The sequence below is a fragment of the Pan paniscus genome, chromosome 19, assembly GCF_029289425.2.
Source record: "Pan paniscus chromosome 19, NHGRI_mPanPan1-v2.0_pri, whole genome shotgun sequence".
NCBI lineage: Eukaryota > Metazoa > Chordata > Mammalia > Primates > Hominidae > Pan > Pan paniscus.
Window position 1 is genome coordinate 17776339 of NC_073268.2, and position 144179 is coordinate 17920517.

Sequence of the window (144179 nt, forward strand, 5' to 3'; positions counted from 1 at the left end):
GGGGTGCCTACTCCCGCTGCCTGGCTTCTCCCCACTGTTGGCACCCACTCTGATCTCAGAGCAAGGCCAGGGCCTAGCCTGGGCACTGTCACAGCCCTGCCTGGGATGCACACACTTGGGGCAGTGCTGACACACCAGGCCCCTGCTGCCTTGGTCCCCTCTGGACTGTGGGTGCCAACAAGCACAGGAAGGAGGCTGAGGGGAGTGCTGAGGACAGCCCGGAGCTGGCCTGCCGACTGAACAGCCTGGGCACCATGAAGTGGACAGGAGGCAGACAGGCTCCTGGGTGGAAGAGGGAGGGTCCCCAGTGAAGCTCCACTTTCAAGGGAGTGGCAGGGTGGGGGCAGCTGCCAGTCCAAGACCAGAGAGGGAACCTGAAGTGCTTTTCTCTGAACCCTGCCCATAGCCACCTATGGACAAATCAGCATGCACTTCCTCCCTTATGAAGCCCATAAAAACCCTGGACTCAGCCAGACTGAGCAGAGGAGGGAAAGCATGACAGCCAGGGAGGTGATGACCAGCTGCAGAGAGGAGCTGCCCTCCCCAGAGGAGCTGCCCACCCCAGGGTCTCCTCTCTGCTGAGAGCTGAGGAGATGACCAGCTGCAGAGAGGAGCTACCCTCTCTGCTGAGAGCTGAACACTTATTGGGACACCCTGGCTATGGAGAGGAGCTGCTCACTACAGGTCTCCTCTGAGCTGTTCTGTTGCTCCATAAAGCTCCTCTTCATCTTGCTCACCCTCCACTTGTCTATGTACTCATTCTTCCTGGTTGCAGGGCAATAACTTGGGACCTGCCAAATGGCAAGGCTAAAAGAGCTGTAACACAAACAGTGCTGAAACATGCCGCTTGCTTGCCCCACTGGGGGCAAAGAGGAGAGAAAATCTGTGGCCCTTTAGGAATCTCAGACCTGGGAGCTCCCCAAGCCAGGGCTGTGACTCCCTCTTTGGGGCCCTGCAGTTCCTGGCATCTCCAAGCTTCTGGGTGCCACTGCATTCCCCAGTGCCAGCCAGGGAAGCTATTTGTGCACCCAGTCCAGCAGCAGCCTCACAGAGAGCTGGCACACATGCTACCACCTGGAGCTGCCCACCCTGTGGCAGCAGCCGGCATGTCCAACTGCGCACAGTGGCTAGACCCCATGCTCACTCATGCACCCCTTACCACTCCATGTCTGACTTGCAGTCTCCCTTGGAGGCATGGGATTCAGGCCGATAATGTGAGCAGAGCATGGCCTGCCAGGCCAAGTGGGTGGAACAAGCCCAGCAGGCCTGAGCAAAACTTGGGCAAAGGCGCTGCTGGCCACAGAGGTTTCCCGCCAGAAAAGCAACACTCCAAAGATCCAATAACACCACCAAGTCCAAATAATCTGAGTCCCATTCACGGAAAAAAGAAATTTAGTAATAGGTATACCTGAGTTACAAATCACATGACACAAGTGACTTACTGTCTCTCCTGCTACTCCCTACCCACTCCATCTCTTCTCCCACAACCCACAAGACTCATTGCAACCAGATGCCACAAAGAAAGGACCAGAAGGACAGGGTCACCAGGACACATCCCCTCATTCCACCTTCCCAACTGGAGCCGCAAGCAGCATTCCTCATTTCCTTTAAGGTCTCTTTGGCTCTTATTCCCTGGGAAGTGTCCCTAACTCACCTCTAGTCTCTGATCATTTCTGTACTCTAAATCATTTCAGTATTTCTGCCCTAATTTTGTTAAGTGTTGGTTGGATTTATTTATTTATTTATTTATTTATTTACCTGCTAGCAGGTTTGTACCAAGGGGCCTGAATGCTTTGCTCTACACTTCTTTGAGTATTCCTAGTGTCATGTTATTTGGTGGCCAAAATGGTACAAGATGGCTGAGTAACCAAAGCTGGAGAAGAGGGGAGAAAAAGAGCTGGAAGGGATCCCAGAGCACCTTTGTCTCCTATACTGCAAAAGGAAACTGAAGCCCAGAAGGAGACAGTGACTTGACAAGGTGAAAAGTTTGACTGGTGGTGAGGGAGAACCAGGTAGTTTTTGTTTCCTACTTCATGGCATTGGGTAGAGAAAATTGGGGTGGGGCCAAGGAAAGCAAAGGGCAATAAGGCATGGTGCTAAGAACACAGGCAGCGAGCTGATGTGGGCCTGATTCCTGAAGCTTCCACCCACTCACTGAGTGCCCTGGTGAGAGTTACTTAACCTCCAGAAGCCTCAGTTTTCTCATCTGTAGAATGGGGATAACCACACCTACCTCATTAGGAATCTCTGGGAAGGGTAAATGAATAATGTACACAAAGCACTTGAAACAGCATAAGCACAGGGGAAGTATGCAGAAGAGGGAGGTGCTCTTACTATTATGAGCAGTATTTCTCTCTCCATTTGTCTTCTAGGCATTTTTTATTCTTCTTTCTTTCTTTCTTTCTTTTTTTTTTTGGTCGGGCGCAGGATCTCACTCTGTTGCCCAGGCTGGAGTGCAGAGGCACGATCAAGTCTCGCTGCACCACTGACCTTCCAGGCTCAAGTGATCCCCCCACCTCAGCCACTGGAGTAGCAGGGACCAGAGACACACACCACCACATTGGCTTTTTTTTTTTTTTTTTTCACTTTTTGTAGAGATAGGGTCTCACTGTGTTGCCCAGGCTAGTCTTGAAGTCCTGGGCTCATGTGATCCTCCCACCCTGATCTCCCAAAGTGCTGGGATATCAGATGTGAGCCACCACACCCAGCCATTTCTATTATTTTTGAGTTTTCTAAAAGAATAATGGTTCTTTCATTTTCCTTCTTTTGCTAAGGTTATTCCCATTGCTTAAGATACCCTCCTCCCCTACAGAGCTAATGTGTATTGAGTCCTTACTATATTGCAGACACTGTTTTAAGTGCTTTACACATTTTAAATTATTTGATCTTCTTAATAACCAAATTGGGTCAGTATGACTATTATCCCCAGTTTATAGATTAGGAAGTTAGCCAGGCATGGTGGCTCACTCCTGTAATCCAAGCACCTTGGGAGGCTGAGGAAAGAGGATTGCTTGAGGCCAGGAGTTTGAGACCAGCCTGGGCAACATAGTAAGACCCCATCTCTACAAAAAGTAAAACAATAAAATAAAATAGCCAGGCATGGTGGCACCCACCTGTAGTCCCAGCTCCTTGGGAAGCTGAAGCAGAAGGATGACTTGAGCCCAGGAGTTTGAGGTTGAAATGAACTATGCACAGCAAGACTCTGTCTCAAAAAAAAAAAAAGTAAGTTCTAATTCAAAACAAAACCAGCAATACAATGCATTAAGGACATGATTATGAAACTAACTATACAGAGTTCTCTCCACGTTCCAACTGGTAACCAAGCTTTTAATGCTGGATCTTTGACTTCTAGCTTTTGTTTGTTTGTTTGTTTGTTTGTTTGTTTGTTTTGAGACACAGTCTCACTCTATTGCCCAGGCTGTAGTGCAGTGGCATGATCTCGGCTTACTGCAACCTCCATCTCCCAGGTCTAAGCGATTCTCCTGCCTCAGCCTCCCAGGTAGCTGGGATTACAGACATGCGCCACCATGCCCAGTTAATTTTTGTGTTTTTAGTAGAGATGGGGTTTCACCATGTTAGCCAGGCTGGTCTCGAACTCCTGACCTCAAGTGATCCACCACCTGGGCTTCCAAAAGTGCTAAGATTACAGGCGTGAGCCACTACACCCAGCCAACTTCTAGCTTTTTTCATTAGCCTATAGAGCACAGATAGACTGAGCTGATTACTGAAGAGTGTAGGTGGAAATGGAAAGGGAGAAGGTAGGGCCAAGGGGGCCATTATTGAATCTCCTTTGAAGCTCCAGGGCCAGGAAGTTGAGACCAGCTCAGGCAGATGTGCAGTTTCAAATTCTTGGCCACCAAGAACAAAGTCTCACACATCACAAAGAAAACTGAGACATGGATGCCCCCAATTCCCTGTGCCTACATCGATCACAGCTGTCAGTTACAAAGTGACACTTCTGTCCCTAATAACTAATATCATATAAGATTTATGTAAATGCAAAATGATTGAGATTTTTAGGAACTGCACATACTCTCTTGAGTATGACCAAAAATTTGTGAGAGGAGAATCACTTCCATTGACAATGAACTTAATTCTACAGAAAAATTAGGCCGAGTGCAGTGGCTCACACCTGTAATCCCAGCACTTTGGGAGGCCGAGGCGGGTGGATTATCTGAGGTCAAGAGTTTGAGACCAGCCTGGCCAATATGGTGAAACCCCATCTCTACTAAAAACACAAAAATTAGCTGGGTGTGGTGGCAGGCACCTGTAATCCCAGCTACTCAGGAGGCTGAGGCACTAGAATCACTAGAACCCGAGAGGCAGAGTTTGCAGTGAGCTGAGATCACACCACTGCACTCCAGCCTGGGCAGCAGAGAAAGACTCTATCTCAAAAATAAAATAAAATAAAGAAAGGAAGAAAGGAAGGAATTAAACTGATAGGAATGGAGGCATGTGAGTAAGTGCTGATCATCAGGAAGATTCAGATCTACTGTGGACCTGACTATCTGAGGGAGGACACCCAGTGGAGGCCATCAGAACCTGACAAAGGAAGAGAGGAAAAGAGGTGGCCTCAGTGGTGTGCAAGCCTGTGCGCCCTCAGTTCCTACTAGGGGATATGTGCCCCTTGCAGATCCAGCAGGGTTTGGAACAAGATTGAGAGGAGCTTGGTGTTTATGCAGATCTAAGTGGCCCCACAAAGGAGTAAAAGTTATAAGTGGAACTGTCTCTTTAAACCCAAGAGTGACCCAAAGAATGGCGTGGGGCAGAGCTGGAAGTGAAGAGAGTCCTGGGAGAAAGAGATGAGCTATCTTGGAGTTCATGGTAGCCTGAGAGGAAGACTGGCTACACCAGATGCAATGTCAAAACATTCAGGAAAAAGATAAACAGTATCCCACAAAGGCCCTGAAACAGCAGTTCTTAACCTTTTTTTTTTTTTTTTAGGCCTCTGACCCCTTTGAAAATATAACAAAAAGGACAAATCCTCCCCTTGGAAAAACAGCAGAAATATGCCTACAATGGTTTTCTATGGTTAAGAACCTCAGTTTCTATTGTAAAAAGAATGAATGGTACTCAAAATTGAAATTCTAGGCCGGGCATGGTGGCTCATGCCTATAATCCCAGCACTTTAGGAGGCTGAGGCAGGAGAATCACCTGAGGCCAGGAGTTCAAGCCCAGCCTGGGCAACATAGCAAGACCCTATCTCTAAAAAAAAAAAAATGTTTAACTAGCAAAGCATGGTGGCATATGCCTATAGTCCTTGCTACTCAGGAGGCTGAGGCAGGAAGATGGCTTGAGCCCAGGAGTTCGAGGGTGCAGTGAACTATGGTCATGCCACTGTACTCCAGCCTGGGAGCAGGGTTCCAGTCAGGAGGCACAGGGGCCTCCCTCTTTGCCAACATAACCACAGTTTCTACCTTTTAGGATTTGGGTAAAAAGTAAAGAAGAATAAAAGAAGAGTGAGAAAGAGAACTGGAGAATGGGATAGAGGCAAGGAAGAGGGAAGAAAGACAGGGTGGAGCGGGGAGCACCCATTCACTCTGGAGTGATGTGTACCCATTCAGAGGTAGAGAAGCAAAGTGAAACAATCTGAAGATAGGTCAGGTGTGGTGGCTCATGCCTGTAATCTCAGCACTTTTGGAGGCTGAGCAGGGCCAATCCCTTGAGCCGAGGAGGTCGAGACCAGCCTAGGCAATGTGGCAAAACCCCATCTCTACAAAAAATAGAAAAATTAGCCAGGTATGCCTGTAGTCCCAGCTACGTGGGAGACTGAGGTGGGAAGATCACCTGTTCCCCCCCAGCAAGGCTGAGGCTACAGTGAGCCTTGATTGTGCCACACTCTGCTCCAGCCTGGGCAATGAAGTGAAACCCTGTCTCAAAAAAAAAAAAAAAAAATCTGAAGGTGAGCTGGGAAAGCACTCATTCTTTTCTCCCCTAATCTTGTAGAACCACAGAATCATAGGTTTCAAGGTTGGAAGAGATCTTTAGTTCAAACTCTTCCATAAAAGCCCCATGAAATATTTGCTAGTGTTCACTTGAATACCTACCATGACATGGGACTCAATACTTCGCAAGGTAGACCATTCCATTTGAGAAAACCTCTAATCGACATTAAATTTTTCCTAGCAGGGATCTGACATCTACATCCCTGAGGTTTTCATCCACTGATCCTGGATTTGCCCCCAAAGTGACCCAGAAAAAATGTAGGACAATTCCCCATTATAGAAGTTGCTGTTTCCCCATTTCTCAGCCAAGTACTTTCCAGCAGGTGATTGTTCTAGACAAATACTCTTGAATCCGTATTATGTGGCCATTTGCTCTGAAACCTGTTTTATCTTGGGTCTCAGTTCCCTCTAAGCTACGTATTTTCATGTTTTAGAGTCAGAAGATTAATCTCCTTGACAGAAAAGATGGAACTGAGGTCAAAATAGAAGTTGAGTTCTACTAATGTCACACTGCTGGCACAAAGGGCAGTGCCCTTCCTGCTCTTCTTGCTCTGAACATAAGTAAAAGCATACATTTGTTGGTTTTAACATATAAACATTTTCATTTCATTTGAGACTTATGCCTTCTTGGCTTTGTTCTCACAGCTCTATGCCACTACTTTATGTCCATCAGCGGCTCTCAGCTCACCTTCAGGATTTTTTTTTTTTTTTTTTGTAGACAGGGTTTTACTTCATTGCCCAGGCTGGAGCACAGTGTGGCGCAATCACGGCTCACTGCAGCCTCAACCTTCCCAGGGGGGAACAGGTGATCTTCCCGCCTCAGTCTCCCATGTAGTTGGGACTACAGACATGCCTGACTAATTTTTCTACTTTTTGTAGAGACGGGGTTTCACCACATTGCCCAGGCTGGTCTTGACCTCCTGGGCTCAAGGGATCAGCCCTGTTCAGCCTCCAAAAATGCTGGGATTAGGCATGAGCCACCGCGCCTGACCTATCTTCAGATTGTTTCACTTTGCTTCTCTACCTCTGAACGGGTACATGTCCCTCCAGAGTGAATGGGTGCTCCCCGCTCCACCTTGTCTTTTTTCCCTTTTCCTTGCCTCACATCTCATTCTCCAGTTCTTTTTCTCACTCTTCTTTTATTCTTCTTTACTTCTTTTTGCCCAAATTCTAAAAGGCAGGAACTGTGGTTATGTCGGCAAAGATGAAGGCACCCTGTGCCTCCTTACTGGAACCCCGCTCCCTGAGTTCTTGTCTATTGATATTCCATCAGAGCTTGCCACCTCTCTTCCTTAAAGCCCTCCCTGACCACCCCTCCTCCTCTGAGCTCCTAGTGTCCTGGTCCCACACGTCTCCCTTGCTCCTTAGACATATACTGCCTAGTGTCATTTCGATTATTTTGTCTTTTAATATAGTTCAGCTCCACTTATATATTTTTTCCCTCAAGTAGAGTATAAACTCATAGAGGGAGAGACCACAGATGACTTTGTTTTTATATCCTGAAGTACCTACTGCTGTGCACTCAATAATTTATTTTGAATGAATGCTTCCCACTGCTGGAGGTTCTAAACACACATATACAATAAGGATCAAAACGAAACAAATGGACTAAGGCTGACTGTAGTGAGAGGGAGTTGCTGAATGCTAAATGATTAGTATCAGAGAGCTGGAAGGGACATGAACCATGATCTAATCGATTCCCTCATTTTGCAACCTGTGGACTGAGGTTGAGTGGGGATGTGACTTGACCAGGTCCCCACATGTCCACAAGTGTCCTCTCTATGACCCCTCATTGCAAAACCTTTGTAGGGGTACTGAAGCAAGCGAACGAATTGCTGTGAGTCTTTAAAAGTAAACAAGAACTCCATTTGTCTGAAGGCAAAGAGACGGACTAAGTGATTTCTCAAGTTTCCTTTCAGCCCGGGCTGGCAATCGGTTTTCTTCAGCGTCTCAGGAACGTGTCAAACGTGGGCGTCCTGTTGGAAGCACGCTGTTGCAAGTTTGTCATCTAGTGGTGGAAGGTAGGTATTGCACCACCAGCCATCTCCACCAACACAGTTTTCCCTAAAAGCCCTGGTCAACGGAGTTTGTTTAGGATGCCAAACGCGTGATGACACTCTGCTAACGGTGGCCCTCAGGTGATTACAGTCTACTAGAAGTCTGCAGGATCTCCTGTAGCTCTACAATTCCAGTCTGGCGACTGTGTTAGGGAGACTAAATTGTGACCATCACTAATTAATACAGATGGGAAAATCTCTAGGGAAGAGGTGAGCCTGACTTGCGTATTGAAGAGTGGGAATAAGGTGGATGAGCAGAATGGGGCACATATCAGGAGAGAGAAACAAGATGAATCAAGAGGTCCTGGGGTGAGGAGAGAAGGGGAGAGGGAAGCAGCACTGGGGAGCTAACAGAAAGAAAGATCAGCTGGCTTCAGCCAGTGGTGCCTCTAGCAGATTTGGGGCAAATAAAGGAAGGCCTGAGAAGTTAAATAGAAAGGTTTGGAAATGACCCAGTAGGGGATAGGAGCTCTTTTAAGTCCTAATTGGGGAAGAAATTTGATTAAAACAGTGTTTCAGGAATATTAATATGCCATGCTACCATCTTTTTTCTTTTGTCTTTTTCTCGCCACCCCCCACCCCCCACGACCAGCCCCACCCCCTAGACGGAGTCTTGCTCTGTCACACAGGCTGGAGTGCAGTGGCGCGATCTCAGCTCACTGCAACCTCCGCCTCCCAGGTTTAAGCAATTCTCCTGCCTCAGCCTCCCAGGTAGCTGGGATTACAGGCATCTGCACCGTGCCTGGCTAATCTCACCAGGTTTGCCAGGCTGGTCTCGAACTCCTGACCTTGTGATCCGCCTGCCTCGGCCTCCCAAAATGCTGGAATTACAAGTGTAAGCCACGGCGCCCGGACTTCTTTTTTTTTTTTTTTAAGATGGAGTCTCACTCTGTTGTCCAGGCTGGAGTACAGTGGTGCGATCTTGGCTCACTGCAACCTCCACCTCCCCGGTTCAAGTGATTCTCCTGCCTCAGCCTCCCGAGTAGCTGGGATTACAGGCATCCAACACCACGCCCAGCTAATTTTTGTATTTTTAGTAGAAACAGCGTTTCACCATGTTGGCCAAGCTGGTCTTGAACTCCTGACCTCAGGTGATCTGTCCACATCGGCCTCCCAAAGTGCTGGGATTACAGGCATGAGCCACTGTGCCCGGCCCATGCTACCATCTTTAACTGGAGAGGGGAAACTAGAAAAATTATGAGTCGAGTTTGTTGTTATTATTCTTCCTATGTATTTTTAAATTAATAATTAAATTAATAAATGTTTTTAATTAATAAATACATAAACTCCTAAACTGCTATGACAGAATGATAGAAGTGCTTAGCACAGTGCCAGCACATAGTAGGTGCTCAGTAAGTTGATGATGCTCTTTCTTATCATCTCTCTGAAATTCACCTTTGACATCAGGGGACCTCATATGATCATCATCTTAGCTCTAGTGACTGCTTTGCTCATTTTCTCTCCGCGGGGTAGTAGAGGCTCTGGCCTCTGTCAGGGGCCTGTGGCAGTGGACAGGGAGGAGACTTACAGAAGGCCCCTGAATACCCTCTCCCCCTCTGCTCCTTTCCCACCTCCCTCCTGAAGGTCACTGGCTGTTCGTTCCTCTGACAGTGGGAAGTTTCCATGAAGATACCCATCCTCTCTGATAACTTTCTGGGCAACTTTCTCCCCAGCATCTGTCCACAGGGAGCAGAGAGCCTGGCCTTTGGGGAACACACAGTCATACTCTCTTTCCACAGAAGCAGCTTCCCTGTGTCCCCTCATGTGTCATCATCCCCTCAGGATGGTGCCATTGCTGGCTCCAGGCCAGAGCCCCCCTTAAATCTTCCCCCGAGCTGGGACACCTTTCCCCTCCTCCTTCTGGCCCACTTACTCACACTCATCCTGCCTGAGATGCCACCTTCTCAGGCCCTCAGTCAGGAACCCCTCAGGGTGGTGGAAGGGCCCCCAGTGGGCTCAGTCCTATTTCCATAAATTATGGTTGACCCATGAACAACGTAGAGGTTGGAGGCACCAACCCACGTGCAATCAAAATGTGCATATAACTTTTGATTCCCCAAAAACTTAACTACTAATGGCCTACTGTTGACTGGAAGCCTTACGAAAAACATAAAAATTTAACATATTTTGTATCTATATATTATAGACTGTATTCTTACAATAAAGTAAGTTGGAGAAAAAAATTAAGAAAATTATAAGGAAAAGAAAATATATTTACTAGTAAGTGGAAGTGGATAATCTTCAAGGCCTTCATCTTCCTTGTCTTCAGGTTGAGTAGGCTGAGGAGGAGGAAGGGTTGGTCTTGCGGTCCCAGGGTGGCAGAGGTGGAAGAGGAGGTGGAGGTGAAAGGAGAGGCAGGAGGGACAGGCACATTCAGTGTGAATTTTATTGAAAAATGTCTGTATATAAATGGATCCACACAGTTCAAGCCCATGTTGTTCAAGGGTCAACTGTACATGGTCTGGATCTGGGTTCGAAATAGTGGAAGTCAGTCTAGTTGAAGAAAATCGTGAACTTTATTTAGTCACTTTTTATGCATACCTCTTCCCAGGAGGGGCAAGTGCCAAACCTTAGTCATGGGCCGGGCAAAGTACAGGGTTGGGGAAGGGATGACTAGGAGGACAAGAGTCTCTTCTGTCTTCAGATAAACAAGCCCAACACCATGGAGGCAGCAAATAAGTTGCACTGGTTCCCAAGGAGGTTTGTGAAGTAGAAAATGCTTCCCGGCTGGGCGCGGTGGCTCACACCTGTAATCCCAGCACTTTGGGAGGCCAAGGCAGGTGGATCACCTGAGGTCAGGAGTTTGAGACCAGCCTGGCCAACATGGTGAAACCCCGTCTCTACTAAAAATACAAAAAATTAGCTGGGTGTGGTGGCGCACACCTGTAATCTCAGCTACTCGGGAGGCTGAGGCAGGAGAATCGCTTGAACCTGGGAGGCGGAGGTTGCAGTGAGCCGAGATCGTGCCACTGCACTCCAGCCTGGATCACAGAGTGAGACTCCATTTCAAAAAAAAGAGAGAGGAAAGAAAATAAAATGCTTCCTGAACTATTCACTCAGTGGAAGTGATGGCTGAGCCGGAGCAGCATCTTAGACCATGTGTAGAGGTTACACACTGAGACACCATATGATAAAAGAACTTGGGTCCCTGAGGACTGTGGAGCATGCCGGCTGTGCCAGCCAGGGACTGCCAATCTCTGGATTGTAATGGGAGGAAGAAACGCACTTCCATGTCTCTTAAGCCACTGTGTTTTGGTGTCCATACGCACAGCCAAATATAATCTTAATTAATACTGTGTTCAATAAATGTTGGCTGATGTTGTCACATGATTATAACTAATGTCTGTCTTCCCACTAGACTGAAAGCTCCTTGAGGACAGGGGCCATGTCTGTGTGGTTCAGTATATCCCCAAGGCTCATGCCAGTGCCATGTCCACAGCAGGTACCCAATGGGCATCTGTTGAATTAGTAAGTGAGCTATGACCTCTGTTCATGCTCTTCTTCTCCCTGGGGCTAAGCACCAACCTTGGGGCACCTTTTCCTTTAAGGTCTCACTGAAAGCCCTTCTCCCAGAGAAAATATTTGTAATGCCTCACTTCTTTCTGGTTCCTCCTCGTATTGGTTCCTTAAAACTTACACTGTATGTTACATAGATGGAGTTATCCCTATGCTATTTGGGGATCATTCTCTATTTATCCCTGGATACTTATGTGCTTGCTTAAGTGGACAGTAAGCTACTTTGGGCAAGGAAAACACTTTCAGTTTTCAAATCACTGGGAACCTTAACTCCAGTTCCTCACAAGTGAATACAGTGAGCAATAAATACTTGCTGAAGAAAGAAAGAAGAGAGGGAGGAGGGTGAGGATCAAAAAACTACCTATCAGGTACTATGTGTATTACCTGGGTGGTGAAATAATCTGTACACCAAACACCTGAGACATGCAATTTACCTATGTAACAAACCTGCACATGTGCCCCTGAACCTAAAATAAATGTTAAAAAACCAAAAAAAAAAAAAAAAAAAAAAAAAAAAGAAGGGAAGGAGGAAAACCTGACGAGGCCCCAGTGCTAAGGAGAATGTTGGCATTTCAAATTGAGGGTGCGATTTAAAGAAAAGGAGCAGAAAGTGAGGCCAAAAAGAGCAGTCTGCGAGGTAGGGACAAGGAAAAGAGTCCTAAGAGCCAAGCTTGGAAAACATTTCAAAGGCAGGTTGAAAATGGTGTGTTGAAAATTGAAAAAATGTAGAATTCAGGGGACCTTGTCAACATTAGCTGTGAACTTGATTAAGTCACTTCCCATTTAAGGATCTGTTTTCCTGATTTTGACTCTTAGGAAGTCTGACTAATCGGTGAACTGGCTCTGCTCCAAGGAGCCTAGTTAGAGGCTCCAAGAAGCCTGAACCCAGCCCTCTCCTCCTCAGCCAGAGAAACTCTGTTCTCTTCAGTTTCATGCACTGACTTCCCCGTAAAATTTAGTTCAAACAAAAGGCTATGGGTCTAAACCAAAGTATGAGAACCACTGGATTCAATGAACCCCTGCTCAACTGTATAAAGATCCCTGGTTTTGTGATTCAACCAGTCACTCCCAAAGCTGAAACCCTTCCTCAAAGAAAATCTGGGAAACAAAGGGCATGTATATAGACCTTGGCCTTGTCTCCCCAGCCAGACTGTAAATTCTAAGAAAAGCAAACTTGGGCTTATGGTTCTCAGCTTCCCATGACAGGCAGGCAGCCTTGGCTGAATTCATAGATGTTCCACAGAGTTCTGTGGCTGGATGATTGATAGTTAGGCAACAGAAAGGCCATGGGAAGGATTTACTTCACCTTGGGGAGTCCTCAGGGATGTAAGGACTCCCTTTCTGGGATGACTGGACCCCTGTGCTCCCATATAAATATTTCTACTCATATACATGTGTGTTTAACTTCCTCACATCATCTTGCTCCTTCTTCCCAATTGCTGGTTTTCAGGCGTCTCTTTTCCACGTGCCTCTCCCCACTCTCCTCCTCTCTCAGCCTGAGGTTCCTGACCTCTGACCCTGACTCTTTCCAGGGCACTGAGCTGGAATCCTGGGTCTGGAGTCAATGAGATGTCCAGAACAGGCAGGACTGAACCAGGTAACAGGAGCTTTGCACTCAGAGGAAGAGGCACCTAAAAAAGCGAGGACCAAACCAAACCATGGTTGACCTATACAATGGGATATGATTCCGCCTTAAAAAAGGAACACGAGGACATTGTGCTAAGTGAAATAAGCCGGTCACAAAAGACAAACACTGTCTGATTTCACTTATCCAGGGTGGTCAAATTCATAGAAATGGAAAGTAGAATGCTGATTGCCAGGGGCTGGGGGAAGGAGGGAATGGGGAGTTGTTTATTGAGTACAGTGTTTCTGCTGGTGGAAATGAAAAGGTTCTGGAGATTCATTACTGATATGGTTTGGCTGTGTCCCCACTCAAATCTCATCTTGAATTCCCATGTGTTGTGGGAGGGACCCAGTAGGAGGTAACTTTCCCATGCTGTTCTCATGATAGTGAATAAGTCTCACAAGATCTGATGGTTTTTAAAAGGGGAATTTCCCTGCACAAGCTCTCTTTGCCTGCCGCCATCCATGTAAGATGTGCCTTTGCTCCTCCTTGCCTTCCGCCATGATTGTGAGGCCTCCCCAGCCATGTGGAACTGTAAATCCATTAAACCTCTTTTTCTTCCCAGTTTCAGGTATGTCTTTATCAGTAGCAGGAAAAGAGACTAATACAGTTACACAACAATGTGAATATACCTCACTCTACTGACTTGTATGCTTAAAAATGGTTAAGATGGTAAATTTCATGTTATGTGTATTTTACAACAATTTTTGTTTAAAAGCAGCAAGAGCAAGGACCAAAGGAGGAGTCCCTGCCTCAGCCTGGCCCCTCTCTGCCTGCCATCTGGAGGTGTGATTAGGTAGAGGGTGAGCCCAAAGGGAATAAAACTCCTCCAGGTGACAACTCCTCAAGCTGCTGGCCTTCCAGAGCTTGCTCTCCTGGGTCTGACCCCAATATCTCTAGATCCACAGGCTTTTGTCCTTGTCTCCTAGCTCCCAGATACTACTCATTTCTCTGAGCACACATGAGGCCTCAGGTGACTTTATCTCTCTCTCTCTCTCTCTCACACACACACACACACACACACACACACACACACCACAAACCAATGCAATTCGTTAATTAGTTTTAAAAAAACAAACAAAACAGAGACTGGTCAGAATCCCAGAGCCCAGCCTGGCCGTGTTAGAGCTGTTTATTAACAGGGAGGGCCTGTAAGGTCCTTGGGGCAGTGGTGTGGTGATAAGTCGAGGACTCCATCTCAGCTCACCCATCCAGGGCCTCTCTTTAACTCACCCTGGTATGGCTAAAGCCAAGGGCCAGGCACCTGAAAGAAAGTGCTAGGTGGAAAGGGCATTTCACCCTCCTATACCCAGCCCCTTACCACACCCAGGGGGATCCCAGGGAAAACCTAGGGAGAGAAGTGAGGAAGAACAGGGTCAAGAGCACAGGCCAGGGACCTTCTCTTCCACTTGGGATCAGCTTTCTCACTCCCAGGAGCCTGTACAGGAGGCCCCAGGCCTGAGGGAAGGGCATTGCCTTGAGAGATCCTGGGAGAGGCAAGAGGATGTGACTGATAGGGTCAAGACAGGGTGAACAGGCAAGGGCAGGCAGGAGACAGGAGATGGTGAGTGAGCAGGGCTGTCCTCACTGCCTGATCCCAAGAGGTTTCCTCTTAAGGGGTCAGGGCTGGGGCAGATGCCTTCTAGGGCACGTGGTGTTATTCTTAAGGCCCTATGTGACCCCGGAAGGGACCAGGAGGGAGAGGCTGCACTCACCTGGAAGACTCTGCTTCACCCTGACATGATGTGCTTGACAAAGGCTAGGAAAAAAGTGAAAATCAGCCACCATGTGGCTCAGCGCCTCTAGGCCCATAAACCACTTGTCCCTTCTCTACACTGCCTGACTTCTAACCCTCCTGCTCCCCTTTCTCCAGACTGTGTAGTTCCTGCTCTTATTTGGGGGTTGGTGGGGAGAAGGTGGATGGAGGGCAGATACCTAGACTCTGCTCTGTGCCCACTCTCTATGCTGATTCTCAACACAAATGGAAGAACTACATTATCTCTATGAATCCCCACAGCCTTGAGAAAGGTGCCAGCATCACCCCCATCCCTCAGATGAGAAAACTGAGGCTCAGAGAAAATCAGTGACTTAATCAAGCCCACCAGCTAATATATCACAGAGCTATCTCCAAAATCCATGCTCCCGCCATTACACTAGGAGGTTCACTCACAAGATGGAACAGAACAACATCCAATGGGGGGGTCTACAAAAACCCACCTCAGACACATACCCTCCAGCTCCTGGGCCCACCCCACCCAAGCTGTTCCCACCCTACTATCCCTGGCTGCCCTGGGATGCAAGGCGCGGCTTAATACCTTCATAATTGATGCAGCCATTGGCATCCTCTTGCCCAGCTAACAGCTGCTCCACTTCAGCCTCAGTCATCTTCTCTCCTGCGGTGGTTTTGGGAGGTGGTGCGCTCTTAATCACAGATGGCAAAGGAGGAACTGGCAGTACCCAAGTACCCCCTTAAGTGTGAAGGTCCAAGACTGCCTGGATCTGGGAGGTGGTTCAAACTAAGCCTCTCCCAGAGGTTCTGAAGGGTGGGGCCAAGGGTCTAAAGGTCTTGCCTAGTCTCCGAAGCCTCCCCCTCTGCCTTACAGCTTCCAGGGCCTCAGTGTTTCAGGCAAAGACAAGGACAGAAGCCCTGAGTCCCACCTCTCAGGCCTCAGTAGTAAGCCCTGCTCTGCCAACCTGCTCTCCCCTCCTCTCCCAAACCCTGGTACCTGCTGAGCAAACCCAACTGGGAATGGTTGTTCTTGCAGAGCCCAGGGAGGCAGGGCCTGGATCAGGTCATTATCCTCAGGATGCAAAGACCCTTGTATACCACCCCCCACCCAACCAGCATATGTCACCTTGGCACCTCCCACCCCTCCATTCCTCCCACTTGGTCTTCATCTCTGCCCAGCTGGCATACCCAGGGTGGCAAGGACGTGCCGAAGCTCAGCACCCATGACGGTGCCATTGCTCTCCTTGTCAAAGACACGCAGGCCCTCCACGAAGTCCTCATAGGTGCCCTGCTCCTTGTTGCGGGAAATGTGCTGCAGGATGGGCAAGAACGTCTCAAAGTCCAGCATCTTGACATTCATCTCTTTAGGCAGGCAGGGTAAAGAAAGAGAAATCAATGTGAGCAGGTGCTCAAGGGAGCAGAGGGTCAAGAGGGGGCCTCACCCCAAGTCTGACAGCACCCAGGGCTTGGGCTGCAGCCACTTCTGGGTGGTACACCCATTAGTGCTCCTAGAGGACACAGAGCTTCCCATCCAAGCAAGGTAGGGGACTGGGAGCTGGGGAGATGGTCTCAGGGGCCCTCTTTTCTCAGTGAAAGCAGTAGGATGGAAGGAAAAAGGAGCCCTCCACCCAGACCTCTAAGCACCAGGTGGCCAGCCAAGCGGAGGAGCTGAGGGTGGCAGCAGCAGGATGTGAGGGGTCTGAAGTGCCACACGGCCCGGGCCTCACACTCAGTTTAGACCCTTGACGTGACAGACCTATAATCACAGGGGCAAACCAACAGGATTGAAAAAAGAAACGTTTGCATCACTCTGCATGGGGTCCCATCACTAGACCACACAGCTTGAAGCTACTCTGAATCAATAATTCTTATAAATTCACAGTTCTCTTGTGAATAGCATACTTCTCCCACATGGTAGTGTATTTAAAAGGCTTTAATTTAATAGAGGCAAACTATTTTTAAATATCACAAATGTGGGCATTTCTTTCTTTTATAAGCACACAGGACTTGCTTCTGACTTCTGAGATGCAAGCCCCTAGCCCTCTGGTCCTTTCCTGCCCACATCCTTCACCCCCGCGGTTACCTTCAGCCAGAGGAGAAGGGGGACGGGCCAGAACCAAGGGATGGGGAGGAAACCACTATGGGGCCCAGGAAGCCTCCAGAGACAGCCCACCCTTGCTGAGAGGCTCACCCCACCCCAAACCCCATGCCAACACCACTGAGGAGAAGCATGTGTGTGTGTTTTAGAGCAGCTGTTAACTTGACTGGCACACATGACAGACAACATTCACAAACAGGACACACTCCCTCACACCTCTTCTCATCTGCCGTAATGATGATTGACAGAGGCACAGCTCACATGAGTATGAACACTCAATGATCACACTTAGGAGCCACAAAAGAATCGTTTGCACCACTTTCTAAACACTTACTCACCATTCTAAACACTCACTCACCAAAACCTATTGAAATGCAAATGAATGAAAGAGGCAGCACGTAGAGCTAAGAATCTTGAAGCTGCTCTAATTTATACCAAACAATTTGCAAACGTCAGTACTCTAACCATTATTAGAAACAAATTGTTTGTAATACAGCTCACGATGGCCACCACAGGATACCTCGGTGCTGTGACAGATGCCCCGCCTGAGAGCTCCTGGGCTGGGGAGTGGGAACCATCAGTTATCAGATTTCCAGATTCCCACTCAGCCTTCCTCAGACACTGAGGCAACAGAATGTGGCTCATGCCCCACAGGAGCTCCCAACCTCGTGAGGGAAACAAGCCCAGGCTACATTCCTCAAGGGTCACTTAAGTACGGGGACGTCTAGATAAATTCTCAAAATGGGACTAGGGTAAGCTGGGTAGGTGAGGCTGGTCCTGAGGGGCTAAAGCAGGAGAAGAGAGAGTGCAGATGGCAGAGAAGATCTGGACAAGGAGAGAGCCAAGGGGCTGCAAGCCTGACCCTGGGAGAGGTCTGCCATGCAGCCGCACTGACCTTCAGGCTTGGGCTTGCCCAGCACACGCAGCACCTCGGCATTGGTAGGGTTCTGGCCCAGGGCCCGCAGTACATCCCCGCACTGGCCGTAGGTGATCTTCATCTCTCCAGTCGGGGTCCGGTCAAACAATGAAAAGGCCTCTTTGAACTCTGTGGAGAGAAGACCCAGCTATACCTTTCAATCCCCAGTGAAGGTGGTGGCTGGTGGCCAATCAGCCTCCACCCAAGCTGAATAGCAGGTGAGTGTGGTTGTTAAAATATCCCAATATTTCGCTTTGTCCATTATCCCAGGCCCTCCCTTGAACCCGTCCTCATCCCATCTTCTGTCAACCAAAGAAGCAGCCTGGTGCCTCCACGACCCATTCCAGGGCTGGGACTGGGATCTCTTCTATTGCTTCGTTGTTATAAAATTCCAATGTTGGGAGGCTGCGGCCCGAGAATCGCTTGAGCTCGGGAGGCAGAGGTTGCAGTCAGCCGAGGTTGCACCACTGCACTCCAGCCTGGGTGACAGAGTGAAACTCCATCTTGGAAAAAAAAAAAATTCAGATGTCTCCCTGGCCTCCACCCCTCCCACCCACACATCCTGCTCTGGTGTAGGTGAGGTTCCTGACTCCTGAAATGACAGACAAGTGAAAACAGCACTGGCCCAGAAGTGAGGATTCCTAAATTCTCATCTTGGCTCTGCCTCAGAGTGCAGGATAAGCTGGGCTGGGTCTCAGCTTCATGTGCACACAAAGGGAGTGACAACTACACCCCACTCCCTGGGCCTGTCACTGTGAGAGCAAAGGGAGGTCGCAGTGTGTGGAAGCACTTTACAAAGTGATAAGACCGCTGGAAAGTCAGCCGTTATCAGTACTGCCTGTTCCAGGCTGAAAGGCGGCTCCCAGGCCAGATAAGGCAATGGTCAGACCACCCCAGCTCTGCCATGGACTCGCATACAGCCTTGGGCAAACTATTAACCCCTGTGGGCCCTCATTTTCCTAGCTCTAAGTGGAGATACAATGATCACTTGAGTGGGTTGCAGGTGGGATCACAAAGCACGCCAAGCAATGTTCAGCATATGGTAAGGGAATCGACAAATGGTGGTTACAGCTGTTTCCTAGTTCGCTTTCCTACTTACCAGCTCAGAACCACAGGGACTGGACTCCTTGAAGGCAGCAGGGCAAGTATCCCTGCAGCAAGACCAAAGGAAGGCACTCCTGGTCCCTTTTTCAAAGAACCTTAACTCTTCATTGATTTGTTTTGGTTTTGTTTTTGTTTTTGTTTGAGACAGAGTCTCGCTCTGTCACCCAGGCTGGAGTGCAGTGGTGTGATCTCAGTTCACTGCAACCTCCGCCTCCCAGATTCAAGCAATTCCTGTGCCTCAGCCTCCGAGTAGCTGGGACTACAGGCGCCCACCACCATGACACCTGGCTAATTTTTGTATTTTAGCAGAGACAGAGTTTCACCATGTTGGCCAGGCTGGTCTCAAATTCCTGGCCTCAAGTGATCCATCTGCCTTGGCCTCCCTAGTGCTGGGATGACAGGCGTGAGCCATCATACCCGGGCCCAATTCTTCATTGATTGGGATTCAACCAATTCATTAGTGGAAGTAATTTGGCCTGGGAGGGGCATTTAAGTTACCTTATGCTACCCACAAAGAAGTGCTTTACTAAGCAGATGAACAGTATAAGCCAAAAAAGAATTCATGAACTACTTAGGAAAAAAAGCCAGTTTTCATCCTTTCCAAGTACTTCTTTCCTTCGATGCTGCGTATGGATTATTTACAAATCATTCCACATATCACAGAAGATTCCCCAGACCTTTACTTCCAACTCTTTCTTCGGCTTTATATGAATTTAAAAGACATAAAACCACATTTCTTTCACATTACTGAATAATCGAGTTCAAATTTCATTCCCATTGCTTGACTTTGGACAAATAAATATTTAACCTCTAAAAACCTCTTCTATAAATGGTACCTACATCATAGGTTTCTTTTTAGTTAGTTTTTTTTTTTTTTTTTTTTTTTTTTGAGATGGAGTTTCACTCTTGTTGCCCAGGCTGGAGTGCAATGTCGCGATTTCGGCTCACTGCAACCTCCGCCTCCCGGTTCAAGCGATTCTCCTGCCTCAGCCTCCTGAGTAGCTAGGATTACAGGCATTACAGGCATGCGCCACCACGCCAGGCTAATTATGTATTTTTAGTAGAGACGGGGTTTCTCCATGTTGGTCAGGCTGGTCTCGAACTCCCAACCTCAGGTGATCAGCCCACGTCGGCCTCCCAAAGTGCTGGGATTACAGGTGTGAGTCACTCCACCCAGGTATCATAGGTTTCTTAAATTACATTCAAATTAATATAATAATGTATGTAAATATACTAGGTATATAAATACAATAATGTATGTAAAAATTTTTAACACAATGTCCAGCACATAGTAAATGCATAAACAATGCTGCTAGTATTATCTTCTTGAGTTTAATCCTAATTTGGATCACTTAACCATGTGATCTTGGCCAAATCATTTAACTTTGCTGAACTTTGGTTTCCTGCTTTGTAAAAAGGAAATAACACCTACCTCATAGCCTTGTTATAAGGATGTAATCTTTTTTTTTTTGGAGACAAAGTCTTGCTCTGTCACCTGGGCTGGAGTACAGTGGCACAATCTCAGCTCACTGCAACCTCCACCTCCCAGGTTCAAGCGATTCTCCTGCCTCAGCCTCCCGAGTAGCTGGGATTACAGGTGCATGCCACCACCCCCAGCTAATTTTTTATACTCTTGGTAGAGGCGGGGTTTCACCATGTTGGCCAGGCTGGTCTCCAACTCATGACCTCAAGTGATCCACCTGCCTCAGCCTCCCAAATTGCTGAGATTACAGGTATGAGCCACCGCACCCAGGCAGGATTTAATCTTTTTTACCTTTAAAACAATTAGCATGGTGTCTGGCACAAATTCAGTGCTCGATAAATACATATTTGTTAGTTGAATCTGAAGTCAGACTTTTTGATCTCCTAGTTCATTCAGAAGAGTGAGGTCAAGTTTAACAAAAGAGGAAGTCTCCTCAAAAGAAGATGTAATGATGTGCCAGGCACAGTGGCTCACGCCTGTAATCCCAGTACTTTGGGAGGCCAAGGCGGGCGGATCACCTGAGGTTGGGAGTTTGAGACCAGCCTGACCAACATGGAGAAACCCCATCTATATCAAAAATACAAAATTATCTGAGCGTGGTGATGCATGCCTGCAATCCCAGCTACTCAGGAGGCTGAGGCAGGAGAATTGCTTGAAACCGGGAGGCGGAGGTTGCGGTGAGCAGAGATCACACCATTGCACTCCAGCCTGGGCAACAAGCGCAAAACGCTGTCTCAAAAAAAAAAAAAAAAAAGAAAAAGAAAAAAAAAGATGTCATGATGCTTAATAAGAGGGTGAAACCTGAAGAGGAAGGTAATAAGAACAATGACCTATAATTTGAGCACTTACCATGAACCAGGATCTGAGCAAATAATTTTGCGTAGAACACTTTATTAATCTTTATGAAAAAATATATGCTATAGGTATTATTATCCTCATGTAAAAGCCAATGTAGATATGACTTATGATCAACTATTAAGCAAACCAAGGAAATGATGGGGAGGAAGGAGGAAGAGAAGGAGACCTGCTTGTTATAACTGCTAATGCTCCAACCAATCACCTGGCCTGCTGGGAAGCCTGGTATGCACATAAAAAAATCAAACACTGAAGTTTAGGACTACAACTAGAAAAAAAAAAAAAGCCAGTGTGAACTTCTGGTATTAGAGGTGATGTTCAAGGGTCCAGAAGAGACCTTTCCTCAATAATCTGCAGTAGTGTAGTCACCTGCTTACTAGAGCAATGAGTCCAGTGGTAGTAACCCCTCTCTAAAAGAATACAGAAATCTGGAGAGGGATGAGAAGGAAGCCAAGGGTTAGAAGCTAATTCCTATGAGGGAAAAAAAAAAAAAAAAAAAGCACAAAAGAAATTGGGAGGCCAGGCACAGTGACTTAATGCCTATAATCCCAGCACTGTGGGAGGCCAAGGTGGGAGGATTGCTTGAGGCCAGGAGTTGGAGTCCAGTCTGGGCAAAATAGCGAGACCCCCATCTCTACAAAACATAAAAACAATGGTACCTGCCTGTAGTACAAGCTACTCAGGAGACTGAGGTGAAAGGATTGCTTAAAACCAGGAATTCAAGGTTATCGTGAGCTATGATAGCACCATTGCACTCCAGCCTAGGTGAGAGAGCAAGACCTTGTCTCAAAATAAAATAAAATGATAAAATAAAATAAAATAAAATAAATTGAGGCATATCACCTAGAGAATATAAATCTTAGGAGGGATTTGAAAACTATCTCCAAATAGATGGAGGATATCTAGAGGATGCTGAATGGACTAGAATTTCTGAATTGAAACCAAAATACCCTCACTTTGTGGATAAGAAAATTAAGATTTAAAGAAGTGACTTGTCCGAAGTCTCATGGCCAATAATGGAAGAATTAGGGCTAATACGAAAGTCTCCTAATTCCAAATTATGTTCTTTCCACCATAACCAAGATGACAATGAGAAAACCATTATAATCTTCACCAAAAAACGAATGAAAAGATCGCTGGGGTAAAATTAAAGGAAAAACAATTCTGATTCAACAGAAGGAAAAATGTCTTCAAGGTCAGAGGGATAAAAGATCAGAATGAGTTGTCCCCTCCCCATCAGCCCTGAAAGTCTTCAGGAGAGAAGAGATAACCATCTGTTCCAGTTGGCCATTTGGGAAATTAAAATTTTAAATCATTAGTTGATTTTCCAGTCCTCACTAGTGTCATTGTGTTTCTATATCCACGTAAGTATATATTTAACTAAAATGCATTGAAATTAATGCTGCAAGTGAGTATCCACTGAGTATTATGAAAACAGAGTCAGGCTCAATTCACTAGTTTCAAAATGCATATGCCAGCTCTCATGCTCCATTTGTGGGTAAACTGGCGTCACTTTTTTGGAGAGCAACCTGGCAATAACCATTATAATTTAAAATGCACCATCCTTTAAACCCTGCTAGGAAGGCCACAGGCGAAAGAAAGCTGATATCCTCCCACCGGAAACAGTCTGAAAGCCTATCAATATAGTCTTGATTAAATTAAAAGGGTACATCTGTGTGTGAGAGTCTATATAATTGTTTAAAAGAATGAGGTAGAACTGTTTGTGTTAATTTTGAAAAGATATCCAAATACTGTATATTATTAAATCCAAGTATATATTTAATAAAAGGTGGACAGTGTGTATCACACGGCTTGATTTGTATAAACTGTATACACTCATACATACACACAAACTTGTGTATCATTATATATTTTTCTGAAAGGATACATAAACACCTGTTCACAGTGGTTGTCTTTGGGAGAGGAATCAGCATGGAAAAAAAGGATTTTTATTTTTTATTATTTACTTTTAAGTAATATGTGTGTGCTTTTTTGCTTTTTTGTTTTACCATGTGCAAATATTCATTTAAGTTTTAAAAGAGAGTATGTGCTTAAAATGAGGGGGTTGGATTAGGTGATTTTTCAAGGTCCCTTCCAATTCCTATAATTTTATGTCCTAGAGGCGTTTGGTGGAGGAAACAGAGGGATACGCTGCAATGACATTGAGTCCTGCTTTACAGCTGGGGACACAGAGCATCACATGATAAAACATTTCATTGGCCCTGCCACCATTAGTGGGTTAGCATATTGGCAGACTTCATGGTGGGAGGAGGGGAAGCTGGTAAACTAAGGAGGGCTTTCCAATAATGGGAACAGAAAGGAGGGCTTCCAAATATCTTAGATAGATCTTTGGGGCCAAGAAAAAAAGGCACTAACTTTTGTTAAGCATCTACTATGCTCCAAGCAGTCTGGCAGAGTAGTTGAGGAAACAGATCTGGAATCAGATTGCCTGAGTTTGAATCTTAGCTCTACTGCTGACTGCCATGTGAGACTGGGCAAGTCACCCAATCTCTATGTGTCTCAGTTTATCACTTGTAAAACGGGGGAGGTAACAATTTCTACCTCATGGTGTTGTTATGAGAATTAAAGGAGTTAATCCATATAAAGTGCCTAGGACTATGCCTGACACATGGTAGATGCTCAATATAGGTTTGCTATGATGATGATAGTGATTACTATTACCATGAGGACAACTACTCCTCCTCTTCTTCCTCCTCCTCCTCCTCCTCCTCCAGGAAAGTGCAATAGAGACGGAGAGGTGGGGTTGTCCATACTCACCTTCAATCTGGTCGGCAGTGAAGTCTATCTGTAGGGAGGGAAATAGTAGTGAGGGCTTGGATTGCTAAAAGCAGTTGTAAAGGCCCCCAAAGCGAAGTAGAGGCAGAAGTGGCTTCCAATACAGTATGGCCACCTCCAGCAGGCCACTGATAAGCAGGGAAGGCGACTTGTGCTAAGGGTAAAACACAAGTCTCCTGATGAATGAGCCACAACTGACAGGCTATAAAATACCTTCGGCCCTCCTCCCCAGGTTCAACCAACTCTGGATTGAAAATATTCAGAAAACAATAAATAACCACACGACAATAAAATATAATACAAAAAATACATAACAACTATCACATAGTATTCACATTGTACTAGGTATTATAAGTAACCTAGAGATGATTTAAATTATACAGGAGGTTGTGTGTAGATTATATGCAAATATGCAAACTTTATATAGGAGACTTGAGCATCCTCAGATTTTGGTATCCGTGGGGGTCCTGGAACTAATCCCCTACAGATAACGAGGGACAACTGTAATGCAGACTCCAAAGCTCTCTCAATACCACTTATTAAGTGATGGCTCCAGGTAAGAGGGAAAGGGAAAGAAAAATTCCCTGGATAATTCTAGAACCTACATGGACTGCCTATTGTAATGCCTCCGGGTCTGAGATAAATTCTTCATCCTAGCCACCCACAAACTGCCCTCACTGTTGCCCCTTCAATCTCTTCCTAGTCCATAGTCCTCTGACAAGCTGCACTTCTGCCCTCTTTGGGCACCACCACTCCCCACACTCGGACTGCTCTTTCTATTTGATTCTGATTTTAAATCCACTCCCTTCAGTGAAGGCTTCCCACACCGCATCCCACTCCAACCCCTCCTTCAGCACATATCCCTCGTTAAGTACAATTTATAAGAGGCCATTGGTTTGTACTGAGCTCCTACACTAGGACCAACAGACCAAACCAAAATAGATTCACTCATGCTGAAGTTCCATGTCACCAAGCTGAAACTAAGTTGTTCATCTGATTTTCCAAGAAATCAGGAAAGTAAGAGATAATAGCCAAATCCCCAAACATGACAGTTTCAGCCAGCTTGATGAGAAAGTGCCATCTGCTTTAACCTTTACAAGAAAAGTAACTTTGCAATGAACAATTTGCATTTTGCTCTCATTTCTGCTTACCTCAGCCTTTCTTTGTCTATAATACCACCTCCTCTGCTCGGCTCATTGTTGCCAGATTCTAGACTCAAACATAAAAGCCAATTCAGATCTTTAAACTAAAATGCCTTCTAATTTTGTCTTCTGACACACTCTTAGGCACTCTGGGCAGCAAGAGCAATTGGCATGGGCCCTCCACGCTTCCTAATTGTTTCCAGTCATGCCTTTATGTGCACTCCGTCTCCTTGAAGCCACTGCTCCCTCAGGCAAGGATTCTTGTTATTGTTCACTGAAATGCTCAGTACATAGTAGACACTGAAAAAAATTTGTTGAATGAAGTAATACATTTTAGATTTCCCCCATATAATGCATAGTAATTTAATGCTGAGTACAGAAGAGGAGAGTGAATAACAATGGCCAAGCATAAGTCATCATTTTATTTTATTTTTTATTCTTATTTTTTGAGATGGAGTTTCGTACTTGTCACCCAGGCTGGAGTGCAATAGTGTGATCTTGGCTCACTGCGACCTTCGCCTCCCAAGTTCAAGTGATTCTTCTGCCTCAGTAGCTGAGATTACAGGCACCCGCCATAACGCCCAGCTAATTTTTGTATTTTTAGTAGAGACAGGGTTTCACCATGTTGGCTAGGCTGGCCTCGAACTCCTGACCTCAGGTGATCCACCTGCCTCGACCTCCCAAAGTGCTGAGATTACAGGCCTGAGCCACCACACCCAGCCCAAGTCATCATTTTGATTTAAGATCTTGTATGTTACCTCGTGATCCTTATGCACCCCACCCCACCCCATCCCATCCCATCCCCTCTCCACTGATGGTGGTTCCAATCCTGGAGCCTCTTCTTCAAGTGCCGTCATTCCTAGTCCTAATTCTGCTGCTGCTTGTGCTGTGCCCATCCTGTCTCATCTCCGAGAACTGACCTCCATTCATGAGGACCCAGAGATGGCAGCCATGAGCTGGGGATAGGTTGGGGCAGTGGGGAGTTAACTGGGTTGGAAAGAAAACTAGTTGTGGCTAGGAATAGACTGCCAAAAGTAGGGGGTGGTCAGAAAGTTAAAGGAACCCCCTAGATGGGGTGAAGGATGCTCTGCATTCACTCTCTGAGGAAAAGGCACAGTTTGCCTTACTTTACAATGCTTTAAGAACCAGGAATAAACATGTAAGAGCAATTAATGTAAAAACTTAAAATCTCAATAGACGTGGTCATAACTCCACACACTGGGCTTAAGTTTGCTTCTGTTCTATCTTCAAATCTTTTTTATAATTTATTTATTTATTTGTAGAGACAAGGATCTTGCCATGTTGCCCAGGCTGGACTCAAATGCCTGGCCTCAAATTACCCTCCCGCCTCAGCCTCCCAAAGGGCTGGGATTATAAACATGAGTCACCTCATCTGGCTTCTGCTCTGTCTTGGAGTAAAGAACCTTCTAATCAAAAGAACTGGGTAAGTATAACACAATAATAGGGAAAATGTCTCTCATAAAAGATACCTATTTTTTTTCTACTTCAAAGCAACTTCAACAACCCTCATGAAGATGCAGATATGGAAAAGAGGATTGCAACCAGGGGTGCAATTTCTCACGGGTGAGAAATTGAGAGAGGAGAGTGAATGAAAGAAGTGACAGGCCAAGGGAAGGACACCAGTTTGATGCCACTAGGCAGCTGTTGCCCAGACACCAGGGACAAGGCCTGGCAACCCACCCAAAGGCACAGTGCTTTATGGGAACAAATCAGAAATAAAGGCGAGGAGGGATCCTGAAGGGTGAAATAGTCAGCTTTTCCTTCCAGGCTCAGCTTGTAAATGGAGTGATGTATGACCTAGAAAACCTGCAGGTGTTTTCAGGGTCCTACAGTAGCCTCAGTTTCCCCAGAGTGAGCCATAACCAAGCTCAGAAAAGGGGCAATTGCCTCCATCTCTTGGCTAAGCAGTTCCACCTTAACTCCTGTCCCTTGCGGGGACTGGGTCTTTGGCATAATACTTGTAGGGTTATCCCGGCTGTGGGTATGAGAGGAATCCTCAGAGGGCAGGGAGGTCATACAATTAGAGCTCTGGGTTTTAATTTCCCTGCCTGCTTGTCACAGAACCTTGTCCTGTGCTCTTATTTTGACCTGATCCCTCACCACCCCCAGCCCTGTCCTAAGGCTGAGATACCTGGGGGCTCAGCACTCCCAACCTGTTATTAATAGCTCTTCATACCAGTAGCCACTTGACCTTTTCCACTCTGGTGCCAAGGCTTAAAACTGCTCCTCTTCAGAGGTCTCTGGCCCCCTCCCTCTTCAGCCCACCCCTCTCCCACCAGTTCCATTCCTTCAGCAGCTGGGCCAGAGAGCTGGGAGGTCTAAAATGACTGAGTCAGCATGCAGGGCCCACACCAGCTCCAGGGAGAGGAATGTTTTGTGTGAGGAGAGCAGGGTGGGGCAAAGGAACCAGGCCCAGCTTCCTGACCCGGTTGGAGAGAGGGTCTCAGCCCAGGGTGGGCCAGTCCTCTGCATGCTACAGATAGGAACCCAGGCTAAGGCCACAGAAGGAAAGGCCCGTCTGGGTAAGGAAAGAGAGAGAGGAATCCAGGCTCCTCTTACCTTAACCACAACCTCCTTCCCACCCTGCCCTCACCTGCCGTAAGAGTGTTTGTGAGTGAAGCCTTTCCCAAACTGCCAGGCACAGGGAGGATATTCCCTGACTGTTTATATCACTTACTCCAAGTTACACTGGCAGCTGCCATGATGTACACTGGCAGCTGCCATGATGTGTCTGTTCTCCATAAAGATATCCCACTACCTCCTAGGAAAAGGCTAGTCTGTTTTACTTTGCTATGGTGGTCCTCATAATGCCTTATAAAAGGGTGGATGGATGGTTGGTTGTACCTCCCCCCATTCCCAACTTAGCTGCACAAATCTAGGGTAGCAGGACAGGGCTCCCTCAAAGCAGCACCTCATTCTTGACGGAAAAGGTTTATGACTCAATCTCCCCCTCATCAGCCCCAACACCCACTCCACTGCCCCATAGGACTGCGATCTGGGGCTTGGACACCCTAGTCCTCATCCCAGTCCAGCCCACATAAAGTAGATCGCTAAGCTCCAGAGCAAAAGGACTCTGAATGTCATCCCCAACTCTATCCCAATGGCTGAGCCTCACTTACCTTTACACTCTTGGGGTCAAAGGCAGGTTCCTTGGGAGCCTCAGGAGCTGGGGCAGGGGCTGGTGCAGGGGCTGGAGCTGGCTTGGCTGCCTCCTTCTTAGGCTCAGGCTTCTTGGGAGCCATGTTGTCTTGTTGGGATCTTTGGCAGAGGAGTGATCTAAGAAGAAACCAAGAGACGTGGCGTCTGGGAGATGAGATAGGAGCCTGGGCCGCCTCCCTTCCCTTTTATCCTGGGCAGGAGCCCCCACAGAGGGGCTGGGTGAAAGCAAGAGCAGCTGCTGCTGACTATAAAAGGAAGAAACGCCAGCAGGGTACAGCTGACAACTGTGTATTGTCACCAGGTTTGGGGCCACCAGCCCCCTCCCCTTCATGCCACAGCTCTCTCTTCACCTCTAGGACAGGCTGATCCCTTCCTGCCAATTGGTGGAAACCCAGAAGGACCAGGGAAACAGACCTTCTCAAATATGCCGGAGCAGCCAGAGAGATGAGCTGACTTGAGCAGTTGATAAGCCTCACACAAAGCCCAGGGGAGGGTGAGGCTTTTTTTAGCCCCTCCCGAGCAGAGGCAGCCCACTGCACATTCCTTCTAAGCCAAGATCCTTTAAGCTGAGAGCCACTCTGGGCCCTCAGCTCTGCCTAGAGGCCCAACTCTCCAGGCATGGAGCTCTGAAGCAACAGCTGGTCCAGCCAACCCACACTGCCCCACACCCTCCCAACTCACAGGATGAAAGCCTCCATTTTCCAGAGCAGGCATCCCAGGAACTCCACAGACCTCAGATCCCTAGATCTACCCCCTTACACACAACCTCAGTCATTCATTCAACAAGTAGTGAGCACTGAACCCATGCCTAGGCACCTAGGAGAGAAGCAGAGAGATGTGGTAGAAAGTCGAGGAGACTGAGGGTCAGAAAACTTGGGGTTTAGTTTTCACTTTACCTCTAACTCATTCTGTGCTCTGTGTGTGTGTGTGTGTGTGTGTGTGTGTGTGTGTAGTGCTTACTACTATCAGTACCAGGAACTGTTAAGTGCTATTCATATAAAATCTCATTAAATCTTCACCATGATCCTATAAGGTAGATACTATTTTGTTTGTTTGTTTGTTTTAACAGAAACAAGGTATCGCTCTGTTGCTCAGGTTGCAGTGCAGTGGTGCAATCACAGCTCACTGCAGCCTCGTCTTTCCTGGCTCAAGCGATTCTCCCACCTCAGCCTTCCGAGTAGCTGGGACTACAGGTGCACACCAGCACACTTGGCTAATTTTGGGGGAGTTTTTTTGTTTTTTGTTTTTCAGTAGAGATGAGGTCTTGCTAAATTGCCCAGGTTGGTCTTGAACTCCTGAGCTCAAGGGATCCACTAGCCTCGGTCTTCCAAAGGGCTGGGATTACAGGCATAAGCCGCCACGCCAGGCCAGGTAGATACTATTATTATTTTCATTTTACACATGGGGAGATTGAGACTAAAACTGGATGAACAACTTGGCCAAGGTCACTCAAATAATTAGCTATAAGCTGGGATTAGATGTAGATATGTCTGAGTCTAAAGCCTATGCTTGAATAATGTATATGATAATCCAGTTGTCGGGGAGAGACATACAAGTTTCTGCATTTATTGGAGGAGTCAGGATGGATACACGCTGAACTGTTAACAGAGACACCTCCGGGGACCTAGGGGGTAAGGGTGGGAGGATAACAGCAATTTGCAGTTTTTTACTTTTTTCACTTCCTGTATTAATGGAAATTTTTATAACGAGCATTTACTGTTTATGTAAAAAAAACTTTGAAAGTCAACAAAATAATTCAGAAAAATAACAACAAAAAAGCTTATGTATCCACTACACAAAACTGCTTTGTGCTGAATCTTTAGACTCTACAGTTCAGAGGAAAAGAGGAATAAAGCTGAGAGAGGCAAAAAAATCACTTCGCCTTTCTAGGCCCAGTTTCCTCACCTGTAAAGCAAGATTGCTAGACTACAGAATCCTGGTTGCTGTTAGCTCCTAAGCCTGCAATTCTGGGTGCCCTGGAGCCCACATCTGCCCATTTCCCAGCTCTCTAACTACAGGTTCCATGCCCCAGATCATTGCCTTCAGAGCCAGAAGGACCCTTAGAGATCATCTGGCCCCATCCTGTTTTACAGGCAAGGAATCTAAGGTCCAGGGAAACGTTTAAGTTGCCTCAAGACATTCAGCTACTTATAGGCAGAGCTGGGCCAACTAATTCTGTTTCCCAGGGTGCAGTGCTCTCTGTAGCACACTGCTCTTCACTGCTCCTCCTGTAACCTATACACGCTCACTGGTGGTGACAGAGAAGCCCTCAAAGGAAACGGGCAGGAAAAAGGGCCAGGACTTGCTCAAGGGAATACTAGAACGAGACCAGGGCCCAGATTCTAGCCCAGCCCTGGTCCTGAGCTGGGATGGTGGCTCCTTTGCTCTGTGCACCTCACCTCCTCCCCTCATCTTCTGCCTCACCTCTCTTCCTTGCCGGCTACCAAACTTGATCCCTTGTACCTTCGCTCGCACTCTTCTATAATCCCTGCCAGTCCTCTCCCTGACCTACCCCATTCCCCACAGGGGTTGGGAGTTCAGGTTGTTGGTGACGAGGAAAGAGAAAAAGTGGAAGCCCAGGCCCTCCTCCTTCTCCACCTCCACCTGCATCCCTTCCTGGACTGCATCCTGCGGAGTTTGTGCAAAAATATACAAACTGGGATTTCTGTAAAGAGCTGCAGGATAGAAGCTGGGAGACCCAGGCACTAGTCCTGACTCTGCCAGCCACTTCCTCTCTCTGGGCCTCAGCTTGCTTATTTTAAAAGGAAAAACAATCAGGAGACTTTCAAACCATGTTCAACAGAATCCTGAGACTAGCAATCTTGCTATCTTGCTTTATAGGGTGACATGCTTCTGGCTGCAGGGTACATAGAAAGGCCAGACCTTGGAGCTCCTTCCACCACCATCACTTCAGTCACCACCACTCCTGTGTTTTACATACTGGAGCTCCCAGTATGTAAAACAGTATCATTTTCTAATGGTTCCGTGGCTTAAAATTTTTTTAAATAATCACTGAATGACACATGCCCCCTTCCAGTTAAAACACACACGCACACACAACAAGTTAGTATTATGTTATTGTTGTAGTTATTCTACAAAGATGTATGATCCTCAGAAGAAAAAGCTGGAAGGTTGTTCTTTCCTTTTCTTCTTTTCCTTTTTTCCCCCACCCCACTCCCCTTTCTTTTCTAAATTCTAAGAAGCAAAATATCAGGTCTGCATGGGAACAGAGCTACGAGGTTAGAAAGCTGGGAAAGCCGAATGGGGCTCCGGAGACATCCAAAATCACGCAAATACTGTGGACTCTGGAGGTAGACAGTGATGGGTCTGAAGCCTGGTTTTGCCACTTTCTAATCTAGGCCTTAGTAGCCTCAGGACCTTTGAGGGTAAACATTTCCTTTTCAAATTGTCATGAGATTTGTATGAAATAATGTTAAGTAAGGCACTGCAAACAACCTCTGCCATGTAGGAAACATTCGAAGATGTTCATTTCACTTTCCTTTGCCAAGCAGGTTGTAGCTAGAGGTGCATTCAGGCTTCCCAGATTTGGAACTTCCAGAGAGAGGTCCACATGAGAAAGGGACAAGGTAAGGTGACAGTGGCTAAAGGGATTTTAAGGTGTGGGATTAGGAATGAGGAAGAGGTGGAAAGGAATGGAAGCGGGGGGAAGGGCAGCAGCTGGGAACTCATGGTGTAAAATATTTGTGGCTCAGAAAGCATGTGGCAGGTCTCTAGGGCCAGGCAGCCTGTCTGACGGAGAACACTCGGAGAAGGCATGCCCAACCACCTGAAACCTTAGGCACAGGAGCCCCCGCAGGGGAGGAGACGCTCCTCAAATCAGTTTCGGATTCGTTTTCAGCAGCCCCAGTGAAAAAAGTGCCTGGCACTTCAGAAACAACTGGAGGAGAGCTGTGGTTTCAGGGAAAGAGCCATGCATGAAGAAGCAACATATCAACCCCTGGCCTTGTTTTTACTAAAATTCATGACGCCACGCTTCATTAGAGCCCAGTAACTGGAGTCCGAGCTTCCATCGTCTTATGGTCTTCATTCTGTTTCATGGCCAGTAACTTTCACCTTCAAATCTTACCAATCGAGAGCATCCTTCCCAGGGCCTATGACACAGACTTGCCCTACAATATGTGTTGGCCCATCAGAGCCAAGGAAAGAAGGAGATGTAGTAGTGTGAAGAGGCAAGTATGGCAGTGGGTACTGGCAGCCAAACAACTTTCTCTGGGAAGCATCTGGTGGTTTCTGAGCCAGAGTTGCTGAGGCTCACCCAAATGCTCCCATGAGGGACTTCCAATTCAGCAGATTGAAAACACAAGACAGAATTTAGCACCAACCGGTTTACATCAGATGTCAAATTCGGACACAAATGCACAAAGGAGAAGTGACATCAGCCCTCATTTGGGCTGAGCTCGCAAACACTCACTCCTCCTCCTCCCTTCATCTCTAACCACACAGAGCCTGTCTGTGTCCTGCTCAGAGAGAGGTCCATTAGAGTCTCCTGCCTGGGATCAAATGCTGCTGACAGCTAGCCTGGCTGTTAATGCCTTGTTCCTGTCACCCTCTCTCTCTCTCCTCTGACCAATGTCTCATAAGCCTGGACATCACAGGGCAATGCCCTGGCCAGCACTTTGTCAATCGTCCCCATAGAGAGTACTGGGTAATTTGGGTTTCACTGCAAGGCAGAGGTTAAGAAGGCTGACTCATGAATCAGACTGCCTGGTTTAGAGTCCTGGCTTAGTTAGTTAACTTTTTTTTTTTTTTTTTTTCGAGACAGGGTCTCACTTTGTCACTCAGGCTGGAGTGCAGTGGTGAAACATAGTTCATTGCAGCCTCCATTTCCCTGGTTCAAGTGATTCTCCCGCCTCAGTCTCCCAAGTAGCTGGGACTACAGGTGCACCCTACCACACCTGGCTACTTTTTAACTTCTTCATGCCTCAGTTTTCTCATCTGTAAAATGTGGCTGTTATAACTACAAGGTAGTTGTGAAGAGTAAATGAGTTAACACAGGTGGCACATGTAGAATAAAGTGTCTAGCACAAAGCAACTACTCAAGATCTTTAAGCTTGGATCCTGATGGAACTACTGTGACCATGGCTCCCTATCCCAAGATCACCTGCAGAAGAGTTACAAAGAGAAAATATCAAGAAATGAAGAAAACCTCGAGAAACCCCTTGGGTGAAGGAGAGGACCTTGTTTTGAATTGGTGTGTGTGGTAGAAGGGTGGCTTTGATTAGAGGCAGGAAGTGGCCAGGCACAGCTGTGGAATGATTAAAAAAAGAAAAGGAGCTCTCAGGGTTCTGATCTCCCTTTTCCTCCACCACTGTCTTATGACAAACGGTGCTACTCCCTCACTCGCCATGACTCAAACTGTGGTCCGGGTGTTGGTAAGAGTAACAGCAAAGCACTGGAGATGCACTGCGCTTGTGATCAAAACAGGTAAGGGGGCAACCCAACTTTAGACAGATGTTCCCCCTCCTTAGCCCTCTAAATTTCCAGGGCATGTGAACTATACTCTAAGAAGTGTTTTGGCCACAGACACGGTGGCTCATGCCTGTACTCCTAAGGCTGCTTTTCCCTGATGGGAGGGCAAAGGGTGAAGCCCTGACATGGAGAGTTATTTTATGAGTCTGAGCATGACACACTTGGGAGTTTGGGAGCCAAGGGTTCTCGGTTTTAGGGCTCATTCACCCCCAGCCTTCAACCTCTAAGCTCAATGGCACTAGTATGCATTGTTGGACAGAACAACCTGTATGGCCAAGGACAAAATAACAAGACACCTGAATAGCACAATTCATCCGAAAGGATACAACTTACTTGATTACACAGTGTAACTTAAGTGGAAATATGACAACAGATGGACCAAGATTTTAAAAGTAGCCCAAAAATCATGCTAAAAGAGATAAACGAAAATATTACTAATATGACACCAGGACAAGAAAATGTAAAGAACAAACAGAATATCAACTATAAAAAGTATAATAGATGAAATAAGAAAAAATATTTTTAAAAAACAAGCAGATATCTTATGTATGAAAAAGTAATCACCAAAATAGAGCACATAATAGATTTGAAAAGTGGCAGAATAGATATAGCTGGGAAACAAATTAGGGAATTGAAAAACAAGAGAGACTATCTCCCAGAAGAAAAAAAGAGGGCAAAGAAATAGAAAACATAAAAGAAAAGCTAAGAGATATGGAGGATAGTACATTTACATTTAATTGACAATTTAAAAAAAGGGATATGAAAGATAGAAGTCGAAATGTTTTAGCCCAGTATTCCCAGCACTTTGGGAGGCTGAGGCAGGCAGATCACTTGAGGTCAGGAGTTTAAGACCAGCCTGGCCAACATGGTGAAACCCTGTCTCTACTAAAAATATAAAAATCAGCTGGGCATGGCAGTGCATGCCTGTAATTCCAGATACTCAGGAGGCTGAGACAAGAGAATTGCTTGAACTAGGGAAGCAGGGCTGCAGTGAGCCGAGATTGTACCACTGCACTCCAGCCTGGGCAACAGAATGAGACTCTGTCTATAAGTAAATAAATAAATAAATAAATAAATTTAAGCTTCAAGGAAAGAAAACATCTCTGACTTATCTAGATAGGTGAAAGAATTTATGCTCAAATTGAAACCTTTCACAATACAAATCAATATACATTATTTCAATGTAAGTATGCAGAAGATTCTAATTGTAATAAACAGTATTATGTAAATTGGCTACAAAAACAAGAAAAGTTTAAATAATGCTTTGTTGATATTAATAAATTTAGAGTTGCTTTTGTTGATATTAATAAATTTAGAGTTGCTTTTTCAATTTATACAATACCTCTTTGAATTTCATGTTAATGATACTGAGTTGACACAAGAGTTAGTGAATTTACTTAATTTGGACAGATGTAGTTTTAAAACTGATATGTTTTTGCTTCAAAGTCAAGTCAATTCTGCTAAAATAAATATGACTAATATGACTAATATGAAGTAGTTTTGTCAGTTTGCATGTAAACATTAAAGAAAAATACTTTTTTGATATTTGATTATTAGAAAACTTTTAAGTATGCTTGGGACAACTTAGGTATATGAATCTACTTTTTCGACTGTGCATTTTATGAAATCTAAATACAGATTAAGTGTTTATAATGAAAATTTACCATCCGAATTGAGATATGCTATAACAGTAAAATACATACTGGATTTTGAAGTACAAAAAAAGAATGTGGGCCAGGCACAGTGGCTCATGCCTATAATCCCAACACTTTGGGAGGCCAAGGCAGGTGGATCACTTCAGGTCAGGAGTTTGAGACCAGCTTGGCCAACATGGTGAAACCCCTTCTCTACTAAAAATACAAAAATTAGTTGGGCGTGGTGGCACGTGCCTGTAATCCCAGCTACTCGGGAGGCTGAGGCAGGAGAATCACTTGAATGCCGGAGGTGGAGATTGCAGTGAGCCGAGATCGAGCCACTGCACTCCAGCCTGGGTGACAGAATGAGAATCCATCTCAAAAAAGAAGACAAAGAAGAATGTAACATATCTCATATTGATTACATGTTGAAATGATAACATTTTGGGTGTATTGAGCTAAATATTATTAAAATTTTTAATAATACACACATACTAGAAGCATTACCCATTATCCAAGAACACATACAAACAAAAAAATACACATTAAAAGTATTCAATAATTGCCTAGAGTGGGTGTGGTTTGGATGGCTGGGTCAATGAGATAAAAGAAAATAAATAAGTAATCCGGCCAGGCGCAGTGGCTCACACCTGTAATCCTGGCACTTTGGGAGGCCAAGGCGGGCGGATCACCTGAGGTCAGGAGTTTGAGACCAGCCTGACCAACATGGAGAAACCTCGTCTCTACTAAAAATACAAAATTAGCCGGGTGCTGTGGCTCATGCCTGTAATCTCAGCTACTTGGGAGACTGAGGCACGAGAATCACTTGAACCTGGGAGAGGCGGAGGTTGCAGTGAGCAGATCGTGCCATTGCACTGCAGCCTGGGCAACAAGAGCAAAACTCCGCCTCAAAAAAGAAAAAAAAAAAAGAAAAGAAATAAGTAATTAAACAAGAAAGGCGTTGCATGGACCACTGAAGAAAGAAGGCCATAAATCAGGAGAATGATTAACCCAATCCTCTGTATATAAGAATCCTTCCCACCAAGGAGGGAGGAAAAAAAAAGCAATGAATCACCTGAAGGCTCAATAATTCATAAGGCCCAGAACACCAAAAATGAAAGCAGAAAAGGAGGGGAAAGGTGTCTAAAATCAAAGTTCAAGGACCACAGTAAAACTAGCTATCACAACACTTTATTTTTTACTTATTTATTTTTTGAGACGGAGTCTCACTCTGTCACCCAGGCTGGAGTGCAGTGGCTCGATCTCGGCTCACTGCAACCTCTGCCTCCCTAGTTCAAGCGATTCTTCTGCCTCAGCCTCCTCAGTAGCTGGGATTACAGGTGCCCGCCACCATGCCCAGCTAATTTTTGTATTTTTAGTAGAGACAGGGTTTCACCATGTTGGCCAGGATGGTCTCAAACTCCTGACCTCAAGTGATCCACCGGCCTTGGCCTCCCAAAGTGCTGGGATTACAAGAATGAGCCATAGCGCCCAGCCAACACTTTAAATCATCCTCTCAAACTTCATTTCCTTGACTGCTTTAGCATAGGTGGAGAATGCTATATGTTCAGCCTCATCACTCAATTGTTTAAATGGTTGAAGCTCATTTCTGTACTGCAATCAAGGCAGTGCTGTCTAGTGACATATGTTTGAACTGAATCCTGTGAGAAGGACACTGGGAGGGAGCCTGCCTAAGGTGGGTTAGAGTCTACCTAGGGATCTAAAGCAGAGGGCAGGATAGCTGGTGTTTGGCAGAGATTTATAGTTGCAAAGCAGCAGAGAGCAAGTTGGAATCCTCACCAGTCATCCAAACTGCATCATCCCAGATATGCTAACAGCTACAAGGAACTTCAGAGGTCCAGAGAGAAGGGGGTGACTTGCCCAACGTCACACTGACTTATGACCGACCTGAGACTAGAATGCAGGATGCTAAGACAACCGTGGGAGCTGGCAGAACTGACAAAAGGGTTCTCTGACGGAGAAGCCTAGCTCCCAAGGGGGGCAAGGAAGCAAGGAGACATCAGTAGAAGAGACGGCCCTGGAACCCATAGCATGGGTATCTCTCAGTAAGCAAAAAGAGCCCAAATCCTTTCTCAGCAATTGGGGATATATTTTTAATGCTGAAGATTATTCTTTCTTCTCAGTTTCCCTTTCCACTGACTTCCTCTTTTACTTCTTGAATTCTGACTTCCTCTCTAGCACACCACCAGTGACTTCCCTGTGACTAGATCTAGTGTGCTTGTCTTGGGCCTTCTCTGCTATGCTTGTAACACCAAAATTCTGCCACCAACTCTCCTCTCCCTCATTCAGATTACTCTCATTCATTCATTCAACTAACACTTATTGAGGCCAGGCGTGGTGGCTCACATCTATAATTCCAGCACTTTGGGAGGCCAAGGCAGGTGGATCGCTTGAGCCCAGGAATTCAAGACCTGCCTGGGTAACATGGCGAAACCCTGTCTCTACAAAAAAAAAAACCCACAAAAATTAGCCAGGTATGGTGGCACATGCCTGTAGTCCCAGCTACTCCAGAGGCTGAGGTGGGAGGATCGGTTGAACCCAGGAAGCAGAGGTTGCAGTGAGCTGAGATGGCGCCACTGCTTTACAGCGCGAGTGACAGAGACCCTGTCTCAAAAAAAAAAAAAAAAAAAAAAAAAAAAGACTTTACTACAACTAACATGTATTGAGCACCTACAATATGCAGGTACTTTTTTTTTTTTTTTGAGACAGGGTCTCCAAGAAGCTGGGATTACAGGTACACATTTGTTAATGTAATGCCTTGTAAAATCTTTGTGAAACTATTTATCATTATATTAAAACTACGTATTTGTATGTCTGCATCCTCTACACCAGTGAGCTCCTTGGGGCCAGGAATGGTCTCTTATTCATCTTAGTAGAAGTACCTGCAGGCTGGGCACAGTGGCTCATGCCTATAATCCCAGTACTTTGGGAGGCCAAGGCGGGAGGATCGTACAACTGAAAGAAGGTGCGCAACTAAAAGATGCTTTTAGTTCTGCCTGAAAACTCTCTCTCTCCAGTCCCAAATTCTTTCCTTGTTTGTTTATTTGTTTTTCTGGGTTTTTTTTTTTTTTTTTTTTTTTGAGACAAAGTCTTGCTCTATCTCTCCAGCTGGAATACAGTGGTATAATTTTTTTTTTTTTTGAGACAGAGTCTCGCTCTGTTGCCCAGGCTGGAGTGCAGTGGCACAGTCTTGGCTCATTGCAAGGTCCACTTCTGGGGGTCACACCATTCTCCTGCCTCAGCCTCCCAAGTAGCTGGGACTACAGGCGCCCGCCACCACGCCCGGCTAAATTTGTATTTTTTTTTTTTTTTTTAGTAGAGACAGGGTTTCACCTTGTTAGCCAGGATGGTGTTGATCTCCCAACCTCGTGATCCGCTTGCCTCGGCCTCCCAAAGTGCTGGGATTACAGGTGTGAGCCACCACGCCTGGCCATACAGTGCTATAATTTTAACTCACTGCAACTTCGAACTTCTAGGCTCAAGAGATCCTCCCACCTCAGCCTCCCAAGTAGCTAAGACTAGAGGCATACACAACCATGCCCGGCTAATTTTTTTTATTTTTTTTGTAGAAATGAGGGTCTGTCTTTGTTGCCCAGGGTGTTCTCGAACTCCTGGCCTCGAGTGATCCTCCTGACCTTCCAAAGTGCTGGGATCACAGGCATGAGCTACTGCGCCTGGCCAAGCTTCACGTTTTCAATTAACCTTTGGATATTTCTCATCTGAGGCTCTCCCAACTCAGTCTGGTTTAAACCTAGATCAGCCTCTATCTCCCAAATCACATATCTGTAACAAAAACAAAGTCTATTCAAGACAGCTACGGTGTATACTGAATACTAAAATATAATCAATCTGTGTTTAATCCATTGCTCTGCAATTTACCTAGAGAAAAAATGAGGCTGCTTAGAGCCTAGTTAGAAAAGAGAGAAGCAAATAATCTATTATTTGGTGGGCATCGACTCCAGATGCTATAGATATTTTTTATCTAGTAGTCAGGTATATACGTCACTTCTGAGGAAAAAAAGAGATGATAGCCACTAAGATCATTAAATTTACTCTTTTTGTTCTAAGTCTGTACTCAGTAAGCAGTCTTCTGGTTAGAATCTGAATGCCTTCAGGTCAAGGAATTGGATAAGAATATTTCTCATTTTAAGTTAGTAACTCGAAACTGTTTAAATTTTCTATCTTTTTTCAGATTCAACCATCTAAGATCCTAGAATAGTGAATATTCAGAGTTGCCCAGACTCCCTGGCAGCCTCTCTGCTGCATTCCTAGCCCCTAGTCTTTCTCTCCTCCAATGCACATAATCCTCAGCTGTTAGCATAATCTTTTTCAAATTCTGGTCTCATGAGGTCACTCTCCAGCTCAATCATCATCAACAGCTCCTTTGGTCTATTTTATCAAAACTAAAGTCATCAGCCAGGAACCCAAAGGTTTTTATCAGCTGTCCCCAACACCACCATTTCAACCAAGCTTATACAGCCTCCAGTCCAGACAAGCTAATTTGCTTATAGTCTTCTGCCTTTATTACAGATGCTCCCCACCATCAGTTGACAATATCAAGTCAAAAATGCATTTAATACACCTAACCTACTGAACATCATAGTTTAGCAAAGCCTACCTTAAATGTGCTTAGAACACTCACCTTAGCCTACAGTTGGGCAAAGCTATCTAACACAAATCCTATTTTATAATGAAGTGCTGAATATCTCATGTATTGAATACTGTACTGAAAGTGAGACACAGAATGGTTGTATAGGTATCTGAAGTACAGTTTCTACTGACTGCACATTGCTTCTACACCATCATAAAGTCAAAAAATCATAACTTGGGGGCTGTCTGTAGTTTATTTCCCTGTGCTTTTGAGTCAGCCCTAGGCGCCCTAGTCATACGCCATTTAGCACATCTCGGAGCTCATCTCAATCAAGATGCATTTTCTGAATAGTCTCAATACTTCAGATACTGCCTTGACTTTAAATCCCTTAAGGATTTGGCCGGGTGCGGTGGCTCATGCCTGTAATCTCAGCACTTTGGGAGGCCAAGGCTGGCAGATCACGAAGTCAGGAGATCGAGACCATCCTGGCTAACACGGTGAAACCCTATCTCTACTCAAAATACAAAAAATTAGCCAGGCGTGGTGGCGGGCGCCTGTAGTCCCAGCTACTCGGGAGGCTGAAGCAGGAGAATGACATGAACCCGGGAGGTGGAGCTTGCAGTGAGCCGAGATAGCGCCACTGCACTCCAGCCTGGGCGACAGTGCGAGACTCTGTCTCAAAAAAAAAAAAAAAAAAAAAAAAAAAACCCTTTAAGGATTTATGTGCAAGACCAGCATGTTCTCTGGGCCCAGAAAGGGGGAGTCAAAAAAAAAGCATCATGTTTAGATCAGTGAGATGAAATTAAGTCATCAAGTCATTCAATCATCAGATATTTCAAAAATATTTATATATTTACAATATTTTAATGAAACAACAAGAGCGAAATATTATAATATTTTAGCAAAACAACAACAGCAAAAGATATTTATATATTTTATAATATTTGTGCAGGGCACTGAACTAGGTGATGGGGACATAATGTTCAAACCAAGGTCCCTGCCTTCAATGCAGCTTATATTAAACAAATACGATTAAAATTACCATACATACTATGAAAGAAAAGAACAAAAATGGCATGAGAGAGAATAACAGGCTGGAGCTAAGAATTTAAATTAGGTAGGTCTAGGAATATTCTGAGGATGTGATACTGAAGCTGAGGCTTGAAGAATAAATAGAATTTCACTGGTCAAAGAGTAAGGGAAATGTATTTCAGGAAGAAAGAATAATATGTAGAAAGACTTCCACTTTAATCACTCAGTCAATATATTTCTTAAGAATTTTCTACATATGTGGTGTTTTTCAAAGAACAATATACAGAAATATAAGACTTGGCCCTTGCATTAGGGAGACAAGACATAAACAGAATAATCAATTATATAAGTCTACCTGGGCTTGCCATAACAACATACCACACACCGGGTGGCTTGAACATTAGAGATTTATTTTCTCATGGTTCTGGAGGCTAGAGGTCCATGATCAAAGTGCTGGCAAAACAGATTCTGGTGAGGGCTCTCTTCCTAGATGTTGGCCTTTTCCCTGTGTCCTCCTATGACCCTTCTTTGGTGAATGCCCACAGAGAGATCAAACTTTCCTGTGCGTCTTTTTATAAGGACACTAATTCTGTCAGATCAGGGCCCCATCTTTATGATATCATTTAACTTTAATCACTTTCTTAGAGACCCCACGTCCAAATACAGCCACACTAGGGGTTAGCTTCAACATATGAATTTTGAGGAGATGCAACCAGTCTATAACATCAATCAACAAACAAAAATAATACTAGGAACACAGTGAGTTTATTCTATTCATTCATTAAACAAATAATACTAAGTTCCCATTAGATGCCAGATACTGTACTAAGTGTTGAGAATACACAGGGAACAAGGCAGACAGGGCTTCTGCCCTCATGGAGCTTATAGGCTAGACCAGAAGTAGACAATTAAACAGATAATTAATTACAGCAAAGAGTGATGAGAGTAATGACAAGTCTGGTAGCACTAGAGTAACAGCAGGGAGAGCCAAGCTATCCCAGAGGAGCAGAAAAGGCCTGGAAGAAGTATATTTGGAGGATAAGCAGAGCTAGCCAGATGAAGAATAGAATTAAGATGAAGAGTGGAATTAAGAGGGTTCTGGGGAGAGTGCAGTACATGCAAAGCCTGTGAGGCAAGAGAGTGGGTGACTTTGGGAGGCCATGGCAGGCGGATCACCTGAGATCAGGAGTTGGAGACCAGCCTGGCCAACATGGTAAAACCCAGTCTCTACTAAAAATACTTGGCTGGGCACGGTGGCTCACACCTGTAATTCCAACACTTTGGGAGGCCAAGGCGGGCAGATCACCTGAAGTCGGGAGTTCGAGGCCAGCCTGACCAACATGGAGACACCCCGTCTCTACTAAAAATACAAAATTAGCTGGGCATGGTGGTCTATGCCTGTAATCCCAGCTACTTGGGAGGCTGAGGCAGGAGAATCGCTTGAACCCGGGAGGCAGAGGTTGCGGTGAGCCAAGATCATGCCATTGCACTCCAGCCTGGGCAACAAGAGCAAAACCCCGTCTCAAAAAAAAAAAAAAAAAAAATTAGCCCACTGTGGTGGCATGCACCTGTAATCCCAGCTACTTACTTAGGAGCCTGAGGCAGGAGAATTGCTTGAACCCGGGAGGCAGAGTTTGCAGTGAGCCGAGATTGCACCATTGCACTCCAGCCTGGGTGACAACAGTGAGACTCTGTCTCAAAAAAAAAAAAAAAAAAAAAGTTCCATGAAGGGGCTGGGCACCGTGGCTCACGCCTGTAATCCCAGCACTTTGGGAGGCTGAGACGGGTGGACCACTTGAGCTCAGGAGTTCGAGAAGAGCCTGAGCAACATGGCAAAACCCCGTCTCTACAAAGGATACAAAAAATAGCCAGGCGTGGTGGCATGCACCTGTAGTCCCAGCTACTTGGGAAGCTAAGGTGAGAGGATCACTTGAGCCTGGGAGGTTAAGGCTACAGTAAGCTTCCAACCTGGGTGGAACACGGAGACCCTGTCTCAAAAAAAAAAAATTATATGTAGTTGGAAGGTGGACTATAAAAGAGAGATGAGTGAGATAAGGCTGAATAAAGAGGCAGCTACTAGACCTGAAGGTAAGTCCTGAATTTGGGGGGTGGGGGAAGACAGGGAGAGGAGTCCTAACATGATCAGACTTATTTTTGGAGGTAGGTAAGATACAGGAAGGAAGAAACATGAAGATATATTTAGGAGGTAAAATTGTCAGGTCGTTGCGACTAGATATTGGAGTTGTAGAGTCAAAATATGCCACACTGATATATGCCACTTTGGCATAAGGATTATTTTGAGAATAATATACACTTGAAAAACAGCATATGCAAGAAGAGCACTCTGGCCTCCCTTTTTCTTACTGAAACCAGGAGATAAAACTCCATGTGAAAGATGCCCTCCTTGTACCAGGAGAAAGCCATTCTTATCACCAGAGACAGAGCTGAGGCTGGGAAGAAATCTGTACAAACCTTGTTAAACTAACCCTTATCTAATCTTTTGGGCAATGGAAAAGATGGTGATATCTTAAACTGGGATAGGAAATATTTTAAGAGAATGAGGGGTTCCATTCCGAACAAAGTACCTATGAGACATCCAGATAAAGGTGTCCTCTTGGCAGTTAGTCATTTGGGCCTGGAGCTCTAAAAAGTAGTCTGGCTGGAGATACAAATTTTTCAAACCATTTGTAGTTGAGAAACTGGGGCCACAAGAATGGATAGGGGCGGGGTATGGTGGCTTACGCCTGTAATCCCAGCACTTTGGGAGGCCAAGGTGGGTGGATCACCTAAGGTCAGGAGACCAGCCTGGCCAACATGGCGAAACCCCATCTCTACTAAAAATGCAAAAATTAGCCTGGCATGGTGGCGTGTGCCTGTGGTCCCAGCTACTCGGGAGGCTGAGGCAGGAGAATCGCTTGAACCTGGGAGGTGGAGGTTGCAGCAGGCTGAGATCACACCACTGCACTCCAGCCTGGGTGACAGAGTGAGACTCTGTCTCAAAAGAAAGGAAAGAGAAAGAAAAAGGAAGAAAGAAAGAAAGGAAGGAAGGAAGGAAAGAAAGAAAGAAAGGATGGTTTTGCCTAAGAAGAATGTGTAGGGTGGGTGAGAAGAAGGCCTAGAACATGTCCTTGAAGCACGCTTAATATTAAAGGGGCTGGCAGAGGAGCTGCAAAGGAAACCGATTAAAAAACAGAGCAGTAGGCCAGGCGCAGTGGCTCATGCCTGTAATCCCAGCATTTTGGAAGGCTGAGGCAGGCAGATCACTTGAGGTCAAGAGTTCGAGACCAGCCCAGACAACATGGCGAAACTCCGTCTCTACTGAAAATACAAAAATTAGCTGGGTGTGGTGACGCACACCTGTAAATTCAGCTACTCAGGGGGCTGAGGCAGGAGAATCGCTTGAACCCAGGAGACGGAGGCTGCAGTGAGCCGAGATAGCGCCATTGCACTCCAGCCTGGGTGACAGAGCGAGACTCTCTCAAACAAACAAACAAAAACAGAGCAGTAGGAGGAAAGCTAGGAGATGGTGTCATTAGAGAAGCCAAAAGAAGAGGATCATTTGACCAAAGAGTAAACATGGTGAGGGTGGGGTGGGGGTGGTGGGGTGCAAGGTCAGTTAAGGAGGCCATAAAACCACACGCAACAGGGACAAAATGAAGGGTACAGACAAGGAGGACTGAAAGACTTCAGGAGAGTACACTTACTCTGGGCTATGTTTCAGTGGGACCTACATTTTGCTACTGATATCACGTCTAGCTTTTTGAATAGTTCCCTAAATGCCAGCCTCCAAATCTGACTGAATATGAAATAGATCAAGAAGCAGGCTTAGGAGAAAAAATAATTTTCCAATTCCATTTTTGGAATAATGCTGTTGTAACCCAACTCCACTCACTAGCCAAACATATTGGATAACGGATGACAGCAGGATGCCCAAGTGGTTGATGAATAGCGAGTCTAAGTAGGTCAATTAGGAGCAGAGAAGGAAGTAAAAACACTCCAAAATACCCCATCAAAGTACTTCAAACAATGTGGCTTTGCTGTGGATGAGTAGAAACCACAACAGATGTATTAGCCTGGTCAACAACAATCAGAAAGGAGATGCTTTTTTTTTTTTTTTGAGACACAGTCTTGCACTGTCACCCAGGCTGGAGTGCAGTGGCCCGATCTCAGCTCACCGCAAGCTCCGCCTCCCGGATTCACGCCATTCTCCTGCCTCAGCCTCCCCAGCAGCTGGGGACTACAGGTGCCCACCACCACGCCCGGCTAATTTTTTGTATTTTTAGTAGAGATGGGGTTTCACTGTGTTAGCCAGGATGGTCTCGATCTCCTGACCTTGTGATCTGCCCGCCTTGGCCTCCTAAAGTGCTGGGATTACAGGCGTGAGCCAACGCGCCTGGCCTTTTCTTTTTTTTGAGACGGAGTTTTGCTCTTGTTGCCCAGGCTGGAGAACAATGGCGCAATCTCAGCTCACCGCAACCTCCACCTCCCAGGTTCAAGCGATTCTCCTGCCTCAGCCTCCCAAGTAGCTGGGATTACAGGCATGTGCCACCACGCCCAGCTAATTTGGTATTTTTAGTAGAGACAGGTTTTCTCCATGTTGGTCAGGCTGGTCTGGAACGCCTGACCTCAGGTGATCCGTCTGCATTGGCCTCCCAAAGTGTTGGGATTACAGGCATGAGCCACCTCACCCAGCCAGGAAATGCTCTTTTTTAGGTTAAAAAAAGAAAAAAGGCTTTAGGCAAATTCTAAGCCTATAAGCCAGAGTGCCAAGCATCAGAGGCTCTTTAAATGCTGACTCTAGATCCATAATTTCACAAAGTATCATCTTTATGTATCTTCTGTGGTAAGGTCCTATATTTAGGTTTACAAAACTCTGCTGCACACATACAAGACTTGGGTTGGCAGCATGTTGTGTGAAAAAGAGCTGAGTCCGTAAATGACCACACAAGTTTAGCATGAGCAAACAGTGTCATGTGACTGCTAAAAAATGTAAATACAGGCTGGGCACAGTGGCTCACACCTGTAATCCCAGCACTTTGGGAGGCCGAGATGGGTGGATCATGAGATCAGGAGTTTGAGACCAGCCTGGCCAACATGGTGAAACCCCGTCTCTACTAAAAATACAAAAATTAACCGGGCGTGGTGGTGCGCACCTGCAATCCCAGCTACTCGGGACGTTGAGACAGGAGAATTGCTTGAACCCCGGAGGCGGAGGACGCAGTCAGCCGAGATTGCACCATTACACTCCAGCTCTGGGCAACAGAGCAAGACTCAGTCTCGGAAAAAAAAAATGTAAATACAACTGTAGTCCACTTTAATAGACGTGTCCATATAATAATAGTCCAACTGCATTCTGAATTATTCAGAATAAATCTGGAGTACTGTGTTCAGTTGAAAGGGTCACATTTTAAGAGTGATAGCTCTTACTTATCCCTTTCTTTCCATTCCCAATCTTAGATACTCTCATCTCATACCTAGCGTGGTAGATTGTTTCCAAAGATGACCCAAAAACTCCTCCCATGGCACACGCCCTTTGTGGTGTTACTTTGCCACTCTTCCCATTAAGAAGTAGACTATTTCTCCTGGTGAATCCAGGGTGGCTCTGAGTCTTACTCTGACCAACAAGAAGTGATGCTCACAGGCCTAGGCCTAAGGGACCTCACAGCTTCTATTTTTGCACACTTTGTTGTCAACCACCAAGTCAAGAAGCTGGAGCTAAACTACTGACTCATAAGAGGCCAGTGTGAAAAGAGAGGTCATGCAGAGGAGAGATGAAGGACCACGCCAATAGCTACCACTGACACCCTAGACATGTGAGTGAAGCCATCTTGAATCTTTCAGCCCTAGCCAAGCCAGTGCTGGTGATGTTCTTCTATATCTGTGTGACTGTCCAATATGGCAGTCACTAGCCACATACAGGGCTACTGAATCCTTGGAATGTGGCTAGGGCATCTGAAGAACTTCATTTTTAATTTCATTTTAACTTAAACTTTAAATAGCTAATGGCTACTTTCCAGGCCAGTGTAAAAGTCTGTTACCACTCAAGTCATCCAGCATAATCCCGCTAAAGCAACTGGGCACAGGGCAGCCAAAAATCATCTTAGCACCTGCCCTTTAGGGGCTATAAGTATATATACAGTGACAAGAGAAGGCGGTGGAGAAGGATGCAGTGTAGCTCTGTCAGCCTTGTTTTTAAAAATGAAAGAAAAAATATCTCCCTCTAACATCACCCAAAGGGAAATTTCCAAGCAATGGAATATATCATGATTCTCACATCTAGCCTAGAGAGCTCCTGACTAGAAAAGTAACTTTCAAAAACTGTTTCCTCATCTGCTGAAAAACAAAATTTAAACAGTCCCCTGGTTCACTCTTTTTGGGGGGAGAGGGGGAGCAGAAAGGAAATATGAGAGAGTCTACATTGCATGCTAGACACGGCCACATTTATAATACATCGAATTCTCTCAATCCTTTTTTTTCAAACTAAGCGAACATAAGTTCAGAGAGGTAATTTGCCAAGGACCTATGACTAGTTAGTGCTAAAGATAAAATTCAAAACCAGGCCTCTGAATTTCCGACCCCCTACTCTTCCCACCACAGCGGAATGCCTCACCTATCAAAAATAAAAATTTCTAATGGCCTATTGAGCTTTTCCATGATCTCTTCACCTAAGTAACTATTTCCAATTAACGCCTTCTTAGCAGACTGATCCCATTTTTCCTCCCTTCACTTTCCTATACTTCTTTTTCCTCTAATTTTACCCATCCTTCAAACTCCATTTTAAACTTTTTTTTCCTTCCATAGAACTTTCCTTATCTTAACACAATTGCCCTCTCTGAATTTTTATATTACTTATAATAGGCACCATATAATATAGCGTTCTCTGTTACACTGCTTTTCCCTTAAATAGACCTTAATCTCCTTGAAGACAGAAGCTATCCTATGTCTTTGGGGAGTGGCAATCTTTCCAAATTTCTTTAGCTTTCCCCCAGAGCCGTGAGTAGATACTTCTGGAATGGACGAATGATCTAAACTCAATAGACAAATACTTGTTGATTCATTAAAGACAGCCCCAAACTCTGCTGTTTTACCCTTTGCTTCATAATCTACAGCACACCAATTAATCCAAAAGGGCTGAGGGGCTAATCCACACTGCAGCCCCGCCACGTAACGCTACCCGCCCGCGCTGTCACGCCACGCCCAGCCTGCTGGTTGCAGATTTGGCGTAGCCCAACCCTGGGACGGCCGATTGGGCGTGGTGTGCGTGGCTGAAGGCGTGGCTGAGAAGAGAAACCTACGCTTTGGGTCAGACTCGGTAGTTTCCGGTAATCTTCGACAATTTCCGGCAACGGTTTTCTCTCTCGTCGACCAACCTCGGGTATTTCCGACTCCCTTCGGGCTTTTCCGTCTGGTTCCCGCTCGGCTTTCTCCACTTCGGGTATTCCCGTGTCCCGCTCGGAAACACTCGGCAATCGCTCGGCCTCCCCCATCCCCCGGTAACGGTCGCTGGTGAGTTTAAATGAGCCGGGGCTGGCCGGGCCGGAGCCGCTACAGGGGGGGCCTGAGGCACTGCAGAAAGTGGGCCTGAGCCTCGAGGATGACGGTGCTGCAGGAACCCGTCCAGGTAATGATAACCTTCTTCTCTGGGGCTTGGCTGGCAGCCTCGGTCGGGAAGCAGCAGCGTAGGGCCACTCCGCGGCCTGGTGCGGCCTAGGCCCGGCTGCTTCTCCCGCCTCCCCTGCTGCCGTGTCCTGCCTATCTTTAGTCAGTTCGGAGGCCTTGCCCACAGCCTAAGCCGTGTTACCTCTGGCCCTACATTACTTCACCCTTAGCGTGAGCGGCTTCGGCGAAAATAACCGCCTTTCCCGTCCGAGCCAACGTCCGGCCAGCCCTTCCTGTCAGTCCAGGGGCCTGGCTTGACTGGGGGTGGGAGATGAGGGGCCGAAAATGCACCCCAAGCGCTCTCTTGCCTAAAAGATGATCGAGAAGCACATTTGATCGGAGCTTGTGTGATCTTCGTGACGGTAGGGCAAGTTTACGGAGGTTTTTTTTATTTTGTCTTATATGAGAGGGTGGAGGGAGCGTAGGATCGGTCTCTTTAATACTAATTTCTATTTTGGTAACAGACTTCCTATCCCACGTTTCCTTTCTCGGTGAATTTCCCACCGGACAATGATGGTTTGAGAAGACAACTCCAAGCCTCAGTGCTGAGGTGCAAGCACCAATACCAGGGGAGGAGGTGGAAAGGGCACATTTGGGTTGTTTTCATCCTCTCTGATGGGGATCAGGAGCATTTTGTTGTGCATGTTTATAAGGCATTCAGGAAATGAAACACAAATAATGGTGTTTCTGTCCATTTCACTGCCTTTACACCAGGGTATGCTTTGACGCACAGTGCTGTGTTGCATTAAAGGAACCCTATTGGATTTTAAGTGTGTGATGCGGTGCCAAGTCATTTTCCCCCCTGACATCTGGAGAAACTGAATCTTTTGTGCCTTGGTAATGGACCAGGTCTGGGAGACTTCATCCCACTCTATGATCTTTAACTTGGTCAGAATTGACCTCTATCAACTGCTGTCATTGAGTCATGGACTTTATTTTGAAGTTATAAAGCAAACTGGTTTTTAGAAATTCCTTCATATTGCCCTTAAAAGGCTTGAGGTATCAAACTAAATATTTTAATATATCACTACTTTCATATTTATTTCATTTTTCTAAACAGCACGAAATACTCATTTCTTCTAGTTTGGTTTTTTTCTCCAGCTGTTTACATATAGCAGCTATTAGTGTTTGAATTAATAAAACGTAAGATTATATCTTATGAAATTTACCTGTCTGTAAGTTGTATCAGTTTTTCCAGAGCTATTTCCATCCAAATTCTTTTTACCAGTATAGCTTCTTTTAAGATTTTTTTTTTATTCTGGTTGTAGATGAGGTAATTATATATATATAATTTTTTAAGGCCTAACATGAACTTAAATAGATAAGCAGATTACTCAAGTTATTTAATTTCTGTTGCATATTCTTATAATTTTGTTTTAATAGTTAATGATTTTTTTTTTTTTGCCTTCTCTGGCCCCAGAAGTCTTCTAAAGTGATAAACTAGTTGCATTGATAGACTATAACCACCATTTAATAATAATTTCAGACTTTATAAAAGCATGGAAGGCCGGGCGTGGTGGCTTACACCTGTAATCCCAGCACTTTGGAGGCTGAGGCGGGTGGATCACCTGAGGTCAGGAGTTCGAGACCTGCCTGGCCAACACAGTGAAACCCTGTCTCTACTAAAAATATAAAAAATTAGCCAGGCGTGGTGGTGGGCGCCTGTAATCCCAGCTACTTGGGAGGCTGAGGCAGGAGAATTGCCTGAACCCAGGAGATGGAGTTTGCAGTGAGCCGACATGGTCCCGCTGCACTCCAGCCTGGGCGACAGAGTGAGACTCCATCTCAAAATAAATAAATAAATAAAAAATAAATAAAAGCATAGAAAAGAAAAGGAATATGTAGCCTGTTTCTAGATAGTACCCATCAGGTTTCCTGTTTGTCCTTAAAGTACTCTGAGCAGTAATACACTTTGATATTTTTAAGGCTTAAATGTCAAATTTGCTTCTTTTTCATAGTAGCATTGTCCATTAGATTTTTGAGATAGTGGTAGAAAGTTTTAGGATATGACTAGGTGAAAATTTTGGTTGTATAGTATAAGAAGCCATTCAAGAATGGATTTGGAACAGTGAGAAGAACAAGCAACTTTGGCTACAATGATAAAGATCAATGATCAGGGATAGTGCTGCAAATGGGAAAGAATTAGGAAGAGAATAAAAATAGGACAGATATATAAGATACTGTCTTTATTAAAAAAAACTATGATGACAGATTGCGTGTATTTGGAAAGCAATGAGAGTAAGTTGGAAAATTGTTCTTTCTTGGAATGCCTCAGAGTTGATGGTATTACTAGGCATAGGAAAAAGTTCACAGAAAATATGAAGAACTGTTTTCTGCATTTTTTTTTCTTTAAAGTTTTAATGTAGAATGGCCAGTCCGATATACCATATATGCCTAAATTAAAACTCTGTCTCAAATTACTACTTCTCAGAAGAGTATTACTTTATATTTGAGTCCTTACAAAAGTCTCACATATGAGGCAGAATTTCTGTCAGTTCTTTTATTTTTAATAGTAACTATTTGGAAAGACACACTAGCCTAAGTGACTTCAGTGAGAGCTTTTTGGATATTTATAAAAGTCACCTGGTGAAATTGGTTTTTAAAAAAGAAGCAAAGAGATTTTATATAGATTTAGCAATTATTCCTAGGGGTAAGACTTCACAGAAGTGTTGGATGAAGTTGTAAATAAGCCTTTCGAAAATTAATTTAATAAGCAATATAGCAATTGGGTACTATATACATGATACTGTTTTAGAGATCATTAGATGGTGAAGGAGTACTCTTGGCTGGGGATAAAATGTTCAGGGACAGCATCTAACATGGATTCAAAGAGTAACATATTTTGGCTACTCAATGAGAAATTTAGATTTAATGTGCATTGGTAATGAATAACCATTATATGAGCAGAAGAGTTTTTGAGCAGAGGAATTATGTAATAAAAGCACCACTTTGGGAATATTTATCTGGTGCTGTTGGAAAGGGAGGAAGAGACAAGAGTTAGACGTACAGACTAGTAGAATAATCCAACTGCATGATCATGTAGACCAGGGCTGCTTAATCTGAGCACTATTGACATTTGGGGCAAGCTAATACTTTGTTGGAAGCTGTGCATTGTAGAATGTTTTGTAGCATCCCTGGCTTCTAACCACTGGATGACCCCTCCATTTGTGACAACCAAAAATACCCTCTAGACATTGCTAAATGTTGGGGCATTAGTTGGGAGTAAGAAGGCAAAATTGCCCAGAGTGAGAACCACTGACGTGCATCTAAACTAAATCAGTATCCTAGAAATTCAATTATAATGTATAATATGAAATTTCAACAGTGATTTTTTTCTTTATATCTTCTTACATTGTCTGAAGCCTTTATTATCCATTTATTTTATGGTTTTTAAAAAAGGGCAGCTGACTGGGCACAGTGGCTCACGCTTGTAATCCCAGCACAATCCCAGAGGCTGAGGCAGACAGATCACTTGAGCCAAGGAGTTCAAGACCAACAAATAAAATAAAATAAAGACAGCTTTTTTGACAAAAACAAGAACACAAAATGTATAAAAAATTTAACAAAAACAAGTAAACAAATTTTTTGTAATAAGCTTTCTCTAACAAAAAATTTATAGTGATTACAGGCCGAGCGCAGTGCCTCACGCCTGTAATCCCAGCACTTTGGGGGGCTGAGGCAGGCGGATCACGAGGTCAGGAGATCGAGACCATCCTGGCCAACAGGGTGAAACCGTTCCTTCTCTACTAAAAATACAAAAAAAATTAGCCGGGCATGGTGGCAGGCACCTGTAGTCCCAGCTACTCAGGAGGCTGAGGCAGGAGAATGGTGTGAACCCAGGGGGTGGAGCTTGCAGTGAGCCGAGATCGCGCCACTGCACTCCAGCCTGGGTGACAGAGTGAGACTCTGTCTCAAAAAAAAAAAGAGAAAAATTTATAGTGATTACATTTAAGTCTAAGTACAACTTATAGAGGTTTGTTTATATTTTAAATAATATTTTATATTTAAGAATAGCTAGCTGGTAAGGAATTTTGCAACTTTAAGCTGTTGGTTTATTTATCTTTTAAATTAGTGCACCTGGGGACTAACCCATTAATCAGTCAGATTTCTCTTAAACATTTTTTAGGGGAGAGGGAGAGGAGCGTTGTTCTTTTTGGCTTCATAACTTTCTTTTAGCAGCATTTCGTTCATCTGGCTTTAATTTGTAGAACTCTAGCGGTAATGCACTGGGTGTTGTTCTTTTAAGGGAAGGCCCACACCATCAGTTGGGCAGAGGTGCTGATTTTAGCCCTGTTCATCATCAGCTACTAATCTGTAGTGCCTTAGAGAATAATCTGTTCTCCCCCGCAATCCCGGCACAAGAGACACTGTTAGTCAGGAACTTAGAATTGATTGAGCAAAGCGGGATGGAAGCAGTATGTGAGATTCTCGAGATGGCAAGTTTTTTCTGATGCTCTTAAGAACTGGTGATAAGGGAATGATGTTCTGAGCAAAGCTTGATTTTAAGTCAGAAATGGATACAACTCTTGAATATGATACCTTTTTTCCTTCTTTTTTCCCCCCGCCCTTGCCTCTTATTTCTTTAATTTTAAAAGGACAGAAAAAATTTCAAAGCTCTAGGACTTTTTGACTTTAGTATATGTGTGTGAAATTTTCCTAGTGGTCCATAGTAGTAAAATAGCTGGTAAATCATTTGAGTCTTTTGTGGCTTATATATTGCAAAATAAGCAGTTGTAGCAGGTATGCTGGGGAGATGTTATGCAACAGAAACTACATATTTATTGAATTTCTTTATATTAAGAGATTGGCAAGGAAAAGGTTTTCCAAGTGCTTAATGTATGATAGTATACTAGGAGCATTATAAATGGATCATTTCATTTAATCCACAAAACAACTCCAATAAATAAACTCCATTTATCAGATGAAGAGATTGAGGCTGAGAAAAGTTGAGTATTTCCCACAAAGTCCCACTACTGGAAGTGCTGGCACACAAATTTGAGCACGTCTCCAAACATCAAATCTTTGGTATCTTCATTCTACTCACCATTTTCTTTCACTTACAGCAAAATTAAACATGTAGGTTCTTAGGAAATCCCAGATTTCATAAAGGAGTAATTTGGTGGTAATTATTTGCATAATAAAATAATTCTTCTATTTATCACAGAGTTTCTTTCAATAGAGACTCCCAGAGATTCTTTATTATTAGATATACATCTAGGAATACAAAGAAACTTAATGCTAAGACTAACGTACAACAGTGTCAACAGTGGAAGACTGCTAGAAGTTAAAGATCATTTGCTTATTCATTCAACATATAAGCACCTGCTTTAAAAGCACATAATGGATGCTGGGAGTATAATAATGAGCAAAAACAGACGTAGCCCCTACCTTGTGGAGTTTATAATATAGTGAGGAAAACATCACTCAAATACTCTCCTAAATTAATACAGAATTATAGCAGTGGGAAGTATTACAAAGGAAAGGTACTTGGTGCAATTAGAGTGTATAATAATGGTGCCTAATCTCATCTTTTTCCTTGTATCTAGATAGGAATGGTAAAATTAGACATCTTTGAGACTTTATAAAATTTAAGCTATATAAACAAAGGTTAAACAAGAGGCTCTGGAGATCCCAAACTAAGTTCATTACTGTTCTTTCTTGAGGAAATAGAAAGGGCTAAGTCATTTACTACTTTTATTTTTAAAATTATAATTAATACACTCATTGCAGAATTATTAAACATTTACTTGTTTGTTCAACAAAATTTATTGAGCCTTTACTGTATCTAAGGCATATTAATCACTTAATATAATTTAGATGTACTGGTACAATGTTAGCTAGTGATCAGTAACCAGATTTTACTGGTTTCCGTTGTAACCTTTTTAAATCATTCAACAAATTATAAGCTGGTGTGTGTGCTAAAAATAAAAAATAACGCTTGTATCATGATCAGGTGTGAGATATCTCAAAAGTAGTTTATTACTAAAAATGATTTGACATTACCTAGTAAAGATGAACATATGCATATTCAACAACCCAGTAATTTTATTCCTAAATATATATCCTAATTTGGAGAGATTCTTTTTTGTGTTTTTTTGATGGGAGTCTTGCTCCTATTGCACTCCAGCAGCTATTCACAGGTATGATCATAGCCTTGAACTCCTGGACTCAAGCAGTCTTCCCAGCTCAGCCTTCTGAGTCGCTGGGACTAAAGGCTCACACCACCGTGATAGGCTGGAGAGATTCTTAAATATATACCCCAGGAGATGAATCTAAGACTGTTGCAGCATTGTTATAATTGGAAAAACAAAACAAAACAAAAAAACACCCTAGAAATAACCCAAATGTCCACATGCTGTAAAATAGATAAAATACATTTTGGATTTTGATATGTTTATACAATGGAAATATTATTTATTCAGCAATGAAAACAAATGAACTCTAGCTACACACATCAAGAATGAATTTTCAAAACATTGGATTTCAAAAGCAGATCGTAGCAGAATGTATACAATATGATTGTATTTCTTTAAAGTTCAAAAACAGGAAAAAGTAAATGTTATACTGCTTAGAGATGATATGTACAAATGTATAAAATTGTGAAGAAAACCAAGAGAAAGGTCAAGAAAATTCAGTGTGGTGGTTTCCTCTTTGGGGCAGGGAGAGGTTTTGGTATCAACAAGGAACACACAGGGAGTTTCAGAGATATTTTATTTCTTAAGCTGGGTGGTGAGTACATGGGCCTAAATGTCTTTGGTTATTGTTACTTAAAATGTCCTTCTATCTCATATATACTTTAGGTTATATGTTTTGTAATTCTAAAAGAGAAAACATATATTCAAAAAATTAAAAGTTATTCCTATGATAACTTTACTCATTTGCATTCCAATATGCTTCCTGGAGTGGATGAGAATTGAGTGGCATTAAAGGTAATAGATAGGGAAGTTTTTGTGGGAGGATGACATACATTTTAATATCTCTGTCATGTATATCACATAAAGTGGTTGAGAACCACTGCTGCTAAAAGTCTGTAGTTTAGTAGGGTTGGCAGTCCTGTTAACAAATAACCATGTTATGAGTGCTCTACTAGAAGAGGTATCTTAAAAAAGAAATGGCTTGACATCAGCCAGGAAAGCTTTATGGGGCAGATGTTATTTAAGCTGGATCTTTAGGGACGAGCAGTTTATAAGGGGAGATTGGTGAGGGGAGCCCACATTGCCCAATGGAGGAAAAGGGTGTACAAAGGCACAGAAGCCTAAAAGTCCATAGAGAGTTGAGTGAGGAAATTCAGATATGTTAGGAGCCATGCTGTGAAGAGCCTTGCCCGGCACACTCTGGAGTTTGCTCTGTGGGCACTGGGGTTTTGTCACTTAAATTAGGGATATTAATTTCAGTGTTTGATGTAAGGCTCTGTGCTAGTAGTTACCTTGAAAGTCTGTATGTATGTATATTTATGTTCTTTTTCCTCCATTTGCAGGCTGCTATATGGCAAGCACTAAACCACTATGCTTACCGAGATGCGGTTTTCCTCGCAGAACGCCTTTATGCAGAAGGTTTGAAATCTATTCATTGCTGTAGAATGATAAATGAATAACATATATGAAATTCCATAACTTTTTATCACTGTAACAAGATTCTAGCTATCATCATCTTGTTGTTTTTCTGATTGACACTAGTTCATAAAATCTTTACTTTTTTTCTGTGTAGTTCCCTTACATACTACTTTTAATAACTATGTAGAATTGATTCAGGTTTATATGCTATGATTTACTTAATCATTTTTCAATCTTTAGGTTTTTTTTTCCCCCAGGGTTTTTGTTGTTTTGGGTGTTTTTTTTTTTTTTTTTTTGAAACAGGGTCTCACTCTGTCACCCATGTTGGAGTACAGTGGGACCATCTCAGCTCACTGCAACCTCTACCTCCCAGGCTCAAGCGATCCTCCCACATCAGCCTCCCAAGTAGCTGGAACCACAGGCACAGACCACCACGCCTGGCTAATTTTTTTTTTTTTTTGGTAGAGATAGGGTTTTGTTATGTTGCCTAGGCTGGTCTCAAACTCCTGAGCTTAGGTGATCCACCTGCCTTGGCCTCCCAAAGTGCTGGGATTATACTCATGAGCCACCATGCCATGTATTTTTTTTTTTTTTTTTTTTTAAGAAAAGAGTCTGTATTCTATGGTGAAGAACATGGATTTAGACTCTATAGCCTTGGAACAAATCCTAACCTGTCACTTAAATGTACAGTTTTATAACCTTGGACGAGTTACTTTAATATCTGAAAATTCAGATATTTCATCTATAAAATAATCATTGCCCCTTAGAATTAAAAATTCAATGAGATGGTTTATTTAAAGCCCTTAGCACAGCCATCTGGCTTGTTAATCAATGCTTAATAAACACCACTGATAATGTATGTTTTGTTTCTGTCATTATTATAATTCCCTTTCTAAGATGCTGATATAGATCATTGTGTACAGCTTTTTTTTTTTTTTTTGAGTCATTTCCTTGGGTTATATACTTTTAAATGGAATTTACAAGTCAAACAGTATGGGTTTAGTAGCTGAGAGTTGTGAGAACAAGGCCTAAACCTCAGGGGCAGGAAATTTCACAAAAGGACAAAGAGCAATGCTTGGAAGTAGTTTTGAGAAGTTAAGTGGAAACCAGCCTTACCTTGACTCTGAGATAGTGGGATGTAAGGTGATTACTGTCCATGTGAGAGAGCTGTCTCCTCGGTGGAGAATGGGAATTCAGTGAGAAAAGTGAGGAAGATCTGGGCAGCAGGAGTTTAAGGTCCCAATGAAAAGATTAGAAAGGTGAGAAGGAATGGAAGGCTTAGAAAGAAGATTATACAATAGATTAATCTACTCCATTCACTTATGCAAAAGTGATGTTTATTGTGAATAATCTATTTAAAAATATTTTCATTGATACCTAGGCAGGCCCCATATTTTGCTGTATTTTTAAAAATTTTTGTTGAGTCAGAATCTCACTCTGTCACCCAGGCTAGAGTACAGTGGCACAATCGTAGCTCACTGCAGCCTTGAACTCCTGGACTGAAGTGATCCTCCTGCCTCAGCCTCCCAAAGAGCTGGAGTTACAGATGTGAGCCACTGTACTCGGCCACTGTCTTCTATTTCTAGTATTTCCTTTTTGTTTTTGTTTATTATTAAAGAATAGGCAGTTTCTAGTTTATTATAGTTAGGCTCTTAAAAATTGTAAATTCATGGTTTAGAATTCAATTAGATTTTCCCATAGAATTGGTGGCAAGATTCCCAGATTAGTCCACATAAAGCTGTTTAATCCACATTATTTATGTACCTGATACAATGCTTGGCACTTGGAAAGTTGCTCAGTAAATGTTAGTTTCTTTCAATATAGAACCTAACCATTCGGTTTAACCATATTTATATGAGGAAAGATTTTAGAATTAAGTGTAGTAAGAGCAGATACTATCCTGGCTCAGTAATAATAACAATAATTCTATCACTTATTGATTTCTTACTGTATACTAGGTACTCTAAGTATTTAATATTAGTTACTAATTTAATCTTCAATAATCCTATCAAATAGACATTGCTATTGCCATTTTCTGGATGAAGAACTGAGACTAATGTCCACAGGCGGTAACTAGTAATCTGTCTGATTCTGCTTTCCCAAGGGTAGCAATTACCACTTCTCTGATTTGCAACCATAGTAGGCATCACTAATCCATTACAGTACTCATTCCCACTGAACCAACCTCAGAATTCTTGGCAACAGTTTTCTTGGCTGGACAATATCAGTTGATATGCTAGATGTAACCTGTTTGCTCAGGGGCCTCCTACGTCACTAGTAGCAGTTTCTATATTTGGAGAAAGACATCCAACAAGGCATGAGGCTAAAGCAGTTGATCAGTAGGATCTTCTGTAAGTCAAATTCTTGAAATAATTTCTCAGTTTCACTAGTTCTTTTTCGCCCATTTGTCTTTCTCTCGAGATTTATAGTCGGCCTGAGACTGTGGGATCAGAAAGAAGGAACAGCAGAATGATATAAGAGAGAATCTGGGAGGCTGAGGTGGGCAGATCACCTGAGGTTGGGAATTTGAGACCAGCCTGACCAACATGGAGAAACCCCATCTCTACTAAAAAATACAAAATTAGCCGGCGTAGTGGCACATGCCTGTAATCCCAGCCACCCAGGAGGCTGAGGCAGGAGAATTGCTTGAACCCGCGAGGCGGAGGTTGCGGTGAGCCGAGATTACACCACTGCACTCCAGCCTGGGCAACAGAGCGAGACTCCGTCTCAAAAAAAAAAAAGGAAAAAGGAAAGAGAATCTGAATTCAGATACTCATTTGCCATTTGATCTTAAGCCAAAAGTCATTCTGAGCCTTATTTTCCTTATCTTTAAAATAGAAGAGAAATATCTGTTTAACAAGATAGTTTTAAGGACTAAATACAGTAAAATATGTAAAGAGTCTGCTGTAGTTTCTGGCACATAGAAAGTCCTTACAGGTTCCCTCTCTCCCCTAACATATCCTAATACAGTGACTTTTCAGGGGTTTTTTTCTTATTTTTGTTTTTATTTATTTATTTATTTTTGAGATAGCCTGTCACCCAGGTTGGAGTGCAGTCATGTGATCTTTTCTCACTTCAGCCTTGACCTCCCAGGCCCAAACAATCCTCCCACCTCAACCTCCCTACTAGATGAGACTACAGGCACATGCTACCATGCCCAGCTAATTTTTGTATTTTTGAGAACACGAGATCTCACAATGTTGCCCAGGCCAGTCTTAAACTCCTGGTCTCAAGCAGTCCTCCCACCTCCGCCTCCCAAAGTGCTGGGATTATAGACGTGAGCCACTGTGGCCTGGCCAGATTTTTTTTACCCTTATTAGATATGATACACTCTAATATTTTCCATTGAGTGGTTTTGTTGTTGTTGTTTTAACGTAGGCTGATAACCACTAAATTGACATCACAGTCCACTAGTGAGTTGAGATTTGCTGTTTTGGAAAAACTCCTAATTTTACCATCTCCCTCCAATAAATTCCCTTCCCCCATTGTAAGCATGTATTTTTCTTTCCCACCACCAATACCTGATCCCCTTGACCAAGGTTTTTCTCTTTTGTTAATTAACTGTTAAGAATGAATAGAAATAAGTGCTATACAACAAATAGAAATAGTGTTAGACTATGAGGAAAAAAATACATTAATGCAACTACTGTGATAGCTCTATATAAAATAAGAGTTATGTTCAGAAAATCAACCAGACATAAGTTTTGTGTGCATTTTTTTCATAAGTAATTGCTACCTATGGAACTCTATGAGACTAAGAGGATTGTAACTAGTGAAAGGAAAAGAAAGAGAAACAGCTGAAAACCTTGTGTCAACATGTATTCCTAGGTTATTTTGAGGGTCCTAGCCCAGAGTTCAAAATTGCTTAAGGTCTACTGTTTTATCTTAAATTAATGTGGGTTTTACATCCCACACTGCAAAATGTTTTTGTTTGTTTGTTTCAGATAGGGTCTCCCTCTGTCACCCAGGCTGCAGTGCAGTGGCCCAATCTCGGCTGACTGCCTCCCAGGTTCAGGCAATTCTCCTGCATCAGCCTCCTGAGTAGCTGGGATTATAAGCGCCTGCGGCCACACCCAGCTAATTTTTGTATTTTTAGTAGAGATGGAGTTTCACCATGTTGGCTAAGCCGGACTCAAACTCCTAGCCTCAAGTGATCTGTCCACCTCGGCCTCCCAAAGTGCTGGGAATACAGGCGGGAGCCACTGTATCTGGCCTTTATTTTTTAATATTAGTACTTTTTAAACATTTTTTTTTAAGTCAAGATCTCCCTATGTTGCCCATGCTGGCCTCAAACACTTGGGCTCAAGCGATCCTCCCAAGTAGCTAGGAATACAGGCATGTGCTGCTGCGCCCTACTTGAATGCATTTTAAATGACCGTAAAATCGTTCACCAGTTTTCTACCTGTCTTAGTGATTAGTGGGTAAGATGTATAGATTGCATTGGGTGTATCAATTTTAGTAAATTAGGCTCAGTGGGAGAGAACTGAACCAGAGTAAAACGTTCAGCATCTGTTTCTTTTCTATTAGCTAGGATACTGAGAGCCCAAACTCACAGAAATATATGCGTACAAATGGCAACATATAAAAAAAAACTATTTACCAGATTGTGTTAAGATCAGTATTAAAGAATATCCAGAATTCTACTAAAGATGTGGAATAATGTATCATTTTGAGGCCTTTATTGATCCAAGACTCACCTATTTTCGTTGAATTAACTTGGATGTTTCACAGACACATCAAACTCAATATATTCAAATCTAACCTAAGATACCACTAACTGAATTTTCCTCATCTCCCGTTCCCTGCCTGTTCCTTTTCCCCTCCCAAATTTATGTTCCTTCTTAAAACCCTTCAGAAGTATCTAATTGTTGTAAGGATCTGTTCCTAAATCTTTACACAGTTTACAAAGCCCTGCACAATTTGGCCATCTTTTTTCTCCTCATATATTGCCATTTTCTGCCTCAAACACTAAGGAGCCTTTTAAAACTTCTTCCAGCCCTCTTTTATTTGTGGTCTTTTTACTCTAAGCGTGGTTTTAAAATACTTAAGAGCACTATTAACCCCATCATTAACAACAGGTATAAAACCAGTTGGTATTGAAATGCAGGATGTAAATAAATGTAGAAAAGATAAACATTGAGAATAGTATTCATATGCTAAAGTTGCATATGTAGATGAAATGTTCAACAGTAGAAATGACTCTGAACAACAGAATGAATAATGAAATATAAGAAAAGTATAGCCTCCATACAATTGAAAACAGAAAAAAAAAAAAAGTTGATGAAATAGAATTACTTGAGCATGTGGCTCAGGGACACTTATGTACCCCCTGCATTAATATCAAATATCTATTCAGGTATTGTAAATTTAAGAGAAGGCCAATAATTAAAATAATAGCACATACAGCCTTCACTATGTGTCAGATACTATCCTAATTGCTGTGCATGTATTAAGTCATTTAATCCTAACAGCAACCTTTAAAGGTAGGTATCATAGTCCTTATCGGATGAAAAAAAAATGAGGGTCAGAGAAGTTAAGTAACTCTGCCCTAAGTCATAGCTAGTAGGTTGAAGTGCCAGAATCTGAACCCAAGCAGTCTAGCTTCAGAGTCGGTACTTTAATCCACATGTCATACTACTTATAGTTGATTTAAAAACTTAACAGATAATCAATTTGTTTTATTTTTTTTCTTTTGAGACAGAGTCTCGCTCTGTTGCCCAGGCTGGAGTGCAGTGGCGTGATCTCAGCTTACTGCAACCTCTGCCTCCCAGGTTCAAGCGATTCTTGTACCTCTACCTCCCAAGAAGCTGGAATTACAGACATGCACCACTATGCCTGATTAATTTTTGTATTTTTAGTAGAGATGAGGTTTCGCCATGTTGGCCAGGCTGGTCTCCAACTCGTGGACTCAAGTGATCTGCCCACCTTGGCCTCCCAGAGTGCTGAGATTACAGGCATGAGCCACTGTGCCTGGCCCAGATAATCAATTTGAAACATGTGTCACAAATCATAAAAAGTTCCATAGGTTCTATGCCCTTAAATTCACACAACATCAGAGTTCATGACAGGGTAGCCATAGAGTACTCTAACCTCTGAGGGCTTCTCTGATATTTGTATAGTTTATCAAGGCTAGGTAAAGAACAGTCACCTCAACAAATTTTAAATTTGTCAAAATTGGTCCATTTTAGAAAGGCTGCTTATTTAGATTATAAATCGGTGTGAAGAAGAGGCGTCTATCTGGTTTAAAAGCTTTGAAAGACTAATTTACCTTTCTGTTTGATGTAAATGTATCTGGAGGATGCAAGGTTAAACCCCTCTTAATTATTTTGGACTTACACTCAAAAGACCTTTCCAATTTTGAAGCCAAACCTGTTTGTAAGAAGAGGAACTTCAGTAGTGCTGCTACAACTTCCTTCCTTCCTTCCTTCCTTCCTTCCTTCCTTCCTTCCTTCCTTCCTTCCTTCCTTCCTTCCTTCCTTCCTCTCTCTCTTTCTCTCTTTCTTTCTTTCTTTCTCTCTCTCCTTTCCTTTCCTGTCCTGTCCTGTCCTGTCCTGTCCTGTCCTGTCCTGTCCTGTCCTGTTTCGATAGTCCTGTTTCGACCGAGTTTCGCTGTTGCCCAGGCTGGAGTGCAGTGGCATGATCTCAGCTCACTGCAACCACTGCCTCCCGGGTTCAAGTGATTGTTCTGCCTCAGCCTCCCGAGTAGCTGGGATCACAGGTGCACGCCACCACACCCGGCTGATTTTTGTATTTTTAGTAGAGATGGGGTTTCACCATGTTGGCCAGGCTGGCCTTGAACTCTTGACCTCAGGTGATCCACCTGCCTCGGCCTCCCAAAGTGCTGGGATTACAGGCTTAATTTGTTTGTTTTTTCACTTTAGCAGTACATTCTGGAAATCTTTCTATGTCTGTATTTTTCATCACATGGACATAGCATAATTTAACTAGTACACGATTGATTTCTCAATATTACTTTAAGAGTGACTTAATGGAGTCAATGCTAACTTCATTCATGATTATGAAATATATTATGGACCTTATAATTCTAATCCCATATTTTAATTAAGTCTGTAAATAAAGGATGGTAAATAAGTGACATGCAAACATCTATAACTGTTTCTGGATCCTGTTATTTTGATCACTACTCTTGGTAGCTAGGCCATGATCAGCCTCAAGAAGTTTTCTGAACATGGCATTTCAGACAGCCATTATCTGTAAGTTGGAGTTACTGTTCTAGATGAAATCTTTGTCAATCCTATCCAGTAAACATATTCTGTGCTTTTTAGATTTATGGCTGCTTACCACTGCTTCTTTAGTTGTGTTTGGGGTACTGTTATCTTTTTCTGCTGCCAAGTTACTTGTGAGGAGCCTAAGAAACCACCTGTGTCACAACACTTCAGATTGCTCTGGATTTGCTTCCTTATCTGACAGTTTCATTATATTTATTTATTTATTTAAACAGAATCTCACTCTGTCACCCAGGCTGGAGTGCAGTGGCACGATCTCGGCTCACTGCAGTCTCTGCCTCCTGGGTCCAGGCGATTCTCCTGCCTCAGCCTCCGGAGTAGCTGGGATTACAGGCTTGCGCCACCGCGCCTGGCTAATTTTTGTATTTTTAGTAGAAGACGGGGTTTCGCCATGTTGGCCAGGCTGGTCTTGAATTCCTGACCTCAGGTGATCTGCCTGCCTCAGCCTCCCAAAGTGCTAGGATTGCAGGCATGAGCCACCACGCCTGGCCAGTTTCATTATTTTTAAGTTTTGCCTAAATCACCAATCCGTATTCCCATTTGAACATATAATTTTTAAGTTATTATGCTTCAAAAAGCTAATTGCAGTATTACACTAAAATTACACACGCACACGTACACACAAAAAGAATAGTTGGTGTCTTTATTAGGCAATTTTATTGCAGTGAAAGTGGACCTACACATAATCAAATATTTGTAAACAATTGAGACAGCATTACTGTGACTGGGAGTTAAATTAGTTTGTGGGAGCCATTGTTTATTGGTATAATCAATAGTTTTTAAAAACTTATAAGGTGAAAAGAAACCAGACCATTGTAAAATCTAGAGGAAATCAAACTTTCTAACTTATGTAAATTAGAAGTTGTAGCTCAGTAAAATTAATAGTTTATTCCTACTGCAGTGAGCGCCCCATTCTTTTTTTTTTTTTGTAGCTGCAGCACTAATACTACTATACATCTCATTAAAACACATCTGCCAAAATTTCTTATCATTTACTATTTATTATTTTTTACACTGTGGTTTCATAAAAAACCATAAGATGGACCAGAGAAGAAGGGTTCTGTTGGTTTTTGCTTGCACATATCTGTGACAAAAAACTTAGAAATAAAATTTCAAATTACTTTTTTATCCAAACTCTTAGAATGATGTTAACTATTTAAAAAGATGTGGCAAGTTTGTCTTGTACTTTACAACAGTGGTTCTCAAACTTGAGAATGCCACAGAATCACTTGCAGAGTTTGTTAACCACGTAGATTACTGGTTCCTACTCCCAGAATTACTAATTTAGTGGGTATGAGATGGGACACAAAAATTTTCATTTCTAGCAAGTTTCCAAGTTATGCTGATACTGGTACAAGGACCACACTTTGAGAACCACTGGCTTAGAAGATCCTTCAGCTCACTGGTATTATTGCATAACCCATTTTTAGAAGCACAGTTTTGTGGTTTTCCCTCTCTTTCCATCCTCTTTGTTGTTGCCTCTGTAGACCCTGGATTGTGGGGATAGAAGTGAAGTGATGATCAGTTTAGTAGAGACATAGACTAAATAAGGGTGAAAAATGCCACTTGCATTAAGAAGGCAGGGGGCATTTCCTAATGTAAAAAGGAGGGACAGATTGATAGATAACTCAGCTCTTGCTATTGTAATGTAATTTAATTATTGTTACTATAGTCTGTCAACTGAATGTTAAAATGGTGTGAGCATTCACAATTTATAATTTATCTTAAATATAATTTAATGTATATTTGATAAAGCAAAACAAGTGGATTTTTTTCAATCTGGTCTTTTTAAAATATAGAAATTATTTCATATTGGTAGTTAGATTTATTTACACTCAGGTTTCTCTTGCTAATGAAATTTGACTTCTATCCTCCCAAAAGATTTATTAGAAAAATATTACCTAAAAACAAGATCCTTTACTGGTAGTCTGTTTAAAGGCAGGGGTGTTTCTGTGTGTGTATGCTTTTCTTAAATATTTACAGAGAATACCATGATTGTCTTCATTGTATTATTTCCTTGGTTTCTTATAGAGAAAAGTAATCAAGATCTAAGGAACTGACTTTGCTATAAGCAAACCGTTTCTCCATAATTCAAATTTGAATTAATAAGTGATTGTTTTGTGTTAAAATAGCAAGCCTAATTTTTTTTTTTTGCTAAACTTGTTTATTGCATGATAAACTGATTATCATTCAATATACTGAACAATAGCCTTTTTAAAAAATGTCTGTTTTTAGTACACTCAGAAGAAGCCTTGTTTTTACTGGCAACCTGTTATTACCGCTCAGGAAAGGCATATAAAGCATATAGACTCTTGAAAGGACACAGTTGTACTACACCGCAATGCAAATACCTGCTTGCAAAATGTTGTGTTGATCTCAGCAAGTAAGTTTTAAAATATTTTCTAGCTATTTTGTTTTACTTACACTGTTGAATTTTGGATAAAATTCCTTTCAGATTAAACTCTGATTCCCTTTCTTCCCTGTTTTCCATCTATTTCAGTAACATTCGAAATGTTTACACTGTTGCCTATGGCATTATTTATATTATGGAGATTTCATTGTTATGGTAATAAATAATAGAGTTTAACTCTGGAGAAACTTAAGTTATAACCGATTTTTATTGGTTTCTTAAATGATCACAAATATTTCGTTTTCTTTGCTTTCAGTGTTAGACCAATTTGAATAAGCCTGAAAACCCACCAGCTCACTTGAGATTAAGGCTCCCTTGTGTTTAGGTGATTGTATAGTTTCCTTTCAAGATCATTTTATTGAGTACTTCTTTTGCACATTACAGTTAAACCAAGTCAGCTGTCCCTATACCAAATTTGGAGGCATTTAGAGATACAGATAGTTAGGTTCTATTCAATTCTTTTCTGTACTGTAAGAGATGGAATAATGGTAAAAGGGACTAAACGGTCACATGTGTAAACGGTGTTAGATATTTGTAAAAGCCTGTATGTATAATTGGCTTGTAGGTTTACAAGGGGAAGATACAAGTAAGTCTCACCATAGACTGATCAATAACTATATTATCTGTCCAGTGACTAATTGATGGCTTTTTAATTAAAGCTAGCTAAAATATCTGAAATTTCTGAGACATTTGTTGTTGAATTACTTTTAAATTTCAAAGATCCTAATGTGGAATTCTTAAAAATCTTTCTTATGTAATTTGCCAGTTCCTTTTTTTTTTTTTTCCTTTTTTTAGAGAAAGGGTCCTGCTGTGTTGCTCAGGCTGGAGTGCAGTGGGGTGATGATGGCTCACTGCAGTCCCCATCTGGGCCTAAGCGATCCTCCCATCTCAGCCTCCCACGTAGCTGGAGCTGCAGACACGTGTCACTACACCTGGCTAATTTTCTTATTTTTTGTATAGATGGGGTCTCACTATGTTGCCCAGGCTGGTTTTGAACTCTTGGGTTCAAGCTGTCCTCCCACCTTGGCCTCCCACAATGCTGGGGTTATAGGCTTGAGCCACTGTGCCGGGCATAAGTATGCAATTTTTAGTTAAACTATGTTAGTCTTGTTTAATTTGCATATACATTTCTATTTTAAGGAAGTAAAAAGGACCACCATGTTTGTTAATGAAGAACCATTTATATTTTCTCCCCCAGTATAGTAATCATCTTCTGTTCCTTCTGACATGAGTAATGAATATGTTGCTCAGACTGGATTTGTACATACAGAGACTAAATGTAATTGATTCTGTTTTTAAAGGTAAAAGTGAAATTTTAAGATCATAAATTTCCAGCCTCTCAAATGATTCTGAATAAGTGTTTGCCACTATTGTAATTAAAAAAAATTTTTTTTACAAAAAACAAATTGGCCAGGTGCAGTGTCTCATGCTTGTGATCCCATGAGATGAGAGGATTGCATGAGCCCAGGAGTTTGAAACCAGCCTGGTCAACATAGTGAGACCCTGTCTCTACAAAAAAATTAAAAATTAGCTGGGTGTGGTGGTGTGCACCTGTAGGCCCAGCTACTCACAAGGCTGATGCAAGAGGCTCACCTGAGTCCAGGAATTTGAGGCCATGTGAACTATGATTGTACTACTGCACTCTAGCCTGGGTAACAAAGCAAGACCCTATCTCTTTAAAGAAAGGAAGACAGAGAGAGGGAGGGATGAAGGAAGGAAGGAAAAGGAAAGAGAGAGAGAGAAAAAATTTGTGTCTCCATAGTTAGATGCACTTTGGTAATGAAGAATATGTTTACATGAACTGCTTTTTATATTGGTTTTTAAAAATCTTTAAATTTGTATTTTAAAGGCTTGCAGAAGGGGAACAAATCTTATCTGGTGGAGTGTTTAATAAGCAGAAAAGCCATGATGATATTGTTACTGAGTTTGGTGATTCAGCTTGCTTTACTCTTTCATTGTTGGGACATGTATATTGGTAAGTAAGAATGATTCAAACTGTCAGAAAAGCATTTCCATACAAGTATGTTTTATAGTTTAAAAAACCTATGTTGATCAGTGTTTATCAAATATTACTTGGCTGAGTAGTACATAGTCTGATTCTATGACCTTATTAAAATAGCAGAGATGCTAATCTAAGTTTGAACTCTCCACTTATCCTTACTGATAATAGCTACAGCTGCCCTGCCTAACAATTGATCATACATGTTAGGTTTTTTTGTTTGTTTCTATTTTTTTTTTTTTTTTTTGAGATGGAGTTTCACTCTTGTCACCCAGGCTGGAGTGCAATGGTGCGATCTCAGTTCACTGCAACCTCCACCTCCAGGGTTCAAGCAATTCTCCTGCCTCAGCCTCCCAAGTAGCTGGGATTTCAGGTGCCCGACACCACGCCCAACTAATTTTTGTATTTTTTGGTAGACAGGGTTTTACCATGTTGGCCAGGCTGGTCTCAAACTCCTGACCTCAAGGTGATCCACCTGCCTCAGCCTCCCAAAGTGCTGGGATTACAGGTGTGAGCCACCGTACCCGGCCCCATGTTAGTTTTTTTTACCTTGGGTGAAAAGAATATCTTTATGTGATCCACTGAGGAGATAGAAGAAAAGATAGCCAGGTGCATTGTCTCACGCCTGTAATCTCAACACTTCGGGAGGTGGAGGTGGGAGGATCACTTGAGGCCAGGAGTTCAAGACTAGCCTGGGCAGCATACCAAGACCCCATCTCTACAAAAAAATAAAAAATTAGCTGGGTGTGGTGGCACATACCTGTAGTCCCAGCTACTCAGGAGACTGAGGTGGAGGATCTCTTGAGCCCAGGAGGTTGGAGCTGCTGTGAGCTGTGATTGTGCCACTGCACTCCAGCCTGGGTAACAGAGCGAGACCCTGTTTCCAAAAAAAAGAAAAAGAAAAAGAACAAGTAACTCTGCCCATGGGAATGCTTCACATGTGTAAATGTTATCTGTTGTCACTTCTCCCCCGTGGGAGAAGTGACTGGGGACTGCTTGTCTAAAGAACTAGGATAGCATCTGTTTTAAGATAAATTGAGGCTAGTTTGAATATTGGTTATTTTTCAAAACCTTGAAAATGTATTTCTGAACAGAATACATTATTTGACTAAGTTTGGGGGCCCATTTTCAGGTGTAACGGTGGTATGTTTAGCCATTAACACCACTCTTGCGAACATGAGTAAGCAAAGACATAATATCAATATATTCATTTACCTTAAGGACTGAGAATAATAAATTTAGTTCATGAAACTATGATTCTTCTTGTCATTTAGTCAAGAAACTTTGAGATTCATTTCCATTATAGCTAAACACACTTGGCTTGAATATAAAGATAAATAACTCACAGTCATACTTGGCTTGAATATAAAGATAAATAACTCACAGTCCCCACCCTCAAAGGTTTATAATAGAGTAGGAGAAGAGAAACAGTAAACAAAAGTTTGTAAGTGTGATATAGTGAAATATATATATTTGGTCTTTGACCTCATTTCCTCGTATACACTTAGAAACTCCAAAGTGATATATTTTTGTATGCAAACGAATTGACTGGTAGCTGGCATCCCCTAGGTAGCTTCAGGATGGGGGCTGGCAGCAAAAGACCAAGGCAGGATTAGAGGATTGGGACTTTTCATCCCCACCCCGCAACCTCCCAGGAGGTGAGAGGAGCTGAAGATTAAGTTTCACCATTAAATTGGTGATAAGATTATCACCAACAGCCAATGGTTTAATCAGTAATGCCTATGTAGTGAAGCCTCCGTAAAAACTCAAAAGGACAGGGTTCAGAAAGCTTCCAGAAAACTGAACACATGGAGGTTCCTGGCAGGTGGCTTGCCTGGAGAGGCCATGGAAGCTCCGCACCTCTCTTTCCCCATGCCTCGCCCTATGCACTCTTCATCTGTATCCTTTGTGATATCCTTTATAAGTCAACTGCTCTAGCAAATTCATCAAACCTGAATAGAGCATTGTGGGAATCCCAATTTATAGCTAGTTGATCAGAAGTTCCTTAGGCCCAGACTTGTGACTGGTTTCTGAAGGTGGGGCAGGGCAGTCTTGAAGACTGAGCCCTTAACCTGTGGGACCTGAGGCTGTCTACAGGTAGATGGTATCAGAATTGAATTAGCGGACATTCAGCTGGTGTTTGATGCTTGGTGTGTTTAGGGGGAATTAGAAAACCCAGACATTTGGTCACAGAAGTCTTCTGTATTGATGATTGTTACTGTTAAGAGAGAATAGGAAAAAACAAAATGTTGCTTTTTCCACACTCAGAGTTCGTTTTTATTATCACATTAAAAGTTCTGTCATAAAATTTGAGCATTATATTGTTCAAATGAGAGAATAATTAGTCCTGCCTGGTTAAGAAGAGGGGTTGTGATAACTAGGAAAGACTTGATAGAAAAAGTAAAATTTGACAACATCTCATATCTGTAGAGTGACTTCCAGAGGAAAATAGATGTTCGAAGACTACAAATTATTTGAGAGGAGTGATGTACAAACACTGGAGGGTAGACAATTTATGAAAGAAGTTGGCAAAATTTTAATAAGGAATGTTGGAGAAATAATCCTAAAGAGCAACATATTCTTTTATTTTTAGAAAATTAACTAAAATGAAGTATTATAAATATTACTCTGTTGAAAAAAGTTGCATTAGATGATAAAAAGTCACACATGGATAAGAAAATCTCAAAACATTTGGAAATGAAACCACATACTTCTAAATAATTAATGGGTCTGGGCACAGTGGCTCACGCCTGTAATCCCAGCCCTTTGGGTGGCCAAGGCGGGTGGATCACCTGAGGTGGGGAATTTGAGACCAGCCAGGCCAACATGGTGAAACCTTGTCTCTACTAAAAATAAAAAAGTTAGCCGGGCATGGTGGTGCACGTCTGTAATCTCAGCTACTTGGGAGTCTGAGGCACGAGAATTGCTTGAACCTGGGAGGCAGAGGTTACAGTGAGTCGAGATCACACCATTGCACTCCAACCTGGGTGACAGAGTGAGACTCCATCTCAAAAAAATTAAATAAATAAATAATTCATGGGTTGAAGAGGAAGTCTCACAGGAGATTTAAAAAATATATTGAACTGAATGAAAGGGATAATAAATATGACATATTAAAAACTATGATGTTGCTAAAGTCTTACAGCGAAATTTATAGCACTAAATGTTTGTTATAAAAGAACAGTTTCAACTCTGCTATCTAAGCTTTCACTGTAAGAAACTAGAAAAAGAAGAGCACAGTAAATCCAAGCAAACAGAAAGAAGGAAATAATAAAAAGTAGAAATCAGTGAAATTGCAAACAGAAAAACAATAGAGAAAATCATAGAAACCAAAGCTGGTCCTTGGAAAGATTGGTAAAACTGCCAAAAGTGACCCCAAAAAAGAAAGAGAGAGAACACCATTACTTATATCAGGAATGAAAGAAGGAATATCACTACCTACCCTGAGGACAGTGAAAGGATGTGTATGCTGAAAACTTAAAACAACTCTATGCACATGAATTTAACAACTTAGATGAAATGGGCCAATTTCTTAATAAGCCACACTACCAAAACTCACCTAAGAAATAGAAATCTGAATAAGTTAATCTGAATAATCCTAAAATTATGAAAGAAACTTTAATTTGTAGTTAAAAGTCTTCCCTAATGCTACATAATCTCTTCCAGAAAACAGAACAAGAAGAAATACTCCTCTACTCATGAGGCCACATTTCCTTGATTCCAAAATGAAATACTGTTCTAAAAAGGAAAACTATAGGCCACTATTCCTTAAGAATACATGTATACACAAAAATCTTCAAAAAAATTTAGGAAATCAGATGTATCAGTGATATATAAAAATAATACTATTTCTCAGAAAATTGAAACTAGAATTACTATTTGAGCCAGTAATTCCACTTGTGGGAACATACACAAAATAATTAAAAACAGGATCTTGGATGGTCAGTTGACTTTTGAAGAAGGTGAAAAACAATTTAATGGAGGAATGATATCCTTTTTAGTAAATAATGGTGCCAGTGCAATTGGATATCCATAGGCAGAGAAATGAGCATTGACTTAAACCCCATACCTTATTAAAAATTTAACTCAAATGAATCATGGATCTAAATGTAAAACATAAAACTATTAAACTTTTAGAAAAAAATATTTATGAGCTAGGGTTAGGCAAAGACTTCTTAAACATAACACCCAAATGACAGTACATAAAATAAAAAGTTGATAAATTTTATCAAAATTAAAACTCTTTGCTTGGCAAAAGACATTAATGAAAATACACACAAGTCACAGCCTGGGAGAAAATATTTGCAAATCACATAAACAACACAGATTGTATCTAGACTATATAAAGAACTCTGTCAGTAATAAAAAGAAAATCAGTTCAATTAGAAAATAAGTAAAACAGTTGAATGGACATTTCACCAAAGAGGGTATATGGATGGTAAATAAGCAGGTGAAAAGATGTTCTAAATCGTTAGCCATTAAGGAAAGTGATTAAAAACCACCATTAGATACAATGGCTAAAAATAAAAACTGCTGACAATACCAAGTGCTGGTGAGACGATGCAGTGCAGCAGGATTCCTCGTACACTGCTGGTGGGAAGGTAAGGTGATATTTTACATAGGAGTTCATAGCAACTTTATTCATAAAAGCCCAAAACTGGAAACAACCCAAAATTCAGTAAGTAAATAGATAAACTAGTCCATATGATGGACTACTTAGCAATAAAGAGAAACAAACTACTATATTGATATGTATAGTAACTTAGATGGATTACAAGGGTATTATGGCAAGTGAAAAAAGCCAATTTCAGAAGTTTCTATAATTCCATTTATATAACATTAATCTGACAGAATTATAGTGAAGGAGAACAGATCAGTGGTTCTCAGGTTGGGTTAGGGTGAGGATGTAACTATTTAGGGGTTTCTTTGGGATATTAAAACAGTTTTATATCCTGATTGTAGTAGTGGTTATAGAAATTTGTAAATGTGATAATATTCTCTATATAAACGTGTAAAAACTGCTAAAATTCAAATAAGCTCTGTGGTTTAGTTTACAGTTGTTGTTGTTGTTGTTGTTTGAAATGGAATCTCGCTCTGTCGCCCAGGCTGGAGTACAGTTGCACAATCTCAGCTCACTACAGTCTCCACCTCCCAGGTTCAAGCAGTTCTCGTGCCTCAGCCTCCGGAGTAGCTGGGATTACATGTGAGCGCCACCATGCCCAGCTAATTTTTGTATTTTTAGTAGAGACGGGGTTTCACCATATTGGCCAGGCTGGTCTCGAATTCCCAACCTCACATGATCCACCTGCCTCGGCCTCCCGAAGTGCTGGGATTACAGTCATGAGCCACCGTGTCCAGCGTAGTTTACAGTTTTGTACTAATGTCAATTTCCTAGTTTTGATAACTGTACTATGGTTATGTCAGATATTATTGGGGGAAGCTGGGTGTAGGGTACATGGGAACTGTGTACTGTTTTTGCAAGTTCTATGTAAGTCTAAAATTATTCCAAAGTAAAGTTTAAAAAAATTAAGTTAAAATCACAAATATGTTATACAGTCATGTGTCACTTTATGATGGGGATTTGTTCTGAGAAATGTGTCCTTAGGTGATTTTGTCATTTGTGAACATCATAAAGTGCATATGCACAAACCTAGATGGTGTAGCCTACTACACACCTAGGCTATATGGTATAACCTATTGCTCCTGGGCTACAAACCTGTACAGCATGTTACCTTACTGAATACTGTAGGCAGTTATAACACTATGGTAAATATTTGTGTATCTAAACAAAGAAAAGATACAGTAGAAATATGGCATTATAATCTTATGGGGGCCAGGCAGGGTGGCTCACACCTATAATCCCAGCATTTTGGGAGGCCGAGGCGGGCAGATCACCTGAGGTCAAGAGTTCGAGACTAGCCTGGCCAACACGGTGAAACCCCACTTCAACTAAAAATACAAAAATCAGCTGGGCGTGGTGGCACGAGCCTGTAATCCAGCTACTGGGGAGGCTGAAACAGGAGAATCACTTGAATCCAGGAGGCAGAGGTTGCAGTGAGCTGAGATCGTGCCATTGTACTCCAGCCTGGGCAGCAAGAGTGAAACTCCATCTCAAAAAAAAAAACAAAAGAAACAAATAATCTTATGGGACTATTGTCATACATGTGATCTGTTGTAACAGAATGTCATGTGGCACTGAACTATTCAGATAAAATCATTAAAGTTTTTTTAAAGATGCAGTTAAATCAGTTCCTCAGAAAGGTATGTGTGTGTATGTATACATATATGTAAAGAAGGAAGTTCTTTTTTCTCCTTCTTCAGAGGAATATGGATGGGTTCTTTTATATTTTTTTGGTTTTGGTAGATATGGGGTCTCCCTATGTTGCCCAGGCTGGTCTTAAACTCCTGGGCTCAAGCAGTCCTGGCACCTCAGCCTCCCAAAGTGCTGGGATTACAGGCATGAGCCACAGCACCCAGCCAAGGGTTATTTTTATTCATCATCAGGATTAAAAGATTGAGTATTGAAAGTGGAACAACCCTACCCCAATCCTGGCTTTTCTTTTTAGCCATTATATACCAGAATTGCACCTAGTAATCTAGATACATACATGTGGTTTTGTAGCTAAGGTGTGTTAGGTTTTCTTTTCTATCTCCAGTATAGACATTTTTTTGTCTTTTTGTCTATTACAGCACATGAGACTTCTATGTTTAGGACACAACTGATACTAAGTCTGATTCCTAAATTAACCTATTTCTTCCCAATACCACTTAAATAATATTTTTTATGCTAGTTCTTTAGGAAACTTCTGGCTGGGTTTTGTGTGTATCACTCAATTTTAATAAAAACTTCGATCTAAATTTAGAGTACCCCAGCACTTTACTTTTCTTAAATCTTTGTCCCCTTTTATCTCTCTATTGAATAATTAGAGGTTTTACCTTCCAGGCTAGATTATTATAATTCCACACCTGACTTCTTCGCTAGTTAGCTCTTACGTGATTTATACATATATCTATCCATATGTGTATCCAATCTCTTAACAGACATGAATTTTGATTTAAATTTCTTCTGTTTTGTGGTCTATTCATGAAATAATTACTCATTATAAAAATCAGCCTTGCCAACTTAACCAAGTTTGATTTTTTCTTTTCCTAATATAAAAATAATACAATTTTAATTTAAGTAATACTGGAAATGAGACTTTTCAGCACAAAGGATCACCCCTCTTACTTTTCCAGAATATTTTTCCCGTAACAGATTATTTTGTCTTTGCTTAATCAATGTTTGTCTACTTCCTTTCTGGCCATGTAAATAATTCATACAGTTCACTAATGCAACTTTTAAAATTATTAATAAAAATGTCTGTTTTATATCACATTCTGCTGGCAAAGCAAGGGGACGGGGCTACTTGAAAACAGGAAACAGGTAGTATAAAAATGGCAAAGACTAATTCTCCATTCTCAGAGAGCTTATAATCACTTGCAAGAGAGAATGCATGAAAAGATAAATAGGCAGACTATGGTTAGTATTATGAGACAGAAGGGGCCTAGATAGATGAATTGAAGGGATGAAGAGGCAAGACATTAATTAGGAATCTATTGATGGTTTAGATGAGAAGCAATAAGGATCCTAACAGTGAAAATAAAGAGGGAACTTAAGCCAGAAATAAAATGAAAGTACATGAATTATGGCTTCGTTGCTGATTGGCTGTGAAGGTCAGAGGAGAAGAAGAAGGAGTCAGTGCTATCTCTAAGTAGGATTTTTGAGTCTGTAAACTTGTAAAAATAGTGGTGTCCTTAAAACACACACAGAAAGAAAGAGAAAGAACAGATTTTGAGGAGAAAAGATGAACTTGACTTTGAATTTACTAAGCTTTAGATAAGGAAGTAAACCTAGATGAAATTGCCCATCAGGCAAAGGAAAGGTAAGGTTGAAGTTAGAAGTAGATTTAGTTGTCATCTCTGTAGAAGGGATTCTCACCAGACAGAGATTTTCTAAAGAAGGGACTGAGGCCTGAGGGAATGGCTTTACTTAGGAACTACAAGAAGAAAAAAAAAAAAAAATGAAGAAATGGTCATTGACCTATTTGAAGCTTAGGATAATCCTCAAACAATGAGATTTCACTGTATTTTGTTTTTATTTATTTATTTGAGACAGAGTCTCGCTCTGTCACCCAGGCTGGAGTGCAATGGCATGATCTCGACTCACTGTAACCTCCACCTCCAGGATTCAAGCAGTTCTCCTGCCTCAGCCTCCCAGGTAGCTGGGATTACAGGTGCCCACCACCACACCTGGCTAATTTTATGTTTTTAGTAGAGACGAGTTTTCACCGTGTTGGCCAGGCTGGTCTCGAACTCCTGACCTCAAGTGATCCACCTGCCTTGGCCTCCCAAAGTGCTGAGATTACAGGCATGAGCCACTGTGCCCGGCTGTGTATTTTCTTTTGCTTAGCCTTATGTTAAAAGCTCCCAAGCACTGATTTGCCATGTTCCACCCTATTACTTTCAGCAAATGTTTTTTTGTATGCCCTTTCTTCATTTCCTATTTCTAAATTACCACTCTATCCCTGGTGGGTGATTATGTCAGTCTTATGACAATTATATTTAAGAAATTTCAGGCCAGTTGTGGTGGCTCACACCTGTAATCCCAGGTTTGAGACCAGCCTGGGCAACACAGCAAAACATCGCTAACTTTTTTTTTTTTTTTTTTTTTTTTAAATTAGCCAGCCATGGTAGCACGCACTTGTAGTCCCAGCTACTTGGGAGGCTGAGGCAGGAGAATCACTTAAGGCCAGGAGTCCAGCCTGGGCAACATAGCAGGATCCTATCCCTTTAAAAAAAAAAAAAAAGAAAGAAATTTTTGATCTAAATGATCTTAGATACAGACTTTGATAAAACTTATTTATGTTTTCCAAAAGTCTGCATCCTACTTCTGCTTCCTACTTTGTCCATTTGTTTATTGGCTTAAATTACACAAGTGTGGGAAGCTAGATATCCTTCAACTGGTAGTACTTTCTTTGTCATATCACTTATTTCTAGTTTTTACTCACTTGAAAATTTGGCAGTGAGGCAAACTAATATCTGGTTCCCCAAGGGTACCTTCTTCATAGTTCTCTGAGGTTATACTGACATTCCGCACATAAACAGATGATGTATACATTTTACCTGATAGTTTCAGTTGAGGATCTCGGTTAGATTTCTTCTGGTCCTTTATATATAAAACCTTAGAATTTTGGAAGAATTGCTGTTCTGAATTTTTTTCCATTTGATATTGAAGCATTTGAACTTCAGACCAGGTAAGTTGTATTTTTTACCTGAATGCTTTAATTGGTCTCACTAGCCACTAACCCCTTCCATCCTCCTAGTTAAAAGCTAAGGAGGAGGCGACCAGGTGCTGTGGCTCACGCCTGTAATCCCAACACTTTGGGAGGCTGAAGCGGGTGGATCACTTGAGTCCAGGAGTTCAAAAACAGCCTGGCCAACCTGGTGAAACCCTGTCTCTACTAAAATATAAAAATTAGCTGGCATGGTGGTGTGCACCTGTAATCCCAGCTACTCGGGAGGCTGAGGCATGAGAATCACTTGAATCCAGAAGGTGGAGGTTGCAGTGAGCCGAGATGCCACTGCACTCCAGCCTGGGCAACAGGGCCAGACTCTCAGGAAAAAAAAAAAAAAAAAGCTAGAGAGGCAGCAATGCTGTTCTGATAATCCCCAGATTTTTCCAAGTATATATGTTCCCAGGGATATTGTCCAGATTCCATATGTAAGCGTTTATACACCTGATTTAGAAAGAAACATAAATTTTCCTTTTCATTAAGGAAGCAGATCCTCCACAAACAGATCTTGAGGGGAGAGGGGAGGAAAAAGACCTACCACCTCTACTTTGTTTGAAAAAAAAAAAAAAAAAAAGAAGCGGAGGTTTCAGCAGTGGCATCCGGGGCCGGGGTCGCAGCTGTGGATGGGGCCGGGACCGAGGCCACGGAGCTCGTGGAGGCAAGGCCAAGGATAAGGAGTAGATTCCTATCACCAAGCTGGGGCTCCTGGTCAAGGACATGAAGATCAAGTCCCTGGAAGAGATCTATCTCTTCTCCCTGCCCATCAGGGAATCTGAGATCATTGACTTTTTCCTGGGGGCCTCTCTCAAGCACAAGGTTTTGAAGATTATGCCGGTGCAGAAGCAGACCCGTGCCAGCCAGGGCACCAGGTTCGAGGCGTTTGTTGCCATCGAGGACTACAATGGCCACGTCAGTCTGGGGGTTAAATGCTCCAAGGAGGTGGCCACTGCCATCTGCAGGGCCATCATCATCCTGGCCAAATGCTCGATTGTCCCCGTGCGCAGAGGCTACTGGGGGAACAAGATCGGCAAGCCCTACGCCGTCCCTTGCAAGGTGACAGGCCACTGCGGCTCTGTGCTGGTGCACCTCGTCGCGCCCCCAGGAGCACGGGCATCGTCTTGGCACGTGTGCCCAAGAAGCTGCTCATGATGACTGGTATCGATGACTGCTACACCTCAGCCAGGGGCTGCACTGCCACCCTGGGCAACTTCACCAAGGCCACCTTTGATGCCATCTTTAAGACCTACAACTACCTGACCCCGGACCTCTGGAAGGAGACTGTATTCACCAAGTCTCCCTATCGGGAATTCACTGACCACCTCGTCAAGACCCACACTAGAGTCTCCGTACAGAGGACCCGGGCTCCAGCTGTGGCTACAACATAAGGTTTTTACACAAGAAAAATAAAGTGAATTAAGCCTGGAAAAAAAAAAAAACAACAAATAAAAACCTGGTCATTTATGCTATATTTAAAGCATTTAAATCACTTTCAGAATTACCACTGGGAATGTTGTATTAAAAATTAAGGCCGAGCGTGGTGGATCACGCCTGTAATTCCAGCATTTTGGGAGGCTGTGGTGGGCAGATCACTTGAGCCCATGAGTTCGAGACCTGCCTGGGCAATATGGCAAAACCCCATCTCGACGAAAATACAAAAAGGCCAGGTGCGGTGGCTCACACCTGTAATCCCAGCATTTTGGAAGGCCAAGACAGGTAAATCACCAGAGCTCATGAGTTCAAGACCCGCCTGGGCATCAATGGTGAAGCCTGGTCTCTACAAAATATGCAAAAATTAGCCGGATGTGGTGGTGCGCACCTATAGTCTCAGCTGTTCAGGAGGCTGAGGTAGGAGGATGGCTTTAGCGTAGGAAGTAGGGGTTGCAGTGAGCCAAGATCATGCCACTGCACTTCAGCCTGTATGATAGAGCCAGACCTTGTCCAAAAAAAAAAAAAAAAAAAAATTAAGAATAATACTGAAGGATTTGGATGTTTTTCACATCTCCCTCAATAACTCTAGTATCTGACAGGAAGTTTAAAGTAATAGTAATATTCAAGAAGGCAACGATAGTTTGTTTTGTAAGCATTTCTTTTGATTCATGTTCTGTGCGCTTTCACTTGATTTGGAGATTAGCAGATGGGAGAAATTGGTAACTTAGAGAAGCATCACAAAGAGTGCTCTCTGAACTTCTGTAACTTTTACCTAATTTTTTATACTAAAAGTTTATGATACAGGTTTTGGGGTTTGTAGCTTATTTAATCTACTTGTTTCTCTCCACAGCAAGACAGATCGGCTTGCCAAAGGATCAGAATGTTACCAAAAGAGCCTTAGTTTAAATCCTTTCCTCTGGTCTCCCTTTGAATCATTATGTGAAATAGGTAGGTGGGTGGGGTTGAGAGGTGGGTGGGTTCCCATCTCCTCTTCTTTTTTTCCTGCTACTTAATTTTTGGAGAGCAATACAGATCATCTACCCCCAAGAAAAATATTTTTCAAAGTTAAAATTGAGAATAAAAAATAAGTTAGAATCTTCGGTATGTTTCAAGAATCATATAACTGAAAATTACACAAAGATTAAATCCAGTAGATTCTTCTGTTTAACCAATCTATTTTCAAGTATCTGGTGTCCTCTAGAATGGGTTATATTGTGTGTTTAACACTAGCAAAATTGCTTTCTGAATAAGAAAATTAATAAAATTTCTAATGCAATTAATAAATGCCTGAAACTTACAAGACCTGAACAGTACAGGGAGAGAATTTCTCAGTATATTTGGCCTAGGATACATAAAGGACCATTTTTCAGCATTGTTGCATCTATGTATATATAGAAGGGCTTCAACCTTTACTGTAAAATATGATGGGTTTTAACTCTTCAACCTCATCTCCTACTTTGAGAAAAATGAGATCTAGTTATTTTCAGCTTTAAAACAAACACAGAAATCTGCATTTTTCTGCGATTTGTTATGTTTAAAATTTGTGTTCTTGTAGTTTATTTTCTAAATTTACAGCTTTATCTTACTGGTAAACTTTTATGATATATTGATAGATGGGCTTTTGGGGGGTAAATTTGATTAGCAGAAGTGGACAGGAGATTTTTAAAGTTTGGATAAGGCCTATTTCCTGTTTCCACTGATTTATGCATACTTGAAAAACATGTATTCCTCACTTCCTCAGAGACAAACTTTTTTTTTTTTTTTGTCTTCACAGGTGAAAAGCCAGATCCTGACCAAACATTTAAATTCACATCTTTACAGAACTTTAGCAACTGTCTGCCCAACTCTTGCACAACACAAGTACCTAATCATAGTTTATCTCACAGACAGCCTGAGACAGTTCTTACGGAAACACCCCAGGACACAATTGTGAGTGTCTTATATTCTAGTGTTCAAAATATTATGAAAACTACAAAGAATGATCTGAACTAAATAATATATTGTGAATGACTTGGTAGAAATTTTCTGTTTCAGGAATTAAACAGATTGAATTTAGAATCTTCCAATTCAAAGTACTCCTTGAATACAGATTCCTCAGTGTCTTATATTGATTCAGCTGTAATTTCACCTGATACTGTCCCACTGGGAACAGGAACTTCCATATTATCTAAACAGGTTCAAAATAAACCAAAAACTGGTCGAAGTTTATTAGGAGGACCAGCAGCTCTTAGTCCATTAACCCCAAGGTAAGTCAAACAAGATACTTTCAAATGTGCTATAATACCAAATGATCTTATGATAACTCATATTGTTAGTAATGCAGATTATTACAACAGCAACTTCTAAATCACTATGGAAACAGGGGCATTCTGTTTTCAGAAAATGAAGTAAAAACTGGCAAATAATGATGTTGCCAGGTGCGGTGGCTCATGCCTGTAATCCCAGCACTTTGGGAGGCCAAGGCAGGCAGATCACCTGAGGTCAGGAGTTCAAGAACAGCCTGGCCAACATGGTGAAACCCTGTCTCTACTAAAAATACAAAAATTAGCTGGGCATGGTGGCGGGCGCCTGTAATCCCAGCTACTCGGGAGGCTGAGACAGGAGAATTGCTTGAACCCGGGAGGCGGAGGTTGTAGTGAGCCGAGATGGAGCCACTACACTCCAGCCTGGGCGACAGACCAAGACTCCAACTCAAAAAAAATTGATATTGAATATTGGACTGGCCAGGCGCAGTGGCTCACGCCTGTAATCCCAGCACTTTGGGAGACCAAGGTGGGCGGATCACGAGGTCAGGAGATCGAGACCATCCTGGCCAACATGGCGAAACCCCGTCTCTACTAAAAATACAAAAAATTAGCCGGGTGTGGTGGCACGCGCCTGTAGATCCAGCTACTCCGGAGGCTGAGGCAAGAGAATCACTTGAACCCGCGAGACAGAGGTTGCAGTGAGCCGAGATGGCGTCACTGCACTCCAGCCTGGGAGACAGGGCAAGACTCCATCTCAAAAAAAAAATTGGAGGAAAATTTAAAACTCTGAAATATTCCTTAATTAGGTAGTAAACACATTAAAAAATACTGTCTCTATGGCTGTGCATTAATGGATAGCGGCGAGCCTCATGAAATGTTATAATCAGGGCACCACTGGTTACTGTTAAAGTGCCTTTTTCCAAAACATGGAGGAAATTTGACACCTACCTTTTTTTGTTTGAGACAGGATCTCACTCTGTCACCCAGGTTAGAGTGCAGTGGCACAATCATAGCTCACTGCAGCCTCAAATTCTTGGGCTCAAGCGATCCTCCCACCTCAGACTCCTGAGTAGCTGGGACTGCAGGCACATGCCACCACACCTGGCTAATTTTTTAAGTGTTTTTGTAGAGATGGGGTCTTGCTGTGTTGCCCAAGCTGATCTGGAACTCCTGGTCTCTAGTGATCCTCCTGCTGTGGCCTCCCAAAGTGCTAGGATTACCGTGAGCCACTGAACCTAGCGGTCACACCTATTAATATAAAATATTTTATCAAAATTATTAGAAGTATATGTATGTATAAATACAGGAACTCAGCCCAGAGCATACATATCCAAAAGTATCAAAATGAAAAATTATGTGCTAGAATGGGTTGGGCATGGGGGCTTATGCCTGTAATCCCAGCACTTTGGGAGGCTGAGGTGGGCAGATCACTTGAGACCAGGAGCTCAAGACCAGTCTGGCCAACATGGTGAAACCCTATCTCTACTAAAATTACAAAAATTAGCCCGGCATGGTGACACATACGTGTAATCCCAGGTACTTTGGGGGTTGAGGCACAAGAATCATTTGAACCCAGCAGGTGGAGGTTGCAGTGAGCTGAGATCATGCCACTGCACTCCAGCCTGGGCAACAGAGCGAGACTCTGTCTCAAAAAAATATATACATATATGCTAGAAGAAATTCTATGAATCAGGTCCTGAGGCCGGGGAACTACTAAAATAGCATGACCATGAGATTACAACTCTGGAGAGTTATAGTTATCTAATGGTCTCTAGAGACATTTTCTCTGTAGTTGTGTCTAAATCCCATAAATTCCAAGAATTTGAAGTAATCTCATCATTTGGATCTTAGATTTATAAAGCTACTCTTCTTTATTTCTAATAAATCTCCTGAGATCAGTAATTGTTGCTCGGTTTAGTTCCTTGTTTGATAGCTTTTTTAAATTTTAGTTATGGTGGGTGGAATAGTCTACATTCACAGCTTATTTTTAATCTGCCCCTCAGATCCTCACTGTCCCTAAGACTGATTTGCCATTCTCTTCCTTTTAGACCTTCTAATTTAAGTATACTGCTGCTTTATATATGCCTTGATGACTTTTTGACACCTTGATTTCAACCTCTTCTCAGTTTTGGGATTTTGCCATTAGAAACCCCAAGTCCTGGAGATGGATCCTATTTACAAAACTACACTAATACACCTTCTGTAATTGATGTGCCATCCACCGGAGCCCCTTCAAAAAAGGTATTTTCCATGTAAAATGCAGTTTGGGAATTGATTAAAGCAACTTGTTTATTTCAATCTTTTAAAGGTAATCTCAGGGAAAATCTTACTTTATGTAATTGCTTTTGCCTTATATTTGAACCCAGCAGGTAGAGGGTGATCTAAATATAAAAGAATGTCATTATTGTTGTAGCCTCTTGGTTACAGTAGGAGACAGACTTCTTACTCTTTTGGCCAAGTAAGATTGTATCTCACAAATTTAGTTTATTTCAGCATATAGTTAAATAAACTTAATCATATTTTTACTTTTTAATTTCCTTTTTAAAAAACAAAATTAATATTGTTTATATTACTTGACTATAAATAACAGAAATTATGTCTGCCATAGTTTTTACTTGTCCCTACCACTGTGTATATATGTTTTTTTAATAACACTAATAATTATATGAAAAAAAATTTGCTCAGGTAAAGCCAGATATTTCTGATAATAAGATTTTTGGTAGATCATGGATGTATAGTTTTAACATGAAAATGAAAAATATTTGGTAGTATACTTATAGTAAATATTGAGGCAAGTTTCATGAGGCTTTTTTTTTTTTTTTTTTTTGAGACAGGGTCTCGCTCTCCTGCCCAGGCTGGAGTGCAGTGGTGTGACCATGACTCACTGTAGCCTCTACCTCCCAGGCTCAAATGATCCTTCCACCTTAGCCTCCCAAGTACCTAAGACTATAGGTGTACACCACCACACCCAGCTAATTTTTTTAACTGTTATTTTTGTAGAGACAGGATCTCACTGTGTTGCCAGGGATGGTCTCAAACTCCTGGGCTCAAGCAATCCTCCTGCCTTGGCCTCTCAAAGTGCTAGGATTATAAACATGAGTCACTGCTCAGCTGAGGCTCTTGTTTTATAATGTTCCCTTATATAGGTATATGGAAATAGAGGCCAAAATACCATTTTTAAAAAGCATATCTGTGGCACAAGGTAACTTCTGTGAGAATTAAATTAGGTTCTATATATAAAATACCTATTGCCATGCTTCATAAATATTCAAGAAATGGAAGCTAAACAAGTCGTACTAATATGTGAATAACAGTTATACTCTCTTTACCTTAATAGAAACATGTTTCTTCTTATAGTTGTTTTTTACTATTTTACTCCTGAACATCCTTAGAATCTGCAAAAGATTTTTCTATAATAACTCCTTAGTGAGTGATAATAGGAACTCCAAGAATACTTAAAAGGGACTGCAAAATAGTTTGTGTATGGATTGTTTTAAACATTACAGTTATGAAGAAGGCAAAACAAAATGGTAGTTAGCATGCCAGGTGAAGTAGGCCAAAACTAGAAGAGCCATAATAACCATAATAACCAGAGCAAGTTAAGGCAGTGGGCAGGCACATGATTTTAGTGCCCGGATAAGATTGCTCTCTCATCCTCTTCTGCCTCTGTTCTCCTCTTACCTTATTACAAGACATTCCCAGAAAAGTCACGCATGTAGGTCTGCATGCAGTGTCAACTGAAAATATCAAACCAGGTAGTGAGTGCAGTGTACATAGTTCTTTGATAAATAAGGAAAAGCCAGAATTGACTTTTGTCCCTTGGATGAATGTAGTGATCCCAATTTGGAAAAGGCGGAGGAAGGCTTATGAAGTTTTATTTTGAAGTGGTGGTACATTAGATGAAAATATTCAGTAGAAAGTTAGTCATAGAGGAAAAAATGTGACCTGCTGATAGAAATAATAATTGAAGCTATTAAAATGACCAGGCTCTCCTAGGGAAAGAAAGAGTAGCTAAGGAGAACAGAGTAAACCTAATTTAAAAATAGTAGAAGGATAAAGGGCCAGCAAATGAAGTGGCAGGACAAATAATGTAATGTTTTGGAAGTAACACAAAGTTTCAAAAAGTAGGGCATGATCAGTGATGTTGAATGCAGGAAAGGCTAAAATAAGGTTTTAATATCTGATGAGACAGTGATTATTAGTGATTATTTATAATATGCAGTTTGAGGATTGTGTACAGGACATCAGGGTAACAGTAAGTTTTGAAGAAAATTCTCTGGTAGCCAAAGGGGAAAAACAGTGCACTGATACAATAGTCATAGATCATTTAAAGAAGCTAGATGGTGGAAATGAATAGAAATAAGGGAATAAATTAGAGAAGACTGAAGAGCCAAGCAAAGATTTTTTTTTCTCCAAGGGAACAGAAACCAATTAATGAAGATTAGAAAAACTAAGCAATATTAACTCTAAAGAACAATATCCTTAGATTTTGGAAAGTAATCAGATGGTTGTTTTTTTAAAATCTACTCCTCTGAACTCCTTTAGAACTGTTACCAAGTGCCAAAGGAGTATAAAATCTTATCGTATTATTATTTTTTTCTGTGTATAATGAGATAAATCATAAATCTTGAGAATTTAGCTGTCTTAAAATTTTTTAGTACTTAACCCCAAATAGAGAAGGTATGTAATAAATGGAGGATGGTCACAATGAGATGAAAAGAATAGCTTCTGGGGATTTTTAGTCTTTGAAACAAAAAGCGAAAGATGAAAAGACATTATAGAGGTAAAAATACTGTGAGATTAAAACAGGGAAATAGACTAATGTTCATACTAATACAACAATAATTAACAATATGGTATAAATAGTTTATCTTTAAGGTGACAGTATATTATGGCTGCTTGTATTGAGAAAATGTAGATGGGAGCGTTGTGTTGTCTTTTATCATTTACAGTGCAGCCCATAATTCACAAACCTTAGACTTTTTGTGTTTTACAGTCTGTTGCCAGAATCGGCCAAACTGGAACAAAGTCTGTCTTCTCACAGAGTGGAAATAGCCGAGAGGTAACTCCAATTCTTGCACAAACACAAAGTTCTGGTCCACAAACAAGGTATTTATCATTGTAATTATTCAACTTTTCTTGGCATAAAACTTGATTCTTTACATTTCTTCAATTTAGGCAGATAGTGACTCTCATGGATTCTAGAATAACTACTGTAAATTTTGAAGATGTAAAATTTGAAACCTCTAACTTACAACACTAGTGTAATTTTGAGTTGAGTTTTGTAATGCACAGAAGACAATAGTTAACTAAAGCAGCGTTTTAGTTTACTGTGATTGCCTCATGGATTTGTAATTTTCTTCTTATGCACATGACCCTTTCTATAGTTTAGGTACAGATAGGTTTCGTACCCCTTCCCACATTATGCATGTCTATAAACAGATTATAAAAATAACAGACAAATAAACTTCAAATAATGAATCTATTTCCACACAGAAATGGTGTTAGATAGAATTTTCTTTTCCTCTTCAAGGACTCAATAGATTATAGCTAACATTTTAAAAGGAAGATACAATTTTCTTTCTCCTTTCTAAAACTGTGAACATGTACCTAAATTTTAAAACAGACACACACACAGGTGTGCATATACCTCCTTGACTATCTAAAAGACCTCTATGTTCCTGTAATGCTCCCAGAATGGTAAGTCTAATCCTCTTGAGTGCCAGCTTGCAGTGATTGCCTGAGGCTCTGTTGTGAGAAGGAACTTGAGACCTCCTGCAAAGCAACATTATATGTAAAAATAATTTCTGATTTGTACATTTCACTTTAGAGTCAAACAAATAGACTAACACTAATAAACATCAGCTCTTTTTTTTATGGAGACGGAGTTTCACTCTTGTTGCCCAAGCTGGAGTGCAGTGGTGTGATCTCGGCCCACCACAACCTCCACCTCCCGGGTTCAAGCGATTCTCCTGCCTCAGCCTCCTGAGTAGCTGGAATTATAGGCATGCGTCACCACACCCAGCTAATTTTGTATTTTTAGTAAAGACAGGGTTTCTCCATGTTGGTCAGGCTGGTCTCGAACTCCCAACCTCAGGTGATCTGCCTGCCTCAGCCTCCCAAAGTGCTGGGATTACAGGCATGAGCCACCGTGCCTGGCCAACTTTCACTCTTAATAATTTTGTGTTCTTTGTATTGTTGATTCCATTTTATCTCCTTAATTGCCTATATTAGTTTTCTAGGGCTGCCATAACAAAGTACCACAACTTAGTGTCTTAAAACAACAGATACTTATTCTCTTACAGTCGTAAAGCCATAAGTCCAAAATCAAGGTGTTGGCAGGGTTGTTCCCCTTCCAAAATCTCTAGAGGAGGATTTTTCCTTGCCTCCTCCAGCTTCTGATAACCCCAGGTGTTCTTTAGCATGTGACAGTATAACTCAGTATCTTCCTCTGTCTTCACATGGTCATCTTCCATGTGTGTTTCTGTATCTAAATTTCCCTCTTGTAAAGACAACAGTTATATTGGATTAGGGTCAACCCAGATATCCTCAGCTTAACTCAATGACATCTGCAAAAACCAAATTTCCGAATAAAATCACATTGACATGTACTGGGGCTTAGGGCTTCAACATATCTTTTGGGGAGGCACAATTCAATATTGCCTTATTAGCAATTGCTCTTTATTTTGTCTTTTTAGAGGTTGTTTGGAGTTTGTAGTAAACATTTTAACTTATCAAGGTTTGCCTTCAAGTAATAGACAATTTCATGTATAGCACAGAACCTTACAATAGTATACTTTCGTGCTCCTCTCTTAGTCTTTATGGGAGGGATGGTTGTAATATATTTAATTTCTATATATGTTATAAACCCCACAGTGCATTATTGTGGTTGTGGTTTCTGCCTTAAACAGTCAGTTGTCTTTTTATAGAGTTTTGTTTTTGTTTTTGTTTTTGTTTTAGACGGAGTTTTGCTCTGTTACCCAGGCTGTAGTGCAATGGTGCAATCTCGGCTCACTGCAACCTCCACCTCCCCAGTTCAAGCAATGCTACTGCCTCAGCCTCCCATGTAGCTGGGATTACAGGCATGTGCCACCACGCCCGGCTAATTTTTGTATTTTTAGTAGAGACGGGGTTTCACGATGTTGGCCAGGCTAGCGTCAAACTCCTGACCTCAAATGATCCACCCGCCTCAGCCTCCCAAAGTGCTGGGATTACAGGCATGAGCCACCACGCCCAGCTGAAATTTTTTTAAATGAGAAAAAGAAGTCTATTTTATATTTACACACATAACTACAATTTCTGGTGCCCTTTCCTTCTATAGATCCAGATTGCGATCTGATATCATTTTCCTCCACCTTGAAGGACTTCTTTTTAACATTTCTTTTTTTTTTTTTTTTTTTTTTTTTAAGACAGAGTCTCACTCTGTCACCAGGCTGAAGTGCAGTGGCACGATCTCGGCTCACTGCAACTTCTGCCACCTGGGTTAAAGCGATTCTCCTGCCTCAGCCTCCCGAGTAGCTGGGACTACAGGTGTGCACCACCACACCCAGCTAATTTTTGTATTTTTAGTAGAGACGGGGTTTCACCATGTTGGCCAGGATGGTCCCGATCTCTTGACCTTGTGATCCTCCTGCCTTGGCCTCCCGAAGTGCTGGGATTACAGTCATGAGCCACCGCACCTGGCCTTTTTATCATTTCTTATAGTACGAGTCAGCTGGTAATGAATTTTTTCAGCTTTTGTGGATCAGAAAAAAAAGTTCTTATTTCATCTTTATTTTTGAACAATATTTTTACTAGGCAAGAATTTCTTTTTTTTTCTTTTTCTTTTTTTTTTTTTTTTTTTTTGAGACAGAGTCTTGCTTGTTGCCTGGGCTGGAGTGCAATGGCACAATCTTGGCTCCCTGCAACCTCTGCTTCCCGAGTTGAAGCAATTCTCCTGCCACGGCCTCCCGAGTAGCTGGGATTACAGGCATGTGCTATCATGCTCAGCTAATTTTTGCATTTTTAGTAGAGATCGGCTTTCACCATGTTGGCCAGGCTAGTCTTGAATTCCTGACCTCAGGTGATCCGCCCATCTTGGCCTCCCAAAGTGCTGAGATTACAGGCATGAGCCACAACGCCTGGCCAAGAATTTCTAATTGACAATTTTTTTAGGGATGTTGCTTTACTGGTTTTTTGGCTTATATTGTTTCTGACAAGAAATCTGCTGTCAATCTCATTTTTGTTCCTCTATATGTAGTAATATGTCTTTTCTCTGTTTCAAGGTTTTGTTTTTAATTGCTGATTTTAAGCAATTCGATTATGATGTGCTCTAGTGTAGCTTTCTTGTTTCTCGGCCTTTGGATTTATTGAGCTTCTTGGATCTGTGGGTTTATAGTTTTCATAATAGTTGGCTAAATTGGGGGCATTATTTCTTCAAATATTATGTCCATGTCTTACCCTCTCCCTCTGGGACTCCAGGTACTTGTATATTAGATTGCTTGAAGTTGCCCCACAGCTCACTAATTCTTCATTTTTGTTTCCAATCTTTCTCCTCTCCGTGTTTCATTTTGGATAGTGTTTATTGCTATGTCTTCAAATTAATGTTTCTTCAGCAGTGTCAGACCTGTTATTAACCACACCCAGTGTTGTTGGGTTTTTTGTTTTGTTTTGTTTTTTTTATTGCAGACATTTGTCTTTCATCTCTAGATTGATTTGGTTTTCTTTCTTTCTTTTTTTTTTTTTTTTTGAGATAGAGTCTCGCTCTGTTGCCCAGGCTGGAGTGCAGTGGCACAATCTGGCTCACTGCACCCTCCGCCCCTCCTGGGTTCAAGCGATTCTCCTGCCTCAGCCTCCTGAGTAGCTGGGATTACAGGCATGTGCCACTGCGCCCTGCTAATTTTTGTATTTTTAGTAGAGACGGGGTTTCACCATGTTGGTCAGGCTGATCTCAAACTCCTGACTCGTGATCCGCCCACCTCGGCCTCCGAAAGTGCTGGGATTACAGGTGTGAGCCACCGCGCCCAGCCTTTTTTTTTTTTTTTTTTTGAGACAGGGTCTCACTGTCACCCAGGCTGGAGTGCAGTGATGCTACTATGGCTCACTGTAGCCTCAAACTCCTTGGCTCAAGCGATTCTCTTGCGTTAGCCTCCTGAGTAGCTGGGACTACAGGCACATGCCACCACATGTGGCTGATTATTTTTATTTTTATTTTTTTGTAGAGACAAGGACAAGGTCTCTATGAGACAAGTTCTTGCTATGTTGTCCAGGCAGATCTTGACCTCCTGGCCTGAAGCAGTCCTGGCTTGGCCTCCCAAAGTGCTGGGCCGACAGGCATGAGCCACCTCATCCAGTCTCTTCGATGTTTTTGAACGTATAGGATGTATTTGTATTTTTTTAATGTTTTTGCCTACTAAGTCTGTTACTTTGTTATTTCTAAGTGTTTCTTGTATTACTTTTCCTCTTCATTGTAGATTATATTTTCCTGCTGTTTTCTATGCCTAGTGTTTTTTAATTGGATGTCAGTTATTATAAATTTTACTTTTTTTCTTTGAGACAGGGTCTTTTACTCTGATGCCCAGGCTAGAGTACAGTGGTGTGATTATAGCTCAGTGCAGCCTCAAACTCCTGGGCTCAAGAAGTCCTCCCACTTCAGGCTCCCGGGTAGCTGGAACTATAGGCACGTGCCACATATGGCTAATTTTTTTTTAGTTTTGCAGAGATGGGGTCTTGCTGTGTTGCTCAGGCTGTTCTCAAACTCCTGGCCTCAAGCAATCCTCCCACCTCACCCACCCGAGTTGTTGGGATTACAGGTGTGAGCCACTGTGCCTGGCTATAAATTTTACATTGTTGATTACTGGATATTTTTGCATTCCTTTAGGTATTTTAAAGTTTTATTCTGAGATGCAGTAAAGTTGCTTGGAAACAGCTTGATCCCTTCAGGTCTTACCTTTTAAATTTTGTCCAGACAAAAGTAGCCTTAGTCTGGACTAATCTTGTCCCACCATTGAGGAAGTACCCTTTGAGTACTCTCCTCAAAAACCTGTTTAGTATGAGGTTTCTTCACTCTGCCTATTGAAAGTATGAGCTATTCCCAGCTTGGAGTGAGATCCAGTAATTATTCTGTCTACTTCTTTTCAGTAATACTTTCCCCAGCTTTGGGTAGTTTCTTCACTATAGTACTATAATGTAATTCTGATGCTAACTACCCAAACTTAGCACAGACACCACAGGTTAAGATCACAGTCCCCAACAAGAACTGTCTGAACTGCCCAGTTGTAGGTTCTGGGTTCCCCAGGCCACCCACATTTCTGACCAACTGGCTACAAATTTAAGGATTCCTACTACCCTCTTACATTCAGTAATTTGCTAGAGCACCTCACAGAGTCCAGGAAAGTGCTATACTTAATGATTACAGTTTTATTGTAGATGACATAATTAGGAGATCCATAGGATTAGATATGGGAGGGTCCTGATACAGAGCTTTCATGTCTTCTTTCTGGGCTCACCCTCCCAATGCATCAGTATGTTTACAAACCAGGAATTTGAGCCAAGTTTTGGTGTTCAAAATTTTTATTAGGGTTTTTAAATTATGTAGGTGTGATTGATGGAATCATTGGCCACATGATTGAACTCAATTTCCTTCCCAGAGGAGCTCAGGCTGGTGTTGCTGGCTCAAAGCCCCAGCCCTCTAATCACATGGTTGACTTTTTTTTTTTTTTTTGAGACAGAGTTTCGCTGTTGTCGCCCAGGCTGCAATGCAGTGGCACGATCTTGGCTCACTGCAACCTCCACCTCCCGGGTTCAAGTGATTACACTTGAACCCGCGAGTGGCTGGGATTACAGGCACCCGCCATCATGCCCAGCTAATTTTTGTATTTTTAGTAGAGACGGGGTTCCACCATGTTGGCCAGGATGATCTCGATCTCTTGACCTCGTGATCCGCCTGCCTTGGCCTGCCAAAGTGCTGGGATTACATGCGTGAGCCACCATGCCCGGCCACATGGTTGACCTTTACAGCACAGCCAGCACCCATCCAGAAAGTATCTAGGAGTTACTTCATTAGCATAAATTCAGGCATGGTCCCAGGAGCTCATAATGAATAACAAAGACATCCCTGTCACTTGAGGAATTCCAAGGACTTAGTAGATCTCAGGAGCCTGGGACGTGGACCAGACAAATTCTTTATTATATAACACTCAAACACCTACACTGATCAATTTTCAACTGAAGACTCTAGGGAAGCCCTCTGCAGATCTTTGTAGGTCTCCTCTTTGTAGCTCTCTTCTCTCTGGTGCTCTGCCTTGCAAATTCTGGCTGCTTTGGCTTTCTCAAATTCTCAACATTTTCTTTTCAACACAGTGGGACCACTGAGCTCTATTTTGCATTCTTTTTTCCTGCAAGGTGGCCCTAGAACTGTCCTCGGAAATGTTTTGCCTATTGTCCAGTGTCTGAAAACCATTGTTCCATATATTTGGTTCAGTTTGTAGTTATCTGAAATGGGAGAATAAATTTATTCCATTTTACTCTGTCATGACTAGCGGAAGTCTGTTCTTTCTATTTAGAAAGTTTTTTTAGAGATGATTAGAATGGCATAGTACTTTTAGCTAAATCATCCAAGAAAGGTTGTGTGTCATTTGCTCCATATGAAGTGAAGTCTAATTCTGAACTTTGGAAGCCTTTCGTTATCAAACTCCTAGTTTATCAGATGCAGATTAAAAGGATTTGTGTGTGTGTGTGTGTGTGTGTGATATATACACACATGCATATACAGAGGTATCTGTACATATTACATATGTACATATCGTAAAAGATGAAAATATATATCTTTTTATTTTCTGAAATTCTTTGACCCAGACTCAGGTAGCTAGTAGGATTTCCCATAAATTATAAAGTTTAGATAGTTTAGTCCATAAGTTTACCCACTGTCAATTCTAGATTGTTTCAGATTTTAAGTTTGCTTGCTAAGATTGAAATTCTCATATCTCAGGGTTTGCCTTTAAAGTAAAAATGTACAGAGGCTCCTTTCGCTCTAAACAGAATAAACCTTTGATATAGCTGTTTGAATTTACAGGGAAATAGCTTCTCAAATATTAGTAGTTCTAGTGGTATTTACTTGTTAACAAATACCCCACATTTAGACTATCTTTGCCCAACTGTCTTTTCTTTTTTCTCTAACTTGTTGTAGTTGCAAATGAAGGGTAAAAATAATTGATTTATAGATGTGCGTATCATTTGTCGATCCAGAGTTTTATGAGGATTATTTTTAGTTCAAATTAAGAATTTCAGAGAGAGTGAAGATCTATGCTATAATCTTTACTATTTTGTAGTAACGAGTCATTTTATTTTTATTTTTTTATATGAAGGAAAGTTTATTAAGGATTGTTGACTTATGATCACAAGGTGAAGTCCCACAAGAGGCCATCTGCAAGCTGAGAAGCAGGAAAGCCAGTCCGAGTCCCTCATTTTTAAATACTGTGTTTTCATAGAGAAACCACAAAAAGAACTGATCAAATTCATCAACTTTAGAGTACTTATATAATTAATGTATATTTTTAAAATATACCCAAATTGAAACAATGGTTAATGGTCATAAATCAAGTAAAATATTAATGTCTTCCTTTATAATTTTTTTTTAGTACAACACCTCAGGTATTGAGCCCCACTATTACATCTCCCCCAAACGCACTGCCTCGAAGAAGTTCACGACTCTTTACTAGTGACAGCTCCACAACCAAGGTAATTTAAAGATTTCTGTATGTCACATTTACTTAATGCTTCCCCTGCTAAAATTTCTGTTCATTGATGACTCCATTCCTAATAAGTTAACAAAGAGACTATTTCGAATTTTAAAATGTTTTAATTTAGAGGGCCATCTATGATTTTTGTGAAGTTAATTAGTCCTTTGGTAAATATTATATAATATTCTTTTTTAATTAAAAAATTTTTTTTCTCAAGTTAAAAATGACATAGGAATAATCTTGAAATGGCAAAATTATAGGAATGGACAACAGATCAGTGATTATTAGGAGTTAGGCCTCTAGGGAGGATGTTACTATTAAATCATGGCACAAAAGAATTTCATTGTGGTGGTACAACAGTCCTGTATCCTGATTGTGGTGGTTGATTACACAGATCCATTCACGTGATAAAATTTTATAGAACTATGCACACACAAACACACACACGGGTTTATATAAAAACTGATGAAATCCATGTAAGGTCTTTAGTTGATAATATTGTACTAATTTCAGTTTCCTGGGTATGATGATATACTATGGTTATGTCACATGTTATCATTTGCAGAAGAGTGAGTCTAAAATTATCTGAAAATAAAAGTTAAAAAAAACTGGAGACCCGGCGGACGCAGTGGCTCACGCCTGTAATCCTAGCACTTTGGGAGGCCAAGGTGGGCCGATCACTTGAGCTTAGGAGTTTGAGACCAGCCTGGTCAACATAGCAAGACCCCATCTCTGAAAAAAAAAATTAGCTGGGATGGTAGTACTCTTTGATCCCAGCTGCTTGGGAGGCTGTGGTGGGAGAATCACTTGAGCCTGGGGAGGTCAAGGCTGTGGTGAGCTCTGATGACATCATTACACTCCAGCACGGGCAACAGAATAAGATCCTGTCCCAAAAACAAAACAAAGGCCGGGCACGGTGGCTCATGCCTGTAATCCCAGCACTTTGGGAGGCCAAGGCAGGCAGATCACCTAAGGTCAGGAGTTCGAGACCAGCCTGACCAACGTGGAGAAATCCAGTCTCTTCCAAAATAAAAATTAACCGGGCGTGGTGGCTCATGCCTGTAATCTCAGTTACGCGGGAGGCTGAAGCAGGAGAATTGCTTGAACCTGGGAGGCAGAGGTTGGGTTGCGGTGAGCTGAGAATTACATCTACTTATTTTCTTACTTTTAAATAATAAATGAGAGTTTGATATACTTTCACAAGAGGGCTACACTTAATGCTGACACACCTTAGTCACTATTAGTTAATGTAATTTATGTTCAGAATTACTGTGTTTAAAATTAAATGACTTTGAAGACCTTTGTTTTTATAAACTCTCTTCTGAAAAAAATATAGAATTAATCAAGATTGTACATTTATTTTATATCTAATATTGGAGAAAGGGCTGAGGAGAAATCTAAAATACATGAGTATAACAGGTGTGAAATTTCTCCCCTTTTACAGGAGAATAGCAAAAAATTAAAAATGAAGTTTCCACCTAAAATCCCAAACAGAAAAACAAAAAGTAAAACTAATAAAGGAGGAATAACTCAACCTAACATAAATGATAGCCTGGAAATTACAAAATTGGACTCTTCCATCATTTCAGAAGGGAAAATATCCACAATCACACCTCAGATTCAGGCCTTTAATCTACAAAAAGCAGCAGCAGGTCTGTTTTAAATGCTTAATATTATCTTTGTATTTTATTATGTACTTATTTTAAGTAAATTTCTTTATGTTCATTACAGTACCTTCATTGTTTTTTATATAGATGTTGGAATTTTTAATAGATTAGTTTGTAATTACCTTTTCTAGAGAAGCAAACTAGTTTATTGCGTTTTTTCCTTTGTTTACTATGTTGTTTTCTCCTAGAAGGTTTGATGAGCCTTCTTCGTGAAATGGGGAAAGGTTATTTAGCTTTGTGTTCATACAACTGCAAAGAAGCTATAAATATTTTGAGCCATCTACCTTCTCACCACTACAATACTGGTTGGGTACTGTGCCAAATTGGAAGGGCCTATTTTGAACTTTCAGAGTACATGCAAGTAAGTATAGAAAATGGTTATATATGCCTTTCTAGAGATAATTTCAATTTCATTAAAATAAATGCCCATGCTTAAGAAGGCTAGATCTAAAAGATCAGTGTTTATTATGTAATGTCTATATATTTATTTTGTCAGTATTTATAATTTATAGATATAGTTCTTTCTTGTGTTAAGGAGTAATTTAAATTCTTTGCAACTTCTCGGAATAGGTTTATAGAGACCCAAGTCATCCAGACATTCTTACGTAGAGTGTGTCCTATTCAGTTGTGTCTGAAAATACATATTTATATTTACCATGTAATAGGATTTATTTTTTTTCTGCAATATACAGAGTTAATTACTGGGGTGAATTTTTGACATTGAATATGTTTTATAAACTTGAAGAATGCTATAAAGAAAATTGTGCTGAATTGAGGACACAATGTCCTTATTACAAGGCTTTTTACTCTTTGGATTTTAATTAAATTTGTTGCTTAAGTTATCTGTCTATACCAGAAAAGGAGAGAATGATTAACCTAAAGCCAAAGAAAATTCTAATTCCCAATTTATATTACCCCTTAGTTCTTCCCAAAGCATTTTCTCCACCCCCAACTTAAAAAAAGAAACCTTTTAGAAACCTATATATTAATAAAATATCTCTAATATGGATTAAAGTTGATATGATTCGTTTTTTGCTTAATTTGCTTTCAGTTCATTTATTCAATATATATCTCTGTGCATATGATATCCTGGACTCTCTTCTAGACTCTGTATTACAGCTAGTCAGACAATTTCTTGCCTCTGTGGAGCTTACATTCTAGCAACAGACAGATTATAAGCCAATAAATGTATAAGAACAGGTAGCAATAAGTCATGAAGAAAAATGAAGCATGGTGAGGAAACTGGGAGACAATGAAGTATGGTGTTTTTGTTTTTATGTACTCAGAGGGAAGGTTACTCTTCCCTTCATGATCCATGCAAAGATCTAGGGGAAAGGTGTTCTTTCCCACAGGGAATACATACAGAGGATACCTATTCATATAATTTAATTTTGAATAGTACAGAACAGAGAGTTGAAGACAGAAAGTCTTATTATTCATTGCTACAAAACCCATATTTCGATTATGGTCCTTTACTGGTATGTAGCATATACACAGGCAAGAGCTGTGTTCAGAAAAGCCATTTAAAAAATTATTTCTAATTTATTGTTTCACAGCTACTTTAACATAAATGAATTTTATTGTTTCCCCTAGTTATAGTGGTGACCCAAATATTTAATTAAAGAAAGCCTCTGTTTCAACTTAATTTCTGAGTTTTTTTCCCATTTTTCTTTTTGTCTATGCCATAATCATTTTTCAGAGGAAGCAACAGATTCTGAAAACCTTGAAACCAAAAGGTACCTACCTATATTTGGCTGATAGGTCTTTTATCTTGTTACCATGCCTGAATGAAAAACTTGGCCAGGTGTGGTGGCTCATGCCTATAATACCAGCACTTTGGGAGGCCAAGGAAGGGGGATCACTTGAGCTCAGGAGTTGGAGACCAACCTGGCCAATGTGGTGAGACCCTGTCTCTACAAAAAAATGAAAAAATTAGCTGGGTGTGGTGGCACTCACCTGTGGTCCCAGCTACTTGGGAGGCTGAAGTGGAAGGATCACTTGAGCCCTGCAGGTCAAGGCTGCACACTTACCTTTACAACTTTTAAGAGATTGCAAGGAAGTTACAAATCGTTAAGCTATTCCTATATATCATATGACCACTTCTTGGAATTAAGCACTCAGTTTTAAAATGGTCTTATTTTCTGTCATACTCATTTCATTAAGAGTAGTCCAGATATTCCTTATTATAAACTAAACTGTGAGAATTTCTTTTCCTTTCTTTTTTTTTTTATTACCTAGACCTTTTCTGGCAGCTGAGAATTTTGGACTTGGTAAATTGATAAACTAGGAAACTGATTTTATATAACCTAAATCCTCAAACTTTAGAGGGAGAGAAACACAGTTCTGGGAGCTGTGAATGTGATGAGGAAAAAAATTGATGAGGCAGCTGAGGAGAGACCCTGAAGTCAAGAGAGTGCTGCAAAGGAAAGGATAATTAATAGGTAGGGCCTATGATTCCTAGCAGACACAATATTGGTGTGTATATTCAGGGCTCAATAGGATTGATAACCATAGGATTGATAGCCAGCTTAACCTGTTTCTTCCCTCTAAATTTTCTAGCACAACCTCTCGGTAAAAATTGTTCAAAAATAGATTTTATGTTACAGAAATCATTCTTCCGTCATCTTTCCTAAAAGAGTTATTCTGGCCAGGTGCGGTGGCTCACGCCTGTAATCCCAGCACTTTGGGAGGCCGAGGCGGGTGGATCACAAGGTCAGGAGATCGAGACCATCCTGGCTAACATGGTGAAACCCTGTCTCTACTAAAAAATACAAAAAATTAGCCAGGTATGGTGGCAGGCGCCTGTAGTCCCAGCTGCTTGGGAGGCTGAGGCAGGAGAAGGGCGTGAACTCGGGAGGCGGAGCTTGCAGTGAGCCGAGATTGCGCCACTGCACTCCAGCCTGGGCGACAGAGTGAGACTCCATCTCAAAAAAAAAAAAAAAGAGTTATTCTGTAATGCCATTATTAAAACTTGGAAATGTGGTTTTTGAGAAGGAAATACTGACTTTTCTTTTGAATTGTAGCTTTGTATAGATTTCTCTTCGGTCTTTTTGGTAGAAACTCAAATTTCCTTTTCAGAGTTCATGTTCTTACCATGGCTTGTATATAAATACTAGGTTGACTGTCAATATGGTTACATCACTGTTTGACCTGCCATAGTAGATTGCTGAATTTGTCCTTGTGTTAATACTCATTCACATAAAAACCATAATACAAGGCAGCATTTAGATCCTGTGAAGATAATGACCAGGGCTTTCCCTGTGTATATATATAAATTGTATCAACTTGTTTTCTCTTACTAGTTTTTTTTATTTCAGGCTGAAAGAATATTCTCAGAGGTTAGAAGGATTGAGAATTATAGAGTTGAAGGCATGGAGATCTACTCTACAACACTTTGGCATCTTCAAAAAGATGTTGCTCTTTCAGTTCTGTCAAAAGACTTAACAGACATGGATAAAAATTCGCCAGAGGTATGTTAACCAAAATAACCAAAAGGTTTATATAGTTACCTTTTTGATCACCCTCAACAGATAGAGATGAACCAAGCAATTCAAACACTATTTAGTGTCACCCACACTTATTTCTTTTTTTTCCTCTCTCTCTAGTCAGGGACTCAGAGAGGAAGAGAAAGTCCTAGAATGTGTGGTGCAGATTCACAAATAGAAAAATCACAAAGCAGCTATTTCATTCAGGATTTATCGAGATTTGACTACGTTAAATTTGCTGTTGTCACCAAGATTAGGGTTCATTGAGCAGAAGTTACATAGATTGAAAAAATTAATAATTTTAAATTAAAATAAATTAGTATTGTCATTGTAAGACATAGGTGCAATTAATGTACATGCTCTAATCTTGTAAGATTGTATTTCATTGCATCTCAAAAATATTTAATGATACTTTTGTAACATATCTAAGCTTAGAATTAAACACAGTCAACTCCCATTATTTGCGGTAATTCTGTAGTCAACATGAACACTGCATTAGTGCTACTGAACCAATGTTCCTGGGAGTGATGGAGAGTTTGAAACAGAGATAGATTGTGGATTATAATCTTGAATCCTAAAAATAACTCATCCTGGTAGATCCCATTTTCTTTACAAAAGAGAGAATGCTGCTGGTTGTGGTGGCTCACACCTATAATCCCAGCACTTCGGGAGGCTGAGGCAGGCGGATTCCTTGAGCTCAGGAGTTCCAAGACCAGCCTTGGCAACATGGCAAAACCCTTCTCCACAAAAAATACAAAAATTAGCCAGGTATGGTGGCTGGCATCTGTGGTCCCAGCTGCTCGGGAGGCTGAGACAGGAGGATCACTTGAGCCTAGGTGGCGGAGGTTGCATTGAGCCAAGATCACACCACTGCCCTCCAGCCTGGACAACAGAACAAGACCAGATCTCAAAAAAAAAAAAAAAAAAGAGAGAGAATGAGGTTCAGAGGTGACTTGCCTGAAGCCACCCTACTTAAAAGTGCCAGCAGTGGGATTCAAATTCTGTCCAACTGTCCCCAGAGCCAAAGCTTCTTGCACTACACTAAACTAGCCCACAGAGTTTCTGTCCCTGGTCATCTCTGCATGAGAGCTAAAACAAGAAGGTAGAGTCACATTATTCAACCTCAAATGAGAACATACCTTTTGATGACTATGAAAGCACTGCAAGTATTGATTTTGGTTTTACAAATAAATTTTAGCAATCAGACAAATTCACAAATATGGAATCTGTGAATAATTAGAATTGAGTATCTACTGAAGCTCCTCCATTTTTGTCTTTCTGTTCTAAGTTGAGGCTTGATTTTAGTCATAGATTTGGTTTTAGAAAAAGTAAAATTTTAATTCTGTTTGGTTTTTGTTCCCATTTTTTTAAGGCCTGGTGTGCTGCAGGGAACTGTTTCAGTCTGCAACGGGAACATGATATTGCAATTAAATTCTTCCAGAGAGCTATCCAAGTTGATCCAAATTATGCTTATGCCTATACTCTATTAGGGCATGAGTTTGTCTTAACTGAAGAATTGGACAAAGCATTAGCTTGTTTTCGAAATGCTATCAGAGTCAATCCTAGACATTATAATGCATGGTAAGTGGTAATGAAGTACAAAGACAAAGTCGTATTGATGGTGCTGGTACTTACTAATTTTTCTTGTTAGATAGCTCTTTATTATCATGAATTTGGTTACTTATACTTAGGGATGGTACATACTGGTCAATAACTTCCAACTAAAATGTTTTCTTATGAAATGTACGTCTTTAACAAACTCTTAAATTAACTAATGATAATAGAATACCAGATCCTTATACTCAACAGTTTCAGCCTTCTACCAAACTTTTGCAGATACTGTAGTTGTTTTTTGTTTGTTTGTTTGTTTAGTTTTGTTACTTTGTTGCTTTTTCTTCGAACACCAAAATGGTGATTGGGATGAAAAGTGCTTGGGAAATTGGAAAGGAATAGCATAATTCACTTATTGGATAATAGGAAAAAAAATTGAAAAAATTTACTAGTTGCTGCTTTTTGACAGTGTTCTGGTTTATTGAGTTACTATTAAGAACTTAGTGTACCCTTTTATTTAGCAGTATCTCTATTTTACTTTTTTGTACTTGTGTATAAGTAGACACATAGGAAATTACTACCTAGGTCATATTGTTATCAACTGAATAAGATATGAAAAAGTTTGGTCCTATTTCTGCCTCAACACCATACTTACTGTTGACATTTATTGTATTTTTCTGGACTGACTTAATAGTTTAAATATCAAGAGAAGGTATAATTCTGAAGCCATAACTCTGTGGTAGTTTTTTTGCCAGATACGGTTATCTTTGGGGTTATTATAGCAGTTGAGTTGTATCATTCTATTTGCTTCTAAATCTGAAGCATTATATTACTAAAACATTTTTTGATTTGTGAATATGTTGTTAATGGATTATGTCTCATTTTGCAGTAGTAGTTACATTGCCTGAAAGATGGCCAAAAAAATAGTGCTAGCTTTTGCTGACCAATGTAACAATCAACTTGCCAATGCTGCTGTCTCTTCCGATAGCTATGTTCTCTGTAATATTTTAAGAACTCAGTTTTTTTGTTTGTTTGTTTGTTTTTTGAGGCAGAGTCTCGCTCTGTCACCCAGGTTGGAGTGCAGTGGCGCCATCTTGGCTCACTGTATGCTCCGCCTCCCAGGTTCACGCCATTCTCCTGCCTCAGCCTCCCGAGTAGCTGGGACTACAGGTGCCTGCCACCATGCCCGGCTAATTTTTTTTGTATTTTTAGTAGAGACGGGATTTCACCATGTTAGCCAGGATGGTCTCAATCTCCTGACCTCATGATCCACCCACTTTGGCCTCCCAGTGCTGGGATTACAGGCATGAGCCACCATACCCGGCCAGGAACTCAGTTCTTACTAAGACTTGTGTTGTTTTTGATTTTTTCCCAAGTCTGGTTGATCCTTGTGTTGTTGTTTTTTTAAATGTGTATTGTCTGTTCAGCTATTTTGCAGGAGTTGCATTCTTAAAAAACTTAACCATATCAAAAATTGTGTTTAAAGGAGGATTATTCAGATTGGCAAGCTTTTACTAGGAGGAGTTTAAATGCTGACGTATTTAGGTAACTAAATACTGAGCAACTTTATTCTAACTACAAAATAGATAGCCTTTTTTTGTTTTCACTTTCACTATCATTAGCATAGTGTTTAATACCTTTTCTTCATCTATAACACAAGTATAATGATATATAAAGCCACTCAAATAAAGCAGATATGTTGTGCTTTTTTCTTATTCATTTGATGCTTATTCCCCATCATCATCATCCTCATCTAGTTATGGCCATGAGAAGTCTCCGTAATATAAACCATCCACACTATATTCATTTGACATTTTGAAAATTCAGGAGAAATACCTGCATATTAACCTAATACACTATTACATAGCCTTTAAAAATTGTAATTTTGAGGTCTATAAGTATAGGAGCATGCTTTTGATAACAGTAAGTGGGGGACAAGGAAGCCAAACATGACACTATGTATGCTATAATTATAATAATATAAAACAGAAATGTGGAAATAGCATTGTTAGGAGTTCAGCCTTTAGAATCATTAAGGAAGAACCTGGTTAGAATCTTTATTAGCTGTATAACTTTAAGCAAGTTATTTAACTTCTCTAAGTTTCAGTTTCCTTATTCGAAATAAGGATGATAATGGTACCTATGATTCCTCTAGGGATTAAATGAGATAATTTAGCAATGGTCTTGGCACACATGTAATAACTACTCAGTAAAAATTAGCTGTTAAATCTAGAATATGACAGGTATGGTGGCTCATACCTATAAGCCCAGCACTTTAGGAAGCTGAAGCTGGAAGATTACTTGAGACCAGGAGTTTGAGACCAGCCTGGTCAACATAGCAAGACCCCTTCCCTAACAAAAAAAAAAAAAAAAAGAAAACAATTAAGGCCGGGCGCGGTGGCTCACGCCTGTAATCCCAGCACTTTGGGAGGCTGAGACGGGCGAATCATGAGGTCAAGAGATCAAGACCATCCTGGCCAACATGGTGAAACCCCGCCTCTACTAAAAATACAAAAATTAGCTGGGTGTGGTGATGCGTGCCTGTAGTCCCAGCTGCTTGGGAGACTGAGGCAGGAAAACCACTTGAACCTGGGAGGTGGAGGTTGTGCCACTGCACTCCAGCATGGCAACAGAGTGAGACTCCATCTCAAAAACAAAACAAAACAAAACAAAACAAAACAAAAAAAACAATTAGTCAGGCATGGTGGTGTATGCCTGTAGTCCTAACTACTCAGGAGGCTGAGGTGGGAGGATTGCGTGAGCCTAAGAGTTCAAGGTTACCTGCAGTGAGCTATGATCACGCCATTGTACTCCAGCCCGGGCGACAGAGCAAGACGCTGAATTAAAAAAAAAAAAAAAAAATCTATATGGGTTTAGGGGTGTGGTTTCTTTTTTCCTTATTATCATAGTTTGATTTGATTTGATTTGATTGTTTTTGCTTGTAAAAGTGACTCTTTAAAATGTTTTAATGGTCTGGGCATGGTGGCTCATGCCTGTAATCCTAGCGTTTGGGAGGCCAAGGTGGGAGGATTGTTTGAGGCTAAGAGTTTGAAACCAGCTTGGTCAACATAGTGAGACCTCGTCTCCACAAAAAATTAAAAATATGTTAATATAAGAAGGCTGGGGGTGGTAGCTCACACCTGCAATCCCGGCACTTTGGTAGGCTGGGACAAGCAGATCACTTAAGGCCAGGAGTTCAAGACCAGCCTGGCCAACATGGGGAAACCTCGTCTCTACTAAAAATACAAGAAAATTAGCTGGGCATGGTGACACATGCCTGTAATCCCAGCTACTTGGGAGGCTGAGGCACGAAAATCGCTTGAACCCAGGAGGCAGAGGTTGCAGTGAGCTGAGATTGCACCACTGCACTCCAACCTGGGTGACAAAAAGCAAGACTGTCTCAAAAAAGAAAAAAAATATATGTAGGCCAGGTGTGGTGGCTCATGCCTGTAATCCCACCACTTTGGGAGGCCGAGGCCGAGGCGGGCGGATCACCTGAGTCAGGAGTTCGAGACCAGCCTGACCAACATGGAGAAACCCTGTCTTTACTAAAAATACAAAATTAGCTGGGTGTGGTGGCGCGTGCCTGTAATCCCAGCTACTCGGAAGGCTGAGGCAGGAGAAACGCTTGAACCTGGGAGGCGGAGGTTGTGGTGAGCTGTGATCATGCCATTGCACTCCAGCCTGGGCAACAAGAGCGAAACTCCGTCTCAAAAAAAAAAAAAAAAAAAACAGCTTGGCACCATGACTCACGCCTGTAGTCCCAGCACTTTGGGAGGCCAAGGCGGGCGGATCACCTGAGGTCAGGAGTTCAAGACCAGCCTGACCAACATGGAGAAACCCCGTCTCTGCTAAAAATACAAAATTAGCCGGGCGTGATGGTGCATGCCTGTAATCCCCAGCTACTCGGGAGGCTGAGGCAGGAGAATTGCTTGAACCTGTGGGTGGAGGTTGTGGTGAGCCGAGATTGCACCATTGCACTCCAGCCTGGGCAACAAGAGCAAAACTCTGTCTCAAAAAAATACATATATATAATATATATATATATATATATGTATATTTGTGTGTGTGTGTGTGTGTGTACATATATATATATATATATATGCTCCTGGGCAACATGGCAAAACCCCATCTCTACAAAAAATACAAAAATTAGCCATGCCTGGTGGCGTGCACCTGTAGTTGCAGCTACTCAGGATGCTGAGGTGGGAGGATTGATCACTTGAGCCTGGGAGGTCAAGGCTGCAGTGAGCTGTGATTGAGCCACTGCACTCCAGCCTAGGCAACAGAGTGAGGTGCTATCTTTAAAATATAATAATAATAATAATAATAATAATAAACTGCTTTAATGGCTAGGCATTGTGGTTCATGCCTGTAGTCTCAGCTACTCTGGAGGCTGAGGCTGGAGGATTCTTTGAACCCGGAAGTTCAAGGATGCAGTGAGCTATGATTGGCCCACTGCACTCCAGCCTGGGTGACAGAGTGAGACCCTAATTCAAAAAAAATTTTTTTTATTTAAAAATAAGTAAATAAAATGCTTTAATGATTTTTATCATAACTGGTATTTTTTGCCTCTCCTCTAAGACCACCAGTATTCCACTGGATTATTAAAATGCCAGATTCTATACTTGTTCTTTTACTAATTGAACTAAATTAGCAACCTAAACTTTATATTTTTAAAATTATACTTTGTTTTATACTTTCAGGTATGGTTTAGGAATGATTTATTACAAGCAAGAAAAATTCAGCCTTGCAGAAATGCATTTCCAAAAAGCGCTTGATATCAACCCTCAAAGTTCAGTTTTACTTTGCCACATTGGAGTAGTAAGTAGCTTTCTAAACATTAATACTCTATTAATCTCCCTTTTGAAATATGTTTGTTATTGATTTAATTGCTGTGATAAAAATTGGTCCTTTTTTGTGTTGAAACAGTATTCTGGAGCCTATTACAACCAAAAATACTACCCATTTGGCTTAGCATAAAAAAAAAAATCACAGAATTGCCCTTATCCCTTGCACAAGTCACTTCATTGCTCTGAGCTTCTATTTTATGAATGTCATGTACTACTTGCTTACCTCATAGGGTTGTTCTGTGACTCAAGTAAGATATCTCCTGGCCAGTTGCAGTGGCTCATGCCTGTAATGCCAGCGCTTTAGGAGGCCGAGGCAGGTGAATCACTTGAGGTCAGGAGTTGGAGACCAGCCTGGCAAACATGGTGAAACTCCATTTTTACTAAAAATACAAAAACTAGCTAGGCGTGGTGGCACACGCCTGTAATTCCAGCTACTCGGGAAGCTGAGGCAGGAGAATTGCTTGAACCCAGAAGGAGGAGGTTGCTGTGAGCCGAGATCACACCACTGCACTACAACCTGGGCGACAGAGCAAGACTCTGTCTCAAAAAAAAAAAAAAAAAAAAAAAAAAGATACTTCGTATTTTTGAAAGCATTTTCCATGGGTTAATATTTAGCTCCTAAGTTAAGTAGGGTTTTTTTTTTGTTTTTTGTTTGTTTGTTTGTTTGTTTTGAGACCTGTCACCCAGGCTGGAGTGCAGTGGCCCGATCTCGGCTCACTGCAAGCTCTGCCTCCCGGGTTCACGCCATTTTCCTGCCTCAGCATCCCGAGTAGCTGGGACTACAGGTGCCCACCACCACGCCTGGCTGATTTTTTGTATTTTCAGTAGAGACTGTGTTTCACCGTGTTAGCCAGGATGGTCTGGATCTCCTGACCTCATGATCCGCCTGCCTTGGCCTCACAAAGTGCTGGGATTACAGGCGTGAGCCACCATGCCCGGCCTTAAGTAGGTAGTATTTTAAGGCAAATGGTTCCCTGTGTTTAAGCCTCTGAGTAACATAGGTATGTCATAATGAATTAAAATTCTTATAAGGCAATATGCACAATCATTTTTATATTTATATATTTTAAATGTATCTGGTAACAAATTGTACTTTGGCCGGGTACGGTGGCTCGTACTTGTAATCCCAACACTTTGGGATGCCAAGGCAGGAGGATTGCTTGAGGCCAGGAGTTCAAGACCAGCCTGGGCAACATAGCGAGACCCAATCTCTACAAAAAAATTTAAAAATTAGCCTGGCATGGTGGTGCACACCTGTGGTCCTGGCTACTTGGGAGGCTGAAGCACAAGGATCACTTGAGCCCAGGAGTGCAAGGCTGCTGTGAGCTAAGAAGGTGATACTGCACTCCAGCCTGGGCAACAGAATGAGACTCCATCTCTTAAAAGAAAATAAATAAATTTTACTTTAACAGGAGAAAAGATATGTACATTATGTTTGTTTGCTTTTTAAAATCGCATTTATTAACTTCTGTATAAGTACGGTACCTTAAGTTCTTGTTCTCATCCTCTCATCCCTTTCCCCTTCTCCCTCCCCTCAGCTTCTCTCTTTTTTTCCCCCTAGCAAGTTTAGCTTTTGTGGGAATGGTCATACAATGTGAGGAAATTGTTAGTTCGAAATGTCACTATCTTGGGGAGAGTAGAATTCTAATTCTCTATTGACTATAATGACATTGACCATGATAATTTTCTTAAAAATGGACATAGTCCAGCACCATAAGACAGGGCAAGAAAAAAAAGTTGACAGTAACTTCTTTTATAGTTAGCTACTACGGAAAAAATGGAGAGATAATGTGTCTACTTAACATTATTTTTTGTTGTCATCACCTTATTCAATTCAAAATTAAATCTCTTGACACCTTTTGGTGAAGTTGAACACTTTTTTAAAAATAGGAATTCTTCTGAACTTATCGTAGAACAGGTTGTTTTAAATTTTTGAGTGGTTTATTTGAAGAAATTGTCAGGTAAGAGAGTAAGCTTTTCTCTTTTCGGGAACTAGTATTTAGGGTCTCAATCCTGTGGGCAGAATATTTGGCCACCATTAGATCATTGCGTAGATGAGTTTAGCAAGCAGACGTTGGCACCACCTATTCTCACATTCTTATGACGATGATATTTGTTAAAGTTCTGCAGCCACATTCATACATTCATTCACCCCACTTTTTTAATTTAATTTTTTTTTTTTTTTTTTGAGATGGAGTTTCACTCTTGTTGCCCAGGCTGGAGTGCAGTGGCACAATCTCAGCTTACCACAACCTCCACCTCCCAGGTTCAAGTGATTCTCCTGCCTCAGCCTCCTGAGTAGCTGGGATTACAGGTGCCCGACACCACGCCTGGCTAATTTTTTGTATTTTTAGTAGAGACGGGGGTTTCATCATGTTGGCCAGGCTGGTCTCGAACTCTTGATCTCAGGTGATCCACCCACCTTGGCCTCCCAAAGTGCTGGGATTACAGGCGTGAGCCACCGGGCCCAGCCCACCCCACTTTATAACATATAATTTGTCCAAGGAGGAACATAGCAGAATATTAGTATACACATATGAATGAATAGTGAGGTTTGGTACTTTTTAAATCTTTTAAATTTTAAGTTATTTAAAATATCTTAAGTTATTTGCTTCCCAGTATTAGAGATCAGTGATTTTCAATTATGTAAAACAGTAAAATCATTTTTCTTTTTTTTTTCTTTTTTTCTTTTTCTTTTTATTTTTTGAGACGGAGTCTCGCTCTGTCGCCCAGGCTGGAGTGCAGTGGCGCGATCTTGGCTCACTGCAACCTCTGCCTCCGGTTTCAAGCAATTCTCCTGCCTCAGCCTCCCAAGTAGCTCGGACTACAGGCGTGTGACAGCACGCCCGGCTAATTTTTTGTATTTTTAGTAGAGATGGGGTTTCACCGTGTTAGCCAGGATGGTCTCGATCTCCTGACCTCGTGATCCACCTGCCTTGGCCTCCCAACGTGCTCGGATTACAGGCCTGAGCCACCGCACCTGGCCAGTAAAATCATTTTTCAAATAAATTCCTAAAATATTGAAAATATAATTGTTCTGAGTGAAACAAGGTTTGTAAACAGGAGTGTTTTTAACACAGTTTTGAGAAGTCTAATATTTGAAAGACCGCATAAACCTGATGAAATGTGAATATTATCTGGCTAAATAGTACAGATCTTTTTTATGAATAGAACACCAAGGTTTTGCTTGCCTTTTAGACTTAAAGGTAACCAAATATCTGCTCTAGACTATTGATTATCATCATAGGTATGTACCAGAGGACCTAGATTTTTATCACAGAGCAAATTATTTAAGATCTCTAGACTTCAGTATTCTCATCTTTAGTGAAGCAGTTGAACTAGAATTAGAAGTGATTTTAGAGATAATCTATTAATCATTTGGTAATTAATTACTAAATCCACTTAATGCAGTGGACAATCCAGTTAGACCCTACAACCTTATCTCTAATAATTTGATTATGTTGGTTTTGAGTCACGTTGGTTCTCACCTTTCTTCATAAATATCAAGAGGGAGTATTAACATGATCTTTATTTCTTACAGGTTCAACATGCACTGAAAAAATCAGAGAAGGCTTTGGATACCCTAAACAAAGCCATTGTCATTGATCCCAAGAACCCTCTATGCAAATTTCACAGAGCCTCAGTTTTATTTGCAAATGAAAAATATAAGGTAAGATAAATATCTTAAGGGTCTTCAGTGTTGTATTGCTTAAAAACAACGTTATCCCTTGTTTTCAATAAACTGAAAGTTATTTATTTAATTTTGATCTGAGACATTTTTCCAAGCTGTTAATTTCATTTTTTGTGATTTTTATTTCTTCATGAAATACTCATAGGAAGGATAGGTGTGTGGATATTTAGGAATATATAGTTATCCCTTGTAAAGATGTCTTATATAGAAAGGCAGTTTTTTCATCAGGTAGTTATCTTAAAGTTATCTTAAACCATCCTCTTAGGACCAAAATAAGTGAACAGATGAAAATGAATGTATGGGCCAGGCGCAGTGGCTTACGCCTGTAATCCCAGCACTTTGGGAGACCAAGGCGGGCGGATCACCTGAGTCAGGAGTTCAAGACCAGCCGGGCCACATGGTGAAACCCCATCTCTACTAAAAATACAAAAAATTAGCTGGGCATGGTGGCGGGTGCCTGTAAGTCTCAGCTACTGGGGAGGCTGAGGCAGGAGAATCACTTGAACCCAGGAGGCAGAGGTTTCAGTGAGCCAAGATCACGCCACTGCTCTCCAGCCTGGGCGACAGAGCGAGACTTCATCTCAAAAAAAAAAAAAATTAAAAATTAAAAAACAGAAAAAGAAAACGAATGTGTGTGCATTATTCAGCTTTTATTGATTACCCAGTATGTGTCAGGCACCAGGAATATAGTGGCAAGTAAAGCAATCATCTTTCCTGCTTTTGAGGGGCCTACTATCTAGTACTCTCTAGGAAAACAGACATTAACCAAATAATCACAAAATATAATAAATGTTTAATACATAAAGGGAAAGTGTATTAAGTTATGAGAGCTTATAACACGGAGACTAGTTCTAGTCTGATGTGTCTTTCTCTTTACTTCTCACTCTTTTTCAAATTATGTATGCTTAGCCTGAAACAAGTATTGAAAAAAGAAGATAAGGAAACTGAGAAAGAGATAAGAGGCAAAAAGACACGAGATTTTTGTTATCATTTATTCAATCAGAAACCATGAAGCAAAATCTTTTAAAATAAATTCAGGGCTGGGCGCAGTGGCTCACACCTGTAATCCCAGCTCTTCGGGAGGCCAAGGTGGGCAAATCACTTGAGGTCAGAAGTTCGAGACCAGCCTGGCCAACGTGGTGAAACCCCATCTCTACCAAAAATACAAAAATTAGCCAGGCATGGTGGTGCGCACCTGTAGTCCCAGTTACTTGGGAGGCTGAGGCACGAGAATCACTTGAACCCAGGAGGCAGAGGTTGCAGTGAGCCAAGATTACGCCACTGCACTCCAGCCTGGGCAACAGCAACACTCTGTCTCACAAAAGAAAAATAGAAAGAAATATACCAAACCAGTGATAACTTTTTTTTAATACTAATAAAAATCCCTATAATCCCATCACTTTGGAGGAAGAGGCAGGCAGATCACATGAGTCCACGGAACTTGAGACCAGCCTGGGCAACATGGCAAAACCCCATCTCTACCAAAAAAAAAATACAAAAATTAGCCAGGTGTGGTGACGTGTGCCTGTACTCTCAGCTACTCAGGAAGCTGAAATGAGAGGATGGCTTGAGCTCAGGAGGCGGAGGTTGCAGTGAGCTGTTTTCGCGCCACTGCACTTCAGCCTGGGCCACAAAGCTAGACCCTGTCTTAAAAAACAACAACAAAAAAATAGGGCCAGGCACAGTGGCTCACGTATGTAATCCCAGCACTTTGGGAGGCTGGGGTGGGCAGATCACGAGGTCAGGAGTTTGAGGCCAGCCCGGCCAACTTGGTGAAACCCCGTCTCTACTAAAAATACAAAAATTAGCCGGGCTTGGTGGTGGGCACCTGTAATCCCAGCTACCTGGGAGGCTGAGGCAGGAGAATTGCTTGAAACTGGAAGGCAGAGGTTGCAGAGAGTTGAGATCACACCACTGCGCTCCAGCCTGGGCAACAAGAGTGAAACTCCATCTCAAAAAAAAACTTAAAAATAGGCTAATAAAGATATACAAAGGGATTAAATATATAATTTATCCAGTAATTCCTTTAGTTTTATTCTATCTTCTTTATGAAGACATGGGTTTCTATTTTTACTGGTTTTGTCCTTTTAAAAAGCTTGTCTTTCTTTAGTTTTTGTTTTTCTTGCTCTGTTGCCCAAGCTGGAGTGCAGTGGTGCAATCATAGCTCACTGAAGCCTCAAATTCCTAGGCTGAATTCCTTGTACCCAGGACTACAGGCATAAGCCACCATGCTCAGCTAATTTTTTTATCTAACTGGAGTCTTTAAAAACCTTCTTTTAGGGCCAGGTGCCGTGGCCCATGCTTGTAATCCCAGCACTTTGACAGGCCAAGGAAGCCAGATCACTTGAGGCCAGGAGTTCAAGACCAGCCTGGCCAACATGGTGAAACCCTGTCTCTACTGAAAATACAAAAATTAGCTGGGCCTGGTGGTGCACTCCTGTAATCCCAGCTACTCAAGTGGCTGAGGCATGAGAATCGCTTGAACCCATGAGGCGGAGGTTGCTGTGAGCCCAGATCACACCTCTGCATTCCAGCTTGGGCAACAGAGGGAGACTCTGTCTCAAAAAAAATTTTTTTTCATAAAGCTTATTTTAAATCTTATAAGCCCGTTTCAACTTTTAACTACTCTTTGAAGTACTATAATTGCAAATCAGTATTTGTTTTTATGTATTTGCTTTATGTACCTCTTTAGATATGAAGGACTTTATTCATTATTCTTAAAGCCATTTTAATACCAACATACCTACCAGATAGGCCACATAAATCAGCATTTACTTGCTTCAAGAAACCCAAGTTCTAATCTCATCAGTTGTCTGGACTATGATATATATAGTGATAGCCATTTTTGTGGGGTTTTCTTTCTTTGTTTGTTTAATTAGGCAGCCTTCCAATCCAAAGTAGGACCAGAGAGACTCCCTCTTTTGTTATTATTATCATTATCATTATTATATCAGGCAGCCCCCTGAGCCACAGTAGACTCAGAAAAACTCCCAGTTATAGCCATTTTTGGGTATGAGCTTGGGGCTTCGCTGAATTATGAGGCCTAATTTGCTGCATGGATTAGATATAGAAATGTGACTGTATGAAAAGGGCATAAGGAAAAGTTAAAAGGTACATGTTCTCAGGATCTCCTGGGGCTGTGTCATTCACTGGTCACTTGAAAAAAAGAAAGAAAAGTTAATGATTGCTTCTGAGATTTTCTGGCTCCAAAATGAAAATCAAGGGGGCCATTTCAACATCTCTAAAACATTGCTAGCCATCACCTTATTTAATGTGCTGTACTGATATTTAATTATTTAAATCTTAAGTCTTTAGGGTAAAATTAAGAGCTCTGATGCTATGTGAGACACTATTTCTCAATGAGTCCTTGTAATTAGATCGTTGGGGGTGGGGATAGGCATGCTGGTTGCATGAAATGTTGATAACAATTATAATATGCAGTCATAGAAAGAAAACATATCAATTCTGAATTGTGTGTGTTGTAGCAGTGAAGGAGGATTGGAGTGTGTCATCTTAAAGATTAAGATTTCTTTAAAGGCCAGGCGCAGCAGCTCACGCCTGTAATCCCAGCACTTTGGGAGGCTGAGGCGGGTGGATCACGAGGTCAGGAGTTCAAGACCAGCCTGGCCAACATGGTGAAACCCCATCTCTACTAAAAATACAAAAATTAGCCAGGCATGGTGGCGGGCGCCTGTAATCACAGCTACTTGGGAGGCTGAAGCAGGAGAATCGCTTCAACCTGGGAGGCGGGAGTTGCAGTGAGCCACTGCACCTCAGGCTGGACGACAGAGCAAAACTCCATCTCGGGGAAAATAAAAAAGATTTCTTTAAAGGCTAGGCATGATGGCTCACGCCTGTAATCCCAGCACTTTGGGAGGCCAAGGTGAGAGGATCACTTGAGGTCAGAAGTTCGAGACCAGCTGGCCAATATGGTGAAACCGCCTGTCTACTAAAAATACAAAAATTAGCCAGGCATGGTGGCACACACCTGTAATTCCAGCTGCTCAGGAGGCTGAGGCAGGAGAATCACTTGACACTGGGAGGGAGAGGTTGTAGCGAGCCAAGATCACGACACCACACTCCAGCCTGGGTGATAGAGTGAAACGCCATCTCAAAAAAAAAAAAAAAAAAAAAAAAAAAAAAAAGATTTCTTTAAAGTAAGGCTGGGTGCAGTGGCTCACACCTGTAATCCCAGCACTTTTGGGAGGCCAAGGCAGGTGGATCACCTGAGGTCAGGAGTTCAAGACCAGCCTGGGCAACTTTAGTGAAACCCCATCTCTACTAAAAATACAAAACAAAATTAGGCATTACAGGTAAGCCCCTGTAATCCCAGCTGCTCGAGAGGCTGAGGCAGGAGAATCACTTGAACCCAGGAGGCAGAGGTTGCAGTGAGCAGAGATCGCACCACTGCACTCCAGCCTGGGTGACAGAATGAGAGTCCATCTCAAAAAAGAAAAAAAGATGTCTTTAAAGTAATAATTCTCAGAGTGGTCTGGGAATTTCTGGGGGTCCCTAAAATCCTTCCAAGGAGTCCTAGAGGTCAAAGCTATTTTTACAATAATATCTTGACGTTATTTACCTTTTTCACTCTCATTCTGTCCAAATGGACAGTAGAATTTTCCAAAAGCTACATAATATGTGATATCGAAACATTAAATGGAGAAGCAGATAGATGTGAGAATCTAGCTGTCTTCTACTAACAGAGACTTGCAAAAATGTTAATGCCACTCTTCTCAATAACTTTTTGTTGTTCTGAAAAATTATATAGTTATTTTTCGTTAAAAAATAAATCACTGGGCCAGGCATGGTGGCTCACGCCTGTAATCCCAGCACTTTGGTAGGCTGAGGCGGGCAGATTACTTGAGGTCAGGAGTTCAAGACCAGCCTGGCTGACATGGTGAAACCCCGTCTCTACTAAAAATACAAAAATTAGCTGGGTGTGGTGGCGCATGCCTGTAATCCCAGTTACGCGGGAGGCTGAGGCAGGAGAATTGCTTGAATCTGAGAAGCGGAGATTGCAGAGAGCAGAGATGGCGCCACTGCACTCCAGCCTGGGCGACAGAGCGAGACTCCACCTCAATAAATAAAAATGAATAGATAGATAGATAGATAGATAGATGACCAAAAGCAAGGATTGTTACCACCTGCATATTTCACGAAGAGGGGTGTGTGTGTGTGTGTGTGTGTGTGTGTGTGTGTGTGTATTTTCAGTGTACTAGAGTGCCTGCCATTTCTTAGTACCTATTGTCATATAAGTATGCATTTTATTTTCACAACAATAAGAACTAATACAATAAGGAAGTACATTGATTAAGATTTAGTTAGCTTTTGTGAAGATGATTTGGGAAATCAAATAAGTAAAAACGCTTGGTCAAAACTTTAAAAATTTTTGCTACTTTAAGGTTTTTCTTTGCCTTTTTCAGTCTGCTTTACAAGAACTTGAAGAATTGAAACAAATTGTTCCCAAAGAATCCCTCGTTTACTTCTTAATAGGAAAGGTAAAGACTGGGGTCATGGTCCCAAACAGTGACTTTCATAGCAAATAATGACATTTTATAAGAATAAATGTAATACTTCCTGTACAATATCTATTGAGCAAATTCAACTAAAGCTCCGAACTGAGTGCTCTGGGAATAACAGATTTAGTTCTAACACTTAAGAAAATGATATCCTAGCCGGGCATGGTGCCTCACGCCTGTAATCCCAGCACTTTGGGAGGCCTAGGCAGGTAGATTACCTGAGGTCAGGAGTTTAAGACCAGCTTGACCAACATGGTGAAACCTGACCTCTACTAAAAATACAAAAAATTAGCTGGGCGTGGTGACACATGCCTGTAATCCCAGCTACTCCGGAGGCTGAGGCACGAGAATCACTTGAACCTGGGAGGCAAAGGTTGCCATGAGCCAAGATCACCCCACTGCACTCCAGCCTGGGCAAGAGAACAAGATTCTGTCTCAGAAAGAAAAAAAAAAAAAAAAAAAAGTAGAAGAACATGAATGGCACTGTGTTGTCTTGATTAAGAGAAATGGCTTCTGAGAGTCCCAAGGCCAGACTAGTCAGTTTTTTATAGACTAGACCTCCATATGCCAATTAGTTAAGGTGACTGTGGACAGTTGTAAAGAGTTGATATAACTCAATTTAAAATCACTGTAAATGAAAGTTAATTAAGCAGTTTATAATCCATTTAATCCCATTATCATTGTTCCATTTAGAGTGATATTTATTGGAAACTTACTACCTGAAAGATAGAAGCAAGGAATTCTGAAAATAATGTCTGATCATATTAAAAGGAACTCAAAAGCTGGTATGAGTTCATCTGTAGGAAGAAAATGTCCTACCCTTAGAATGAGTTTAGAGCACATAAATCAGGAGCCTAATTTAAATTATAAATATTTAGAATTGTAGAGGCTGGGCGCGGTGGCTCACGCCTGTAATCCCAGCACTTTGGGAGGCAGGTGGATCACCTGAGTCAGGAGTTTGAGACTAGCCTAGCTAACATGGCAAAACCCTGTCTCTACTAAAAATACAAAAATTAGCCAGGGGTGGTGGTGGGCACCTGTAGTCCCAGCTACTCAGGAGACTGAAGCAGGAGAATCGCTTGAACCTGGGAGGTGGAGGTTGCAGTGAGCCAAGATCGTGCCATTGCACTCTAGCCTGGGTAATAGAGTGAGACTCCATCTCAAAAATAAATAAATAAGTATATATATAGTTAGAATTTTATAGTTGAAGCTCACAACTTAATGAAAAATGTAGTGCTGCTGTTTATTTTTAGGTTTACAAGAAGTTAGGTCAAACGCACCTCGCCCTGATGAATTTCTCTTGGGCTATGGATTTAGATCCTAAAGGAGCCAATAACCAGATTAAAGAGGCAATTGATAAGCGTTATCTTCCAGATGATGAGGAGCCAATAACCCAAGAAGAACAGATCAGTAAGTATCATACATATGATTTTGAGTATTTAGAAAGTTACCTTTTGCATAAGGATTTGTAGGCTACTCTTTTATTTTATTTTTCTAACCATGGTGTTTTCATTATACCAAATGGACTTTTAGGGAAATTGAACAGGGTGATGTAATAACAAAATGCATATAAAGTCAGATAATGAGTCTCTGTTCTGGATCTAGTTTGCTGTGTGACTTTGACAAATTCATTGCTAAGTTTTACCTGGACCTCAATTTATGTTTGAATATGTAACCAGTACTGTTTTATCTGCTTCATAAAAATGTAGTTTTTTAAATAAGAGAATGGAGAAATTTCTGACAAGATAAATTCTGATTAGATGCCTTTGTTCCAGAAAACTTGGTGAAAGGCTTTAATTAAAATTATAAGCCATGGGGCCAGTCGCAGCGGCTCAGGCCTGTAATTCCAACACTTTGGGAGGTGGAGGTGGGTGGATCACCTGAGGTCAGGAGATGACACCAGCTGACCAACATGGTGAAACCTCGTCTCTACTAAAAATACAAAAATTAGCTGGGCGTGGTTGCGGGCGCCTGTAATCCTAGCTACTCGGGAGGCTGAGACAGGAGAATTGCTTGAACCCAGGAGGCTGAAGTTGCAGTGAGCCGAAATCACGCCATTGCACTCCAACCTGGATGACAAGAATGAAACTCTGTCTCAAAAAAAAAAAAAAGTATATATATATATATGCCAGGCATGATGGCTTGCGTATGTAATCCCAGCTACTCAGGAGGCTGAGGTGGGAGGATTGCTTGAGCCTAGGATTTCACGACTAGCCAGTGAGACCCTGTCTCTAAACAAATTTTTAAAAGTAGCTGGCTGTGGTGGTACGTGTCTATAGTCCCAGCTACTTGGGAGGCTGAGGCAGGAGAATCATACCACTTGAGCCCAGGAGTTTGAGGCTGCAGTGAGCTATGATTGTGCCACTGCACTCCAGCCTAGGTGACAGAGCAAGATAGATGATTGATTGATTGATTGATTGATTGACTGATAGACCGACCCCATAAACCTTTTGAAACTGAAGGTTATAGTCTGTGTTTCTGTGGACTAGCAGGGAGTATTCTTAAAGTGGAGTCAGTGATTGGAGGTTGGGGGAAATGTCAATTTTTTTTTTTTAATGTCTCAGAGAACTAGCTAGTTGTAATTCCTAGGGCAGGAATAAGGAACTCATTAGGAAGAGGCAGTTTTGGTAGTTAAAACTTAAAGGTAAAATGCAGTAAGCTAATATCAGACCTATTATAAAGTTAGGAAACTTGAGTTGCATTTTATTAAAGGATATGAGGATTTTTAAGGGCCTTTATTTAGGGTTTTATCTCTCTGAATATAATACAATTTTTCTTACTTGTTTTCATGAACCAACAGGATATATTTGTCAGAAAACTTACTGTGGACTTTTGTTTTATTTTTAAAGTGGGAACAGATGAATCCCAGGAGAGCAGCATGACAGATGCGGATGACACACAACTTCATGCAGCTGAAAGTGATGAATTTTAACTTCTGGAAATCAGACTTTTACAACTGGATGTGTGACTAGTGCTGACATGTTTCTTGTCCCTCTGTATACTGAGTCTTTACTCTTGAGCTGGCGGTGTCATCGTCCGTCACTTATACCATGAGTGTGCCACTTTCATTGGACCCTGACTGTATACAGAATGAAAGGCAGTGCAATATTTAGCTGCTAACAAGACTGGCTCTTTTACCAGTATGAATGACAATTTATGGGGGGTAGGGTGGGGAACTTTCTTTTCTGTTTTTCTTTAATCTCCCTTTGTTGGAAAGTATCATGAAAGGAAGAGTTATGTTTTATCTTGAAGGAACCATTAGATATGGAAAATAGTGATGAACCAGAGTTTCTTGGTTGCTTTTTCAAAAATTTGTTTTTATTTGGTTCTGTTCCTGATAAACAGAGTAACTGACCTTCATTTCTAGGTTCTTCAAGAATGGTGTTTGCAAGTGCCAGATGGAACAATAAAAGACGTTGCCTATAACAGTGACTTGATTGCCAAGGAATGTAAATTACCTTAAACTTGCAGTATCTCCCATAAACAAATGTAATGGGCATATTGGGACTCGTATGTAGGAATCAAATATCCCTCCATACAGTGTACACTTATTCTTGGCAAGAATGCTTTAATGTCTAACCAAGAATTTTAATTTATTCATCTTGCTTCAAAGTGTTGATCATTGTTGTCTTGGTATTGCAAACTTTAAAATTGTTTCTTACCATATTGCCTCTTCTCTTTGAGCTCTGTGGGATCACCTTTAACATTCAGAGATGATAGAGTGGTTCCCCACTGAGAAGCCAAAACAAGGCCCTTAATAACCCCTTAAGTTCACCATATGAATCAGAAGGAGAACACTAAAGTGGAGAGACTTTTAAGAGATCATGATAGTGAAAGCCTTAATATAATCAGAATTGTACCATAACCTTGAATCTATATTTGTTCAAAACATCCCTTTGACTTTTCTAAGTGTTTGCTTAAGCAGAGTGTAAGAATGTGTGGTTACCTTTGGTTGAGATCCTTTCCATTCTTTTTGACTCTCTGCTTCAGATTTTTTCAGTAGTGTGAGTCACCAAAACATTTACTAAGAGTAATTGGGTTTAGGATGTTGGAAATTTTTAGCTTGGGGGAAAAAACATTCTTATGAAGGAGATAGGTTCTCTTCTGAGTTTGTCATAATATAGATTGGTGTCTTTGGAAAATGGCCACAATTTTAAGAATTTAATTATGCATATAAAATGATAATTATTGGAATTCCACAGTAACAGATTTAAACAGTCTTAAATTGTTTATCTCCTTTATTGTAATGTATTGAAATTTTTAGAGAAACTTTAGTTGTTAACATTTTATTAAGTGCCAATGTCAGAATATAACAAATTATAGTTTCTTATGAATGACAGGCCTACAGTTATTATTTTGGATTATTTGATGAAGGACAAACTTACCTGTATTTGTTAGTCAAGCTGTGAAAATAAGGTGGATTACAAAAGATGTGAAAAAAATTTTAGCCTGTAGACTCAGTAATTTTCTATAATTTACTGTTAATCTCATTTGAACATGGATTAGGTACAATTTATAAATTAATTCAAGTCAGGGTCTTTAGGTATCAGGTGCCAGAGAGATATTTAACAGATTTCCCTACCTAAATTTATGTATATGTACTGTCTAAAACAATACTTTTTTTAAAAAAAGGAACAGTTGGGAGAAAATAAATATAATGAAAAATTCCCAGAGGCTAGCACTTGGATTCTAACACGTATGCTATTTTATTATCCATTAGTTCTGTAATATTTAATTTTAGATTCTTTTATTTTTTTAATTGGCAAAGCACAAGGTGCTGTATAACAGTGTCATTTAGAGTTTTATAGAAAGCTTCAACCTGAGTTCTGCGTTATAAAGCCTGGAGAAAGCTAAGCTTAGAACATAACTTGCTGAAGTATAATTATCTTTTTGTAGCAGGAATTTATGTGCCAGAGGTGAGAGTCTTTCTGGTACTGATTTTTTGAGACCAAGGATAAAAGGATCGTTTTGTAAGACATGCCATGGCAATGGCTGGTTGTGGGACGGTTTCCGCCCAAGCTTGGCCTATTTTATTTTTCCTCATACCTACTTTCAAAGTCATTTAGGTATTTGAAGCCTTATTTCCCACGTAGTAACACTTTCTGGCTTTTGCAGTTTCTTTTTTTGTTTGGTTTGGTTTTTTGCATGGAATGGGGATCAAACAACCCGAAGAAGAACACATTTTGATCAAGCAAAATGTTTGCTTCAAACTTCAGAAGTTTATTTTACAGAAATTAAATTAAGTAGTTTGACATCCTTTTCTCTGTTTCACACATATATTAGGTTGGTGCATAAGTAATTGTGGTTTTTGCCATGACTTTTATGGCAAAACCTGCAATTACTTTTGCACCAACTTAATACATCTATATACATATATATATGCGCACACACTTGTTCAGAAGTTATGTTGTGGCCTTGGATTTGTTTTTCCCCTTGGAAATGGTTCTTAACTCTGGGATTTTAGAAGGTTAGAATTTTTTTTAAGAGAACAGTGGTACTCAAAAGAATGAAAGGTGGTCCCTACATTTTCTGTATTCATCACTTAAAATTTTTAATTTTTCCGAGAACTACAAGTAACATTTGAACCATGCTGCTGTTGTACCTTAAACAAAAACTCAATGATAACCAGTATTTAGTCTATTAAAAATGCTCTTTTTGAAGAAAAAAGTTTGGAAGTCTCTGATTAGCCAGAGTATAGTATGAGTCTTCACTGAGAAATATGGTGACCCATTTTCTTTGTGAAAACCTGGGAAAATGCAAGTGTGGGTATGAAGTGTGTGTTCTGTTTGCATTGAAACAATGTAATTTTGTGTCTTCTTTTTGCTTTAACTGACTTATTTCAGAAATTGTACAGTGTTGAGGGGGAAAGTCTTTTCTGTTAATATATTTGCAATTCATTAAAGGATATGGAAAATCCAAATAAGTTACTTTTGAAAGCAATTTATAATCAAGTTGTTAAAGCTATATGAAAGCTGTGCCATCTGTATTTTAGTAAGAAGGCACAGAAAAACAGAGATACAGTTTTATGTTTCACAAAAAACTAGAGCAATGTTTATCTAATTTTTTAAAACTTACACTCTTTTAATATATTTATATTTTTAAACGGTCATACTCTTTTTTAGTATTATTTGGAATATCAAAATAAATACTATGACAAAAACAATGGTAATTTTTAGAATACCTTTTTTCAAACTACAGAAGCCCCTTACCAACCAGCAGCTGTGAATTTGCAAGTCAACTGCTTATTCTTTGATCACGTGATTTCTGAAATTTCTTCAAAAGGGACACAAAGGTTTTTTTGTTCCAATTAGAATCTATTTAAAAAGGTCAGGATCTGAAAGAAGTAAGATGTAGAAACTAAATTTTACTCTAATTTGAAATTTTTTTTTTTTTTTTTTTTTTTTGGTATCTTGGAGAAAGTACAAAGAGCTGAAGGGTTTTATTCAGACTTGAAGAAAAGGCAGTAACAGGGAAAAACATGAAGGTGGGGTGAGCTGGGCAGTTCCAAGGGGAACAATGCAGACCTCATAACCTTCCCTAGGACCTGCCATTTAATGTCAGCTGAACAAGGATAAACAGCAGCTTAGACATGGAGCTATTCTTTGGCTTGTTTAGCTGACAACTTAGGTTCATGAAGGTTCAGTATAGGTTTTATTTTTCTTTATAAGTGCAAACTTTGTTTAAAAGCTATGTTTGCTGAGATCCTGGTCTATGGATTTTGTTACTTGCTTTGTGGATGGTATTTTCAATTCTCATCACTAGAAGGTAGGTATTACTTCATTTTACAAAACAGAAAACAGGCTCAGCTATTAAATGATAAAACTGGGCACTTTTGGCATTAGTGTATGTTCAGAATCTTATATTTTAGTTTTGGACTTCCTCTGGAGGTTTCAAGTCATATTTAATGGTAACTGTAAGTTGTCTTCTCTAGCATTTTTTTTAAGACAGTCTCGCTCTGCCCCGCAGCCTGGAGTGCAGTAGTATGATCATAGTTCACTGCAGCCTCGAACTCCTGGACTCAAGCAATCCTCCCACCTCAGCCACCCAGGTAGCCAGGACTAAACATGCACCACGACACCTGGCTCATTTTTTATTTTTTATTTTTGTAGAGTCAGGGTATTGCTATGTTGCCCAGGCTAATCTCAAACTCCTGGCCTCAAGCAATCCTCCCACCTCAGCCTCCCAAAGCACTGAGATTATAAGCGTGAGTCACCTCACCCAGCCCTCTAGCCTTTTTTTTTTTTTTTTTTTTTTTTGAGATAGAGTTTCGCTCTTGTTGCCCAGGCTGGAGTGCAGTGGCGCGATCTCGACTCACCGCAACCTCCACCTCCCAGGTCCAAGCGATTCTCCTGCCTTAGCCTCCTGAGTAGCTGGGACTACAGGCATGTGCCACCACGCCCAGCTAATTTTTGTATATTTAGTAGAGACGGGGTTTCCATGTTGGTCAGGCTGGTCTCAAACTCCCGACCTCAGGTGATCCGCCCACTGTGGGCTCCCAAAGTGTTGGGATTACAGGCTTGAGCCACCGCATCTGGCCCTCTCTAGCATTTTTTTTTTTTTTTTTGAGACGGAGTCTCGCTCTGTCACCCAGGCTGGAGTGCAGTGGCGCAGTCTTGGCTCACTGCAAGCTCCCAGGGTTCACGCCATTCTCCTGCCTCAGCCTCCCGAGTAGCTGCGACTACAGGCGCTCCCCACGACGCCTGGCTAATTTTTTTTGTATTTTTAGTAGAGACGGTTTCACCATGTTAGCCAGGATGGTTTTGGTCTCTTGACCTCGTGATCTGCCCACCTCGGCCTCCCAAAGTGTTGAGATTACAGGCGTGAGCCACCGCGCCCAGCCTAGCATTTTTAAATATAAAGTCTACTGTAGGCTAATATCAAGGTCCAGGTTTTACAGAGGAAACTTTATTATTAATCATCCAGATCTGTTGTAGTATAGTCCTTTGTTAGGGCTTTGATCTATGTGCTGCTTCTCTTCTGCCACTGAAATTGGAATATATTTTCCCTCTTTGAGTGACTAGGATTTGCTTTAAAGTAGAAAGTTATAAATCTTCAATTTTCTTTCAGTTCTTGCATTTTTATTAACTTCCTCTATTGCAAGCATTCTTTTTTTTTTGGAGACAAGGTTTTGCTCTGTTATTCAGGCTGGAATGCAGTGGCACGATCACAGCTCACTGCATCTTCTACCTCCCAAGTTCAAGCGATCCTCCTGCCTTAGCCTCGCAAGTAGTTGGGACTACAGGCATGCCCCACCACTCCCAGCTAATTTTTTGTGTTTTTGTAGAGATGGGGTATTGCCATATTGCTCAGGCTGGTCTCAGACTCATGGGCTCAAGCAGTTCGCCCGCCCCAGCCTCAAGCATCCTTTTAATATTCAACACTCTTAGGAAAAATGTAGGCCAGACGTTGTGGCTCACACCTGTAATCCCAGCACTTTGGGTGGCCGAGATGTGCGGATGAGCCCGAGTTAGAGACCAGCCTGGGCAGCATAATAAGACCCCGTCTGTATTAAAAAAGGAGAGAGAGAGAGAAAAATGGGCCGGGCGCAGTGGCTCACACCTGTAATCCCAGCACTTTGGGAGGCCAAGGCAGGTGGATCACGAGGTCAGGAGATCCAGGTCATCCTGGCCACCATGGTGAAACCCCGTCTCTACTAAAAATACAAAAATTAGCCAGGTGTGGTGGCGTGCGCCTGCAGTCCCAGCTACTCAGTAGGCTGAGGTAGGAGAATCACTTGAACCTGGGAGATGAAGGTTGCAGTGAGCCGAGATCGCACCATTGCACTCCAGCCTGTGTGACAGGGCGAGACTCCATCTCAAAAAAAAAAAAAATAGAAAAGAAAAGAAGAAAGAGAAATGTAGGCTGGGCACCGTGCCTGCAATGTTAGCACTTTCGGAGGCTAAGGGTGATGGATCACTTGAGCCAAGGAGTTCAAGACCAGCCTGGGTAACATAGTGAGACCCCCATCTCTACAAAAAATGGGTAAAAATTAACCAGGCATGGTGGAGTGCACCTCTGGTCCCAGCTACTTGGGAGGCTGAGGTGAGAGGATCACTTGAGCCTCAGAGGTTGAAGCTGCAGTGAGCCATGATGGCACTGCTGTACCCAGCCTGGGTGGCAGAGTAAGACCCTGTCTCAAAGGAAAAAAGAAAAATGTATTTATGGCCGGGAGCGTGGCTCACGCCTGTAATCCCAGCACTTTGGGAGGCCAAGGCAGGCGGATCATGAGGTCAGGAGATCAAGACCATCCTGGCTAACACAGTGAAACCCTGTCTCTACTAAAAAAAAAAAAAAAAAAAAAAAAAATACAAAAAATTAGCTGGGCGTGGTGGCGGGCGTCTGTAGCCCCAGCTACTTGGGAGGCTGAGGCAGGAGAATGGCATGAATCCAGGAGGCGGAGCTTGTAGTGAGCCGAGATCGCGCCACTGCACTCCAGCCTGGATGACAAAGCGAGACTCCGTTTCAGAAAAAAAAGGAAAAAAAAAAAAAAAAAGAAAAATGTATTTATGACACTTGCTAAAGATCATAAGACACAATAGGGGGGCATGGACATAGGTATAGGGCCTACTGCAATGGGGTCTTGCAGTAGGGGAGAGAGATAGGACTCTGATTTTAACAGGGACAAGTGAAGGTGTATATCCAAGGAACAGAATGGGGTCAGTTGATGGAAAATTACTAAGAGAAAACATCAAAGATAAGGGGTTTCTGGCTAAACTGACTTGATAGGATTATTGCTGGAAGCTGACTACATTGATAAGATATCAAAGATGGGAGATTTTTTCTAAAATGATTTAGCAGGATTTTTTTTTCAAACTATATTCTACAAGGACAGAGAGGGAAGCCCAAGGTCAGGCCTAATCAGAAAGGACTCAGAGGGTCCTGCCCAAAGTTTTGGTCAAAGGAGAGAATCTTGTCAACATCATCAACATAGAATTTTCAATTGAGAGTAAAAGCTGTACTTGAATCCCAAACAAATTCAGGGAAAGAAAAAGCTGTATTTGAAAATTCAAGGCCTTGAAAATGCAGAATTCAGTTTGAATAAGAAAGGGAATAATAGACCCAGTGCTTTGGGAGACTGAAGCAGGAGGATCCTTTGAGGCCAGGAGTTCAAGACCAGCCTGGGCAAGGTAGGGATACCCCGTCTCTACAAAAAAAAAAAAAGAAAAATTTGCTGGGCATGGTGGCATGTGACTTTAATCCCAGCGACTTGGGAGGCTAAAGTGGGAGAATCATCTGAGCCCAGGGAGGCTGTGGCTGCAGTGAGCCATGATTGCACCACTGCACTCCAGCCTGGGTGACAGAGCCAGCACTTTGGGAGGCCAAGGTGGGTAGATTGCGAGGTAAGGAGTTCAAGACCAGCCTGGCCAAGATGATGAAACCCCACTCTACTAAAAATACAAAAATTAGCCAGGGATGGTGGCGGGCACCTGTATTCCCAGCTACTCGGGAGGCTGAGGCAGAGAATTGCTTGAACCCAGGAGGCAGAGGTTGCAGTGAGCCGAGAAAAAAAAAAAGAATAGATTTGCTGTGACCAATTTCGATATTATTTATTTTTAGCCAAATGTATTGACCAAGAATGACCAGTTTAGATAAATCATGGTCCTGTGATGGAACACAAATAAACTGGAATTTTATTAGCAAAGGAGAAGGGGAATGGCTATTGAATGTTGATGTTGTGTTCAATTTAGTGAGGGTTTTTTGCTTTGTTTTTTGAGACAGGGTCTCAGGGTCTTGCTCTGTCTCCCAGGCTGGAGTGCAGTGCAGTGGCATGATCATAACACTGTAGCCTTGAATTCTTCAGACTCAAGTGACCTTCCCACCTCAGCCTCCCAAGTGGCTAGGACTGCAGACATGCACTGCCACACCCGGCTCATTTTTAAATTTTTTGTAGAGATGGGATCTCATTATGCTGCCCCAGCTGGTCTCAAACTCCTGGGCTCAAGCAATCCTCCCACCTTAGCCTCCCAATGCACTGGGATTACAGGTGCAAGCCACTACACCCGGCCTGAACTTTCTTATTCTAAGGATTTGCAGAGTTTCTGTTTAAGCCATTATCTTCAAATAATGATGTTAATTTCTTTTTAATTCTTATATAGAATACCTTATTTCTTCTTTATTTATTGCCATGCCAGGATCACCAATACTATATTGAGCAGTAGCAGCATAAAAACTAGTATTTATTGTCTTACTCTCAATATTAAAAAGATGCTTCTCAATTTTCTCAAACTTGACATTTACTTTCCACTCAATGACACAATCTAAAGCCACTAATGTACAGTATGTTACACTCTGTCACCCAGGCTGGAGTGCAGTGGCGTGATCTTGGCTCACTGCAGCCTCTACCTCTCTGGCTCAAGCAACCCTCCCACCTCAGCCTCCTGAGTAGCTGGGACCACAGGTGCACGCCATCATGACTGGCTAATTTTGTTTATTTTTTATTTTATTTTATTATTATTATTTTTGAGACAGAGTCTTGCCCTGTCACCCAGGCTGGAGTGCAGTGGTACGATCTCGGCTCACTACAACCTCTGCCTCCTGGGTTCAAGCGATTCTCCTACCCCAGCCTCCCGAGTAGCTGGGATTACAGGCGCGTGCCTCCATGCCCAGCTAATTTTTGCAGTTTTAGTAGAGACGGGGTTTCACCATGTTGGTCAGGCTGGTCTCAAACTTCTGACCTCGTGATCCACCCGCCTCGGCCTCCCAAAGTGCTGGGATTACAGGCATGAGCTACCGCACCTGGCTGTTTATTTTTTATAACGACAAAGTCACACTGTGTTGCCCAGGCTGGTCTTGAACTTCTGCCTTAGCCTCCCAAAGTGCTGGAATTACAGGCATGAGCCACTGCACCCAGCCCAATACATTACCTTTGCTAATCTTGTGGCCATTCCCAACACTCAGCTCCACTTATAACTATCATTTATAACCATTGATAATACCACAAGATCACAAGATACCTCCTTTTTTTTTTTTTCTTGAGATGGAGTCTTGTTCTGTGGCCCAGGCTGGAGTACAGTGGGACAATCTCAGCTCACTGCAACCTCTGCCTACTAGGTTTAAGTGATTCTTCTGCCTCAGCCTCCCAAGTAGCTGGGACTACAGGCAGGTGCCACCATGCCCAACTAATTATTATTTTTTGTTTGTTTGGTTGGTTGGTTGGTTTTTTTTTTTTTTGAGACAAAGTCTCATTCTTTTTTTTTTTTTAATTTATTTTTTTATTGATAATTCTTGGGTGTTTCTCACAGAGGGGGATTTGGCAGGGTCATGGGACAATAGTGGAGGGAAGGTCAGCAGATAAACAAGTGAACAAAGGTCTCTGGTTTTCCTAGGCAGAGGACCCTGCGGCCTTCCGCAGTGTTTGTGTCCCTGGTTACTTGAGATTAGGGAGTGGTGATGACTCTTGACGAGCATGCTGCCTTCAAGCATCTGTTTAACAAAGCACATCTTGCACCGCCCTTAATCCATTTAACCCTGAGTGGACACAGCACATGTTTCAGAGAGCACAGGGTTGGGGGTAAGGTCACAGATCAACAGGATCCCAAAGCAGAAGAATTTTTCTTAGTACAGAACAAAATGAAAAGTCTCCTATGCCTACTTCTTTCTACACAGACACGGCAACCATCCGATTTCTCAATCTTTTCCCCACCTTTCCCGCCTTTCTATTCCACAAAGCCGCCATTGTCATCCTGGCCCGTTCTCAATGAGCTGTTGGGCACACCTCCCAGACGGGGTGGTGGCCGGGCAGAGGGGCTCCTCACTTCCCAGTAGGGGCGGCCGGGCAGAGGCGCCCCTCACCTCCCGGACGGGGCGGCTGGCCGGGCGGGGGGCTGATCCCCCCACCTCCCTCCCGGACGGGGCGGCTGGCCGGGCTGGGGGCTGAGCCCCCCACCTCCCTCCCGGACGGGTTGGCTGGCCGGGCAGAGGGGCTCCTCACTTCCCATTAGGGGTGGCCGGGCAGAGGCACCCCTCACCTCCCGGACGGGGCGGCTGGCCGGGCGGGGGGCTGACCCCCCCACCTCCCTCCCGGACGGGGTGGCTGGCCAGGCAGAGGGGCTCCTCACTACCCAGTAGGGGCGGCCGCGCAGAGGTGCCCCTCACCTCCTGGACGGGGCGGCTGGCCGGGCGGGGGGCTGACCCCCCCCACCTCCCTCCCGGACGGGGCGGCTGGCCAGGCGGGGGGCTGACCCCCCCACCTCCCTCCCGGACAGGGTGGCTGCCGGGCGGAGACGCTCCTCACTTCCCAGATGGGGCGGCTGCTGGGCGGAGGGGCTCCTCACTTCTCAGACAGGGTGGTTGCCAGGCAGAGGGTCTCCTCACTTCTCAGACGGGGCGGCCGGGCAGAGACGCTCCTCACCTCCCAGACGGGGTCGCAGCCGGGCAGAGGCGCTCCTCACATCCCAGATGGGGCGGTGGGGCAGAGGCGCTCCCCACATCTCAGACGATGGGCGGCCGGGCAGAGACGCTCCTCACTTCCTAGATGTGATGGCGGCCGGGAAGAGGCGCTCCTCACTTCCTAGATGGGATGGCGGCCGGGCGGAGACGCTCCTCACTTTCCAGACTGGGCAGCCAGGCAGAGGGGCTCCTCACATCCCAGACGATGGGCGGCCAGGCAGAGACGCTCCTCACTTCCCAGACGGGGTGGCGGCCGGGCAGAGGCGGCAATCTCGGCACTTTGGGAGGCCAAGGCAGGCGGCTGGGAGGTGGAGGTTGTAGCAAGCCGGGATCACGCCACTGCACTCCAACCTGGGCACCATTGAGCACTGAGTGAACGAGACTCCATCTGCAATCCCGGCACCTTGGGAGGCCGAGGCTGGCAGATCACTCGTGGTTAGGGGCTGGAGACCGGCCCGGCCAACACAGCGAAACCCCGTCTCCACCAAAACCAGTCAGGTGTGGCGGCGCGTGCCTCTCGGCAGGCTGAGGCAGGAGAATCAGGCAGGGAGGTTGCAGTGAGCCGAGATGGCAACAGTACAGTCCAGCTTCGGGTCCGCATGAGAGGGAGACCGTGGAAAGAGAGGGAGACCGTGGGGAGAGGGAGAGGAAGAGGGAGAGGACAAAGTCTCATTCTTGTCGCCCAGGCTGGAGTGCAATGGCACGATCTCAGCTTACTGCAACCTCCGCCTCCCAGGTTTCAAGCAATTCTCCTGCCTCAGAATGCTGAGTAGCTGGGATTACAGGTGCGTGCCACCATGCCCGGCTAATTTTTGCATTTTTAGTAGAGACAGGGTTTCACCACGTTGGCCAGACTGGTCATGATCTCCTGACCTCAGGTGATCTGCCCGCCTCAGCCTCCCAAAGTGCTGGTTTACAGGCATGAGCCACCACACCCAGCCAAGATACGTCCTTTCTATTGCTAGTTTTCAATGGTTTTCATCATGACTAGATACTGAAATGTATCTGTGTATTAAGAAAAGCATACAGGCCAGACATGGTGGCTCACGCCTGTAATCCCAGCACTTTGGAAGGCCGAGGCAGGTGGATCACCTGAGGTCAGGAGTTTGAGACCAGCCTGGCCAACATGGCGAAACCCCATCTCTACTAAAAATACAGAAATTAGCCCGGCGTGGTGGCGTGTGCCTGTAATTCCAGCTACTCAGGAGGCTGAAGCTGGAGAATCACTGGAACCCGGGAGGCAGAGGCTGCAGTGAGCCAAAATTGCGGCACTGCACTCCAGCCTAGGTGACAGAGACTCCATCTCAAAAAAAAAGAAAAGAAAAAGAAAACAAAAAAGAAAAGCATGCAGAGACTTCTGGGGCCGGAGAACAATAGCGGTAACCTCACTGTAAATCTGTCCCTCACTCTCCCAAAACAACCATAAAATCAAGTAGGACAAATAAAAATTACACAGGGCAGAATACTGCAACTTCAAATTACCTGTAAGTAGAAGAAAAGGTTTGCAACAGGGATCCTGCCACCACCATAAGCCTGTGGGTGTGTAGAGTGAGGAAAGGGAGGTTAAAACATTATATGGACAAAGCAGAATGGAGTTTAGGACTTAGAGGAAGCACAGACACAATCTCCAGGGGGGAAAATGTGACATAACAAGTGTAAAATACTGAGCACAGGTTAGTACTTGGTAGATCACAGCCCTGTCTTTGGGACACAGCCTTAAAAATGTGTGGTACCAGGAGTGGCAGCCTCATAGAAAGCGTTTCTGGGAGAGAATCAGTTATAAGGAAGGGTGGTGAAAGGAAAAGAGGGAATTGAAAAAAAAGAGAAGAGAAAATGCCAAGTTTTTCCCCCACCCCATCAACAAATATCTTTAAATTGCACAAAAGAGGGCAGAACTGACAAGGCCACTCAAGAATTTTATGAATTGGGCCGGGCGCGGTGGCTCACGCCTGTAATCCCAGCACTTTGGGAGGCCGAGGCGGGCGGACCACGAGGTCAGGAGATCAACCCCGTCTCTACTAAAAATACAAAAAAAAATTAGCTGGGTGTGGTGGCAGGCTGAGGCAAGAGAATGGTGTGAACCCAGGAGGCGGAGCTTGCAGTGAGCCGAGATCGGGCCACTGCACTCCAGCCTGGGTGACAGAGCGAGACTCCGTCTCAAAAAAAAAAAAAAAGAATTTTATGAATTGAATGATTTGGAATAAAGTAGCCAACATCCATACAAAATTATTGCAAAAGTCAGGAAATTAAAGTTTTTTCTGCTGTTGAAAAGCCTCCCCAAAAACCTACAAAGCTAAAGGAAAAGAAAAATGTCTTTCAAAAAGCATGTGAGAAAGTGAAAAGTCACCTTAAATTAGAAAAAAAATAGAAAGGAAAAATGAGGCCAGGCGTAGTGACTCACGCCTTGTAATCTTAGCACTTTGGGAGGCAGGAAGATCGCCGAAGCCCAGGAGTTCGAGACCAGCCTGGCCAACATGGCAAAACTCTGTCTCTACTGAAAGTACAAAAACTAGCTGGGCATGGTAGTGTGCGCCTGTAATTCCAGCTGCTTGGGAGGCTGAGGTGGAAGGATGGCTTGAGCTCAGGAGGTGGAGGTTGCCTTGAACCGAGATTGTGCCACTGCACTGCAGCCTGGACAGCAGAATGAGACTCCATCTCAGAAGCAAAAAAACAAAACAACAAAACAACCAAACAAAAAAAAACCCACATATGCATCTATGCTTCTATTGAGCAATCCTACTTCTAGGAATTGACCCTGAACATACACCTCAACAACATGAAAATACATATGTGTAGGTTTATTCATTACTGATTATCTGTAATTGCAAAATCTTGCAAACTACTCAAAAGTCCAAGCAGAGGAGGTTGGTTGGATACACTGTGGTAAACACACGCATGTGGCGTACTACATAGCCAAAACATTTACTAGGGGAACTGTGGGGCTTCAGAAGCCAGGGTCTTAGTATAGCCTTTTTTTCTGTTTTTTATTTTTCTTTTCTTTCTTTTTTTTTTTAGAGAATCTCACACTGTCGCCCAGGCTGAAGTGCAGTGGCTCAATCTCGGCTCAGTGCAACTGCAACCTTTGCCTCCCAGGTTCAAGCGATTCTCCTGCCTCGGCCTCCTGAGTAGCTGGGATTATAGGCACCCAACACCACGCCTGGCTAATTTTTTTTATTTCTAGCAGAGACGGGGTTCTCCCATGGCCAGGCTGGTCTCGAACTCCTGACCTTAGGTGATCCACCTGCCTTGGCCTCCCAAGGTGCTGGGATTACAAAGTGTGAGCCACTATGTCTGGCCAGAATATATCTTTATGAGACATTCCATAGGCTTTCTTACAAATACAAATAACTTGTTTACTCGATTTCCAGGTAAAAACATTTTTTATCTTTTAGAAACATTTTCAAAAAATACATTAAACAAGTTTTACAGCTGTCTTGAACTGGGGAGGTGGAGGTCGCAGTGAGCCAAAATCGTGCCATTGCACTCCAGCCTGGTCAACAGAGCAGGACTCCATATCAAATAAAAACAAAAAACAATATATATCACTATTTGTCAACCACCAAAGTTATAATTGTTTCAGGCCAGAATAATCATTACTAAAATTAATAAGCAAAAATGTGATTAAAAACAATATTTGTATGTAGTCTCAAAAGTGCCTCCCCAGGCCGGGCACGGTGGCTTACACCTATAATCCCAGCACTTTGGGAGGCTGAGGTGGGCGGATCACCTGAGGTCGGGAGTTCGAGACCAGTCTAACCAACATGGAGAAACCCCCGTCTCTACTAAAAATACAAAATTAGCTGGGCATGGTGGCCCATGCCTGTAATCCCAGCTACTTGAGAGGCTGAGGCAGGAGAACTGCTTGAACCCGGGAGGCGGAGGTTGCGGTGAGCCGAGATGGAGCCATTACACTCCAGCCTGGGCAACAAGAGCGAAACTCTGTCTCAAAAAAAAAAAAAAAGTTCCTCCCCACAAAATGGTTATTATTTTTCCTAGTAATATATATGGAGAAGTACACAGCATCACTTCTGGATATTCCTGCCAAAAATTTTTCCTAGTAATATATATGGAGAAGTACACAGCATCACTTCTGGATATTCCTGCCAAAAATTTTTCCTAGTAATATATATGGAGAAATACACAGCATCACTTCTGGATATTCCTGCCAAAAATGCATAACCTGAATCTAATTATGAGGAAATACTATGCAAACTCATACTGAGGGACATTGTACATAATAAGTGGTCTGTAACCTTCAAAAGTGTCATCAAGGTTATGAAAATCAGACAGACCAAAAAACTATTGCATATTAAAAGTGACTACATTGACAAGTAAATGCAATGTGTGATGCTGAATTGGATCTTGAGACAGAAATTTTTTAAAATTTTTTCTTCTCCTATAAAGGACATTACTGAGACAGTTGGCAAAATTTGCATAGTGTCTAGATTAAATAATAGTACTCTGTCAAAGTTAATTTCTTGATTTTGATAACTGTACTGTGATATAAGAAAATAGGCTTACTTTTAGAAAGTACGAGTAATGGGCTGGGTGCAGTGGCTCATGCCTGTAATCCCAGCACTTTGGGAGGCTGAGGTGGGTGGATCACAAGGTCAGGAGTTCGAGACCAGCCTGGCCAACATAGTGAAACCCCGTCTCTACTAAAAACACAAAAATTAGCTGGGCATGGTGGCACATACCTGTATTCCCAGCTACTGGGGAGGCTCAGGCAGGAGAATTGCTTGAACCCGGGAGGTGCAGTTTGCAGTGAGCTGAGATCTTGCCACTGCACTCCAGCTTGGGCAACAGAGTGAGACTTCGTCTCAAAAAAAAAAAAAAAAAGAAAAAAGAAAGAAAGTACGAGGAGTAATGAGGGACAGGGGAATTGTGCATGCAATTTATTCAATGATAGTTTTGGGGAAAAATGTGTGTGGGGAGTGAGGGGAGAGACAAAAATTAAAAAGCAAACGGTAAAATGTTAACATTTGAGGAATCTCAATGAAGAGTAGATGGATTCTTTGTATTATTTTTGCAACTTTTCTGAAATTATTTCAAAATAAATGTTAAAATAATAAAGTATACTCATGTAACTCTTGACCAGGCATGGTGGCTCACACTTGTAATCCCAGCCTATACATACATATATATATACACACACACACATATATACATATATATAGTTATATAACTCTTTCAAGGGACAATACTAAAACCATGCTTAGGAATACATACACAGTCAATATAAGTATAAAGACAAGCAAGAAAAGTATTTACTATAAAAGTCAGAAGAAGGCTGGGCACAGTGGCTCACACCTGTAATCCCAGCAATCTGGGAGGCTGAGGCTGACAGATCACTTGAGGTAACGAGTTCAAGACCAGCCTGGCCAACGTGGCGAAATCCCGTCTCTACTAAAAATAAAAAAAGGGCTACCCTCTTTGGGTCCCCTCCCTTTGCATGGGAGCTCTGTTTTCACTCTATTAAATCTTGCAACTGTACTATCTTCTGGTCCGTGTTTGTTACGGCTGGAGCTGAGCTTTTGCTTGCCGTCCACCAGTGCTGTTTGCCGCCATCGCAGACCCGTCACTGACTTCCATTCCTCCGGATCCAGCAGGGTGTCCACTGTGCTCCTGATCCAGTGAGGTGCCCATTGCCGCTCCCGATTGGGCTAGAGGCTTGCCATTGTTCGTAAACGGCTAAGTGCTGGGTTCGTCCTAATCGAGCTGAACACTAATCACTGGGTTCCACGATTCTCTTCCGTGACCCACGGCTTCTGATAGAGCTATAACACTCACCGCATGGCCCAAGATTCCATTCCTCGGACTCCATGAGGCCAAGAACCCCAGGTCAGAGAACACGAGGCTTGCCACCATCTTGGAAGCAGCCCGCCACCATCTTGGGAGCTCCCGGTAACAGGAGTGGCGATCCTGGGTTCATAAGGTGGGCCAATGTGATAACGAGGCTCCTTATCAGAGGGAGGCAGTGGGATCAACAGTCAGGAGTGGAAGATGTGATGAAGGAAGTAAAAGGTGGGAGTGAAGCAAGGAAGCAGCCATGAGCCAAGGAATGCAGGTGGCCTCAGAACCTCCAGAAAGGACCAGTTCTACTGACACGTTGACTTTAGCCCAATGAGACTGATTTTGGACTTCTGACCTCCAGAACTATATAAAGAAGATGACAATTAGCGTGTGGGGGGTCCACAAGACATTGTGATGTTAAATGTGGGTCCTTCTTCTTGACAAGGAATACCCACCTACCTACTGAGAGACCTCCAAACAGAGACATCAACATAGAAACCTCAGCAGAGATAACCAGATCTCCATATGCAAACCCATGCAAAAAGAAGCCTAGAGAAACAGACGCCTAGATGAAGAGGGGTGTGAGTATAAGCTTTGCAGATGGAGCTACCGCCGGGAAAGACTCAATGTGCTTCATTGGCTGATGCCCACTCCTCAAAAAACAAAACAAAACCAAAAACAACAAGTGGTGTACAGAGAAATGAGAATTGCCAAAAGGGAAAATTACTTGGTCTAGAATTATTTTGTGATTTTCCAACTACCTGCACCAGTGTCTGCCTGATAACGCATACTCAGTAGATAGTGAATGAATACATGTGACATAATCTGATGACCAGACTGTAGCTTGAGTTTAGAATAGTAATTCTGTCTGCCTTTTTCTGCTTTGTTTTTCGCCCCTGCCCCTTTGATCTTTGTATATTCCTGTCCTTTGGACACCCATCTCCATCAAAATGTCATAGAAAAATTCTGTGAAACTTGACTGCAGGGTCAAAGTGATGTCAAAGGGAGGTCTGGGGAGAGGCATGTGATAAAAATAGCCCAGCTGGGGTTCCCATCTGTTTCCCATGCCATAGCACTACACCCTGGGCAGTGTTTCTCATCAGTATCAGCTGGGTTGTTTGTCAAAAATTCCAATTCCCAGGCCACACCCCAAAGAATCTGATTCAGTGCTTCTGGGCTGGGGCACTCTAAGTAGTTCTGCAAAACGCAGCTTGAGAATCTCACTTGTAGATTAAGGAGAGTGAACAATCTTTTATCCTTAATCCTGAAATCTGAAGGGTACTGAAAACTGAAAACTGCTAGGTTTTCATAACTCATTTTGGTGGCAAAATCTGATCCATGAAGTGACATCACACTATAAATGATCCTTATTTATTGCACATAATGTGGACATTCACACACTTTGCTGCAGAAATATTAGTGTGTTTGATTAGAAGTAGCTCTCCCTGGCCAGGTGCGGTGGCTCACGCCTGTAATCCCAGCACTTTGGGAGGCCAAGGTGGGCAGGTCACGAGGTCAGGAGATTGAGACCATCCTGGCTAACAGGGTGAAAACCTGTCTGCACTAAAAATACAAAAAATTAGCCGGGTGTGGTAGCGGGCGCCTGTAGTCCCAGCTACTCGGGAGGCTGAGGCAGGAGAATGGTGTGAACCTGGGAGGTGGAGCTTGCAGTGAGCTGAGATCGCGCCACTGCACTCCAGCCTGGGCAACAAGAGTGAAACTCCATCTCAAAAAAAAAAAACAACAAAAAAACAAAAAAACAAAACAAAACAAAAAACAACAAAAGAAATGATGAACGGCCGGGCGCAGTGGCTCACGCCTGTAATCTCAGCACTTTGGGAGGCAGAGGCGGGCAGATCATGAGGTCAGGAGATCGAGACCATCCTGGCTAACACAGTGAAACCCCGCCTCTACTAAAAATACAAAAAATTAGCCGGGCATGGTGGTGGGCACCTGTAGTCCCAGCTACTCGGGAGGCTGAGGCAGGAGAATGGCATGAACCCGGGAGGCGGAGCTTGCAGTGAGCCGAGATTACGCCACTGCACTCCAGCCTGGGTGACAGAACGAGACTCCGTCTCAAAAAAAAAAAAAAAAAAAAAAAAGAAATGATGAACATATTGTTAGATAAAGACTTTGTGATTAGCAATGCAGTTAAAAATTCACAAAAAAGAATGAAAGTTGTCCTTGCCTTAGGGGACACTACTTCTAGGGAAGAGGATCACCGAATTAGGAGGTTTGGGTGCGTACAATGCTGAAAAAAGGAGGGTGGAGTTCTCATAGTTCCCATGCTGCTCCCACATTTGTGCTCCTCCAATCTTATATACAATCTTTTTCTTTTGAGGCCCATGTCATTGAGCTACGAGACCCCATTGTCCACCTCAACTCCATCATCTCCCAACTTTCCATCCATTCCTCCACGTTAATCTATGGTTTGAGCACCTAGGTTTGTATCTTCCTTTCCATCATCCTAGCTACCATTAACATCTATGCTGCATCTTCCCTCACTCTCTTCAACTCCAGTAACCTTCTCGTCTATAGCGGCCTCCACCCATGACCATGGAAAGGAGCTTCCCAGACCCTGGACCAGCTCCATGACTGAAATCCTAGCTCCCAGGCTTCAACTCTCTGACCTATAACCTTAGCCCCTCTCAACTTTTCTTCCTTACTCCAATTTCTTCTGTTATTTCATCTTCAGAGGCAAGATCCTATTATTCTTTTTAAAATATATATTTTTTTTATTGAGATGGCATTTTGCCATGTTACCTACGCTAGTCTCAAACCCCTGGGCTCAAGCAATCCTGCTGCCTCTTTCTCCCAAAGTGTGGTATTACGTGTGTGAGCCAGCATGCTTACCTCTTTTATTTTAAATTATTTTATTTCTTGAGACAGAGTCTTGCTCTGTCACCCAGGCTGGAGTGCAGTGGTATGATCTCGGCTTACTGCAACCTCCACCTCCCGGGTTCAAGTGATTCTCCTGCCTCACCCTCCCAAATAGCTGGGATTACAGGTGCCCACCACCATGCCTGGCTAATTTTTGTAGTTTTAACTTTTAGTAGAGACATGGTTTCACCATCTTGGCCAGGCTGGTCTTGAGCTCCTGACCTCAGGTGATCTGCCCACCTTGGCCTCCCAAAGTGCTGGGATTACAGGCATGATCCACTGTGCCAGCCTTTTTTTTTTTTAATCTGTCTTGATTTTGCTCCCTTCCTAAACAGTTTTGGCTTCATGATCACTTAAGCCAAGAGTCACAAACTAAAATGCCATCAAAGGGCCAAGCAGGTAGCAAAATTTGAGTGATACAGGCTCAATGTCTTAGTCGCCTCAGGCTACAACAAAATACCATAGACTGGGTAGCCTAATAATACAGATCATTTTCTCATGGTTCTAGAGGCTGGAAAGTCCAAGATCAAAGTTTCCAAAGGGTTAAGTTTCTGGTGTTGACACAGGGCCGCGAAGCCCCCAAACTGGGGTTTAGCCTGAGAAGGTTCTTGGCTTCACCCAGGAAAGAATTAAAGGGCAAACCAAAGATGTTAGAGGCCAACTTTTTTTTTGTTTTTTTGAGACAGGGTCTCACTCTGTCACCCAGGCTGGAGTGCAGTGGCTCACTGCAGAATCTATCTCCGAGGTTCAAGTAATTCACCCCACTCAACCTCGTGAGTAGCTGGGAGTACAGGGGCGCACCACCACACACAGCTAAATTTTTATATTTTTAGTAGAAGATGGGGTTTCACCATGTTGGCCAGGCTGCTCTCAAACTCCTGGCCTCAAGTGATCCACCCACCTCAGCCTCCCAGGGTGCTAGGATTATAGGCATGAGCCCCTGCACCTGGCCTAGATGCCAACTTTTATTGAAGCGGTGACCTACAGCAACAGCAGAGGGACTGCTCCTTGCAGAGCAGGGCTTCCCTATAGGTAGTGTGACCAGAGCAGCAGCTCAGGGCAGTTCTACAGTCATATTTACATCAACCTTTAATTATATGCAAATTAAGGGGCGGACTATACAGATGTTTCTAGAAAAAGGCTGATAACTTCTGGGTTGTCGAGTTGTTGCCATTGAAAGGGGTGGTAGGCTGGGCGTGGTGGCTCACACCTGTAATCCCAGCACTTTGGGAGGCTGAGGTAGGTTGGCCACGACATCAAAAGTTCAAGACCAGCCTGGCCAAGATTGTGAAACACTGTCTCTACTAAAAATACAAAAGTTAGCCTGGCGCAGTGGCAGGTGCCTGTAATCCCAGCTACTCGGGAGGCTGAGGCAGGAGAATCACTTGAACCTGGGGGGGCAGAGCTTGCAGGGAGCCAAGATCGTGCCACTGTACTCCAGCCTGGGTGACAGACTGAGACTCCATCTCAAAAAACAAAAAAAAGAAAAAGAAAGAAAGAAAAAGAAAGAGGTAATTCTGGGTGCCGCCATGGAAATGGTAAACTGACATGGTGCACTGGTGAGCGTGTCTTATGGAAAGCTGCTTTCACCCTGTCCCTATTTCAGCTAGTCATCAATTTGGTCTGGTGTCCAAGCCCCACCTCTGGAGTCCAGTTCCACCTCCTAACTCAGTGTGGGCTTTATTACCTGGCTTGCCTTCTTGAAGTGGACTCGCATGGCAGAGAGAAAGCTAGAGACCTCTCTGGGGCCTCTTCTCATAAATATACTAATTCTATTAAATCAGGGCCCAGTTTTATGACCTTATGTGACCTTAATTACTTCCCATAAATCCCTTTTTTTTTTTTTTTTTGGAGACAGAGTCTTGCTCTGTCACCCTGGCTGGAGTGCAGTGGCATGATCTTGGCTCACTGCAACCTCCACCTCCCCGGTTCAAGCAATTCTCCTTCCTCAGCCTCCTGAGTAGCTGGGACTACAGGCGTGCACCACCACACCTGGCCAATTTTCATTTGTTTGGTTTTTTTGAGACTGAGTCTTGCCTTGTCACCTAGGCTGGAGTGCAGTGGCACGATCTCGGCTCACTGCAACCTCCACCTCCTGGTTCCGGTGATTCTCCTGCCCAAGCCTCCCAAGTAGCTGAGATTACAGGCGTGCACCATTGCAGCCGGGTGATTTTTGTATTTTAGTAGATATGGAGTTTCATGATGTTCCCAGGCTGGTCTCGAACCCCTGACTTCAAATGATCAACCCGCCTCGGCCTCCCAAAGTGCTGGGATTAAATGTGTGAGCCATCATGCCTGGGCAATTTTTGTATCTTTTTAGTAGAGACAGAATTTCACCATGTTGGTCAGGCTGATCTTGAACTCCGGATCTCAAGTGATCTGCCCGCCTTGGACGCCCAAAGCGTTGGGATTAGTGGCGTGAGCCACTGCACCTGGTCAAATCCCTTTTTTTATTTTTTACTTTTTAATTTTTTTTTTCTTTTGAGATGGAGTTTCGCTCTTGTTGCCCAGATTGGAGTGCAATGATGTGATCTCGGTTCACTGCAACCTCCGCCTCCTGGGTTCAAGTGATTCTTCTCTCTCAGGCTCCTGAGTAGCTGAAATTACAGGCATGCACCACCACACCCTGCTAGTTTTTGTATTTTTAGAAGAGACAGGGTTTCACCATGTTGGTCAGGCTGGTCTCAAACTCCTAACCTTAGGTGATCCACCTGCCTTGGCCTCCCAAAGTGCTGGGATTACAGGTGTGAGCCACTGTGCCCGGCCCAAATTTCTTCTTGAAATAACATTTTAAATGAATAAAATAAAAGATGTATACTCAACAAATTAGGAACAGAAAGAAACTTCCTCAACCTAAATGAAGAGCATCTATTAACAACTCACAGCTAATACTTTGTGTGTGTGTGTGTGTGTGTGTGTGTGTGTATTTTATATACCTATATAACATCTCTCCCTATGGCTTTCCGGCCTGGAGTTTTCATCACGTCGCTTCCTGGATGAAGGAACCTCGAGGGGTGAGGGGCAGGGGTTGGGGGTGATGGAGAAGAGAACCTAAAGGGGACTTAGGGGGTTCAGAGTAGCCGACTGGCGTGACGCTTTGCCGGGATTCCTATTCCTATTCCTCCCACCTCAGGCCCCCTTCTTGTCCTCTCGGCCAAAAGCCTCTCGTTTCCAAGGGCCAAGATAGAGACAGAGACAGACAGATACACAGACACAGAAATGCCAAGGCACCAGCATCCCTCTCCCCTTTCTGTCCTGCCCCATCGCTCTGACGGACACCATCAGTCAGCCAATGGCGCTCACGATGTGCCCCTGAAAGGCCAATGAGCGCCAGAGGAGGGCGGAAGATTCCCCGCCCCCACTTCTAGGCTTGGTTCAGCCGCGCAGGAAGGTCCGAGGCTTGGGGAGCAGCCGTTGGCTCTGGTGCCCCTGGGGGTGGGAGCACGAGTGGGCAAGGATGACGGTGAGGCAGAGGAGGCGGCCCCGACCCGGCGAGCTCGAGGGAGCGCCCGGCTGAGAGGCGGGGGGCCGAGGGGCCCGGGGAGCGGGCGCCACCGAGGGCCCTGGAAGCGGCAGGGCTTGGGGAGAGGAGACGCGTGTGTGGAGCATGGGGACCCCAGCCCAGCTCCCACTTGCAGACCTGGGCCGCGGGCTGCCGGCCGAGTGGCCGGGGGGCCTGGCTGCCCAGGAGGCGGGCCGGGGCCGCGGCCGGGGGCGCGGAGCGGAGTTAGGGTCACCAGGCCGAGCAGAGGTGGGACGGACCGACGCAGAGAGGAAGGGAAGCCACCTGGCCTGAAGATCCTGTCTCTAAGATCCCATTCTGAGGTACTGAATGTTAGGAGTACTACATATCTCTTTTTTTTTCTTTCTTTCTTTTTTTTTTGAGACGGGGTCTTCCTCTGTCATCCAGGCTGGAGTGCGGTGGCACTTGGATCACTGCAACCTCCAGCCCCCTCATCCCCGGGCTCAAGCAATCCTCCCACCTCAGCTTCTCGAGTAGCTGGGACTACAGGTGCGCACTACCACACCTGGCTATTTTTGTGTATTTTTAGTAGAGACGGGGTCTTGCCATGTTGCCCGGGCTGATCTTGAACTCCTGAGCTCAAGTGATCCTGTGGCCTTGGCCTCCCAAAGTGCTGGGATTACAGGCATGCGCCACTGTGCCCAGCCCCCTGGAGTACTACCTATCTCTTTTAGGGAACAAAAGTCAGCCCAGAACAGGTGTATGTCATTTATCATGGGTACTAGACCCTCAACACCTACACATAGGAAATGAAAATTGATAGCATGAATTAAAGTAGATTATTTCTTTAGCGTCTCATGTATTCTTAACAAGATTTTTGTTTTATCTTTGAAACTTTTTTTTTGAGACGGAGTCTTGCTCTTTCGTCCAGGTTGGAGTGCAGTGGCGCGATCTCGGCTCACTGCAACCTCCGCCTCCTGGGTTCAAGCGATTCTCCTGCCTCAGCTTCCCCAGTAGCTGGGATTACAGGCACCTGCCACCACACGTGGCTAATTTTTGTATTTTTAGTAGAGACGGGCTTTCATCATGTTGGCCAGGCTGGTCTCGAACTCCTGACCTCACGTGATCTGCCCGCCTTGGCCTCCCAAAGTGCTAGGATTACAGCCGTGAGTCACCGAGCCCGGCTCATACTCTTGGTTTCCTCTGCAGACTTATTTCCTCTTTTGCTCCTAAAAACATTAGTATTTGCCTTTCCTTGACCCTTTCTCCTCTCACCCTGTGCAGTTTCTGAGGAGCATTTCTAAAAAATTATCAATCTTCTGTTTATACTTCTTCATTTGGGGAAGTACCTCAGCATCTACCCATAATTATCTGTGTCTCAATTATGTCCTGTCTACAGTAAATGTACTCATTCTGTGGCCACTCAGGTCTTTAAAAAAATAATCTTCAGGGCCGGGTGTGGTGGCTCACTCCTGTAATCCCAGTGCTTTGGGAGGCTGAGGCAGGTGGATCACGAGATCAGGAGATCGAGACCATCCTGGCTAACACGGTGAAGCCCCGTCTCTACTAAAAATACAAAAAAACAAAATTAGCGGGGCGTGGTGGCGGGTGCCTGTAGTCCCAGCTACTCGGGAGGCTGAGGCAGGAGAATGGCGTGAACCCAGGAGGTGGAGCTTGCAGTGAGCCGAGATTGCGCCACTGCACTCCAGCCTGGGCGACAGAGCGAGACTCAGCCTCAAAAAAAAAAAATCTTTACTTAGAATCTTATCAAGAGTTTTGTGAAAGCTCACATAAATTATATTCACATATTTATTTTCTCAGAGAATTTGGGTGAACTGGTGTGGTGTGATTTCCACTTTTAGAATCCATGTTGTCTTTTCCTCAGAAGGTTATTCATGCTGGTATGTCTTCTGAGCCCATCTTTATTAGAGATTTGCCAGTTTGGGCAGTTTGAAGTTGCAGCCTACTTGAGTGGATGGGAGTTACTTTGATGACAGCATTTTTTTGTTCATTTTGGTTCAGCACATATTTGTTGAGTACCTAATATGCCAGAAGTTGAGCAAGGAAAATGTTGATAAAGGAAAAGTGGATTCTATCCTCCTGGCATTTAGAGAAGGTCACTCATATGACCGTCAGCTAATATGTTCTGTCCTGCAGTTTAATAATTTATACTTAAATGCCTTTAAAACACAGAGAAGGGGTCAGGCGCAGTGGCTAACACCTGAAATCCCAGCACTTTGGGAGGCCGAGGTGGGCGGATCACTTGAGGTCAGGAGTTTGAGACCAGCCTGGGCAACACAGTGAAACTCCATCTCTACTAAAAATACAAAAATTAGCCGGATGTGGTAGCGCATGCCTGTAATCCCAGCTACTTGGGAGGCTGAGGTGGGAGAATCTCTTGAACCCGGGCAACAGAGCTTGCAGTGAGCCGAGATGGTGCCACTGCACTCCAGCCTGGGCAACAGAGCGAGACTGTCTCAAAAAGCAAACAAACAAAAAACCCATAGAGAATATTTTGGGTCTTCATGACTACCTGACATCTGACATATCAGTTTGAGGAATTTAGCATATTTAATGATGAATTTTATTCACTATTAGTGATTTGTATGTTTTAAAGAGTAATTTAGATAGCTTTTTCCCCTCTATCTTCCCCAGTAAATATTGAAGCAAATAAGAATTATATATATCAGCTGTCTTGCTTTTTATCCACTGTTTATATCCTGTTTATCAAGTGACCCATCCAGTTTTATTTGGCACTAGCTTTTTATATATTTAAACTGTCTCTGAGGTCGCTTTGCATTTTCTTTTTTTTGAAATGGAGTTCTGCTTTTGTCGCTCAGGCTGGAGTGCAATCTTGACTCCCTGCAACCTCTGACTCCCAGGTTCAAGCGATTCTCCTGCCTCAGCCTCCGAAGCAGCTGTGAGTGCAGGCATGCGCCACTACGCCTGGCTAATTTTTGTAAGTTCTTTTTTTTTTTTTTAGTAGAGATAGAATTTCACCATGTTGGCCAGGCTGGTCTTGAACTCCTAACTTCAAATTATCTGCCTCCCCTCGGCCTCCCAAAGTGCTGGGATTACAGGCGTGAGCTACTGCGCCCGGCTTGCATAATTTTCTTGGAAGCTTTTTTTTTTTTTTTTGAGAGAGTCTTGCTCTGTTGCCCAGGCTGGAGTACAGTTGTGGGATCTTGGCTCCCAGCACCCTCCACCTCCGGGTTCAAGTGATTCTCTTTCCTCAGCCTCCCGAGTAGCTGGGACTACAGGCGTGTGCCACCACACCGGGTAATTTTTGTATTTTTAGTAGAGTCAAGGTTTCACCATATTGGCCAGGCTGGTCTCGAACTCCTGACCTCAGGTGATCCATCCACCTTGGTCTCTCAAAATGCTGGGATTACAGGCGTAAGCTACCGCATCTGGCCTCTTGTAAGGTTTTAATTGTTGTTTTGCCTGCATAGGTCTTAGTGCCCCTGACCACTTTATGGTCTTTTATTGTTTTTCCTCATTTGCACTATTCTTCTGTTTTGAGGAAAGTTTTTCATCCCACTTCCCCCTTTCCATGCTCGTTAGAAATTTAAGATTTTTGGTTGAGGCTGGGCATGGTGGATCACACCTGTAATCCCAGAGTTTTAGGAGGCCAAGGCAGGAGGATTGCTTCAGGCCAGCAGTTCTAGACCAGCCTGGGCAACAGAGTGAGACCCCTGTCTCTACAAAAAATAAAAACAATTAGCTGAGGATGGTGGCACACGCCTATAGTCCTCATTACTCAGGGGGCTGAGGCAAGAGGATCACTTGATTGAGCCTAAGAGTTTGAGGTTACAGTGAGCTCTGATCACACCACTGCCCTCGAGCAGCCTGGGTGACAGTGAGACCCTGTCTCTAAAAAAAATAAAATAAAAATTTTGGTTGGGCACCTGTTTTGATCTATTGCTCTTGGTAAAATATTTAGAAGTCCATCCATATCTACGCTTTGTATGGCACATTTGCTTTTTTTATTTTTATTTTTATTTTTGAGACAGGGTCTTTCTCGGTCACCCAGGCTGGAATGCAGTGGTGCAATCATAGCTCACTGCAGCCTCAACCTCCTG

General features: G+C 42.5%; 2 protein-coding genes, 1 long non-coding RNA gene and 1 pseudogene across 18 annotated transcripts in view; 3 read left to right on the plus strand and 1 right to left on the minus strand.

Annotated features, from left to right (window-relative positions):
* Positions 1-14235: 14235 nt before the first annotated feature.
* MYL4 (myosin light chain 4) lies at positions 14236-49055 on the minus strand. The gene is made up of 8 exons (XM_034941553.4): positions 48509-49055; positions 28406-28562; positions 24106-24133; positions 17865-18014; positions 16060-16233; positions 15458-15535; positions 14858-14901; positions 14236-14406 (listed from the first exon to the last, which is right to left on the minus strand). The coding sequence occupies exons 2-7, from the start codon at positions 28526-28528 to the stop codon at positions 14873-14875; spliced, it is 582 nt and encodes a 193-aa protein (XP_034797444.1). The 5' UTR covers positions 28529-28562; positions 48509-49055; the 3' UTR covers positions 14236-14406; positions 14858-14872.
* Positions 48668-120239, plus strand: CDC27 (cell division cycle 27). Of its 16 annotated transcripts, none has more exons than XM_003809514.6 (19): positions 48668-48834; positions 56350-56425; positions 65908-66055; positions 67932-68057; positions 79692-79789; positions 80616-80770; positions 80876-81087; positions 83214-83328; positions 86084-86196; positions 93705-93804; positions 95251-95458; positions 95662-95834; positions 98791-98943; positions 100331-100539; positions 105216-105333; positions 108904-109032; positions 114477-114551; positions 115826-115982; positions 117422-120239. In XM_003809514.6, the coding sequence occupies exons 1-19, from the start codon at positions 48808-48810 to the stop codon at positions 117502-117504; spliced, it is 2475 nt and encodes an 824-aa protein (XP_003809562.1). In that variant the 5' UTR covers positions 48668-48807; the 3' UTR covers positions 117505-120239. The 16 variants fall into 16 exon arrangements, with proteins under 16 accessions (XP_003809562.1, XP_008959988.1, XP_024781913.1 ...); XM_008961740.5 differs by having other exon boundaries at positions 95665-95834; XM_024926145.4 differs by having other exon boundaries at positions 115890-115982; positions 117422-117561.
* LOC129394422 (small ribosomal subunit protein uS5-like) lies at positions 68088-79684 on the plus strand (annotated as a pseudogene).
* Positions 120240-139610: 19371 nt separating the features above from the next.
* Positions 139611-144179, plus strand: part of LOC134729493 (uncharacterized) — a 19133-nt gene continuing 14564 nt past the window's right edge. Inside the window, exon 1 of the long non-coding RNA XR_010110622.1 lies at positions 139611-140459. This is a non-coding gene — a long non-coding RNA (uncharacterized LOC134729493). The remainder of the gene's footprint in view (positions 140460-144179) is intronic.

What these genes read in the sequence shown, in the direction of transcription:
- MYL4 (XM_034941553.4), bottom strand. Translation starts at nt 28,528, where the DNA reads ATGGCTCCCAAGAAGCCTGAGCCTAAGAAGGAGGCAGCCAAGCCAGCT. An exon ending in CACTGCCGACCAGATTGAAG is followed by an intron (nt 18,015 to 24,105) that starts GTGAGTATGGAC and finishes TTCTCTCCACAG; the next exon opens with AGTTCAAAGAGGCCTTTTCA. An exon ending in TGGCTGCATCAATTATGAAG is followed by an intron (nt 14,902 to 15,457) that starts GTATTAAGCCGC and finishes CTTTTTTCCTAG; the next exon opens with CCTTTGTCAAGCACATCATG.
- CDC27 (XM_003809515.7), top strand. Translation starts at nt 48,808, where the DNA reads ATGACGGTGCTGCAGGAACCCGTCCAG. An exon ending in TGAATCATTATGTGAAATAG is followed by an intron (nt 79,790 to 80,615) that starts GTAGGTGGGTGG and finishes TTGTCTTCACAG; the next exon opens with GTGAAAAGCCAGATCCTGAC. An exon ending in CCTAGACATTATAATGCATG is followed by an intron (nt 100,540 to 105,215) that starts GTAAGTGGTAAT and finishes TTATACTTTCAG; the next exon opens with GTATGGTTTAGGAATGATTT.